The 144,179-nt window shown below is 35.4% G+C and overlaps 2 protein-coding genes across 2 annotated transcripts; one reads left to right on the top strand and one right to left on the bottom strand.

Annotated features, from left to right (window-relative positions):
* Positions 1-8,332: 8,332 nt before the first annotated feature.
* Positions 8,333-11,363, top strand: LOC131167406 (expansin-A9-like). Its single transcript, XM_058126214.1, has 3 exons — positions 8,333-8,579; positions 9,914-10,232; positions 11,054-11,363. Exons 1-3 carry the CDS (start codon positions 8,333-8,335, stop codon positions 11,361-11,363), a joined length of 876 nt encoding a protein of 291 aa, XP_057982197.1.
* Positions 11,364-13,648: 2,285 nt separating this feature from the next.
* Positions 13,649-53,479, bottom strand: LOC131168514 (uncharacterized). Its single transcript, XM_058128004.1, has 12 exons — positions 53,191-53,479; positions 52,368-52,583; positions 51,109-52,230; positions 50,481-50,603; positions 41,737-41,918; positions 41,401-41,632; positions 41,015-41,224; positions 36,546-36,674; positions 35,924-35,992; positions 26,029-26,151; positions 14,411-14,461; positions 13,649-14,315 (listed from the first exon to the last, which is right to left on the bottom strand). The coding sequence occupies exons 1-12, from the start codon at positions 53,422-53,424 to the stop codon at positions 14,148-14,150; spliced, it is 2,859 nt and encodes a 952-aa protein (XP_057983987.1). The 5' UTR covers positions 53,425-53,479; the 3' UTR covers positions 13,649-14,147.
* Positions 53,480-144,179: the final 90,700 nt, after the last annotated feature.

Below are 144,179 nucleotides of genomic sequence, written 5' to 3' on the forward strand. Positions count from 1 at the left end.
GTATGTTCATAACCCTATGGTCAATCTAGTGCAAGTAATATCAGAAATTAAATAAAGTAGTTTATTCAATTATACAAGCACCAGAACGCAGTAAAGAGAAGGGTGACACACAGATATGTTATCGAGGTTCGGCCAATTGTCTACGTCCCCGCCTTGGCTAACAAACACAAGGATTATCACAATAACTTGCTCACTTATATGGGTGGAGCGGCACCTATACAAATCAGGTCAATTAGCACAAAGCTGACCTCAACCTTTACACCAATCCTTACCGGGCTGGATTACCGCCCCCTCAGGCCATGCCTAGAATCTCTCATGTATACAATCAAAAGGTACAATATAAAGGTGCTTTCACGTAAAGTAGATTTGTACCAAAAATGCGCACAAACACAAACACCACTGATGATTTAAAATGTAAGCTCAGTGTGGTCTAAAGGTATATTTTCTATCAGTATAATACGTACGTGAGAGTGTCAACGACAATCTTTGTATTTCAAAATATTCACTCAAACATGCTCACACAGAATATCAAGCAAGCCTCAAGAGTATCGATCAGAAGAATATCTCAATCACATAAATATGTATATGCTTGGATTGCAAAATATATATAATCTTTGTTTTCAGCAAATAATGTAAACTTGAATAGATATTGCCATAAAGATTTGTATATCAAACACAAATATCTTTTCACAACAATGTCAATATGAATACCACAAAATATTTGAGTAAGTTTGAAAATGTTTTTGCAAGCCAACAACAAATACAAACTTCCAAATACATTGCAATGAGAATGCAACACTCAGAAGTTCACCACAAGTCTTCTTAGGGTACACTTATTAGGAAAGCCTCCTAAGAATACTTTGGTTATGCTCTTGTAAAAAATCGATTCAAGCACTCACAAAATGAGAGAGCAAACCTTTAAATGAACATACTCAATACACTTATAAATGATACAAAGAAGTGAAGAAGGTAAGTTTGAGTGGATTTGGAAATAGTATGAGCAATAGGAAGTATTTAGCTTGAGAGAGAAATTGGATTTTTTTTTTTTGCTAATCCATCTTTTATTTTCCCAAATGAAAGGGTATATATAGACATACCAGAATTTTTGACCGTTGGGGACCTATTAGAGATTGTTAGAAAAGTTTAATGATATTTAAAACATTCTAACACTGTTTAAAAATTTTAACTGCGGTAAAAAATTAGGTGCAACCCGAAAGGTCCGGTCAACTAGAATAAGTTCGGTCGACCACGACTCATATGGTTCAGTCAACTAGGGGGATTTTGAACTGAGTGGTCGGTCGACCGAAAGGCCTTTTCCAAAGGCGATTTTCCATTTCTCCAAGGTTCGGTTGACCAGGCCATTTTGAACTAATTGGTTCGATCGACCAAACCGCGGGGATTTTTCCTAAGGACCCTCGGTCGACCAGGTAGTTGGAGTTCATTTTTGTCTCGGTTGAGCAAATGGTCAAATATTTGACCCCAAGGGGTTTCGTTCGACCAGGGCCTTTTGAACTACCTAGTTTAGTCGACCAGGACCTTGGTCAATTGTTGACCCAGGCCTGGTTCGGTCGACCAAAAGTGCACCAAGTGTGCATTTCAGTCCCGTTTCGAAACATACAAACCCTATTCAAGTGCCTAACAAACAAATGTGTAAAATGTGTGTGTCCTAGGGTCATTTATGTCCAAAATTGAGACACTGAAAAATTCTGGTGCGATCGACCGACCCTAAGGTCTTTTTACGGTCATTTTGGTTTGTATTTGGTTTGAGCTTACAAAATAAACCATGCATGTGTTGTGTGTGCTTATTACAAACCAAATATCCTAATTACTATTACAAAATATTTCACTACTGAATATTAAAATTGAGAACATAAAATGGTCTTCAAGCATTGAGCTTTCACATGCCATCAATGTGTCTACTAATATAGACCTGCACATGAACTAGATATGCATTAAATACAAAAGTATTTGTCATTACCAAAACCGAGCGTGACCTATAAGGTCAACAGATTATACAATCAGATATACAGTTATAGCAATCAAATGCTACAGTTATGATATTCAGATATACAGTATTTTCAGTATAGTATTATAGTGTTATGGTTATTTTGGAAACATGATGAAAACAGTAAGGTAATTATAGTAGTATATATATATATACAGTATTAGATCTCTGTGAAAATATTACAGACAGATACAGTTATTCGAGCACGGTACCGTTGCTATTAACATAACAGAGTGTAACCACATATCTTAGATAGTGTGTGGGTACCGTCAACCGCGCCCGGAGTGGATGCAGCTCCCCAGTTTCTGGGTTGAGGAGGCCCGATTTGACGAGGTAACAGTCCAATTCCGTGCCTAGGAGAGGATGCAGTTTGGCTGGACTGAGGAAGGGTAGAGTACAATGACTTACCTGGTGGGCCAACCAGAGTTAAGTCCCGCCTACGGGCCACACAATCCTGTCATGAGGGGTCAAATCATGACATATAGATTTCTAGGGAAAAAGCACAGTTATGTATACATATACAGTTTTATAGCATTTGATAATATAGTATGATATTAGAAGTATGAAAAGTAGAATATCAGATGATACAATTATATTTTAAATTACGACTAATGTATGATATACTTTATACAGATTTACTATTTTATACAACTTCAGATGTTATTATAATAGTTATGCTGCTTGGTCGCCACACACTAGTAATTGCATATTTCTACTTACTGAGCGTTATCTCACCTCATTACTTTAACATTTTGTTTAGGTGAGCCAGTTAGGCGAGCAGATCAGGCTCGCAGATAAAGTGACCCCTTGGTTGCCCTGCCTATAGGGTAAGTGTGTATAGAGTGTTGTGTCTTGGGATGGATGGTACTAATAAGAGATCTAAAAATGTAATTATGATTTGATAACACTAAATTTTGATATTGTATGTATTTATATGGTTGTATGACTTATGTTTTCATTGCCTAGGTGTGTCTATCATGTACAGGAATACCTCAATGCCCATCCAGGGCCTGAGATACTATAGTAGTAATATTAGAATAGTTTATGTGTTTTATTTATTTATTTAAAAAAATAGTGTAATTTTTGGGTTGTTACAAAGGGTGTCTTAAGGATGGTCTCTATCAGCTTCCTTCTAGTCCAATAAAACAAGCACTTGTCAGCGAACGCACAACAAATGTCAATAGGCATTATCGCTTGGGGCATCCCACTTTTCAAACGGTCTGGCATGTCATCTCCAAGTTTCAGCTTCTAGTCTCTTCCAATAAAACTACTACTCCATACTTTGCGTGTTTGCAAGCTAAAAGCCATCAGTTACCATTTTCTTTTCTACGCATGTCTCTTCATCTCCTTTAGAGTTAATATTTAGTGTTGCCAAGGGTCCATCACCAGTTGTTTCACATCTTGGAAATAAATATTATGTTTCCTTTATTGATGCATTTTCTCGATTTACTTGGTTATATCCGATTCAATACAAATCTGATGTTTATCCCACATTTCTAACCTTCCAAGAACTTGTTGAAAGACAATTTGATACTAAAATAAACTGCTTCCAATCCGACTGGGGTGGTGAGTATCAGTCCCCCCGTACTCGTCTCCAAACTCAAGGCATTCATCACCATTTGTCATGCCCACATACTCATGCCCAAAATGGATGTGCTAAGTGAAAACATTGACATGTCATTGAAACATCACTTGCTCTTCTCACCGACAACTCCTTACCATGGAAATTTTGGGATGAAGCTTGTCAAACCGCATGTTTTCTTATCAATCGCATGCCTACTACTGTAGTCAATAATTTATCACCTTATGAAAAATTATACAAGTGCAGTCAAGATTATAATCTTCTCAAAATTTTTGGGTGTGCATGCTATCAACATCTTCGACCTTACAACAACAATAAATTGCAGCCTCGTTCCTCTCCATGTGTATTTATCGAATATAACATGCATCATAAGGGTTACAAATGTTTAAATCCTAACACCAATCGAATTTACATCTCTCGTGATGTTATCTTCAATGAATCCTCTTTTTCGTTTTCTTCTCCCATTTGCAGGTCCATGTCTCAACCTTCATCGCCAACTCATACCATTTTTCCATTATCATTACTTGCTTCACTGACGGGCTCAGATGTGATTAATTCACAAGCTGCTTCATCACCTACAATGGCATCACCTCAGTCACCAATAGCTTTGTCCATTGCTCCTCCTATCACAAAGATACCTCCAACACCAAAGCCTACATGAACTCACTCAATGGTCACTCAGTCTCAAGCCAAAGTGTTCAGACCTCGGCAACATACAAATGGCACAATTCGATACCCCATTCCCCAAGCGTTACTTACTGAAATAGCTGCAACAATTGAACCAGCCTGCTTCACTAATGCAGTCAAAATACCAGAGTGGTGAGCTACAATGCAAGAAGAATTTAATGCTCTGCTTCAGAACAATACCTAATCCCTTATATAATCTCAGGCTAAGAATGTAGTAGGATGCAAATGGGTGTTCAAACTAAAAAGGTGATCTGATGGATCCCTTGAGCTCTACAAAGTGCGGTTAGTGGCTAAAGGATTTCATCAATTAGAGGACTTGGATTATGGAGAAACATACAGTCCTATGGTTAAGCCAACCACTATACAAACTATTCTCTCACTAGCTTACTCTGCGAGTTGGGCCATGCTCCGAATTGATATTCAAAATGCATTTCTCCATGGGACACTCTCTAAGGAGGTGTATATGACTCAACCACCCGGTTTCTCACATCCATTATATCCATCTCATGTTTGTCGCCTCAACAAAGCAATTTATGGCCTCAAACAAGTCCCGAAGGCTTGGTTTTTAGGATTGAGCTCTTGTTTAATTCAACTTGGTTTTCTTGCATCCAAAGCCGACTCCTCCTTATTTATTTTTCATGTTGGATCCACGACCATTATTATTCTCATTTATGTTGATGATATCATCATCACCTCTTCGGTTCCAGCTACCATTTATGAGCTTCTTACACTATTGAGGAAAGATTTTGTTGTTAAAGATCTGGGTGATCTCAACTTCTTTCTCGATGTTGAGGTGCAACAACTACCAAAGGGCCTTCTTTTATCTCAACAATGGTGTATCCTTAATTTACTAAAGGCCACAAAAATGCTTGAAGCTAAGTCGATTTCATCTCCTATGGCATCGGCTCACTCCCTATCAGCACATGATAGTGATCCCTTTCCTAAGACAACTCTTTTTCGAAGCACTATTGGGTCACTACAATATTATCACTCACTCGTCCCGACTTGGCATTTGCTGTTAACCGTGTGTGCCAATTTATGCACCGTCCAACTAAGCTACACTAGTAGGTCGTGAAGTGCACACTCCGATATCTCAAGCATACATTATCTCATGGACTTCTTATCACTAAGTCATCCACTCAACACCTTGAAGCATTTTCCGATGCGGATTGGGCAATTTGCCTCGATGGTCATCATTCCAGAAGTGCGTATTGTATTTTTCTTAGCAAGAACTTAATTGCCTGGAGTTCTCACAAACATCCAATAGTGTCCCGCTCAAGCACCGAGGTAGAATACAAAGCTCTCGCTAACACTGCTGCTAAATTACAATGGATCCAATACCTTCTTCATGATTTGCGAGTTACACTTCCACGTGCTCCAACTCTTTCGTGTGATAACATAGGTGCAACTTACATGTCAGCCAATCTAGAATTTCATGCCCACACCAAGCATGTTGAGATAGAATTTCAATTTGTTCGTGACAAAGTTGCTGCTAAAGATTTTACAGTCTCGTTCATCTCCACCCAGGACTAGATGGTCGATGTTCTAACCAAACCAATAGTATCCTCGTGATTTCAAATACTTTATTCCAAGCTCAATGTACGTGTCGGCCTCCCCGTTGCGCTTGAAGGGGCGTGTTAAGGATTCTGTTGAAACTATCTCCATGGATCCCGGAACTGATCATAACAGCAACTTAAGTTCAAATAATGAAGATATCTCAACAATCTTTTATATTTAAATATTTTGTTGTAATCTAGTGCATCAACTCACAATCTCTTGTAACAAACTCCTATGTTTACATTATATATATAGCAATGTAAACTCCTACAATATGTGAGGAGATAATATACCAATATTTGTGTATTCAAACTAGCGCGGAGGGTCGTTCATTAAGCATCAAACATAGATGTTTCAGTTTTTTTTATGGGGCTTCTCTGTATCCATCTTTAACTATGTCCATGACATCATGAGCACCTAGTAGGGCTCTCATTTGAATGTACCAGTTGTTGTAGTTGTCCTTTGTCAGTTTTGGAATGACCGTTTGTGCAATTCCATTTGCGATCGAGTTTGATATATATATATATATATATATATATATATATATCAAAACAGAGTGATGGGGATGGATTTTGGCAAATCTGATGCCACCAGTGTGCTCCAAAGGTCGAAAACCTTTAGGAACTAGTTTTGGGTTGCAAAGAACCGGTTTAAATAACATTAAACTGGCTAAAAAAAAATTTTTGGATCAGTTTTTTTTTTTTAACTAAGATTAACAATGTCAATTTCTACCGTTAGGCCACATGGCAATGTCTAGGCAGGCCGCGTGTCTAGAAAATCCCCGAAGATGGACACGGGTCAATCAGCCCGGTCGGTTCATGCTCGTGGGTCTAGATCTAGGTTGCTGGGCTGGGTTGCAGATCGAATTTTCATGTTGGATCACGTCAGTCGGGCGAAAAAGATGCATGAAGGCCCATGCGACGCATGACTTCTTCAGTCAATACTCTCATCGGCACATGCGGCGTGTGTCGATGATGTAGATCATTAATTCAATTGGTGGCACGTGTGAGCGCGTGGGAGGGCCTCCAGACTCCATTTGAAACGTGGTTTTCACCTATGGACTCGTCTCGACGTGTTTTACGCGATGGTATGCTCAAAAATTGATTTTGAGCACTTCAAATATGGGGAAAAAATTCATGTTCGCCTTTGTTTGGCGAATTTTGGCAGACCTGAGCGCTCTGATACCACTGATGGGTGGAGGGAACACACTCAATCACTAGTTGTCATTGAATTCCGTGAGGAAAACAATCAATTTCACACAAAAACACTCTGATTTCAATAATAATATGAAAAATATACAAAACACTCAAAATACAAAATTTCTCTCACTTATTATACTCACCCTCTCTACACCACATATTACACAGACACATGCATCATATATATAGCAAAGATGAGATGGTAGGTGGAATCAATTTCAACGGAGGCGGCAAGAGTTGGTGAGGTTGCTGCCTACTTCCCTACTTCAACAACAGTGGGCTGCCGATTGCAGCTCATCAATTCAACAAAGTTGGTTGGCTGGTTGGTGAAGGCAAGTTTAATTTTTCAACAATTGTAACTCAAGTTACTTGATTGAGTATGTATTTTTCAATTTTAATGGAATACCATTGAGTTTAGCTTTTAAAAAGATAATAAAAAAAATAGAAAGCCCAAAAAGGTTACTTAGTTGGAATATTGATGATTTCCTTGTTAGATGTAAACATTCAAATGTTGGGATTTACAATTCTTCTATGAGGTTAAAGCATGGGATTTATAAAGTGAAGAAGGGTATAGAGGTGGATTAGTTCTTCTAATAAGTTATTCAAGTGTAACGTCTCAAAAATAATTATCTCTGAAAAATATATTAATATAATAGAATATTTGTTTTGCTTCAGTCTTATGATTTTTCGTTCCTCAACGAAAACTTGTAAGCTGAACTTTAATTAAGATCACCACCAATTCTGGTGGCAAAAATAAAGAGATTGCGTGCACAGGTCCCTCTCTTCTCGGCATGCAGGCCCATGATAGCCAACTTTTTCCTAATGTTTTTATTGTATTTGTGTTTAATTTGATACATCTAAATATATATATATATATATATATATATATATATATATATATATATATATATATATATATATATATGAGAGAGAGAGAGAGAGAAGCTGCATGCAAATGGGCGGCTGTCCTGGATCAGTGGCTAAACATAGTTGTCGCAGTTTCTTTTGGTTGGAGAAGGAGAAATTAAGAGGTGATCGAGATTGGATCGAATAGCAAAGGAACAGCACATTTTTTCAATTGAAGATTGCCAAATTAATCAATGGCATCCCTTCATTTTCTCCCTACGTCCCAACCGAAACAGCCTAAAACAAAAGTCTGCCTAAAATCTAGATGGTTCTATATATGCCACAAAGCTAGCTTGCCTTCCGTGATCACAATTAAGAACATTATATATAGAGGAAGACATTGAATCTGACGTACGTTAGCTACAAAGAAAGAGAGAGGAAAGAAGTTTGACGGCCATGGCATCATCACCTTTGGGAGGCATTTTGACGACGTCGTTGGTGGCTGTCCTTGTGGTGGTACTGTTGCAGCTGCCTCAGGATGCCCATGGCTCCGGCCACTACATTAGGAGAGGCCTCATCACCGGGTCCGGTCCTTTCCACCCCGATGCCTCTAACAAGCATCATAGACCCCCCTTCAAGCCTGGCCCTTGGACGTCTGCTCATGCTACCTTCTATGGAGGCAGCGATGGCTCCGGCACCATGGGTACGTATACCTACCTTCGTACCTTTACGTACGCTAGTTCTCCATTGCTTAATTAATTGCATGCATGCATGCTTCCATGCGTACGTCCGTTCTACTTAATGATTAACACCTACGTACGTACCTACTCAGCCGCATTATAAATTAATTAATTTTTCGGCAAATGCATGCCTCTTACATATATTCCTCTCCCTTTTCTTTTCTTTTTTTTAATAACTCGAGAACTCTGGTCACTATCATGCCACTTTGGACACTATAGTGGAACACCAAATTTGAAGGGTGAAAGTCGCCCGCCTATTGACGCACCCCTGGTAATTCACCGGGGTAAACTTTTAAAGGGAAATCGAATCCGTGACCTTAGGTCACCAATGTCACAAGTCGCCCTTACCACTTGAACCAACCCGACTAATCATCCTCTCGGTTTGAGACCTTCATCTTTAAAATATAGATGAAAAAGGGTTTGAGATGAGAGTTGATCTTTTGATTTAAAACTTTAATTTAAAAATAGTCAGATGGAGAAAAATCAAACACCCTAGAATTAATTTGCATGGCAATTTATATATATATATATATATATATATATATATTAAAAGAAGTTAAATTTATATTAAAGGAGTGAGAAGCAAAAAGTTTCAATCCTAAATAATGAAATTGTTTGCATGTAATTTTATTAAAGTCTTCACAATTTTAAGTTCAGTGATTCATCTCTAACTCAAATTATCTGTATATATACACACATACTAGTTGTCGGCATGCTGACATTTTTAAGTTTAATATTTTTTAGGACATAATAGAAAGTTATAAAATACATTTTAATTTTGAAAATAAAAAATTGCAAATTTGTAATTATTAAGATTACTTCTAAATTGAGACAAATATTGTTGAAAAACAAATTAAGATGATTGATAACCGTCTAATCAAGCTTTCCTTAATTAATTAATAGAATACGTGTAGGTGTATGCTAGAACAAACCCATTGCCACTTAATGCCCATACATCCATTATCTTTTTTTTTTCAATGACGGTAATTAAAAAAATAACTGAATTAAATTAGGAATTAAATATTTAATATTAAATATATTAATATATAGGGTAGAAAAATGTTTCAACTATATATTAATTAATATTTTTTTTTAAGGTAAAACAATCATTCATTCATAAAAGAATCAATCCACGAGTAAGAACTTGTGAAACAAGGACAGCACAAAGGAAAACCCAGCAAACGTAGAAGCAAAGAAATAATTTATATATTTTGAATATGATTTCAATCAAAAGCATAGACGAAGAATTAACTAATTAAGTGATAATAATATATCATTATGTTAATTAATTTTGCAGAGGGTGCATGTGGGTATGAAGACCTGAAGGAACAAGGGTACGGGCTACAGACAGCAGCGCTGAGCCAGGCACTGTTCAACCAGGGGCAGACGTGCGGGGCATGCTACGAGATTAAATGCGTGGACGACCCCCAGTGGTGCAAGCCCGGCCAGCCTTCCCTGTTCATCACAGGCACCAACCTCTGCCCCCCCAACTTCGAACAGGCCAGTGACAACGGAGGCTGGTGCAATCCCCCCCGCGAACACTTCGACATTGCTCAGCCTGCTTTCCTTCAGATTGCCGAGTACAAGGCTGGCATTATTCCTATTCAATACCGAAGGTACAAACTTAATTCCCTACCTGTATACTTTATCAACTGTCGTTCTTTATTACATTTCTCTAAATCTTTTGGGAACAAGATCGAACTCCAATGATCTAATTAAGGAATTCCTTATCTTATATTTGGAGAGGCCTTAGATTTCAAGCTGCATTGAATTTTAATGAGATATAATTCTATTTCAAAAAATTAAAAAGGGTCTTATCTAAATTTGATCAACCCCACATAAATAAATGAACAAATATATATTATCTTAATGTCTCACCCACAATTTTGCAAGTGTTAAGGATGTCCCGGTGATATCTCAACTTGACACATGACCGTGGAAACTAGCTACAAGCTCGACCCCATGCCCACATGGATTCAATCATTATGTGCTTGCCCGGAAAACCACCCAGGAACTCGCCAAAACATTTCACGAGGGTCTACTCATGAGATTAATTTTCTGTTAAGAGGCCTCAAATTCAAACTATAAATCTTCAAAGTAATGGATACGCTGTAAAATTGAAACCCTGAATTTGAATTTAATAAATAAATAAAATTTTATGTTACATCATTTTCAAATTCACACGAATCTCAAGATCTCTCCTTAACATAGGAAAGGATTAATCGGAATGGGCATCTCTTCATTCCAGAGCCAACCTGTGTGCTATCGGCCCTGCTCATAAACTATTTTTAAAAAGGTGCATGCATGCATGCATATATAGAACTAGTTCTCGAATGATTCGAATCTCCTTCTCGTGCGTACGTGCATATATGGGATGTGACGATAGCTGTAGCCAGTAACTAAATGATATAATAACTGATGAATATGAATAATGCAGGGTTCCATGCAAGAAGGAGGGAGGAATCAGGTTCACGATCACCGGGAACCCCTACTTCAACATGGTGTTGGTGTGGAACGTGGGTGGAGCGGGAGACGTGACGAGCGTGCAGGTGAAGGGCGACGACAAGCTGAAGTGGACGACACTGAAGAGGAACTGGGGACAGAAGTGGGTGACCGACGCCATGCTGGTTGGGGAATCCCTCACCTTCAGAGTCCAGGCCAGCGACGGCCGCTTCTCCACCTCCTGGCACATCGCCCCCAAGAACTGGCAGTTTGGTCAGACCTTCGAAGGCAAAAACTTCAAGTAGATATATTATATCCATAACCACGCCTATATATACTCATCGCACATCCACGCCTACCTATCTCCTCCTCTAGCCTCCTTTTCCTCTCTTTCTTAACAATTTGCGAATCGGTAAGGTTTGCTAAGGGCGCAGCAACGTGTATTCATGCAAGCAATTTCATTTTTATATTTTAATTAATAGACGACTTCTTCATTGCAGCACTCTATGCACGGCACAAATTGGCCAATTGGGTGAGACAAATTGCATGCATGCAGTGAGCACGCATGTGCGTGCATATATACTATTAATTAAATTTAGAATGAAATCATAAATTAGTCCTTATCCTATTAAGAAAAATTTATTCTAATCCTTATACTTTTAATTAATATAATTAAGAACTTATTGATTTTATGCAATTATTTTTGTCACCATACCCTAACTTTAAAAATATAAGTGAATTTTAATAAAATTGCTTGCATATATATAAAGTGCATAAGATTGCTTACTTTATATGAATTGGTATTACGCGTTGTGTGTATGACTGTTAGTCTTAGAGGCCATTTGGAACTGCTTGCGTGGAAGTTTTTTTCAGAAAAAGTGATAAATTTAATGAGTGCAGAAAATAAAAGGTATCGAAAATTATAAGTGATGTTTTGTTGTATTTAAAATAAATGATTTTTGGAAAAATAAATGGTATTTGGATACTTACTTTTACTATAAAGTATTATATAATTATTTTAAAACAAATATTAGTATTTTCATTTAAAAATTAATTATTAATTATTTTGATTATTAATAATTAAAATTTAAATATCTTCTCTTAAAAAACATAGGACTATTGTTTTTAATTAAGAATAATGTTATTATTTATGTTTGGTTATAACATGTTACTATCATATTAAATTGTAATAAAAATAATATTATTAATTAAATTCAAATTTTTAATTTATTTAATATTAATTTAAATTAATAAATAATTCCTGTTCATTCCAGAATTGAATTATAATAACTAATATGTCATAATACATAGTAAAATGACATATAGTTACTTTTAAATTTACTTAAAATGAAAATATTATTATTTTTATAATTATAAATTTAAATGATAACTATATTAATATTTTAATTAAAATTTAAATATTTTCTATTGACCAAAATAATATGATATTATTATTTATCAATTAATAATAATCTTGTTATTAATGTATATTTATAACATATGATTAGTTTATGTTAAAAATAGTTTTAATAACTAAATTAAAAACTTTAGTTTCCTTAATATTAGTTTAAATGTTTCAATGGTTCTTTTTATTTATGTCATAATTTAATTATATTCCATTAATAATTAGTAGGTTGTAATGCATGATAAAATAATATATAGTTAATTTCTGGTTAACAATTTAGTTAATAATTATGTTAATTGTTATTTTTAATTAATATTCAAATATTTTTATTAAGTAAAAATAATATAATATTATTTTTTATTAAGAATAATCTTGTTCTTTTATATTTATAACATATGATTATCATATCAATTTATGTTAAAATTGTATCATTAATTAAATTAACATTTATAATTGTTAATATTAATTTAAATTAATAAATGATTCTTGTTTTTCATTCCAAAACTAAGTTATGTTACATTAATAATTAATATATTATAATGCATAATAAAATAATATATGATTATGTTCTAATGTATTTTTTAAATTATAAAATAGACACAAAATTTTCTTATATTTACAAAATTATTGATCATGTCTATGAAAAGTGCCACTTATAAGAGGTCAAAAAGTTATCTTAAATTACTTCTTAAATTTTACTAAAATAGTTCTCAAAAGGGATTTTAGGTTAAAAGGTTTCGAGTTTGGGTTGTAGGATTTTATAATAAGTATACCTTTTATAATAAGTATTTGTTGCAGCACAAGTTCAAGCGTCACCTTTTTAGTGTTTACAAATGGGGGCTTAGTAAGCTTATCGTTAAATAAAAAAATCTCAAAATTTTAATTGTCATAAAATAATTATGACTTCAAAATGTATAATTAGTATAAAATAATTCAAATATAACATATAATTTTCTTTAACTAATAATATTGAAGCCCAAAATAAGCCAATGAATATCCACATAAAGAAGGCTTCCCATTAATTTCAACTCTCTAATTCATAACCATTAAATTAGGTTAAATGACAATTTTAATTAAATAAATTAACAAATAAAAATCTTTAATTATATAAATTTAATGTATAGATCTTAAAAACAAATTTTAACTAAAAGTACAAGAACTAAGTTGCCATTTCACTCAAACATATTTAAAACAATTTTCAATTATCTTTTGTTCAGACATCTTTCCAAAAAATCAAACCTCAAAATCTCTCAAGTGCTCAAATGCTAACATATGTAATGGACTCGGAAAAAAAAGAGCCCTCTTATCAAAAAAAAAATAATTCATCTATTAACACCACTTGTACAAAACTGGAATTCCCCTGTTAGGAATGATCAAATTACATGTGCTATAGCCAAAATTATGCCAAAACTTCATGGCTGACAAGCTGCTCAAACAGGACTTCCTCGTGGCTTATGGCTTATTCCTGTTTTTTTTTTCCCCCTTCTCCCGTAGCCAAGCAGAATTATAAATTCCCTCTCAATTTTACTACTTCAAGGCTTCGATCAATCTCCGGTAATTGGATTCAGAACAATCAGGACATCACTTTCAACATGTTATATCTGGCAAATGCTGTAAACTTCATCCACCTCCGCAACCAAAAGCATTGGTGCATTTCATTTCTAGGAACTCTCTAAGCCTCGAGTCAGGTCCAAGCATGCATGTCTCTCGACTTCTTTTGTTTCTTCTTCCTCCGCCTTTCTTCTTTTGTCTCCATCCTCCCTTCAGCACGTTTTGAATGCCTTGAACGGATTTCTAGCAACTTCGTTTTTGCATCTTGAAAGAGTGCATCTGACTTTGAAGCCATCAATTGCTGCAATGTCAAATGAGAACAATAAGTTCACGCTTTCTTCTGAAGGGGAGGCTAAAAAAAATAGAGCACCATAGAACCACATGAAATGCACACACCTTTATATGGTCCATTGCTGCGAGATTGAAACCAAGAGAATCCTTGCATTCCTGACAAATTCAAAGCTTTTGGTCAATATGCTCCATCCAATCTTGAACAGACTAGAATGCTAAATATGCATACACTAATCATTTATATGAAGTGCAGCTTACAGCCCTAACCACTGCTGATTCTAATAGAGGTTAGATTTACAGACTAGCTTCAGACTATCAACTTTTTGTTACAAGCTTTTCTCATTTGCGAGAGGGAGTTAAAAATCAACGGGAATCCATATAATCATCTCATCACCCAACCACTACAGTTATTTGAATTCTACCTACAGTACTGATAAGATTCTGACACAAAATACCATCAGGGTAAGGCTGACTATCTAGAAATCAAAAACTTTAAAAGAAAATCATATATTACAAAATCCCTATTGACAATTGACCAAACTCAGTACCCAGCACGGCTAAAATTGAGGAATTTTCCTGAGCGAAAGAAAATGTAACTGAACAGATTTGTAGCAACGTTAAAATCTTTTAAAAACCTAACTACATAAGCTAAATTGGTTGGTTACAACTTAGTATCAGATGCCAATGAAACAATGCACTACAACTTACAAAAAACCAAATACCCCACAATATATAACAACTGCAGTTCTACAATCTGTTTCACTGTGATGGACAGATAACAAGGAGGTCATTGTTTGGCACAAGAATTAAAAAATTCATGGGCTGTTAAATGCAAGCATGCATATTTGAAACACAAGAGCAGCCACTTCATGAAAAAATATATAAATGATTAGTACCATCCAGCTCGCCCCTTACAAGGTCCCACTAGCTGGGGCCAGCATTGGCAACTGCCATTTTATTTTTGTAGATATCAAGCTCAAATAACTTATGTTTTTTGTAGATATCAAGCTGAATGAGGCAGTGTCCCCACAACATATAGTTTGATCTATTAACACAACACCATAGCAGGACTCCCAAGTATGTAAACACATAATGTGCAATCAAACATGAAATCCCTACCCAGCAGAAGGAAAATTGGGAGGTTCACAATGATTACTAGCAAACTTATAGTACAGAAAAGCTCCAACAAAGTTAATGAACTTGGATGGTACAGGTCCACAGGATAAATACTACAGCTATTTTGGTTCTGGATTTTGAGATGCTAGATGAATAAGATTTTCACTTGTATAAGTTCTCTTTTATTTTTTCTGTGCGCTGCAGAAGCAGCAAAGGCGGGAAGGGGAATGAGATAGATTGTCCAGTTGCAAGGAGTCAAACCATGCAGCCTGTGCACAGCATCTTATCATTCCAGGAACAGTCGGAATAAATATACATCCAATTACATGAAGTAGAAAGATTCATTTTGAGATGCTGGCAAAATAAGATTTTCACTTCTAAACTATAAGTTTCCTTTCATTTTTTGTGTGCACTGCAGCAGCAGCAGCAGCAGCAGCAGCAAGGGGAATGAGATAGATTGTCCAGTTGCAAGAAGTCAAACCATGCAGCCTGTATACAGCATCTTACAATGCAGGAACAGTCAGAATAAGTCTCAGGATCCAAACATGGCCCAATACAAACACACCAACAAAGCAAAAACCAAAAAAGCATAGGCACAACACAACACTGCATACATAAATTTATAATTTACACACTGGAAAAAATATAGAACATATGAATGCAAGACATCAATTTAACACAAAAAGAAGCTGCAATGTAATGAGAACAATAAAATAAACCTTCAAAGCTACTAAAGTACAAGCACAAAATTAACCTTCTTGGAGAGTGGAGCACTCCCTTTTTTCATCAAAAAAGAAGCATTATATGTTAGAAGAAAATATGTTATTCTAATATTTTTTGTCATTTGAGTGGGGTTTATGTTCATCTTCCGTGCCTCTTCCATGAAATTATGAATAAATAAGACGGCTGACTGAGAGTAGTATGCATGCTCCAGGAAACAGCCGCCTGTGTTTTTCTTTTTTTTTTTCTTATTCTCTCTTCTTTTCTTCTTCTCCTCTTCTCACCTCCACATCTAACTCTAAAACATGGTACAAGAGTGTTCAACCCCTCTAAATCTGATTTATCTGAGTTTATTTTGGATACTCTTTTATATATATATCCCCAATCATTTTAAGACTCATTTAGGGACGCTCTTCCCCTCAGTTAGGCCATGCAGCATCCTTGATAGGGTGCTGTATGTGTTTGTGGTCGTTTGCTGAAGTGAAATCAGTTATACTCTGTTTCTGGTATACCACTGTTGCTGTTCTACTGCTCCACAAGCTGGTTGTGGCATGATTATGCTGTTTTGTTGTTGCATGTACTCCTGATTAACCTTGTATCAGTTGCTGGTTGGTTTTGATTGGTATTTGATGACTTTACTTCCTTTTCGATCTGCACTCACTTCTACTTGCTGCTATACATAATGCCTGTAGCTGCTGCAAGGTTGTTTATTAAGTGCCTGCGGCGCTTTATTGTAGTTCTCCCTATTCTTTGTCGTCAGGTAATTACCCCTAGGATATTGTAACTTCAGTTCCATGGTGTCATCAATGTCTCATTTAGTTCTTGATTTTGAAGTTCAAAAATTTTAGTTCTTGATTTTGAAGTTCAAAAATGCTTGAATTGGGAGTGGTTTTAATGGCCTCAGTGGGCTTTAACTGATACTATTAACGTAGATATTACAGCCATCAAATTGGTTGGATTCTCCAACAACCTGCTGTCATCTCAGGCAGTATGGGTATATATTAACGCACATGGAAAGCCCAAGCATCTGCTGCATTCTCCTCCATCTCCAAGCTCCAAGGACTATGAAGATTGGGTAAAAGATATTGACATATTGCATGTGTGATTGTGGAATATCATGGAACCTTGAATTCCTACAAGCTTTGACGTCCCATAGTGTAGCCAAGGATGTACAGGATGATCTTCCATCTTTGTCTCACAAGATAAAAGCCCTTGTGCTTTTAACATATATGAGAAGTTCTTCAAATATGACCAACAAGGTGGGTCCACCAGCAAGTATTACGGCCCTCTAAAAGTGTATGTGTGTGAGGAATTCAATATCTATCAACTATTAAGTTTTGGTGTTAAGATGATTAAGAGGCAACAGGAAAAGTTCTTGGCAACCAAGTTTGGTTGAGTCTTGAGGTTCAAGCCATTCACAGTCAAATTCTTGCTAGTGAGTCCATACCATCCATGAATGAAGCATATGCTACAATCCAACAAATCACCAAAGATGGTTATTTGTTTTCTCAAATTTTGCCCCATCACGACAAGGTTTGGACGGTAGTCATGGTAGAGGTAGTGTATTAGGACGACGAGTTCGTCGTGGCAATTATTGCATTTGCACACATTGTAGCTATTGTAGCAAGGAGAATCATATTGTTGATGAGTGTTGGCATCACCATGAGAAACTAACTTGAACCATCAAGTCTCGACGGTTGATTCTATTGTTAATACTTCAACTGCACTTAATCACCCACTGGGGAGTTGTATACATCATCTACTATGTCTTAAGAGAAGTAACAACTTTCTTTGTGTGGTTCAACAACTCCAAACTCAATGTTGTACATCTAGTACTACTGCGGTCCATTCAAGTGTCAAGCTTCTTGCATCCTCATCCTCATCACCCTAGGTTATTGATTTTGGTGCCTCCTCCCATATGACAAATAGTCCTAATTTATTTTAGTCCTTCAAATCCACAACACTACACCTAACTGCATTATCCATCATATCAAAGGAATATAACAATCTTGTTTACAAAATTCAACAACTCCAAACTTAGTCTTTTACATCTAATAGTATGGCGACCCATTCAAGTAACATTTGGGCTTGTTGCTTCTTCATCCTCCTCACCTTTGGTTATTGATTCTAGTGCCTCCTCCCATATGAGAAGTAGTCTTGATTTATTTCAATCTTTGAAAACCACTACTTTACACTCTAAGGTTACTCCATGGTTCAATTACACAAGGTTGTGGCAATATCTTTTTGCTTCCTTCTATTTCTCTTTTCTCTAACATTATATGTGCCTAAAATTCCCTTAAATGTGTTATCAAGTAGTCAATTAACTAAATCTCATAATTATTCGGTGATCTTCTTTCCTTCTTATATTGTTATTCAAAATCTCTAGACAACAAAGAGGATTGAAGGGTTTAAGAAGGATGGCCTATACTATTTCAATGGTGGTGGTGGTGGTGGATCCAGTTCTTGTTATATGGCTTCTTCAATTTCCACTCATGGTGTTTCTCTAAATCCCTTGCATGGTCATTTGAGCTGTCCATCTCTTCAAACGGCAACAAATTATTCCCATGTTCAAATATATTTATCATTTTGAGTGTTCCACGTATCAATTAGCGAAGCATACAAGGACATCTTTTCCATCTAGAGTCAAGTCCCATGGTAAATCATTGTTCTCTTATCCATTTAGATATTTAGGCTTCCTGTCATTAATATTATGCGTCATTTGTGATGATTTTTGCATAAACCTGGATCAATATGTCAAAAGAACAGTCTGAATTTCTTGATGTATTTACTCAATTTTTCACCTTTCTAGTCCTATGCATTCTTTTGCCTTATCTACATCCCTTGATTCTATCCCTTCCTCACATTTGAAGCACTTGATATGCATGGATGGAAGCACACAATGGATGTAAAAATGGATGCCTTGACCACTCGAGAGACATGGGACTTGGTGGATCTTCCTCCTAATGAGGACTTGGTTACATGGCATTGGGTCTATCAAAATCTTCCTGGTATTATTGAATGGCTTAAGGCTCAATTGATCGCCAAGGAATAAAACCAAAAATACGGTATTGATTATTTTGGGGCCTTCTCTCATTGCTCGTCTAAATTCTATTTGTGTATTGATTTCGTTGGCTATTAATTTTGGTTGACCCTTATGCCAGTTACATGTCAAGAATGCCTTTTTATATGGAGATTTGCAGAAGGTATATATGGAGCAGCTTCTTTACTAGGTTGCTCATGGGGAAGATGGTAATGTAAGTAGGTGTAAGGTCATTTATGGTCTTAAGTAGTCTCCTCGAGCTAGGTTTGATTAATTTAGGATGGTGGTTCTTGCATTTAGTTTTATTCAGTGTTATTCTAATCATTTAGTCTTTTTCTCCATAAAAAGGAGACAAGTGTGGTACTTCCAGTAGTTTATACTAATGATTTCTACAAATGACCAAAACAGGATTGCAAATATCAAGCGATGACTTCAAGAAAAATTTCAAATCAAGGACTTGGGTACTCTACGTTACTTTCTTGGTGTTGAGATTGTATGGTATGAGAAATGGTTGATCTATCTTAAGGAAAATATTCCTTGGACTTACTAAGTGAGATCGGTATGTTAGTAGCTAAATCAAATACTCTTATGGGTCCCAACCTAAAGTTGTCTAGGGATGTTCAACCAGACTTTGAAGCCAAATGTCGATAAAGGCTGTTATTGGTAAGTTGATCTACTTAACTATCACCACACAACATATCCTTTGCTATAGGGGGGTGAGTCAGTTTATGAAAAACCACAGACAGCCATACTAGGACGCTATTTGTAGGATTCAATGGTATCAGCTCTCAATGTAGAGGTTTCATATCAAAAAGCACCAAAACTTTGAGATAATAGGATACTCTGATGCAAATTTGGGTTGGCTCTGTTGATAACTGAAATTCTACTACTTGATATTGTACGTTTATGGGAGATAATCTTGCTAGCAAGATCCAATGCTAGAAAAAATACCACTATTATTCAATATTGTGAGTGAGCTTATGCAGTTGAAGCCTCTTATATTATAAATGTGATTCTTGGCTGTGAAACCCATAAACATGTTTTCTGATAATCAAGTTGCCATTTATACTACTAGCAACCTAGCCTTTCATGAGAGGACAAAGCACTATCATTTTGTGAGGGACGCTATTCTGAAGAATGTAGTGAAGACTCCATTTGTGAATCTGTGGGTCAATTAGGCAGCACCAACAGCTCCAACAAAGACTCACCAACCCAAATGTCCTCCCAGAATTGAATTGTATCCCCATTACCTGCTTTAAAACGAGTGAGAAAAGACTAGCAATTGCGAAACAAACTTCCAAGGACTTGCATGAGAGTGGCATTATTACTCCCTTTGGAATCCTGCTATTGTTATGTATTCCGTATGTACTTTTTAACTGTGTCGTTGGGAATGAAATTCTAAGGGAAAGCTCCATAACCATTTCCCTATTAAGGATATGTTCTTAGAAACCACCAAGCCCCAAACCCCCGTTTGACTTAGGCCTCTTAACAACATCACAACTAACTAAATGGGTCCCTCTTATTCTCACCAACACCCATCCAAAGAAAATCTCTCATAATCTTCTCTAACCATCCTAAAGGAAATTTTGAAAAGGGATAGAAAATAAATATGAATATTAGTTGAAGAGACACTACTGAGAGTGATTTTACCCCCTCACAAAAAACAAGCCCTCTTCCATCCCTCTAATCTTTTCTCCACTCTCTCAATCACAGGTCCTAAAAAGCATCTAATAAAGGGTTACCCCTAAAGGAATACCAAGATAAGAAAAGGCCAAAACAAAGACTCACAACCTGCTGAAGATCTAAAAATCTCAAGCTCTCTATTACTCAAATTAATACCAGCTATACGACTTTTAGACAAATTTATCTTCAGCTCGATATTTTTCCAAAAATTCTAAGCAAAGTAAGAACCTTCCAAAATTTCACACCATTATTCTCAAGGAACAAGATAGTATCGTTAGAAAATTGAAGATGAGACATCTCCACCCCCTCCCCTCCTATAAACAGACCACTAATAACCCCCCAAGTCCTAGGCACGAGAAATCATCTTGCTACAAACATCTACAACCATAGCAAACAAGAAAGGGGATAAAGGGTCTCCTTGCCTTAACCCTCTTGAAACACCAAACCAATCCCTTTGTTGCCCATTAACAATCAACGACTTATTAATGAAGCTAAGACGCCCTCTTATCCAAGGTCTTAAATTTTGATTTTGACTCAAATTTCAAAGCTCCAAAAGTACGGAAATTTTGATTTCGAGGTCAATTTCAATTTCGATTTGAAAAAATTATGGAAACAAGTAGTACAGCATGGAATTCTTTGTGAAACTTTAGAAATGGTTAACAAACGTAATAATATAAGTTTTAAGACTAATATGTTACAAATTAAATATATCTATGTTTTGTATGAGGTGGAAAAGTTGTAAAATAGTATGTGTATCAAACATATTAGTAAGATAATGTACATTAAACATATTCAGTTAATGCAAATGAAATTCATAAATCATTTAAGTATTATTTATTATACAAATATTGATAATTTAGACATGAATGGTTAAATAAAATATTATTGTAAGTTTATTTTTTTCATATAATTTCAAAAGCACTTGTAATAATCTTTTGTTTTAATAAAATAAATTAAAAGGAAATTTCACTTCACTCCAAAATCTCTCATTTGAATTTTGATGAAATTTCATTATATAGTTAAAAATTTCGACAAGTTTCGCTAAAATTTCGAAGTTTCGATAAATTTCAAATGATTCGTTGAGATTTCGATGGAAATTATGCAAGATGGAAATTGACTACCATTTCGATTTTGAGGGTGACGGAAATTGGAAATTTCAACAATTTCGTAGAAATTTAAGACCATGCTCTTATCCACTCGCACCAGAGATTCCCAAAACTCTGTTTTTCCTGCATAACTTTCTCCAAAAAACCCTACTTGACCAAGTCATATGCTTTTTCAAAATCTAACTTTAAAACCACTCCCTTTTAGCCTCTCCTCCTTGCATCACTACCACCTCATTAGATTTTTCTCTCTCATGAAAGCAGATTGGGCTAAAGACATCCTATCCCCCAACAACTCTCTTAACCTCCTCGAAAGATCCTTAGAAAGCACCTTACAAACACAAGTAACCAAACTAATAGGCCTAAAAACCTTCACCCTCCTAGACCTATCCTTTTTCGACATGAAACTAATGAAAGTAGAGTTGATGCTCTTACACACCCCTGCTCCCCCTATGAAACTCCTTGAAAAACTTCATAATGTCATGTTTCACCACTTCCCATCTATCTTGAAAGAAAGCCATTGTAAAGCCATCAAAACCTGCTACTTTATCTTTATCCATATCAAACACTGCCCTTCTAACTTCCTCCAAAGCAAAAGGTCTCTCTAATCACTTAGCTTCCTCAACCCCAATTGGACTCCAATTTAACCCATCCACCATTAACCTATTCCTGAACCCATCATTATACAACCTTTAAAAAAATCAGCAATCCCTTCTCCAATTTTCTTATTATCTCTCACCAACCTCCCCGCCTCTACCTCTAACTCCTTAATGAGACTTTTCCTCCTTTTACCATTGGCCACCTTATGAAGAAAGCCTAGAGTTTCAATCCCCCTCTCTGACCCAACTAACCCTCTAGTTTTGCCACCAACTTCTCTCTTCCCTCAACAAAAGCACCTCAAGATCGTTATTAAGGCAAACTCTTTTTTTCTTTCTTCTTCCCCCAAAAGGTCACACTCCTCCAATCTATCCAAATTATTTATTGCCTCCAAAACGTTTGTTTTTGCTCTCCTCAATATCCCCAACACTTCTTTATTCCATCTCTTAAGCTTACGTTTGACAAAATTCAGCTTTCCATAATCTTAAAACCATCCCACCCCTAAACAAAACACTCTTTCCACCAAGTTTCAATATTATCACAAAAAGAAGGGTGAGAAAGCCACATACTCTCAAACCTAAAGGGTGTCAACTCCCACTGATTAGGATTAGAATCCAAGAGTATTGGGCAATGATTAGAGGTAGGTTTAACTAACATCTCTTGCACAATATTCAAAAACAAATCTTCCCAATCATCACTAATAAGAAATCTATCAATACGACTCAATGCTTGTCTATTCCCATTATTGATCCAGGTGAAACTACCATTATTCAAAGGGACATCTCTCAACCCACTATCCCTAATGAAAGAGTCAAAAGATCTCATACTGCCCATCACCCTCAACCCCCCTAAGTTCTCCTTAAAAGTTCTAAAAACATTGAAATCCCCCTTACCACCAAACAGGGACTGCAAAGCCCATACAGCCAACTACTCAATAAAACCACTCCTCTAGGAGTGTATTGTAGGGCCATAAACAGAAGTAAACCACCAATTCCCCACCCCCTTGATCTCAAATAGTACAAATAAAGAGAAGGAATCTAAAACACAATCCTTACAAGACATAACTTCGGTATCCCAAGCCACAATTTCCAACACCACCCCCCCCCCCCCTTCTTTTTTTCCCTAAAGCCTCTAAGGATGGGAGAGACACCCAATCCTTAAAACTTGGATCCCACATAGTCCTAAAAACAAAGGAATCAACCTCACCTAGTTTAGACTCTTGTAAAAACAAGATATCAAGGTTCACTTTATACACTAGGTGTCTGAGAACTCTTCTCTTTTCTAACCCTCCTAGACCTCTAATTTTCTAGGATAAAATCTTCATTTGGTATCACTGCCACCCCCAAGCATCTACCACCGGTCTCATAGTTCATTGAGGTCGCTTATCTAACTAACCCTCCACTGAACTTATTGGTTTTTTCCCTCTCACCTATCCCCCCCCCCCCCCCCCACCCCCTTTTTATCTTAAGCCTGATCAAATCCCCGAAGGGAGTTGTCAATGACAAACCCAAATCATCAAGACATACTCCTTATGGCACATCAGTAAATTAGAGTTAACGTCGGAAAACACATAATTAGAATGGTTACCTGCGGTAGTTGCAGCATTCCCCACGCTCGCTCCGGGATCATTGCTGCCCAAATCCTTATTTGATAGAGTGACATTTAGAAGGGGAGTAGAAGGTTCAGATTCTTTTAGGGAATGAGAATAGTTAGTAGCTATGGACAGGCTGATTCCTTCTGAACTCCTAGCAGCATCTGAACATTTAATTCTCAAATCCAGACCAAGGCAAAGATCTGCTAATGAAAGAGACCCTGAACTTAAGCCTGTATCGACTTCTCCATCCTCAAAAAAATTCTTGCCTTCCACATTGTCGCTATCTTCATCTTCTCTCCTCAGTTATAAAGTAACAATTCATCATCTTCAAGATCAAAAAAGGATATCAAATCCTCCCCATCTTCTGTAAAATCAGACAAGTCGTCCTTCTGATTCCAAGAGTCCATAACCTCTTCTCCTTTTTCCTTGTCATGAAAACCTTCCTCTCTCATCTTTATCCTCACCTGTTCATTTACTTTTGATAGTCTTTAGAAGATTATTGACTGTTTACCTGTTCTATCAGACACAGTCAGAGCCTCTTCCATCTCGCTGTCAAGCACCTCTTTTGCAGCATCACTAGTTCCCTCTTCCCTCTTGTTCCCTTTTGTCTTCTTCATCATTTTGTAATTCCTCCAACTGAATCCTTTATCTCCTTTCTTTCTCATTTTTTTGGGCCTAAAAAAAAAATGATCATGTGAAGAGGAGGGCTCCTGTCCACTTAAGTGTGCAAACCACCTCAAAAAAGTTTTGGTTTGTGTCAATATCCATTTGAGCCTTAAAAGAGCCCATATCTTCCATCCCTGTTTCAGCACTTGGCAGTAAGTTGCTCCCCCATTATTAGGCCTAGATTTTGCTGGTTTAGGCCCACAGAAATTATTCACGCTTGACCAGTTAAAGTTAGGCCTGCCATAGTTATTCCTATTGGTCCATTTAATGCTTCTAACAATACCATACTTGCCCTGAAAAAATCTTTCCCAGTAAATACGCTCTTAACTTTGAAAATAGCAAGAATTCCAGTGCTGAAAGAATCTTCCCCTGTAATTACACTCATTTTCCAAAAGGGCAACGGTAAGGTTGTCGCCGTGTGACCTGGAGGTCACAGGTTCGAGCCATGGAAACAGCCTCTTGCAAAAATGCAAGGTAAGGTTGCGTACTATAGATCCATTGTGGTCCGGCCCTTCCCCGGACCCCACATATGCAGGAGCTTTGTGCACCGGGCTGCCCATTTTTTCTTTATATATCTTGATGAATGGCAAAATTCCAGTGCTGGAGCAAAAAAGGATTCACAAGAAAGTAATCTATTTGCGAGATGAATCACAGACTCCTAAATTCTTTTCTTTTTTTTTTTTTAAATAGAATTATAAGGGGCAACAAAGCGCAGCATTTCAGCACAAGAAGTGTCTTAAAGGTGTCCTCGCTGTGTCAGAAAGTGTTAGGTAGTGTCTCAACCGTTTCCAAAAATAAAAGTAAATTAATTGATTTCCGAAAGTGTCAATAATTCAACGCGCATTGGACATCGACACTTCAAGCTTCCAGAAGAGTTGGTGTTTCCTTGTTTTTTAAACTAACATTACCTCATTTAAAATAAGAGACCTTCAGTCATTCGAACAATTTCTTAATTTGCCCTATCTACATCGCAACCATGTCACTACTCAAATGAAGTGTCAGTGGTGCATGGATGCATTCCATTATATTATACTATATAAAAAAATACTAACTCATTCCTTTTTGGCGCAATAATTTGTTACAGCTCAAATATTCACACAATGATCCTCCAAACATGCAGAAATCTGATTTCTTGCATTCAATTTTAATTATACTTTCATTCAGTGAACAAGACTCTCTTTGTGAAATGGAATCACATTATTACCTTCACTTTTGCATAAAGAATGTCTTTGAGAACAATCAAGACAGGTCTGGCAGCTGGGGTACTGACCAACTGATTGTGATGCGTCTGTAATAACACTGTAGAAATCCTGCAAATAAGTTCAACCTGCACAAAAAAAGGAGGGCATAAAATTGTCAAGGGAGTGCTTATATTAACCAACCTCATGCTTTTGTAACACTGAATTCCACATACAACATGAAAAAACCACCTAAGGATTTAACATGATGACACCATTTAAATCAAGCGCCATCCAATTCAAAGATCAACTTGCACAGAAAATGCAAGGCATAAAATGTCTACAAAAAAGCTTGTATAAACCCATGCTTTTCTAACATAACTTCAAAAGACAACATGAATAAACTATCTCATTCTTAAGTAAGGATTTAATCAAGGTTGTAAAAATTGGGATCCTACACAGGCATCGGTGGAAGGATTTAGCCGGGATTGGATCAACGACAGTATCAAGGATCAACCAATTCTACTAATACAACAACAACAAAACCAAGCCTTAAGTCCCACTAGGTGGGGTCGGCTATATGAATCTTTTTTCACCAATTTATGCGATCATGGACCTTTTCTTATGACAGATTTAAGGATATTAAATCCACACTCACTATCTCTTTTCAAGTTATTTAAGGTCTACCTATAACCTTTCTACTGCCCCCCACAATAACTAACTCACTCTTCCACACTGGCGCACTATGCGGCCTACGTTGCAAGTGTCCAAACCATCTAAGTCATCCCTCCCTTATCTTCTATAGGAGCTACACCCAACTTACCGTGAATATGGTCATTCCTTAATTTATCTTTCAATGTTATACCACTCATCCATCTAAGCATTCTCATCTCGGAAATTTTTACTTTTTGGATATTCTCTTTCTTTGTCGTCCAACATTCTGATCCATATAACATAACTGGTCTTATAGATGTCCTATAAAACTTCCCCTTTAATTTTAAGGGTATTCTACGATCGCAAAGCACACTTGAAGCACTTCTCCATTTTACCCAACCTGCTTTAACTCTATGCATTACATCATCTTCAATTTCTCCTCCAGCTTGCATAATAGATCCAAGGTATCGAAATCTACAAGTGCTATTTATTTCTTCATCATCAAGTTTAACTTTATCTCCAATATTCCTCTTATCATTACCGAAATTACATTTCATATATTTTGTCTTATTTCTACTTCTCCTAAAATCTCTAGATTCCAAAGCTTCTCTCCATAATTCTAACTCAGTCTATACTCCATTCCAAATTTTAGCAATTAATACAATATCTGCAAACAACATACACCATGGAACCGAACTATTATAACCTTAAAAATTTTTCTAATGATGTAAAATAAATATAAAAATGCCTTTTATGTTATTTTTCATAAATCTAAATATTATAACCCTAAAAATTTGTCGAGTAAGTGTTCAAGACTAAGAAAATAACAATTAGCTCATATGCTTCCTCATGTAACAAAAGGGATCAAGTGTTCAAATTGTTGACTTCCAAACTCAATCAACCAATTTATAATGAAAAATAAATAAATAAATAAATAAATAAATAAAACATTCAGTGCACAAGGCACCCGGACCCACACCATCAAGGTCTAGGGAGGAGGGCAAGATGAATGCAGTCCATGCTTGGAGAGACTGTTATAGTGATTTGAATGTGTGACCTTCAAGCTTTGACGAACATCATTACCATTGAGTCAAGGCCCACAGAAAAATGGAAAAGATTATTATAAAAAATGAAAAACATAAACCAAGTTGTCAACAAGCAACCATACAACATTAACATCTAAAATTCATTTTCAAAAAAATAACAATAGACAAACTACCAAGTTAGCTCATTAACATCAATGTCAACATCCAAGCCACTATTTGCTTCATCAATACCACCAAGGCCATCCATCATTAAAATCATTGTCCCCATCATCATTATTATAATCATTATCATTGTTTATACACAAATAATTTTACAAATGAGAGAGGGAAATAAATACAACCAAAGAAAAGGAAAGATGACACAAGAGGATGATAAAGAATCTCTCAAACACAAGGGGAAAAAAAATATAGATAAAACTCTGTATAACTCTAGTGAAGCAAAGCACTAGGAAACAAAAGAAAAGAAAGAGAAAAAGAGAATAAGACATCTCCCAATAAAAACAACATTACTCTATAAAGAAAAGATACCCAATAAAACCACTATAGTTATCATTTTTTTTAATGCAAAAGATGGGATTTTATTTATAGATTAAGAATATACATAGAGAATAAGACATCTCCCAAAAAAATCTAAAACATTCCAGTAGGAAAATCTAAAAACAAAAAAAGAAAGAAAAGAGAAAATCAAACCATCACATTACTCTATAATCTCACCGAACTTCCAGAAAGCTCACTCCCTTGAAATACCCAAACCCAACAACACCAAAACCATGCCATATAGTGAATCTTGTCCCAAGCCAGCAACCAAATCAACTTCTTCCCCAGAAAGGTTTGTGCATTACGCTCCAACCGTAAAAACAACAAAAGAAAGAAAAGAGAAAATCAAACCATCATATTACTCTATAATCTCACCGAACTTCCAGAAAGCTCAATCCCTTGAAATACCCAAACCCAACAACACCAAAACCATGTCATATAGTGAATCTTGTCCCAAGCCAGCAACCAATTTAACTTATTCCCCAAAAAGGTTCATGCATTACGTTCCAACCATAACCCCATGACACTGCAAAGGAACCACATTTCCATCGGGCATCCCTATCATTCCTCCTTCCAAAACCACAAATGAAATAGGTAAAAGTTCCTCTACCGATTTTGGACAAACCCAACATTCTCCCAAAACACCAAATAACTTATTCCATACCCTCCAAGCAAAATCACAATGCAAAAAAAGATGAAATGTTTGTCTGAGAGTTATTATAGCAAAGCACACAAACATCTGAAGAAAGTGCCTTCAATGGAAAGTGCCTTCAATGGTCTCCAAATCTGCAACAAGTTATTTAGGTTGATTCTATTAAGCACAGCCAACCAAATAAAAGCTTTAATTTTTAGGGGTACTTTGGCCTTCCAAATAAGAGAATAAATAGGAAAAGAGGAATTACAATTGTTCTAGGACTCCCACAATGATTTACAAAAAAATATACCCCCGAATGATCCAAGGACCAAGAATGAACATCTCCCCCCACGCTTAAGAAAGATGACAATTATTCAATAAAATCAACAAGGAGGGCAGCTCAACTAACCCTTTATCATCAAGAGGTCTCTAAAATGAAAATCTCAAGAAGCCAAAGGACTACCTGGATCACCAGAAAAATAGAAATAATGCAATTCTGCCTTGACCTCAAACGGATGATGCAAGGAAAATATGCATATGAGACACCATTCCCCAACCAAGGGTCTTCCAACAATGAATCCAAGAACCCCTTCCCACCATAAATTTAGTGTAAGGAATAAATAAGGGATAAATTTGAGCGATAGATCTCCACAAACTCTCCTAGCATCCCATCCATTCTCACACAACCCAAACTTGCTTCCAATGACTCTATGCCAAAGGGAAAAATCTTTTAGGGGAAAACGCCGAAGCCATCTAGCTAAGACAACGGTGTTTTTAGACTTCCAAGACCCAGCCACCTCCATTTTAGACCTACACACCACATCCCAACTCATTAAATGATCCCTATGAAGCCTAACTCAAGATTACAAGAAATCTCTCATAATTTTCTTAATCTTACTAGCAATCCCCACAGGAATCTTAAAATTGACAAGAAAAACAACAAGATACTAGATAGACAAGCATAAATAAGAGTTATTCTACCCCCAAGAGAGAAAAGAGCCCCCTTCCAACCATCCCACCCTTTCCCACTACTGAATTCCAAAAATCCACAAACCTAGGATTACCCCGCAAAGGAACCCATAAATATGTCAAAAGCCAATCCAATAAACAACACCCCATGTCAAAGGAGCACTCCCAAGCACGGTTTTCAGGGACATTATAGCTACTAAACATTCCTGAGATTGGCACATTTGAGGCTTAGTAGCTTCATCATAGGCTTTCTCGAAATCCAATTTAAAAATGTAACCCCTTTCTTTCTCCTTCGAATACCCTCCACTACGCTCATTCGCCACCAAAGTAGCATCCATCATTTGTCTACCTCCACAAACGCACTCTGAGCACTAGAAATGATCTTATCAAGCACTGCACTCAGCCTATTAGCTAATACTTTGGTGATAATCTCGTATACACTAGAAACAAGACTAATAAGTTTGAAGCCCTCTATCTTGGTAGATATACTCTTCTTAGGTACCAAAGCAATAAAAAATGGAGTTAACAACTCCCGCTCAAAATCCCATCCCCATAAAATTCAACAATGTTTTAAAAGGCGTTCGAAAGGTGCACCTTGAGGCATTTTGAGCATAAAAAGCCCTAAGGTGTAACTGGAAAGGCGTAAAGCCTCAAATGCGTACGCCTCGAGGGTGAAGGCGTACACCTCAGGCAAAAAATCGCGCCTTTTACGCCTCATTTGGGAAGGCATACGCCTTTCAAGAGCACCTAATTTAAAATATTTATAAAAAAACAAAAACAAAAAACAAAAACAAAAAAAAAATAAGCGCAGCTTGATAGGAGCGTCAAAACCCCCCTCTCTCGACGAAGCTTCTTTCCTCCAAGCTTCCGTATCTCTCCAACGATTCCTCCAACTCCTCCTCTTTCTCCGGCAACTCAACAACCGCTTCCGACAATTCCTCCAAGCTTCTCGTCTCTCACCAACGAGTCAACGATCCCTTCCAACCTTTGATTTGCCTCCGACGTCTCATCTCTCTCTGACGACCCATTCGAACCTCTCATGTCTCTCCAAAAACCCTCTATAACCTCTCGTCTCACTCCATGACCCCCTACAACCTCTCTGCTTCAAGATTTCTTCTCAATCTAAGGTCTTTGCTCGATCGAGTATTCAACTCTCACTCTCTCCAGTGTTGTTCGTAGCAAACTCCCACAAGACTCTCTGACACTATCTCTAAAACTAAAGGTAGTTGCAGCTGGCTTTTGGTTTGTTTCAATTTTCAATTTTCTCTTCCTTTTGTAATTTTATGGCTCATGCTTATTTTTTAACATGTATTGTTTGTGTGTGTTAGCTAAAATTGGCCTGTATGATATTTAAAAATTATGTTTTTATTTTTTTCTCCATTATTCTAAATTTTTTCTCATTTTTTTACTATAAATAAATTGATTTTATTTATTAATTATTTAAAAAAATATAGTCCCAAAATGCTTACACCTCAACGCCTTAAGGCTTACGCCACGCCTTGTAGAGGGTAAAACGCCTCACCTTACGCCTTCGCCTTTTAAAACATTGAAATTCGATAAAAACTTTAACCAAATCTCAATCACATCCCAAAATCTTGAATATATATATATATATATATATACATATTAAAGCCATAGTCCCAAAGCCTTGTCCCTCGCCATCCCAAAAACAACACCCCTCACTTCCTCCTCATCAAAGGTATCTCCAACCGACACATCTAATCTTCGAAAATAGGATTCCACTATGACCCCTCAACCATCAGTCTTACAAACATCCTCCCTAGAATACAAGTTAGAATAGAAATCAATGATCTTAGAGGCAATCTAATTAGGGTTAGTAATAACCCTCCCTCATTCGACATCCAACTCCCTAATCAAATTCTTTCTCATTTTCCCATTTGCAAGGTTTATGAAAGAAATTAGAATTACAATCACCATCTTTGACCCATTTAAACTTGGTATTTTGTCTCCAACTCCTCAAATCCTTCAAAATTGCCTCTTCCAAAACTCATTCTTAAAATAGACCGCTTTCACCTCCTCACTTTCCGAGATATTGGCATCATCTTCCTTCCTACACAAATATCAAACTCACTCAAAATGCTGGATTTTCTAATCCAAACATCACCAAACACCTCCTTATCCCAATCTTCCAGTTTCTCCCTCAAAAGCTTCAATTTTCTCATAAATCTAAACCCTTCACAAACCCTCTCCATGTCCTCGCCCCAAGAGCTCCTCATCTATGGCTTAAAAGTTGCGTGATATTCTTAGCAGCATTTAGGGCGGTCGGTATAGGGATTGGGTCTTTTTACCCTCTCAGGGTGCTTCAATAGGTATTCTTGTTATGCCGTCCTTAATCTATTTCTAAAGTGGATAATTTGGTTGGCTTTTTTCCCCTCTATGTGTTAGTTGAAGCCAGAGGGGTAGTCTTCTAGACCAACTCTTAGGAGTTCTTTTTAGGACAAGCTTTATTTTGGATTTTGTTCCCCTAGGTGGATCATGAGTGGTGATTGTAACACAATGAGTTTTCAAGTGAAGGGAAAAAAAAGGGGGGGGGGGGGGGTGGGAGGGAGAGAGGGAGAGGGGGACTAGAGCAATAGCTAGCATCTCCAACTTGAACCTCTAACATTCCAACTAATAATCTTCATATCTTAACACCTTTTCCACCCTTCCAACCCAACCCCTTTAGCACCCCTACAATAAATAGACTACAAGGTTTTTTACCTCTTTTTGAACCTTTTTCTTCTTCCTCTCACATGTTCTAGGACTTAAACCTAACTTTACATCATTACCTACAAGGTCTACAAATATCAAACCAAAGCCATCAAGGAATTTTTGTGGGTATTTACAATCTCCCTCACCTCCCCCAAAGCTAAGCCAAAGCCAACCCTCCTAAAAGAATCCTCTTTTTGGCATAAAGTATCAGAAGAAAGAAAAGACTGAACGAGTAAGGAAAGAATACCTTTACTAGATTTAAAGGAACTCGGATCCTCCATTGGAGAGTTTGCCTTTACAAAAGCATCCCTCCCAAACCTAGAAGAAAGCACGGCCAAAATGTCCACCAGGGTGACAATAAGCTCAAGATCAGAAGATGAAGACCCCTCACCATTCAAAGCTTTCATCTGATCTAAACTATTATTAAAAAAATATTTACCTAGTTGCGCAGTTTTAGAGTTCAAGTGTTGACAATCTCTCTCCAACTGTTGTGTATTCTTTACAAGAACTACATTCCAATCCAAACCCTCCTCTACTTCATCTAAGTTCCCCTTAAATAGCTGCAAAACCACCCTCTTCTATGAGTTCAAAATCGATACTCAACAAGTCAACCAGCAATCCCTCCTCAAACTAGCGCATGCTACTCAAATCATCCTCCAAGTCGAAAGATGAATTAGTCCTCTAGTTCCCTTTTTGGTATAGCGCTCCACTTCACCCTCAAATTTGAACATGGGGGAAAGAATTGATTGTTAGAGGTAGGATTAATCACCTCCACTCTATTGCCAAAAGGTTCCATGATCCTATGTACTTCCCCAAGATCAAATATTGGGGCTGGCTGGCCAAGAGTAACTATCAATGATATTGTTATCCTCCCGGCTATATGATGAAGCTTCAATCCGTCTACCACTCTACCTTCCTTTGATTTCTAGACTTTCAAACACTGTGTATCTATTTGTTCTCCTTTCGTGTTGTCTTGTAAATCTACCCAACAATTTTGTCCATCGCACTTTGTTTAGATAGACCAATAATTCCCTCTTCATTTATGCCCAACACCTTCACTTTAGATGGGCTTGAGACTCCAACCACATTTAAATTATTAGGCGTTTTTAATTTTACCCATTTAAACTTAGATTTCCATAACCTATATGGAATGAGCTCACAACCTAAAGGCTCATGTTTGCACAAACATGTAGGCACATCAAAATTTTAAAATTTTAAAATCAAACTTCTTTACCATAATATCACAAGAGATCAAGAGATTGTTTTGGAAATAACCCCCCCTCCACACAAAATTCCTACAATTTCATATATCACTCCTCTTGACGACAAGTGACCCTGTTGGAACATCTCTAATCACATCGGCAAAAGAGACACTTGTCGAGAGCCTCTAAAAGATGCTTTCTCTGTTACCATGCACCACGAACTTTTATATGTTCGTGGAGCCACATTCAAATCATTGCAATCTAAGATTCTATTCACTAGCATCTTCATTTTTGGCCATTGACGAATCCAACAGCATAGAGAGAAAGACTCACCACCTTGAAATCCGTTCTCCTTTAGGGAGACGCACATCCTAGCTCCTCCCTCCTTCGCCAGCGTTCTTCAAACACAAAACATCTACCCCTGCTATCGATCATAGCTTCAAATTAACAAACCATCCTGCTTCTCTAAGAGCAATAACCCTCCAACCACCTCAAGGCCTCAATTCCCTTTGCATAGTACATCCATTTCCTCAAAACCCACAAGAATTCATCCTTCTTTAGCAGGACAAAAGGTACAAGCCTTCCTACAAATCCCAAGATGCAAAATGTTGAAAGGTCAAGGTGGTTCAAATTGATCACCTTCCTTTCAATCTTTAAGGTAGAATGAACACCCATTGCGTTTCCAAGATATCAGCAATAGAACCGCGGTCCAAGTTAGAACAGTGAGAAGAGGGTCGAAGAGGGAGAGAGGAAAAAACATTGTCATCAAAAGCCCGTTTCCAAACCCTCACATCTAACTTGGAATGAGGAGCGAAGGGAGCTAGAATCTCCACTACTCAAGCAAAAGAAGCAATCCAAAAATAAATTTTAGATTCCATTATATTGTTAACTCTAGGTAAACCAAATATCTTCCTTAGTTGTTCATTCCTCATGCAAGTTATGCATGACAAAAACCAAGCTCATAACACAAGTAAATTCGTAAAAAATTAAAAATATAATGTATTGTAAGATCTTATGACCCTATCACAATCCTATTGATCCAAAAGAATCCTACTCCAATTTTACCAATTCGCAATATTGTAGGATCAAGATCATTTTGGTAAAGCAAGATCATAAGATCAAATAGGGCAGCTCGGTGTACAAAGCTACCGCGTATGTGGGGTCAGGGGAAGGGGCAGACCACATTGGGTCTATAGTACGCAGCCTTACCTTGCATTTTTGCAAGAGGCTGTTTCCACGCCTCAACCCCATGACCTCTAGATCACACAACGACAAACTTGCTGTTGCGCCTAAGCTTGTAGGATTGTAGGATCATACAAATTGTAATTAGACCCACCATATATTAATGCCAATATCGCTTAAATTACAAGACCATACCAATTCAAAGTTCATTTTATAAATACATATGTATATATATATATATATATATATATATATACACATATATACACACAAATAAAAAGATAAAAATAACTTGTCTCAAGCACCATATTAAATGGCCAATACGTCAGTGTAAGGGAATAAAACCGATTCTCACCTTAAAGCACAACCCAGTTAGTCAACTGAATGATGGATTAAAAGAATGTGGTAAGGCATGCGTGCATGCGCATGCGTACTCACACAAAAGGAAAGGAGGTAATAGACGGAGGGAGGAAGAGTATTGATTGGTATTCTAGGATTTTTTCTAATTTTGGTATTTGATTATAAGAAATTTCTAAGAGATAATTTTTAGTTGTAGAGTATTGATGGGATCTAATGCATTTGTGGTCATACAATAGCACCAAATTTTAATGACTATGACATGGAAAAAAGAAAAAGAAATAAAATGTGGAGGAACAATATTCAATAAAGTTACAGATGGAAGCACAAACATATAATGGACTACAACGAGTGACCTACAACATAAACAAAATCAGGAATGCATGCCTCCAACCCCTACCATGAAGGAATCTTAAGCTGTGGCATGCACATGACATGAGCAAGCATGCAAACACACATACATAAATAAATGAGACTAGAAAAAGATTACGTGGGATTGCCTGCATGGAAGCAAAATTTTAAGAATACAACAAATCTTTGGTTATTTAGTTATCCAATTTTTCTATGAAATGCAAAACACACCATTTTTATAATTGTGCAGTACATCTATAAGTGCAAATAAACTAACCTTATCAGGATTGCAAGTCCAATCCTTCAAGTAAGACATAAGCTTTAATGCATCTGAGAAAGGTAAAGCCTGCCATGAAAGATAATATGTCACTCCTGAGACTAACAAGTGAGATCATCTAAGATGTGGGAAATAAAAATGTATGATACAGACATGACAAGGATAATATGCTTCGCTTGTGCCAGCTTTCAATTCCTAATCTCTAGCACCAGTGCATGTTGGTCACGTTGGAGATCAAGAGAATAACTTCAATTTGACCAATTTAATTTTAAATGAAAAGAATCTGAATAGAACTCAAACAAACAAGATTCATCAGACCACCTAGATGAAATGCTGAAGCAGCACCATGTTGACCAGACTTGTTACATAGGACTATTAACCAAAAAAATTAATAAACAGTTTAGAGCTTATAGCAAGTAAATGAGTGAATTTGGCTGGCTGAAAAGCTCGTCCACCAACACTTCCCCAATAAATTCAAACAAACTTCGTGAAAATTTTCTTCAATACCTGGTTCGAGTTGCTTTAGGTAAATCAAACATGTTTTAGTCTAGTAGTTTCCTTGGTATAAACCAACATACAAAACAAAAGGCAAAAATAACAAACATGCAAGGCAGTGGCATACCAGCAATGTTTGCTCAAGATCATTGGTGTGGACATTTGAAAGCGCATGGAGAACATAGTCAAATGGAGAAAGCCCACGCATGAGCATATTTGGTTGAAACTCCGCAACTTTCCCTTTTGTTTTCTCCTCCTGAAAATTTCAAAGATAAATATTAGTTACATCAAGCAACAAATTTTTGGTCTGGCTGAATTATGTGTAAGATTTCCATAATTAGTTCTTGATTCAGAGACTAAACCATACGATGCTCACTCCACATCTCAGACAACCGGTCAGCCTCTTAATTTTACCCTAGTCATAACATTTTTTCCTACATATAATTGTATATTGAGACAGCAGGACAAATATTAAATACTACACTGAAAGATAAGAAGAAAAAACTAATTAAAATAACAATCAGGACCAAGCCAAGCATTTTCAAGAAGCTTAAATTATAGGATTTAGATGTGTGAATTCCTGCTTGCTTGAGTGTGAAAAGATTCTGAAAGACAAGCAATCAAATAAAATAACACCACAAACTTAACAAGATGTATCATGCTGCAGATACACATAAAAAACACCATCCATAAGAAAATCAATGAACAAAGAAAACATTTAAACATCGAACCTTAAGTTTTCATAACTAAGACTCATATGATAGATTTTTTTTTCCTAAGCATAGGATAGACTTATTTGACTTCTTTTCTCAATAGGAAAAATAGATCCATTAAGAAAAGAATAACTACGTGCGAGGATAAGGCATCCTCTGGAGGGGGGAAAAAAAGGTGAAAAAAATTGCATCAAAGCTGCCTTCCAATCCCTTCAAATATCAGACAGCAAAAGCCCTCCAAAAAAATAATTAAAAAATTTTAAAAATAAAGAATGAGCCCAGAAGATGCAAGAAAACCTAGAAAAGTAACTTTCTCCCAAAGAAAATTCAGAGAAGTCTTCTGATCTTTAAAAATTCTGGCATTCTTATCAAGACAAAGTACACAAAATGTAGCATATACTGCATAATTCGAATAAGTCCTTCTATCCTTTAGAAAACCTCAAAAATTCACTAAAAAATCATTAACATTCTGCGTAGCCGCCCAACCTCACCAAAACAAGAAAATAAACTGTTCGAACAAGTACCTCACTACCCAAGAATGAAGAAAAAATGACCATTAGTCACATTTTCCTCACATCACATCAGACACACCTTTTATACCATGTCACTTCTTTAACTTGAGGATATTTGAGGAAAACATGATTATTTTATCATAAATTTCCAGCAATGAACCAAAAAAATGTCACATTCTTAGGATCCATCATTAATATGCTTCTACCAAACAGCCATTGCACATTGCAAACCAACCTTTTAACAAAACCAAGCTTATTGTTTTACATGGCAGCAGCATGCAATTCAGAAGGCATTTAGTTCCCATCATCTTTCAAGATCTCATTTCATGTTTGTTTGAGCATGGGAATCTAATGTGGCAGGAATGTTCACAGAAATGTTCACATTCCTAGGAATGAAAGGACCATTCCCACCACCCCACATGGGTAAGTTTCATCGTAATCTAATTCCCAGGGGAATCCCTTTTTTGTGATCAAATTAACCCCACCTTTTTGACTAATATGACACAAATGCCCCTTCTAAACATAACTTAGCACGCGGCACAGCCCCATTCATCTAGTCGTTTAACTTGTGTTCTGTCCATGAAAACCCTAACCCATCTGCATATTGAAATTGCTTCATCTCCTACCTTTTCCCAACCGGTATGTTTCTTGGTCATCTTCTTTTCTGCTTCTTCCCTGCACCTTAATCATTTTTTCTTTAAAATTCTATTCATTAGGATTTGTTTTGTAAGACATTCTTTGTTTCATATGGAAACAGAAGTTGTTGTTTCTTGAGGGCTTTTTATAGTTTGATTTTAATACTTTGGGTGCTTGAAATGGCTGTCCATCTTCTGGTCGAAAATTTGAATTTATTTTTTTGATAACTGGTCAAATGTAATTGTAATTCATTTCTTTTTGAATAGCTGCTCAGTAATTGATTGTATTATTATGAGTTGGACTTTTTTTTTGTGATTGTGATGGTTGAACTGTTTAACACATGGAATTAATTTGACACATACATTAAGTTTTTGTGCTAAAAAATATGATTATTCTTCATATACAGGTCATGGGTATAATGGTAATCTTATTAAAATGCTCGCTAGGATTCCTATGTTGAACCAAATACTGAAATGGGTATCATGTGTATATTCCTGGAAATCTTACAACACGAACCAAACAAAAAATATTCCCATGAGGAAGGCATCTCATTCTTGGGATGAGATTCCCAAGAATGTCATTGGAACATTTTTTATGCCACGAACCAAACGTCCCATGAGACTTATTCTTGCTTCCATGCTTGTCCTTGAGTGCAACAATGAAATGATGTCATTAGATGGAATATTTTTAATGAGGTTATATATCTATTGCACAACAATGACTGCAAGATTGGTGCTTCACTTGATAACTTTTACACAAGCTTCAAAAATTATTTAAGATTAAAACCAAAAAAATTTGGGGTCCATTTAGTTGTGGAAAATAATTTTAATTTTCTTTTTTTTTTTACCAAAAAATTACAAAAAAGCTAGATACTTTTTTTAATTTAGCAACAATTATATCAAATTAATGAAAAATAATAAAAGTTTTGACACCATTTGCTTGTGGAAATAGTTCTAGTTTCCATTTCTACTTTTTCAAATAATTACGAAAAATGCCACCTTGTTTTCCAATCTTCTAAATTTATAAAGAAAAGTTGAAAAACATCCTTTTATTATTTTTTGGATTTCTAACTCTTACTTTGCATATTGGAGCATGGAATTTAGATCTTGGACTTTAATTTGTGTTGTTTTGTATTAAGTTTCTTCCAAATCCACAAAAATCTAAATTCAAGTCCCAAAATCCATGATTCCACAACTAAAAAAAAAATAAAAAATAAAAAATTGTTTTCCACAATTAAATAAACTCTTTATTTTTTATCTTTTCAATACAAATCTTGAAAAACTAAAAATAACTTGAACTTTTTGTAATTATTTGGAAAAATACAAAATGGAAAATGGCAAATGCCAGTGAGCTTGCATGGGGTCACATTGATTACGCCGCTCCATTTTATTGGAGGGGGCTCGGCACCCCTTGGAGCATGTAAGTCCTTCACTAAAACATCTCTAGGTTTTATCAAGCACAGATTCTCCAAGATTATACCTCTTGAGTTCCGGTTCTTTTGATCCTAATGATCAGCACATAAACAAGTTATTCTCGAAAGATTCAGATATTATCAAGAACAAGGACAGCATCACAGCACAAAGCATTAGATGAGCAGATAATTCATTACCATATCTGCTGAGGGCTTCAAGCAGCTAATTTCTTGATATCTTGCATTTTCACAACCTCACACCAAGTTGCATGATTTTAAAGTGGCAGGAACCATTTCCCAATACTGTTACATACCATTATCGCAGTGGAAACAAAAATCACAGTTGCAGCGCCACTATGGACCACTACCAGCGTGTAACACCCTTTACGAGCTGTTAACATACTGCTATGGCCAGACTATTTGATAGATTATTTTATTTACCAGTTTTTAACTTTTTCTTCTCACTTCTTTCATTTTTCTTCAAGTCAATCCCAATTAGCTATGCAAAAAGGAAGGGCAGAAGATTATAATGAGAACAACAATGATGCCGGTCTACCTGTTTTGTGATATTCACAAGAGATGCGCAAGGTAATAATTTGATATGAACAATCTTTTCGTTACACAAATTTTAATTTGGTATTTCTTTTCTATATTGTTCAATTCAACCATATTTTCTCTTCTACTTTTGGTCCTGCTCAAGTTGTTAATAATTGTTTTACAATTATACTAGTAATTTTATAATTTAACTCATATAATATAATTTATTGGTCAAAATGTACTAGACTTCTAAGACTTCTAAAAAAATAGTGGAACTTGTTTAATTTATTGAATGCTTTATGTGCTTAATAGATTAATAGTGTATGTCATATCACAACCCTGATCTATTTTGTTTCATTAATTTATTTATAACATATATTATTAATCAATGATTTGTTTATATCTGTGGTCATAAGTAATGAAAATTGAAAATGAAATACAATTTTTATGCCCACAAAATTTTAAAACCCCAAAGGATCCAAATTCCAAAATAAATTAAAACTCTTTAAGGATTAGAGACTTGGACCATTCAAATCTAGCAATGTCAACAAAGTTGTGCATATTTGAATACTAATCATCACCGTTACACCAACTCCCTACTATGTAACACCTGTTACTCTTGCTTTCTGCTACACCCATTACTATTACACATCACTACATGCTTCTGCTATCTAAAAGCATGTCGAGTTGTAAATAGTACCTCATTATCTAATTTTTATTGGCACATTAAAATTATAGGCACATCAAACTAGATCAAACTGAAACTAAACTGGAAACATATAAATACCTCATGCTCAGCCATTCGCTTCAATTCAGCCTCTGCCATGTCCAATGCATCAATAACTGAATCGGTGGCAAAAAGGGTTTCTTGAGTTTTCTTTCCTGCTATTGCCACAGCTCCCTCCTCTGGAACTTCTTCTTTGGGAGCATACCTATTTTCAAATGTGTTGTCAAGATCAGACTCAAACATCTCTTCCAGCCTTTTTTCCTTCTCTTCCTGCAGTTTTAAAACACAACCAAGGAAAACACCAATGACAATCTAGCCCCAAAGATAACTAAACCATGAAACCAATGAGTTGAAATGGTGAAGGAAACAAAATAACAGGTTGAAATAATATCACTGTGACACAAAGTGAAACAACTAGGACAGCATTATGTAGAAGAATGCAATACCTCAATGAAAAACTGCTCTTCAGTGCGATCCCAACGGCGTATAGACCGATCATGAGATCCTGTCACAATAAAATCACCACGATTGCTGACTGCTAGACACCAAACTTCTGCATGATGTCCCTCAAGGGTTAAAAGCAACTCAAACTTATCAGCATCCCAGTATTTTACAAGGCGATCTTTCCCAACACTAAACAAGTAATGTGTGTTGCACACAAATTGCACTGCCATAACACTGTCATGGAAACGGCCCATCAGGATTGTCTCTTAACACTTTAGTGCACCATTCAAATTTTAAAGAAACAATTAAAATAATTCTTATATTTAAATATGAAACACCTATCAGCATGTGCAAAAATGGATTTATGGCAGTCACCAAAATCCAGACCCCAAATCTTCAAATTTTTGTCTGCAGAGCCAGTGACAATCAAATCCCCATCAGATGATATATCCATACACAGCACAGGCAGCTTATGACCATATAAGGTGAGGAAAATTTTGAGAGAATCCATAAAGATGACCTGAAAATAAGTTGGCATAAATGCATCAGAATAGTCCGCCACATGCATGATATATGTTGACCAAAATATTAAATGCTAAGCTTTCAGTCTCTGATACATGACTACCATTTTTTTTATAATAAAAAGAAAATGTATTAAAGAAGAAGAATTAAGAGATTACAACCTAAAAGTGAACATGAAATCCTCAAAACGAACAAACAACAGTTAAACGAAAGAGAGAAAGAAAGAAACAAGAACAATAAATAAATGAACAACAGTAACAGCAACTAACTGAGAAAGCCCCTCTTTTAACTAATTTACAGAATGCATTAAGTTAACTAATTCCCATTAACTAACTACCACATGCAGGGGAAGAGGAACATAGCTCTAATAATTGGTTGGTCATCATGTTCTGCTAACTTTTAGCCCGTCTAGGAGCACTTAAAAAAAGTGCTTATAGCAATTATCACTTATAATAAGTGATTTCACAAAAAAAGTGATGTTTGGCATATACTATAACAAGTACTTATTGCAAGAAGTGTTTTTTTAGAACCACATCAAGAAAATTTTAAGTGAATTTTGACAATAAATCCCATATAGCTTTTTTGGCCACTTAAAATGGTACTGTTCACATGCAGTGTCATTTTTGTAATTAAGATGAACTTCTGTGGCAGTTCAGTAATTTTGAGAAGTTCTCCCCCCCTCTCTCCCTCTCGCAGCAAGTGGTCACAGCACAGCCACAGAGCATCTTCTTGCTTTCTCTCTATCTCCCTCACTCCCCTCTCCCCCAAACACCCTTTCCTTCATAAATCAGAGCTCCACCATCATGCCGCTGCTGCCGCTTCCTCCCTCCTTCACGCTGCTCTCTCCTTCGTAGATTGTGGTGCTTTGCAAATAGCAGTGAACCCTAGCTCCTCCTCCACAAGCCATCACCGCCGCTGTTGCCGCTGCCATAAGCCATCGTCATCACCACAAGCAATTGCCGTTGCAAGAGCCATTGCAGTCACAAGAGTCACTTTATTTAAATTAATACTAAATTAAATTTAAAATGTTAATTTAGTTTATATTTAACATAAATTAATATGATAAGCATAATTTATAAATCTATATATATATATATAACAAAATTATTGTCAATTAAAAATGTAATCATATATTATTTTACTTAACAAAAAATATTTTAACGTTAATTAAAATTATTAGTTAACATAATTATTGATTAAATTATTAATTAGAAAATTTTAATAATTTTAATCTAAATATTTTTTAAAAATAATAATATATTATTTTATTATTTATTAGAACATATTAATTAATGATGAAAACAATATAAATTTATAAGAAAAGACTTATAATAAAAGTGAGTAACCGAACACCACTTATTTGATCAACACTCATAGTAAACACTAATTTTTAAATACAACCAAACATTACATATGACTTTCAGTATTTTCCAATTCAACACTAATTAAATTCAGCACTTCTATAGAAAAGTACTTCAGCACAAGTGGTTCCAAACAATCCAAAGGTCTGAGGCAAGGTAATCCCCTCCTCTACCTGTTTATCTGGGTAATGTGAGGCCTCAATCTTAAGAAAGCTCCCGACAAGGGCATCTTCAAATGTCTTAGAATTGAAATGAATGGAAGGGAAACGGAAGCTTCCCATCTCCTTTTTGTGGACAATACCATTATTTTCTATGAAGATAACAGTCACCAGATCCTCAATCTTTGGTGTGCTTCATGGCTTTGAAGCAGTCCTTGCATTCAAGGTGAACTTGGCAACAGCACTAAGGGGACTCTTTAGCAGGTTTTTGGGAAGCATGCTAGGGGTTTTTCCAATTACCTACTTTGGCTTTTCTCTTGGTGCTAATTCAAAGACAAAGATGTTTTGGAACCCATGAAATATTTGAGAGAAAGCCGGTTGGAAAAGGAACTATTGTCTAAAGATAGAGACTTAACTTCATAAAGAGCACATTATCAAATATTCTAGTTTACTTTATGTCCTTCTTCCCTATTTCTTGCTCAATTCCCAAAAGGTTAGAGGGAATTCAAAGAGACCCTTTGGGGTAGTTTGATGGAGAATTCTAATAAATGGGGTTGTAAAACAATCTTTACAATATGGAGATTTGGAGCTCAAATCCATCCTATATTCAACAAAGCCCTCATTGAAAATGGTTGGGGAGATTTATGAAGGGGAAGGATAAACTTCAAAGGGGAGTCACTCCTTCAAAATATGGCCTTCCACCTAATGGTTGGAACACTAAAGCTAGGAAAGGAGTGTATGGTGTTTGAGTCTGGATATTCGTCGAGAATATTTGGGATGATTTTTTCCCTTTCCTTATCTTCCGAGTGGGAAACGGGGATAACATTTTCTTTTGGCATGTGGTTAATCTTCCCCTTAACACAAAATTCTCCACTATCTGCAATTTGGCTCATGAAAAGGATGCCCTCCTATCAATAATCATCTAAAAATTTCTAACCAAGAAATCTTTTTGGAACATTCCTTGATTAGAAATGGCTTGGGTCAAGAAATTGAGCATCTTACAAATTTTTACGATTATTGATATAATATCTAGTACTGGAACACTATTAACCATCCCATGGTCTTGAATTTCCACAAAATTGTCGAAATTTCCAATTCCCATAACCCTTGAAATCGAAATGGTAGTCGATTTCCATCTTGCATAATTTCCGTCAAAATCTCAATGAATCATCCGAAATTTATCGAAATCTCGAAATTTTAGCGACACTTGTCAAAATTTTAACTATACGATGAAATTTTGTCAGAATTCAAATGAGAAATTTAGGAGTGAAGTGAAATTTCTATCTTAATTTATTTTATTTATTTTTTTGAAACAAAAGATTATTACAAATGCTTTTGAAATTTTATGAAAAAATAAACTTACAATAACATTTTATTTAACTATTCATGACTAAATTATCATTATTTGTATAATAAATAATATTTAAATGATTTATGAATTTCATTTGTATTAACTGAATATGTTTAATGTACATTATCTTACAAATATGTTTGATACACATACTATTTTACAACTTTTCCACCTCATACAAATCATAGATGTATTTAATTTGTAATATATTAGTCCTAAAACCTATATTATTATGTTTGTTAACCATTTCTGAAGTTCCACAAAGAATTCCATGCTCTACTACTAATTTCCGTTATTTTTTCAAATTGAAATCAAAATTGACATCGAAATTGAAATTTTCGTAGAAATTTATGTACTTTTGGAGCTTCGATATTTGAGTCGAAATCGAAATTTAAGACCTTGAACCATCCAAAGTTGATCTTGGATAAAGATGGCAGGTTTACAGTCATATCTTTTTATAAGAAACGCACTCCTCTAGCAAGACCTATCAACAACCTCCCTGAAAACTCATCTAGAAAACAAATGCCCAAACAAAAGTTTCTTCCTTTGTGTGGTAGACAACTCATGAAAATTCTTACCATGGACAACCTGCAGAAAAGGGGGCTGCCCCTTGCAATAGGTGTTTCCTGTGTTTAGAAAGTGCTGAAACTATTGATCCTCCTACATTTCTCTTGGACCAAAACACTATGGCCCTTGGCCACTTCTTTGATCAGATAACATTAGGTTATAGCATAACAGTGGAAGGAGAGTTGTTGGCTCGAAAAGGATCCACTCTAGCAAGGAGAGGAAGAAAGCTTTGCTCCTCATTCCCATTGCCATCTTTTAGTTTGTGGGGGGGGGGGGGGGGGAAGGAATTAGAGAGCTTTCTAGGGATCAGCCACAGCCTTGTACGTTAATGAAGACCATTGAATTACAAATATTACAATAAGGCATAGTGGTTTGTTTTTGGTTGACTCACTTGTAATTCTTGAATTTTTTTTTTGACACCTTGCAATGCATGTGATTGCCTTGTTTTTACTTGGGTGGCATCCCCTTGATGCCCTTTAATGTACTTTTCTATTAAAAAAAACGAAAAATCTAACATTTCATAGAAGTTCATTAACTTCAAGACAAAAAAATGAAAAAAAAAAAAAAAAAAAGGGAAATTTAGGAAATTTTCTTAAGAACTGTTCTGGAATAAAATGACTTGTTAGGACGCATGCATGCATGCACACTTTTGTTATCATTATTGGTGTACCCTAATTAAGACTATTTATCTCCTTTGGCGGCCCTATCCTTCCCCATTGTGAATCATTGAAGTTCAGTGCACTAGTGACAACTTCCAATGGGACTTATAGAACATGACTTTTTAAAAGATCTACCTAGACTACCAAGGAACCCAAGATATTTTGAAAAGGTATGATCAAGTAATCAAAGAATTGGCAAACATCTTTGAATTTTTCGTGATATGGCCTATCTTTGAATATGGAATTTAATTTGTTTGCCATCCCCTTTCCTATGATGGAACGCCTGGGTTGCACTAGTGACAATCCTTGACGTGTGCTGGATTTCAAATGATTTTCTTAGACTACTGGGGAAACTTAATGAAATACTTCAAAAGAGGTAATGCTAATTGATGATACAGGAATCTTAAATATCTTGTATATTTCTTTCGTAGGAAAATGTGATTGTTATCTTGATTATCAATTTTCAATAATAAGTAATTATTTCAATTGGTCTACTAGAAGGGCAGCAATGTAATTCATATTTAAAGGAGACAATAATTTACTTATAGGGCTATTTTATTTAATTCATGAAAATTCATGGTTAATTGGTATCATCCTTGACACGGGCATGATGGGAGCGCTAAAAGCTTCTCCGCGCATAACTTGATAAACGTAACTCTATCATGCACATTTTTATGAACCCTGGTTCAATTTAGTATTTCATTAAAATTTGGTAATTAATTGACTTAACCATACCTAAGATAAAATAAAAGGTTATGGGCAACTCCATTGATTTTTTCAAAAATCCGTTTTTTTTTTTTTTTTCTCACTTCCTATCAAGTGTCTTCGAACCCACATTGTGACAACATCAATACTTTTTTATAGGCAACCCATACAACTATATGTATCTATCAAACATTTGGATTTATTATTTAAAAAATTTTAAATAAAAAAAAAATGCATCAAAATACAAAGCTTCAAGTGATCTTCAAGCTCAACCACTTCTAACTTCCAAGTAAACCATAATTAAGGATATTGGGACAAACTAAGACTTCATATGGTTTTACTAATACATTTTTTTATAGGTACTCCAATAATCAAACACAAAGCTATACATATCTATAAAACATATGGTTTTATTATTAATTCTTTTAAAAAATGGCGTCAAAAATACAAATCTTTAAGTGATCTTCATATACTCAAACACTTCAAGCTTCCAAGTAAACCATAATTAAGGATATTGGGACAAACTAAGACTTCATGGGAATCTCGGACTTTTAGAAATCATTAGGTTTTCTAGATGGCTGCATTTGATTGGGACTAATTAGATCTTGAATCTAAGATTTGAAATGAGAAAATTGAATTCAAACTAGTAGGAGCGAATAAAATACATTTGAACAACTCAAACCAAGGATTATATGATTTTGACAACTGGTCACTGTCGTCCTTGTTCCCATCATCTTCTTGTCAGTTCAAATATAAACACGAATGTGATGACTATCTCACCAAAATTTTGGTTGTCACAACAACTCCCAAGCAAAATTTCTTCATTTCAAACTCACACATAAACTTGAAATCCCAATAATTACGATTGAGGGGAGGGAAGGTGAAGCATGGTGAAAGATATGGGAAGGCAACAAGGTTAACACACAACTTGTAAGAAGAATGTATGAGGGTCAATGCCACTTCAGGCTTTGCATTCAATAGAATGCCACGCAAAATGCCACAACAATACAACAAAAAAAGACCAATTGGCAAACAAGAGTAAAAGACCTAAGAGCAAGTCACACAGTCCCCTATTTAAAGCTCGCAACCATGAATAGGAAAACAAGGAACTACATACACACTGCTAAGAGGATTTTAAAGAAGAGGGGTTAGTTCAGTCTAAAATTAAGAATTTTTTTCCTAAACATTAATTTTAAATCAAATAAAAGAATGAGAATACAATAGAGACCATAGAAGTTTATTCTGATACTGATCAGTAGGTTTCAGCATTAACATTTTAAAGGAAGAAATAAATATATACTACATTTAAAAGTAAACAAAGTGTAAATCATTTTGTGGACAAAAATATCCTTCCCTTTTGCAAGTAAGACAAACAATTCCTAAAAATTAATTTTTATACCATATATATCCTTACCTTTTAAAAGGAAGACTAAACACTTCTTAAAAAATATAAATTTTCACACTATATATATATTTGTCTATATGGAAATTGAGTATATAATTTTGTGGGCAAAAATATCCTTATCTTTTTAAAATAAGACTAAATATTCCAAAAAGAAGCAAATTTCTATACTATAAATCAATTTAACCAAAATTGGATAAAATTATATTTAGAATGTCAAGAAATTCCTGTTTAAAAATAAGATAAAAAACTTCATTTAAAAAACAAGATAAACTAATAGTATATACACATATCTATGTCCATATTTATAGAATAAATTAATAAAATTACAAATAGGATAAATGATTTTATGAAAAGATATCCTTATATTTTAAAACTAAGATAATTTTCTTAAAAGGCAGTAAATTTATTCAATATTAGACAAAATTATATTTATAAAAATATATTTTGGATAAGTTAAATGTTTAAACCCAAAAAAAAAAAAAAGGAACTTCATTTGGCTAAAAAACAAGTTAAACTAGCAGCAACTATACAACAGTGTATATAATTTTGTAGGCAAAAAATATTACTATCTTTTAAAATAAGACAAATCATTTCTAGAAAAATAAAATTCAATAAAAATTAGATAGATATACAACAACAACAACAACAAACCAAGCCTTACGTCCCACCAAGGTGGGTTAGCTACTAAATTTTTTTTTTTTTTTGCCAATTTACACAATCATGGGCAATTTCTTTCAACAAATTCAAGGCTATTGAATCCTTACTATCTCATTCCAAGTTATTTTAGGTCTACCTCTACCCCTTCTACAGCCCCTCATAGTAACTCGCTCATTCTTCCTCATTAATGCACTATTTGGCTTACGTTGCAAGTGCCCAAACCATCTGATCATTCCTCTCTTATCTTATCTACCACAGGAGTTACACCTAACTTGCCACAAACATGTTCATTCCTCAATTTATCTTTTAACCTTATACCACTCATCCATCTTAGTATTCTCATCTCGACAACTTTTACTTTTTGGATATGTTGTTTCTTAGTTGCTCAACATTTAGATCCATATAGCATACCTGGCCTTACAGCCGTCCTATAGAACTTCCCTTCTAATTTTAAGGGTATTCTATGATCACACAACACACTCGAAACACTTAATCATTTTACCCACCTTACTTTAACTCTATATATATTACATCTTCTTCAATTTCTCCTTCAACTTGCATAATAGATCCAAGGTATTGAAATCTACTAGTGCTATTGATTTATTCACCATCAAGTTTAACATTTTCTCCAATATTTCTCCTACTATGACTGAAATTACATTCCATATATTCTTTCTTATTTCTACTTATCCTAAAGCCTCTAAATTCTAAAGCTTCCCTCCATAATTCTAACTTAGATTCTACTCCACGCTTAGTTTCATCAATCAAGACATTATCATCTACAAACAACTTACACTGTGTAATCTCATTTTAGATACTCCTGATAAGTCCATCCATCACTAGAACAAAAAGGATAAGGGCTCAAAGAAGATCCTTGATGCACACTTATGGTGATTGGGAATTCACCAGTCTCTCCACCTAGACTCCAAACGCTAGTCATTACTCCATCGTACATATCCTTAATGACATCACCCCTTTTTTTTTCTAAAACTCATCACAAACTTCCTTAGCTACCCTATTACACTTTCTCTAAGTTAATAAATATCATATGCAAATCTCTCTTCTTTCTTCATCAACCTTCTTAAAAGATATAAAGCCTCTATAGTAGATCTCCTAGGCACAAAACCAAATTGATTTTCTAAGACCTTCATTTCCAACCTTAATCTTTGTTCAACTACCTTTTCCCACAATTTCATTGTATTAACTCATAAGTTTAACTCCACAATAGTTATTACAATTATGAATATCTCTTTTATTTTTGTATATAGGTATTAAAGTGCTTTTCCTCCATCCATCTAGAATTTTCTTGGTTTTTATAATTTTGTTAAATAAATTAGTCAACCATATAATTTTGTTACCACTAGGCATTTCCAAACTTCAATTGAGATGTTCGTATTTTATAATTTGAAATAAAATAGAAAATTTTATAAATAACTTTGACTATTCATACTTTAATATATACAAACTAAATTATGAGAATATATTATTATTTTTCAAAAAAATATATATATCTAAACTTTATTTTTGTAATAATACTTTACAGAATACCATTCACATGGAATCACTATGCATATGACACATTTACTAGTTATTAAAAGGGAGGGGGGTGAGAACATTCAAATACAATATCCCACTTTAAATGATAACAAGAAACTAGATATATTTGTCAACTGAAAATATCATATGAGTAATCTGACCTTCACCGTGCAATCCAGCAGAGCAACAGCAATATATTTAGCATCAGGACGGACAGCAACAACTAACACGTCATCATTCATTTTCATGGTCCTTGTGTTGGACACAGTTAGGCTCTTAGAATCCTGCAAGTCAGATATCATCATTTAAAATTACTAACATAATGAATGCAAACCCTGACATGCTACAGTTTTCCAGTCAACATATAGAAAAATGGAAATCTAGAGCATACTTGCACTAGAGAATGTAGATGACTAACAGAATAGCTTGATGTCAAATTTCTTGATATTCATAGCCACTATTTGATTCATGAAACTTAAGAATAAGATAGTGAAAACACAAAGAAACTGCAACTAATGGCATCCAGAAATGCACAGCAATAACCATTTAATACCCAGAAAGAAATTTCTTTTCAGCTTAAATAACTTCAATTATCTCTGACTTCAGCGAACAGGATGGCACATTAATGTGCTTCCAAAGAAACAGTTTTAACAGTATGCAATCGCCAAAGAGGTTGACTGCATAGTAAGGACTTCCAAATATGAAACATTTACGGAGTTCCTGATATGGAGCAATGGTAAGACTAATTGACCAAAACCAAAAAAAATATTAAGAGTATGAAGCACACACCTGACCAGGTTTCTGCAGGTTCTGAAACTCCCAGAATTTAACATCATGATCTGCACTCCCTGTGATAAAACCATTTCCATGAGGAAACATTGCCATTGACCGGACAGAGCCACCATGTGCTTGCACAACTTCAACGCAAGTCCCGCTACCAACGTCAATAATCTCTATAGTTCCACTTTTAGTTCCCACAATTGCAAACTTGTTAAGAGGTCCAAACAAGCTGCATAATCCATACCCAGAATCAATGGTTCGAAGGCAAGAACCAGTACTAGGATTCCAAATTTTTACAGCATTGTGACTAGTTGACATCAAAACGGTGTTATCTGAGCTAAGTGCAACACTTCTGATATCAGAACGGTGGCCCTGAAGCTCAATAGAAATTGTCCTGGTGCTTGAAGTACTATTTATAGAATAAATTTCAAGTAGATTATTGTTCAGAGACAATGCCAAAGTGGCCAGCAAACTCTTCGGAGTAATAGGACAGAACGAAATGGAACATATTTTCTTGCTTACTCGTATGGTTTGCAGAAGCTTGAAAACATCAGTGACGATAACAGCCAGGACATTGCCTTCCTCTCCAGCTCTGTGACGTGCATCACCATTTTCAGTTACCTCTGCTGCTACTTTTCTAGATCTTTTCTCTTTCTTCCTGTTAAGTCTACGTTTTGCTTTATGCTTGGATTCAGCCTCATCCAATACATGGAATATATCGACCGTCTTCCCTGCCACTTGACAAGCCAGCAGATTTCCAGCGTCATTGAATCTTACAGTAGCAACTCTATCCTTGTTTTGTCGCTGAATTTCACCAAAATACTTCAAAAGTTCCCATTTGTTTTGGGCAGGCAAATCTCCACCAGTAACAATCTCATTTCCATTTACACTAGGCCCGGATTGTTCATCCACCAATTCATGCTTTATCATGTAAAACCGAAGTTCTGAGTCAGCTGAACCAGTTACTAGATACCTTTCCTCAGTATCGGCATCAATAGACCAAATTTCACTATGATGTCCACTTATTATTTGCATACAATGCTGATTTTCAAGATCCCAAACTCTCAAAAATTTGTCCTTCGAGGAACTAACAAGTTTTTTTCCAGAGTCCAAGAAAACAAGATCGGTAACCTAAAATAAACAAAGAGAACAAATAGAAAGCAAACAATTAAAATATACAAGATGAATAAGGAAAAGAGAGAGAAAAAAAAATAAAAAAACAATCTAGGCTTCAAAAGAGCTTAGGGGTCTAAAGGCAAGGTCAAAACCTGGTCACGATGCCCACGTAGGCGAAAAAGCCCAGCTTCAGCGATCACATCCCATAAAATAATATCACAATCTTTGCTTCCAGATGCGAGCAAAGAACCAGCTTTGTTGTACCGAAGGGCCGACACAGCCCCCTTATGTCCATTCAATGAGGTCTCACAAGTTCCTTTCTCACAATCCCAGATTCTTATGCAACCGTCGGCATACCCACTTGCTATCTGCAATGAAGAGCAATTATAGAATTCTCATAAAGAAAATGACAAAAATTATCAGCAGTAAACTCCGCAGCAAACATCAATATCAAAAGAACTACATTCACCCATATTGGTTGCGGAGCTTCTTTTGTCACAATGCCAATTGATTACATAATGCCTTCACCCACTAAAAAAAATAATTCCTAACTTTCCTGCACATTTTGCTTTGTTAGGTTGGAAAGAATATCTAGAAAAATATAAGGAACTGCGAGTTCACAACTTATATTCTCTTCGTCATTAAGTACTTGGGAAAGTAGCACATCCATTGGGCCCAGCTGCCTAAAACTTCTGAGTCTAATTTCATCAAAAAGAGTTTAACCAGAAAATTTTGAATATTGCGGATTTACAACCCCTGGCAGCAAAACAACAAAACTAAATCAAATTTGCAAGGAAAATAAAAAAACAATCCACTTATTGGCTTTGTTTAGTTGTGCCTTTCGTTTACAGTTTCTCAAGCATCAAACAAATAGTGTTAGTGTGTGTGTGTGTGTGTGGGTGTGTGTGTGTGTGTGTGTGTGTGTGTGTGTGTGTGTGTGTGTGAGAGAGAGAGAGAGAGAGAGAGAGAGAGTACCAGAGAAGAAGGAGAGGAGGCGATACAAGTAACGGCGAGAGAAGAACCGCGAAAGGAAGGGGAAGGAGTTAAAGTTTTGGTGCAGAGGCCTTGACGGACGTGCCACACGCCCACCTTCTCCAACGCCGGAGCGAGAAGGTGCTTGCCTGTGCTGTCGTACACAATATTCGCCTCAACGGACGAAATCACTCCAAACGCCGCCGCCGGCTCGTACCTCAGGTATGCTTTCACCATTGCTGCTTCCGCTTCTCATCCATCAGTATGAAAGGGTTTAAAGGGTTTTATAAACCGTGCAAATTTAATCGGTCCGCCGGTTCGCCCAGAAGACCAGCAATTTGAACATTTTATTTTAGTAACCGTGCCAATTGAACATTTCATTTTAGTAACCGTTTCCTTACCAAAGTTTATAGAGATTAATAGTAAGTCTCGAGGGATATGCCGTGTGCTGCTTGACAGTATAAGTCTGGATTTAATTTCTGTTTCGTTGAGTAAAAACATAAATTTACTTCCTACGTTGGCTGTGGGACCAGACAGCGTGGGAGAATGATTAATTTGAGTATTTTGTGACGCCACTAGTGAGTATATATCATGTAGCTGGATGAACCGAGGGTACCAGGACACTCAGCGTAACCAAAAAAAAGGATAAATAATAGGCCTTAAACAAGTTGGAAGACTCAAAATGAAATCAAATTCTAAATCTCTTTTAGTTTTTTAGTTATATTTACCATTGAGTCCACCCTAACACAGTCTATAATGATTGAATTTAAAAAGATGTATTTGATCCTTAAATTAAGGAATATGAATATGAATATGTATTTGATCCTTAAATTAAAGATGTCTATAATGATTAATTTAACATTACTTTATTTCATTCTTATGTACTAAATAAATTACTAATAGTTAATAAGTTATGATTTATTGAATCGTTTTTAAATTTTAATTTGTTTCTTGATAATCTCAAACTTTTAAAACTGCCTTAATTTTGTTTTCACCTTTAGCCTCCAATGGAATTTTGGACAAAATAACTCCAAATGTTGTTGTTGGCTAGTACCTAGACTAGAGTATGCTCTCCCCACCGTTGTTTGTGTTTAAAGGATATCTCGCTAGTAGGGCCTAAAGGATTTTTGTAAATTGTTCTAATAAATTGGTTCTCATTAACAAAACCATCAATTGGATTTTTTTATTTTTTATTTTTTTGGTCATTTAGTTACCGCACAAACCTATTTGATTGTCAAAAAGTAGTTTTGTTTTTGATAAATTATATTAATACTTCACAAAAAGTATGACACATGGTTTCATACTTGTTTTCAAACGTTAATTTGTCTTGCGTAAGTCCCTAATGGTGTAAACAATGGTTATTGGCACACTGACGATTGATGTGTAAGGGTGTGATCTTTGAGAATTGGTTCCAATGCCCTGCTAAGGACTCAACAAGTGTAGATGGTGAAGTACAAGATGACCTAAGTAGGACTTTGATGGGACAAATGGGAATATAAAAGTCTAAATAGTCTAAATCAATTTATGTATAAGAATATCATTTTTCTAAATAAACAACAAAACATCCCTAGAACATCAATATCAATTTTTCAAATTTTGCAAAAATTGTGCGTGTGTGTGTGTGTGTGTGAATGTTTGTGGGTTTCAAGTCTTTGTAAAAATAGTAATTTTGAAACACACGCTAGGGTTGTGTATGTGCTGATTCACAGTTATACAAACCTCTTTTTTACACTTTGAGAGCAGTTTGTCTAGCAAAATCACCTTGAATTCAATTGGTGATCCTGTTAGACTTCTTGATTTCACATGCAAATTCTTTTATTCAGTCTACTTGTCTTGTTTACTTATATGGCATGTTTGATATATTATTGTCATGTTTGCATTATCTTGTTTGTGTATGTGACATTTGCTTTTTGTTACTTGTTTTCCAAACACACCTATATCCATCCCCTTATAGATAGTTGGGGCTATGTTTGTACATGCCTTTGGGATCTAGAGGTAGGGGTTTTGGTCTTGTGCAAGGCTTCCAATATTAATAAAGATGGTAATTGAATAAGATGAAAGAATTAAAAGTATTAATAAGTTGAATTTGAAGGCAATCTTGGGTTGATTAGGTATAGTTCATAGAAATGGATGTGTAATGGTGATAATACCTTCCCCTCGTATAATTGTACTCTTGAACCCAACTCTAGTACCACAGACCTTGACTATTGGTTTTGCTTAGTCTTAGTTTTGACTTAAGATCAAATAATTAGTCATAATTAGGTGATATAACCACACTTGGGTAAAATAAAAGATTAGTGTCACTCCATTAACTTTATAAACTCCATTTCTTATAATCACCATCATTCTTGCACATACTACCCAAATTTTTCATATCAAATTGCATTGAGGCATCCAGGACATGTCAATAACTTTGAATCCACTAGGGAATTTTAAAGATTGAGCCCTAGATTAGCCTTATATTACCTTGAATGCAAATAACCAAGACTTTATGGTTACTTCTAGTACCACTTGTATTTGCTTGTTTGTATATTGAATGTAATAAATCAATTGCATGCTTAGTTTTGTATGCTCTATATGTTTCTTGATAGGGTTGACTAGATTGGTTTTCTTAGGCCCTTTTCTTGCACACAGGATCTATACCCCAAGTTAAACCCTTCTTAGGTTAGTTTGGAATAAAGGAGTGTAAGCCTTTAAGAGGTATAAGTCTCCTAATGAGTGCATAAACCATTACACCCAAGATGTATCTTGTCCACTTGTAGCCTAGAATTGGCAATGATGGGAATTATGCTAAGCCTTTTGGCTATTTAAAAATAGACTAGGAAATCTTTATTAATTATAGATTATACTTGACACCTTGCATACAATTTTTCGTAGAACCCTATCACTAGGGTAGAAGTTGTGTATATTTCTCCATCTTTAGGTTACCTATGGGGAGCTACCCTTTGTGTAGTTAATAGGAAGTTATTTGCAAGACATTTTTTGAACTCTGTTGATAATCATCTCTTCCTCTTGTCATCTAAACTCTAACTGAACATTTTTTTTCTACACTTTGATATCATTTCTAGAGCTTGTTTATTATGCTTATTAGGCAATGGCTACACAAGTTCATGGCAAAAACATTTTGTATTAAGAGATCATTTTCCTTGCGAAAATTCTTCAAAGTGTCATAGAACTCAAACTATTCAAATCTCATATAAAGCACCTCCGAAAAGGAATTAACCTGAAGAAATGTGAAGGTGGAAGATCATCAGATGCCTTAAATTTCATTGAAAGGAAGGATAAGGGACTGTTTGATGAAAGTGATTCTTTTGCAAGGTAGAAACTTGCAACCATGTTCCATGCTTCTACCCTCATAAATAAGACACATACTTGTTCCTTCCAAATTTGGTAGGCTTAGGTTGTTCCAACTTTATTTAGGATATACGACATCTTAAAACTATAGACCTTGATTTCTTTGGGTCTCGTGATTCTCAAATAAAAGGATTTCTTGAGTTTCAAAAATGGGATAAATTTGTTTCCTTTTCACATGAAATTATTCCTACACTAATCTTGAGTCTATTGGAACTCCATTTGCACCAAACATTAGAAGCAGTGTAAATGGAGGATAGATGGATATAACTACTAAGGATCTTTCTCTATTTCTTCATATGAATTGATAAGGGATTCATTCTATTCAAAAGCTAAACGAAAAGAAAGCTATTAGGTTGTTGTTTGGTAGTTCTAAGATCCAACCTAAAGCATTTTAACTTAATGTGCAAAATAGGGTTATTCATCACATTGTTGTCAATATTTTATAGCCTGGAAAAGGACTAATGACCATGGCTTCTGACATTAAACCCCTATTCCTAGGATCCCTTAACAAAAGTCATTCTATAAATTTACCTATTTTTATGCTAAATCACATGATAGCTACTATTAAAAAAAGAAATATAATTTCTTTACCGTATGATTACATCATCTGCAAAGTTCTTCTAGAAATTGGGTGTTGATCTTGAAGAACTTCCATTTTATATAAAACCTTATATGTATAACTATCAATTTCTCATCTTTATGAGATTTATTCAAACTGACTCTAAATGGAAAAAGAAAGAAGAACTAAACACTGATTCATTTAGTTTGTCTCAAACTAGACCTTCTACTCTTATAAAACAACCTACTCCAACTCCTCCATGGCTATTTCTACTTCTTCCTTGGCAATACAACCTCATATCTATGCTCATATAGAGGAGATTAAAAGCAAAATTTACTTTGTTGAAAAGAAGTACGATGCAATGGCTACAAGAATTGGTAAAATGAAGTAACTACTCTTGAATTCTTTAATATCCTTTAATCTTGTCAAAATATTGTTAAACTTTTTGGGTCCGTTTCCTGTTTTGATTATGACAAACCATAGTATCTTATTTATGACAAACCACAGTGTCTTATCTATGTGCTAAGTGTATGAACAAGTTTACTTCTCTTAACACGAATGACAGATGAAATATGGAAGTCGAGAAGCACTTAAACGAGCACATCATTCAGCGCAATTCATGATATTACAAAGGAGCAGAGCATGAAGTTCTTTTGTTTTTCTTTCAAGTTGTACTATAATTGTAATAAGTTTTTTTTTATGGTCTATAATAATATGCATATCATGCATAATAGGTTTAAATGCTCAAAATGCCATAGACTGACCGTATGTAATTCGGCCGATTGACGCCAGATTTTTAGCCTTAATTTAAAAGCTTAGGTCGTAGATTGACTCTTGGTCCTAAAGCACCGCATGACAAATCCCCTTTAACTCACAAATCATATCTATGCAAATAGGCGTAAAATCTAAGCAAAAATAGGACTTATCTTGAAGTTTGAAAAGGTTTCGGCTGACTGAACTCAATGTGTTAAAAATGCCTCGGTCGACCTAACTGACTAGAAGTCAACTTGTTGACTTCGCTCGGTCAACTGTTCATTTTTTGGATGTATCTTCCACAGTCGACCAAACTAGCATGTGTCTGACCCCTAACAACTTAGTCAACCGAACTTCTAGTACATTTGTGATTGAATCAACCGAACCATATGAATAACAGGTTGAATTTCAAATATAGTCGATCGAACCTCAAACGTTTTCAAAATCACCTTGAATACAGTCGACCATATTCGTAGTTCAAAATCTTCACGATCGACCAAACTTGACAATTGGGTCGATCGAACCATGAATACGGTCGACCGAAACTCTCGGGTTGCCATATTTTTAACCGTGGTAATAAGCACTGAATATGGGTTAGTTGTTGACTTTTTGGGTTCGTCTCCTATTTTGATTATGACAAACCACAGTATCTCATTTGTGTGCTTTGAGTATTTGAACAGGTTTATTTTTCTAAGAACAGATGACGAATGAGAAATGGAAGCCGAGAAGCACTTAAATGAGCATACCCCATCGTTTTCCATGGAATTGCAAATGAGCAGCTGTTGACCTTATAGGTCATATCCCATTTTAATCATGACAAATACTCTGATATTTAATGGTTGATGAGTTTGTGTGTAGGACCAATTGAAAGTATCATACGGTGTATGCACATGGGCTTGAAGAAGATAAAGACCCAGACCTTTTATTTGTAATAATTTATCATTTTGGGTCTGTAATCGTAACATAGGAACATAGTCTGTAATAATTAATATCTTACCTGCATGGTAGGAGGGATAAGCTCAAGACTATAGATGGACCTTAGGGAACACCCTTTAGTTGATCGAAGGTCGACCGATGCTAGATTTTTGGGGTTAATTCTCAAATACCTTAGACTAACCTTAGGACCCACAAATCTGCATGAAAAAATTCCTTATTGCATTAAAAATAAACATCACATGAATAGGGTGAATGTATAAGGGAGTTGGAACCAAAATGCATTAAAAATGCATGTTTGGTCGACCAAACTTTCATAATGTAAATCATTCGGTCGACCAAACCTGTCAAGCGGTCAACATTTTGACCATAGCTCGGTTGACCATACTGTACCAAGTTCATATGACTTGGTCGACCGAACTCCCATCGAGTCAACCTTTGACTCATCGATCGACCGACTAAAATTAAATGGGCAACACCCTAGTCGACCGAACCCACACGTGGGAGAATCCAATGTCTTAGTCGACTGAACTTCACAGTTCAAAGTGTCCCAGTCGACCAAACCTCGCATTTGGTCGACCGGTGCTCTCGGGTTGGACATTATTTTTTACCACAGTTAAAGTTTTTAAATGGGGTTAATTATGCTAAAATGTTTTACAATCATAATAATTCCCTGCATGTCCTGAACAGTTATGTTTTTGGGGAACTCTATATATACCCCTTCATTTGCAAAAATTAGCATGAGATTAGCAAAATAATTAGCAAATATCATCTGAATCTCAAAGAACCTATTTTTCAAATTCAAGTTGTATACTCTCATTCTTACTCATCCATATTGCAAATACCACTTAGTAAGAGTGCTTTTGTGTTCATCTCACCAAGCTTAAACTCTCACTTGCTCGTTTTGATTGAAATTAATTTTTCTTTGAGAGTAAGCTTCTAGTTTTTCTAGGGGGCTTTGTAAATAAGCCTTCCATAGGAAAACTTCTTAGAGCTTTTGAGTTTTGCATTTACATTGCAATACTCAAGAGTTCATCTCGTATTTTGATTGCTAAAATATCTTATACATCATTTTCAAAAATATCTTTTGTGCTTATATTTGATAAATTTATTTTGAGATATTTGCTTGAGTGCTAAAAGTTCTTTGTTGCTATACCTTTTGATTAAGATTGTCATTTTATTATGAAACCTAAGGTGTAGTTCCAAGAAGGGGGGGTGAATTGGGTTTATTAAAAATTTCTTTGATTCTCTTTATGAGCTCTTGTCTCTTTTTACAATCTCTTAAGGTTTTCTCGTATTTTCGTTAATTAGACAATACACACTAACTCCTATTTCATTTTAATCAATTCACAATCAATAAACACAATCAATTAATTTACCATTCACACACAACAACCACAAGACAAGAAATCAATTCGGAATGTTTAAAGGTCCTGCAAATGAATGTTCAATTCTTGTTATTGATTTATGAATTTGAATATTACAATGACAATCAAACACCTTTTCAATATTAGAACTTAATTAAACCTTCAGTTAACAAGTTTTGGGTGTTAAATAATCAACGTACTTCCTTTCGATTTCCGTAAAAGATCGATTAACCAACGTACTCCCTTTCGGTTTCCGCAAGCCCAAAAACAAATTAGACCTTTTTGGGTTTACTTAAATTCTAATAAGTATCACTTTATAATTTCAAGTATTAAAACATTCACGCAAGTTATATTGTTGCTGAAATTAAAAGGAGAGTAAGGAGAAAAGAATAACACCACCACTTTTCACGAGGTTCTGCTTACCCCATCCTATGTCCTCGCCTTAGGTCAACCACCTAAGGAGTTAACTAAATTTTGTTCCTTCTGGGTGGAACAAAAAACCTTACATAATTTACCCTCTTTTTCTAAAAGAGAAAAACCTCTCCAAGCACCAACCTGTGCTTGGTCCAACGATCCAATGAATCCTTTAAACCGTTCAAAGTACAAGAAGATGGAAAATAAATCTGCATACAAAAAATATTCTCAAAATTTAGAGCAGGTTGTACAAATTGAGATCTAAATTGTACTTCTAAAAACCAAATTAAAATAGAATATATAAAGCTCTAAAGTTTTAGAAGTCACCGATGGTTAAAAAAAAATTGAATTACAACCTGGAACTGAGCTTTGATATTTTCAATCTACCAAAATGGTAGAATTCCTCTCCAGCAAAAGATGTGAGCAAATTTAACTCAAAGAAAATTTCTTTCTCTCCAACAAAATGATGTGGGCAGATAGAACTCAAGAAGAATTTCAGCATAAGAAGAGTTTCAGCAAAAGACTTATTAATCTCTCTTCTTTTGTATTCTATCTTATGTATATTTTTCATTACCTAAGGTAGTATTTATAGGTTTTTTCAAAGATCAATGTCCTCATCAAGTTAGGTAGTATTTGAAAAAAAATGTTAACTTAATTTTGAATTTCAAAGTTTTTCATTACCCAAGGAGGTATTTATATGCTTTTTCAAAGATCAATGTTGTGATGACCCAAAAAAAAAAATATATATATATATATATATATGATTAAAGTACAATAATAATAAAATAATAAAAATGGTCATTTAGTTAATATCAATATATAAGTATTTTTCTGTAGGATCCTTGATTCCATATTTGATGCCTAAGAAAGACCTTGTCTTAGCGAGTGCTCAGAGACCATTGCGGCTCAGTCGCTCCCTGGAGGTCGGCCTGGTCAAAATGGAATTTCATAGGATAAACAGGATAGACACTATTTGTACACGTAAATAAGTATATATACATAAAATAGTGTTTTGACAAACATAATTTGTCGAAATACATAATAAGATAATAATAATATAGGTATCATATGTGGGGCCCACAATACTATGTGGGGTCCACATGAGTCCCGAAGCCACAAGACACTGTTTATATACGTAAATAAGTACATAAAATAATGTTTTAACTGATATAATTTGTAGAGATATATGATAAAATAATAATAATATAGGTATCCTATGCGGGGCCCACAAGACTGTGTGGGGCCCACATAAGTCCCGAAGCCGTATGGAGGTTTTCACAAGTCTCAAAGCTATGTAGGATGCATAAAATCGTATAAGAGTTATTCGAGTTACGTAGGATCCATCCGGGTCTCGAAGTTGTGTGGGGCCCACAAGACCATGTGGGGCCCACATGAGTTTTTAAAATTTAAATTTAATTCTTGTTCAAAAATAAATAATAAAATAAATAAATACTTAAAATAGTTTATAAGTAATAACAATGATAATAATAATGACAATAATGATTAAGAAAAATAATAAAATAATAAAATAATTAATTAACTAATTGATTAATTAATTAGGTAAGTAGTTAATTAAAAATTTATTTAGTGGGAATGGTGGCAAGCACTCCCACATGGCTTCCATCCCCATCCCATACTCAACCCATACCTTGCCCATCCCTTGCCCATTCTTTAATTTTAAAAAAAATTATAATTTCACCCATCTCCCCACATTTTTATAAATTCTATTTCTTCCCCAAAATTTTCCTATAAATAGGGAGCTCTCAACCTTCATTTTTCACAACAATTTTCCAAGGAAGAGAAGGATTAGTGAGTGAAAGAATTTGTGGTGGAGAGAGAATTTTTGAATAAATTCTCAATCACCCACTTTTTCCGATCTCATTTCTTAAAGATAACTATTGTGTTCGTAGCACACGGTAAAAGAAGAAGGTAAGTAAATTTTGATTATGTTAGATTCTTTTTTATTTAAAATTCATACCCGAGTTTATTTTGTAAGTAAATTTTGATTATGTTAGTTTCTTTTTATTTTAAATTCATACCCGAACTTATTTTGTACGTAAATTTTAATTATGTTACTTAGTTCCACAAAATTTCCATGAGTTTATTTTTACGCATATTTAATTATACCAATTCTACCTTTAATATACTTGCATCTATTTTTGGGTTAAGAAATGTTCCAATCCCCTCGGGTAAATTTTCAGCATTTCTTTCTATTCAAAAATAAAATTATATATATTTTTTTTAACACAAAAATTGTGTGGCATGAGTTTATTTCTACGTTACATTTTTTATGTAAATATGAGTAAAGATAAGATTTTCACGATATTATTTTAAATTGCATAAATGATAATAAGATGATTTTCAAACCCCTTATGGCAACGAAAGTTCAAAGTTACAGATGCTCGGTACCGCAGCTTAAAGTTTATACGGATCAGAGTGCACCCACACTGTTTACAGAGTGGTTATTTATGTTAGTGGATTTCTCCTGAGTGCACACCTGGTTTAAGTCCAGGACTTAATAAGGAAAATCTCACTTAAAGTTTACGTACGTTGATTTAGTTTGGTCGGCCAGCCAGCTAAGTCCAGTCTTCGGACCGCACAACCCAGTCATGGGGGTAAACATGACTTACGGCAAACAGGCCTAAGGGTGATTTTTATAATATATGTTTATACATATTTAATTACGTGTACAAAGTTACTAATGATTTGAAGGAAAAGTGTAAGTTTACGTGAAAAGGATCATTTTGGTGCTTAAATGACGATCTAAGGAAAACGTATAAGGAAAAGTATATGTATGTTTATCATTAAATATTTTTACAGTTTTAAAGTTAAAAGTTTAATTTAACAGTTATAGTATATGAATATAAAAATTTACTGTTGAAATTGATGACAAAAGTTTTATGCAGGAATTTGTAAATTTATGTTTATTCTAAAAGCAGTCTTGAAGTTATAGTATTAAATATTGTTTTACGAAATTCTTTAAAAGCTCATTTTGGCCACACACTAATAATAATCTTATTTACTTACTGAGCGTCGTCTCACCCCAATCATATTTTATTTCAGATAACTCTGAAGGACATGTCGGAAATCAGGCTTAGCAAGCATGCGGGTGGGGATTAGAAAAATAAAGATTTATTTAGAAACATTAGTATGATTTCAGATATTTACGTTTGTGTAATTTTCTTCATTTGAAATAAGTGATTGTAACATGAATAATTAGCGCTCTGGTTTAACAAAAATTGAGTTTATTTGCTTCCGCTGTAAATTAGTAGTAAAAAGTTAATATCCCAGGCCCCTCGGGGTCGGGGTGTTACAAATGTCCCTATCAAATTAGGTAATATTTAAAAAAAAAATTGTTGACTTAATTTAAAATTCAAAATTTTTCATTACCCAAGGAGGTATTTATATGCTTTTTCAAAGATCAATGTCTCCATCAAGTTACGTAATATTTGAAAAAGAATTGTTGACTTAATTTTAAAATTCAAAATTTTTCATTACCCAAGGAGGTATTTATATGTTTTTTCAAATATCAATATCCCCATCAAGTTAGGTAATATTTGAAAAAGAATTGTTGACTTAATTTTAAAATTCAAAATTTTAAAAGAAAACTTCCTGTTTGAGATCTGAAATCTGCTTCGCGTGGCAGTCGTCTGCCATGGTTAAATCTGAAACTCAGAATGTTGACAGTTGTCTGCTAGAATATAGGCAGTCGTCTGTCATGGTTAAATTTTAAACCTAGAACACTGGCAGTCGTCTACCAGGACACTGTCTTCAGTTTAAAACATTCAAATTTTGCCAGTTGTATGTCCATATACAGACAATCATCTGTCAGGTGCCTAACTTCTTTTTATTTTTGAAAACTTTCCTTCCTTTAAGACCTTTGTTGCTTTGATTTTAAAAATATATTTTAAGCTCTTTTAACAAGGTGTTTCTTAGTTTCTTTTGATTTATGAGAGCTTCACATATCTAAATGGCATTTGGTTTAGAATTACTTACAACAGTCCTTCAAATTATGATCTCCTTAAATCAGTAGCTCCTTCAGCCTTCTTCAGCCTCTTAAGGTTCACTTTTGACCTTGGGTTTGCTTGCCCTTACTTCTTCATTTGTCGTCCATTGCCTCTAATATTCTGAGGAGCTTCCACTAGATTAGCATTGACCTTTTAATTTATCAACCTTGAGAGTCCTTTTACCTAAAAATACATTACTCAACACTACATATTAAAGCATCCTTCATTTTTTTATCATCAAAATAAGATTGAAAAGTCTAGTTAGGCCAACAATCTCCTCCTTTTTGATGATGACAAAAGAGAAGCAAAAAAAGTATGAATATGCGTTAAAAAAAATCTCCCCCTTACAACTAGCATCATTCTACTTCCCCTTATAATAAGCATTACTTTAACAATTTGTAGATTCAAGACCGATCATGCTTATTGCTTAATGATGCTCAACATGCTCAAATAGTATTTTTGCTCAAATACTACTCCCCCTTTTGAAATCAATCAAAAAGGGTAAATATTAAAATGTACATATGACCACATACTCATCACTTATGCCAAGATTCAACATCATATCTCAAACATCCACATATAGCATGCTGCATCTCATTTATCATGAGCCTATGTTTTGAGAAACAAGAAAAGCAATTCAAGCTAAGTGTTGCATTATACAACACATCAAAGTACATGCCAAAATAAATTTTGATCACTTAAAAGAGACAAATCCTAGGTGACCCTAGAGATAGTTTATTGACTGTGGATTTTTCTTTAAGCCTCGTTCCTTTAGTTTACTTCTCTACTATGTAGTAGACCAAGTTCTCTTCTTATGGTTATAAATCTATCTTCTGAGAGTGGTTTAGTAAAGATATCAGCCCATTGGTCATTTGTATTGATGAATTCTAGATTTATGTCTTCTTTTTGAACATGATCTCCTAGGAAGTGATGTCTTACGTCAATGTGTTTTGTTCTTGAGTGTGAAATAGGATTTTTAGATATGTTAATCGCACTCATGTTATCACACTTAATTGGTACAGTTGTGTAGTTTAAATTGAAGTCTCTTAATTGTTGTTTCATGTAAAGAGTTTGTGTACAACAACTACCAGCTGCTACATATTCGGCATCAGCAGTTGACAAAGCCACGAAATTTTGTTTCTTAGAAGACCAAGAAACTAAAGATCTTCCTAAGAAGTAGCATGTGCCACTTGTGATTTTTCTATCTATCTTACAACCGACATAGTCCGCATCTGAATAATTGATCATTTCAAAATCAATGTCTTTAGGATACCATAGTCCTAAGTCCATGTGCCTATTAAGTATCTTAGGATAGAAACTAAAGATCTTCCTAAGAAGTGGCATGTGTCAACTTGTGCTTTTTCTATCTATCTTACAATCGACATAGTCCGCATCTGAATAATTGATCATTTCAAAATCGGTGTCTTTAGGATACCATAGTCCTAAGTCCATGTGCCTATTAAGTATCTTAGGATTCTTTTAACAACAATTTGGTGTGATTCCTTAAGTGCTGATTGAAAACGTGCACATATATATATACTAAACATTATATCAGGTCTACTGGTCGTTAGATATAATAGACTTCCATTCATGCCTCTATAGTGCTTTGTGTCTATGGATTTTCCTTTTTCATCTTTGTCTAGGCTAATGGAGGTACTCATAAGTGTGCCTATGGGTTTACTATTTTCCTTACCAAATTTTTGTATCATATCTTTTATGTATTTTGTTTGACTTATAAAAGTCCCATTTTTTGCTTGTTTAATTTGTAGTCCAAGAAAATAGTTAAATTCCCCTATCATGCTCATTTCAAATTCTTCTTGCATACATTTTGCAAATTCTTTACATAGATGTTCATTTGTAGCACCAAATATTATATCATCTATGTAGATTTGAACTAAAAGTATATTATTTTCCTTATTTTTAATGAACAAGGTGCTATCAATTTTTCCTCTTACAAATCCTTTCTCAATTAGAAATCCACAAAGTCTTTCATACCAAGCCCTAGGGGTCTGTTTTAGTCCATACAAAACCTTAGTTAGTCTAAATACATGATTAGGATTTTCAATATCCTCAAAACCAGGGGGTTGTTCAATATATACCTCTTCATTAATATACTCATTCAAGAATGCGCTTTTGACATCCATTTGATATAACTTAAATTCTTTATAGGAAGCATAAGCTAACAACATTCTAATAGCTTCCATTCTAGCTATGGGGGCAAAGGTTTCATCATAATCTATTCCTTCTTCTTGATTGTACCCCTTTGCTACAAGTCTAGCTTTGTTTATAGTGATTATACCATTTTCATCCTTTTTATTCCTAAATACCCATTTAGTTCCTATGATCAAATGATTTTCCAGTTTGGGTACTAATTTCCATACTTGACTTCTTTCAAATTGGTTTAATTCTTTTTGCATTGCAACTATCCAAGATTCATCCTTAAGGGCTTTTTCAATATCTTTAGGTTCATTTTGGGATAGAAATGCATAATGATTGCAAAGGTTCTTTAATGAAGATCTAGTGGTCACACCTTTAGATGGTTCACCTGTAATTTGTTCTTGAGGATGATCTTTCTTATATTTCCATTCTTTTGGTAATTCCATATTTTCTATGAGTTCATCTTTTGACTTTTCTTCGTTTATTTCATTTTCCTCTTTGATTTCTATCTCATCCTCCTTTTTGAACATATCATCTTTTTCTTCATTTTTAACTTCTCTTGGAAAAGAGCTAGATTCATCAAAGTCTACGTGAATTGATTCAACTATGGTGAGTGTTCTTTTGTTGTAGACTATATAGGCTTTACTATTTGTGGAGTATCCTAGAAAAATGCCTTCATCCAATTTAGTATCAAATTTTTCTAAGTTGTCTTTGTTATTTAGTATGAAACACTTACACTCAAAGACATGAAAGTAATTTATATTAGGCCTTCTTCCTTTCCACAATTCATAGGGTGTCTTGTTTAGGTTTGATCTAATGGAGACCCTATTAATTATATAGCTAGCTGTATTTACAGTTTCAGTTCAAAAATATTTGGGTAGGTCATTTTCATTAAGCATGGTTCTTGCCATTTCTTGGAGGGTCTATGTTTCCTTTCCACAACTCCATTTTGTCGTAGGGTTCAAGGTGTTGAAAAGTTTTGATTTATGCCATGTTCATTACAAAAATTTTCAACACTTTGATTCTTAAATTCTCTTCCTTGGTCACTTCTAATATTTGAGACATTATACCCTTTCTCATTTTGAAGCTTCTTACATAAAGTGATCAATGAGTTGCAAGCTTCTTCTTTGTTAGCTAGGAACAACACTCATGTGTATCTTGAGTAATCATCAATAATTACAAAGGCGTATTGTTTTCCTCCTAAACTTTGGGTTCTAGTAGGACCAAACAAGTCTAAGTGTACAAGTTTTAGGGGTCTACTAGTTGATATATGTTTCTTCTTTTTGAAACTTTTCTTGGTTTGTTTTCCTGATTGACAAACATCACACACTTTATCTTTGACCAATTTTATTTTAGGTAAGCCTTTAACTAAATTCTTTTTGGAGAGTTTCGATATAAGATTCATACTAGCATGTCCTAACCTCATATGCCAAAGCCAACTATTTTCACTCATGGTTGCTAGGCAAGTTATGTCTTGAGGGATTAAACTATTAAAATTTATGCAATAAACATTGTTCATTCTAAGTGCAGTGAATAATGTATTTTGATTCTTAGAATCTTGTATTATGCATTTGTCTCTCTTAGACATTATTTCACATCCTTTATTGTTAAGTTGACTAATACTTAGTAGATTATGTTTTAGACCATCTACTAACAAGACATTATCTATAGAAAGTGAGGAGTCTTTACCTATTTTACCTATTCCGATGATCTTGCCTTTTGCATTGTCACCGAAGGTTACAAATCCTTCATCCTTTGGAGTGAGAGAGGTGAATTTAGATTTATCTCCCATCATATGCCTTAAACATCCGCTGTCCAAGTACCATTTATCCTTAGATGGAGTGGTCCTAAAGCAAACCTACAAGAAAGGATTCAAGTTGTTACTTTTGGAATCCAAACCTTCTTAATTTTCTTTAGATTTTGCCTATTTTTAGCATTTATCTTCCACTCATCTTTTACTTTTGTATACTTTTTCTTAAGTGGACAATTAAATATTATGTGTCCTTTCTTTTAGCACATGTAGCATGTAGTGTGCTCATGAATATTTATTGATGAAGTGCTTGCATAATATTTAGATTGATTTACAAAATATCCCATATACAAGTTTTTCTTTCTTTTGTTGGAGGCTCCATTATAACCAATTCCTTCTTTGTTGTTTGTCATCTTTTGTTATCCTACCATCTTTTCAAAGTTATCCTTACCTTTGGTAAAGTTATCGATGACCTTTCTTTCTCTTGAATTTCATTTTGAAATTATTTATTTCTTGCATAATCTTGCTATCTTCATTCACTTGAGACTCAACTAATTTTTGAGATAAGTTATCTACTTTCTTCTCAAGTTCTTCAATCTTTAAATCTTTTTCTTCTTCAACAAGTTTTGCAGATTCAAGTTGATTTTTAAGTGCTTCATTTTATTCTTTCAAGTTTGTGTTCCTCTTCGAGATTTTAATGAACTTGTTATGTAGAAAGAGTAATTCAGCTTGAAGTTCTTTATAAGATGACATACTTTGACATGAATTACTGCAAGACTCATTACACGAATCTTCAGAGAGGGAATAATAAGAGTTTACCTCTTCGTTATGCGCCATGAAACACATGTTTGCTACTTCTCGACCACTTGGCTCACTTTCTCATCCCAAGTTGCCTTCATTGCAGGCTTCTTTTTCTTCTTTTCCTTCTTGAGTTGTAGGCATTCCGGTTTGATGTGCCGGACATTTTTACAGTGGTAGCAAGTGGGAGGATCATTTTTATTTTTGTATTCCTTTTTATTGCTTTCTCCTTTTTCAGCTTTTGATCCATTAAATTTTCTAGTGAATTTTTTGTTTCTTCTTAAGAATTTTCCAAGCCTTTTAGTTATTAGAGCTAAGTCTTCGTCTTCTAATTCACTAGATTCATTATCTTCCTCACTAGAATATTTTTTCAAAACTTTTAGAGTTATAAATTTCTTATTTTTGTTTTCTATGCTTCTTTCTTTCAACATTATTTCATAGGTTAGAAGAGATCCAATTAGTTCATTTAAAGAAGTTGTTTTAAGATTTCTTCCTTTCGTAATGACTGTGGCTTTTGGTTCCCAAATAGATGGGAGTGTTCTTAGAATTTTACGGATCATCTCATGGGTGAAATAAGTTTTTCCTAAGGCACTAAGTGAATTTATGATATGGGTGAACCTAGTGTACATGTTTGTTATACTTTTATCAGAGTTCATCCTAAAGGCTTCATATTCACTAGTTAACATATCGATTCTACTTTCCCTAACATCTACTGTGCCTTCATAGGTTACTTCTAATTTGTCCCAAATCTCTTTTGTTGTTTTATATGCCATTACTCTATTGAACTCATTTGCATCAAGTGCACAGTATAAAGCGTTTATTGCACTTGAGTTAATTTGTAACATTTTATAATCTGAGTCATTTAGTTCTTTATCTTCTTTAGGTACTTCTTTTCCATCAACTAGCTTAGTAGGGATTAAATTTTCATTTGTTACAACGTTCCATACCTTCCAACCCATAGTTTGAAGGTAGATTCTCATTCGTTACTTCTAGAAGGTATAATTTAATCCACAAAAAATAGGTGGCCTAGTTGAGGATTGACCCTCACCAAAGGGAGCTACTCCTATTTGTGCCATTTATATCTTTATATAGCTACTTATTAGGTTTTACTATAACCTTTCTCTGATACCAATTGAAACGTAAGGTGTAGTTCTAAAAGGGGAGGGGGTGAATTGGGTTTATTAAAAATTTCTTTGATCCTCTCTATAAGCTCTTGTCTCTTTTTACAATCTCTTAAGGTTTTCTCGTATTTTTGTTAATTATACAATACACACTAACTCCTATTTCCTTTTAATCAATTCATAATCAATAAACACAATCAATTAATTTACCATTCACACACAACAACCACATGACAAGAAATCAATTCGGAATATTTAAAGGTCTTGCAAATGAATGTTCAATTCTTGTTGTTGATTTATGAATTTGAATATTATAATGACAACCAAACACCTTTTCAATATCATAACCTAATTAAACCTTCAACTAACAGGTTTTGGGTGTTAAACAATCAACGTACTTCCTTTCGGTTTTCGAAAGAGATCAATTAACCAACGTACTCCCTTTTGGTTTCCGCAAGCCCAAGAACAAATTAGGCCTTTTTGGGTTTACTTAAATTCTAATAAGTATGACTTTATGATTTTAAGTATTAAAACATTCACGCAAATTATATTGTTGCTTAAATTAAAAGGAGAGTAAGGAGAAGAAAATAACACCACCACTTTTTACGAGGTTCGGCTTATCCCAGCCTACGTCCTCACCTTTGGTCAACCACCTAAGGAGTTAACTAAATCTTGTTCTTTTCGGGTGGAACAAAAAACCTTACACAATTTACCCTCTTTTTCAGGAAGAGAAAAACCTCTCCAAGCACCAACCTGTGCTTGGTCTAACAATCCAATCAATCCTTTGAACCGTTCAAAGTACAAGAAGATGGAAATAAATCTGCGTACAAAAAATACTCTCAAAATTTAGAGCAAGTTGTACAAATTGAGATCTAAATTGTACTTCTAAAAACCAAAGTAAAATAGAATATATGAAGCTCTAAAGTTTTAGAAGTCACCGATGGTTAAAAAAAAATTGAATTACAACCCAGAACCGAGCTTTGATATTTTCAATCTACCAAAATGGTAGAATTCCTCTCCAACAAAACATGTGAGCAAATTGAACTCAAGGAGAATTTCTTTCTCTCCAACAAAATGATGTGGGCAGATGGAGTTCAAGGAGAATTTCAGCACAAGAAGAGTTTCAGCAAAAGACTTATTAATCTCTATTCTTTTGTATTCTATCTTATGTATATTTTTCATTACCTAAGGTGGTATTTATAGGTTTTTTCAAAGATCAATGTCCCCATCAAGTCAGGTAATATTTGAAAAAAAATGTTGACTTAATTTTGAATTTCAAAATTTTTCATTACCCAAGGAGGTATTTATATGTTTTTTCAAAGATCAATGTCTCTATCAAGTTAGGTAATATTTGAAAAAAAATTGTTGACTTAATTTTAAAATTCAAAATTTTTCATTACCCAAGGAGGTATTTATATGCTTTTTCAAAGATCAATGTCTCCATTCATCATATTCTGGACACTGTTCGTGCTCTCCTTCTCTCTGCTAAAGTTTCTGCTCCATTTTGGGGTGAAGCTGCTCTTCATGCTGTTTATACTATCAATCGTATTCCTAGTCCTGTCATCAAAAATCAAACTCCATATGAGCGTCTTTTTGGGTCACCTCTAGATTATCATTGTCACGAACCAAAAAATTTTGCTATATATATATATATATATATATATATATTCTTTCTCATAATAAACTCTAATACCACAAACTACTAACAAAGTAAACCCAGACCCAAAGTGGGGTACTGAGGATATACCTGTCCATAAATACATACTATCTATGCAGTGAAAAACATAATATACTTGAACCTTATATACAATACACAGTTCTACTATCTCCATAATTATACATGTACATCCTCAAATTCCATAAAAACATCCTAGGGATTACACAAAACATTTCTCCTAGCTCAACACTAACCCTAAAACTAGGACAGTACCACAACCTCCTCTACTTCGGAACTCGCTCCGCTTGTTTGTCTGGATTTCTTGAAATGTTTGAATTCTAGGACGAGACACCTCTTAGTAAGTGGGATATATTATCATCAGTGTGTGGCAACATGAGTTCTATTGTGTATCATAAATATATGTTATGCATAGTTAACTGTAACATAATTAACTGTATCTGATAATCAGGTAAATCTATACTCATACTTATATAACTATGGAGAAATCACATTTTCAACATAAACATATTGCGTTATAGTAAATTGCTAGAAGCATGTAAATCATCTGCTACAATTGTATAATACTAAAATTTTATCTCTGGATGGATAGCTAGCTGATATCATCTATTACCCCCACATGATTGGGTTGTGCAGCCCGTAGGAGGGACCTAACAATGGTTGGCTTACAATGCTAAGCCAAAACTAACTCGTCTGTAAGTACGATCGGCCTGCCCAGCTTGATCTGGACTGCTAGAGAGGCACACTACTCTCCTTTAGGCTCAATCGACTATCCAATCACCAACACTCTATCTGAGACGTATGGTGGTTCTAATATGAAATAATAGCTACGATACCGTGCTTTGAAACTGAACTAAACCATCAAGATTCTGCTATCATATAATACATTTCATACTATAACTGTATCATAACTCATTTTCATATCTCTGTGTAAAATAGTCATAATATAATATCTGATTAAACTGTTATATATGTTTGATCATTACACTAGGTCGGCTAAACTATCACGACACTGGACCGATTGAAATATCACGGCACTAGGCCGGTTGAACTGTCATGACACTAGGCTAGCTAAAATATCACGACACCAGGGCGCCTAAACTGTATTAGTATAATGTATAGTATCATATTTTTTGTAATTTTTATGTCATTTCTAAAAAAAATCATTTTCAACTGCACTTGTTCTGTATAAGCATAACATAATCTGGCCTGCATATTTATATATATTCTGTAAAATATTCATGCCACACGAGTTAGTGTTCACTATATTATACTATCTTCTTGGGGAAAAATATATTTTGTTGAAAATAATATTAATTCTGCTTCTAGGGTTTACTCAACTCAAACATTATAATTCCCAAAATATATATTAATTCATAAATATCTTTCCCATATGCCTGAATATCCAGAAAAATCACATATATAATGTAACGACTTCAAAAATATATCATTTCCTTTTTTTAAATATATATAAATTTATTTGATACCTCTACTATGGAAACTCAGGCCTCAAGGGCGCTGGGGTATTACTCTATACAATATCATACCTATACAGCGGAAACATAAATCACACAACCACATATACCATACAATATCATAACTCAATTTTTCCATCACATAGACATAAAATACATCTCTCCCCAGTAAAAACTATCTCAAAAATACAAAACTCTACACCATCTTACCCTATAACTAGGGTAACCAAGAAATCTCTATCCGTGAGCCTGATCTGCTAGCCTAACTGGCTCACCTGAAAAATGTTAGAATAATAGGGTGAGTTGACGCTTAGTAAGTGGAAATATGTTATTACTAGTGTGTGGCGACTAAGTTGCATACTGTTTAAATAACAACTGAACTGTATGAAATAGTAAATCTGTAAAGCATATCTTTCATTTTCACTGTTTAAAATTATAACTGAATTATCTGTATTTTCTACTCTTCATACTACTAATATCATACTATATACGTCAAATACTATAAAACTATATGAAATAGTAAATCTGTAAAGCATATCTTTCATTTTCACAGTTTAAAAATATAACTGAATCATCTGTATTTTCTACTCTTCATACTGCTAATATCATACTTTAAAAAAAAATTCATATTCTGTATAATAACTGGTATACATGCATACATATATATATATATATATATATATATAAAATTTATGCTGTAAATAATAATCTGGTAAAAGCGTATAATTTATGCTGAAAACTTACTAGAATTGCCTAACATAACATATTTCTCTTACCTAGTTTCCAAAAAGCCTTCACTGAACTCTAACCCTACACCCGCAGGGTTCTCCATTCAACACCCTGAAAACAACATCTTCCAGAACAAAATGTCAATATTTTCCTGCAAACAACATTTTCTATGACTACAAGAAAAGCAGATTCTTTATAAAACACCTTACCTTGAGTTTGGGATGAATTCTAAACTAACTCCACCAACGATCAGCTCTAGCAGACTTGTAGAGAACTTTATCAAAAGCATCGTGGTGGCTTCAGATCTTCAATCCGGTGAGCAATGGACTCGGAATTGAAGAGAGAAGGAGTGGGAGACGTTTTAGAAAGAGAGAGAGAGAGAGGGAATTTTTGTGCCGGTTTTCAGCTGAAAAATCTGGGTTTTCACTATTTATAGCCCCGGATTCATTGACAAGACACGTCATCTCGTCGACGAGTCTAATTTTTTCGACGAACTTCCTCCCTCGTCAATGAATTTCAGACTGCCCCAAAAATCTCTCTCGATATTTTCTCGTTGACGAAACCTGTCCTCGTCGACGAGCTCCTCTTATATCCTCGTTGATGAATCCCCTGTGTTTGGCGACGAGATGCTGAAAAATTCCTCGGGTTATTACATTCTCCTTTCCTTATAAAATTTTGTCCTCGAAATTTACTCTCTGGATTGAACACCATTATACACTCTTCCATCTCGTAAAGGTAAATGGTATACTTATTTTATTACTTACCCTCACTTATGGCGGAGGAATACCGTGGTTACATACTATGTTCTAGGAGATTACACATATGAAACTAAAAACTATCCACTATCTAAAATCAATACACGTATCTACAAAAGAAACACACTATTTAACTATTATACTTTACTTGATTACCTCTAAACCTCTTTGAACAACTGTGGGTATCTCTGCCCGATTTGTTCCTCGAGTTTCCAAGAAGCTTCCTCTATAGCGTGATTTTTCCCCACAACTTTCACTAACTGAATTTCTTTTGTGCGCAGTACTTGTGTCTTTCTGTCTGAAATTTGTACTGGCATCTCTTCATAAGTTAGTGAATTCTTGAGTTCTATCTCTGCATAGCTGATTATGTGGGACGGGTTTGGGACGTATTTCCTCTATATAGCAACATGAAATACGTCGTGTATTCTAGATAAAATTGGCGGTAGAGCTAGCATATAGGCAACTGACCCTATTCTTTCTAATATCTCAAAAGGGCCAATATACCTAGGACTCAACTTGCCCTTCTTCCCAAATCTCATAACCCCTCTTAGAGGAGCCACCTTCAAGAAAACCCGATCTCCCACATCAAACTCTAGTTCTCGGTGGCGAGTGTCTGCGTAGCTTTTCTGTCGACTCTGTGCAATACTAATTCTTTCTTTAATTAGTCGGACCTTATCATACGCCTACTATACAATCTCTAAACCCAAGACTTGTCTCTCACCTACCTTATCCTAGAAGAGAAAAGAATGAGATCTCCTGCCATACAGTGCCTCGTACGGAGCCATGTCGATACTAGACTGGTAGCTATTATTGTAGACAAATTCAACTAGTGGTAGAAACTGAGTCCAGCTACCCCCAAAATCTAGGACGCATACACGAAGCATATCTTCTAAGGTATGAATTATCCTTTCAGTCTGACTATATATCTGGGGATGGAAAGTTGTACTAAATGCTAATTGTGTACCCATAGTCTCCTAAAAACTTTTCCAGAATCGTGAAGTAAACCAAGGATCTTGGTCTGAGATTATTGATACTGGTACTCCATAAACATGAACTATCTCCTGAACATATATTTCTGCCAATCTATCCATGGAATAACCGACTTTAATCGGAATGAAATGAGCATTCTTAGTCAAATAATCAATAACCACCCAAATCGCATTCAACCCCTGTCACGTTGGTGGTAATCCCATAACGAAATCCTTCGAAGCGTGATCCCATTTCCACTCAGGAATAAACAATGGTTGAAATTATCCTGCTGGTCTCTGGTGCTTAGCTTTAACTCACTGGCACGTCAAGCACTGCTGTACAAATTCAGCTATCTCTCATTTTATTTCCACCAAAAGTACTCCCGCAGATCCCGATACATTTTAGTGCTACCTGGATGTACGGTGTATAGGGATCTATGAGCCTCCTCTAATATAATTCTCCTGATCTTGGTATCTACAGGAACACAGAGCCTAGTACGGAACCGCAGGGCTCTGTCATCTGATATATTGAATTCCTCACCCTGACCATCTCGCAACCTAGCCATTACCTCTGCCAACTCTACATCATCACCCTGAGCTACTTTAATCCTCTCATATAGTGTAGGCTGAACCACTAGATTAGCAATGACTACCTGAGGATTCTCCTCTATTAATTCTATGCTAAGCTGCTCCAAATCCACCAAAATTGAATGCTGAATCTCCATAGCTGTTAGTACGGGTCCTACTGATTTCCTGCTCAGAGCATCTTCTACCACATTCGTTTTCCCTAGGTGGTAACTACTGGTGCAGTCATAGTCTTTAATGAGTTCTAGTCACCTTCTTTGTCTTATATTTAGTTACTTCTGAGTAAAGAAATACTTCAGGTTCTTGTGATCTGTGAAAATCTCTCACTTCCCACCATATAGGTAATGCCTCCAAATCTTGAGAGCATATACCACTGCAACAAGCTCTAAATCATGGATAGGATAATTCTTCTCATATTCTTTAAGTCGTCTAAATGCATACGCAATAACCCTACCATGCTACATTAATACGCACCCAAGTTCCTTTAGGGACGCATCACCGTATATCACAAATTTGTCCTCCCCTAAAAGAATAGCCAGTATTGGAGCTGAAACTAACCGCCACTTTAACTTTTGAAAACTCTGCTCACAGTCATTGGTCCAATCAAACTTCAAATTTTTCCTCGTAAGTCGTGTTAATGGACCAAACAATCTGGAGAAGCCATCCACAAAGCATCAGTAATAGCCTGCTAATCCCAGAAAACTCCTGACCTCCTGAACGCTGCCTAGCCTTTCCCAACTTACTACCGCCTCTATCTTACTCGGATCAACAGATACTCATGCTTTAGAGATCACATGGCCGAGAAAAGTAACCTGCCTCAACCAGAACTCACATTTCTTGAATTTTGCATATAATTTTTTTTCTCTCAATATCTGCAACACCAGCCTCAAATGATGTTTATGCTCCTCAAAACTTCTCGAGTATACCAATATATCATCAATGAACATAAACACAAACTGGTCCAAATATTAATGGAACACTCGATTCATTAAGTCCATAAATACTGCAGGTGCGTTAGTCAACCCAAACGGCATCACTAAGAACTCGTAATGCCCATATCTTGTACAGAATGCAGTCTTCGAAATATCCTCTGCTCTAACTTTCACCTGATGGTAACCCGATTGCAGGTCAATTTTAGAATAAATCTGGGTCCCTTGGAGTTGATCAAATAAATCATCGATCCTAGGGAGAGGATATTTATTCTTGACTATCAGTCTGTTTATCTCCCTATAATCGATGCACAATCTCATGGTTCCATCCTTCTTTTTCACAAATAGAACTGGTGCTCCCTAGGGCGACACGCTGGGCCTGATAAAACATTTATCCAACAATTCCTGTAGCTTATCTTTCAATTCTTTTAACTCTACAGGGGTCATACGGTATGGTGCTTTAGATATTGGTGCAGACCCTAGCAGCAGATATATAGTAAACTTAATCTTACGATCAGGCGGCAAACCAGGCAATTCTTCTACAAAGAAATCTGGGATTCTCCCACTACTAGTATGTCAGTTTGTCTCTATTCTTCTTTCGGAAATTCTTTTATGTATGCGACATACCCTTGGCAATTATCCTAAAGCAACCTCCTCACCTGAATAACCGATACCAATTGTGGTGAGGCACGTACGTGTGATCCTACGAATCTGTATTCTGGCTCACCCGGGGGTCTGAAAATCACTTCTTTCTGATGGCAATCAATGCTAGCGTGATAAGTAGCTAGCCAGTCCATGCCCAATATCATATCAAACCTCTACATATCTAAGACCATGATATCAGCTGGTAATGCTCTCTCTTGAATACTTACTGAAAAATTTCTAAGCACCTTCCTGCATTTTACTACAGATCCCATCAGCGTACCCACAGATAATTCTACATCTAGTAGCTATGTCTCTACCCCAGTTATTCTAACATATCTCGCCGATATAAAAGAGTGGGTGGAACGTGTATCAAACAAAACAATAATTTTATATGGTAAAGCAATAAGGGTACCTGTGACCACGTCTCCAGTCGTCTTAGTGTCATTCGGCGTCAACGCTTAGACCCTCGCCGGCCCAGTATTCTTCTTCTGGCCTCCGCGGGATGCCTGATAACCCACCTTGAAATGGCCTAGGAGCTGATACATAATCTAGTGGCATCTGATAGAATCGAGCCATATGACCAGGTCTCCCACAGCGATAATAGACATTCTCCCCTAGCCGAAACTCATTAGGGTGTCTCCGTCCACATCTAGGACATATGGTAGGAAACTGTCCACTCTAAAATACCCCATGCTCTACCATCTGTCTCTGACCTTCACCAGATCTACCTCCTCTCCAAGCGCCTTGACTAGAACCCACCTGAAAACTCGAGGGCGCAGTCCTCTTCTTCTGACTCTGTGTCTCAGTCTCCCTAGGTTGACTCTCCTCTGCTATAATAGCCTTGCCAACCAACTCTGTAAAATCTTGGATCCTCAGTACCACCGCCTGCCTATAAATATCTCGCCTTAAGTTTCTCTCGAACATTGTGGCCTTCTTCACTTCATTAGGGACAATATATGGGCAAAAATGCGAGAGCTCGATAAATCTCATCGCATACTGCTGGACTGTCATCGACCCTTGGGACAGACTCAAAAAATCCTACACTCGAGCCTCTCTGACTGAGGCAGTATAGTACCTATCAAAGAACATCTCCCTAACTCGAGCCCAGGTCATCGGTACTGGAATCGCCCTCTGCTCCTCCAACAGTCCATTGGCTGACCACCATCTCTCAACCCCTCTTACTAGCCTATAAGTAGCATATAAAACTCTCTAATCGTCGGTACAGTGAAGTACTATCAGAATCTTCTCCATTTCCTGCAACCAATTTTTTGCAACTACAGGGTTAGCTGCTCCAGAGAACGCTGGCGGGTTCATCTTCATAAATTTTTCTATGGTACATCCTTGAGCTGGAGATGGACGTCCCTGCTCTCTAGAACTCCATTCTATATCAACCATAACTTGTGGAGCCACACTACTTAGCACAACATCTAAATCTCCACCCCCTGTGCCAGAAGGACTTGCTCCCTCATCACCACTGGCGTGAGCGCAACTGCCTCCTAAGTCCATCCTGCAAATATATAGAACACCGTTTCAGAATCCTATTCCCCATATAGACCTAACTTATCTCATTTAACTAGAACTTTAGATCCTCTATTAACCATTCCCCTGATTCTAGCCCCAAAATCCAATCCTGCAACCCAAACACACGACTCGTCGATTGTTTACTATGACTTTCTTGAAATCGTCACCCTAGGAAAAACACAGAAACGATCACGAAAATCCTGTATCTAGATCACAGAACAAACCTCAAAAACATTTCCTATATTCTGGTATTGTTTTCCGCTGCATTCTAGAGTCTATAGAACCTAGAAACCTAGGCTCTGATACCAAAATTGTAACAACCTCAAAATTTTATCATTTCTTTTTAATATATATATATATATATATATATATATATAAATTTCTCTGATACCTATACTATGAAAACTCAGGCCTCAAGGGCGCTGGGGTATTACTGTATACAATATCATACCTATGCAGCAGAAACATAAATCACACAACCACATATACCATACAATACCAGAACTCAATATTTCCATTACATAGTCATAAAGTACATCTCTCCCCAGTAAAAACTATCCCAAAAATACCAAACTCTACACCATCTTACCCTATAACTAGGGTAACCAAGAAATCTCTATCCACGAGCCTGATCTACTCGCCTAACTGGCTCACTTGAAAAATGTTAGAATAATAGGGTGAGTCGACGCTCAGTAAGTGGAAATATGCTATTACTAGTGTGTGGTGACTAAGTTGCATACTATTTAAATAACAATTGAACAATATGAAATAGTAAATCTGTAAAGCATATCTTTCGTTTTCACAGTTTAAAAATATAACTGAATCATTTGTATTTTCTACTCTTCATACTACTAATATCATACTATATACGTCAAATACTGTAAAACCGTAGGAAATAGTAAATCTGTAAAGCATATCTTTCATTTTCACAGTTTAAAAATATAACTGAATCATCTGTATTTTCTACTCTTCATACTGCTAATATCATACTTTAAAAAAAAACTCATATTCTATATAATAACTGGTATACATGCATATATATATATATATATATATAATTTCTGCTGTAAATAATAATCTGGTAAAAGCGTATAATTTATGCTGAAAACTTACTAGAATTGTCTAACATAACATATTTCCCTTACCTAGTTTCCGAAAAGTTTTCACTGAACTCTGGCCCTACATCCGCAGGGTTCTCCACTCAACACCTTGAAAACGACATCCCCCAGAACAAAACTTTAGTATTTTCTTGCAAACAACAATTCCTATAACTACAGGAAAAACAGATTCTGAACAAAACACCTTACCTTGAGTTTGGGATGAATTACAAACTAACTCCACCAACGATCAGCTCTAGCAAACTTATAAAGAACTTCGTTAGGAGAGTCATGGTGGCCTTAGATCTTCAATCTGGTGAGCAACGGGCCCGGAATCGAAGAGAGAAGGAGTGGGAGATGTTTTAGAGAGAAAGAAAGAGAGAGAGAGAGAGGGGAATTTTTGCACCAGTTTTCTGCTCAAAAATCCAGGTTTTCACTATTTATAGCCCTAGATTCGTCGATGAGACACGTCATCTCATCGATGAGTCTTTCTGTAATTTTTTTGACGAACTTCCTCCCTCGTCGATGAATTTCAGACTGCCCCTAAAACCTCTCTTGGTATTTTCTCGTTGACGAAACCTGTCATCGTTGACGAGCTCCTCTTATATCCTCGTCGATGAATCCCCTGTGTTCATCAATAAGATGCTGAAAAATTCCTCGGTTTATTACATATAATTTTTGAAATCAAATACTTTTTTAAACTAGTAAATTTTCTAGAATACCCGACATAATCTATCCCCTTACCTGATTTCTGAAGAAAATCCTGCAGGGATCCTAAACCGTACCTACGGCATATGCAAAAACCCTATATTCATATATCCTAATTTAATCAGCTTAATCCTCAGCATAATAACTATTTTAACATTCCCTAGGCCCACACATTCCAAATAACTAATTAAACTTTTAAAAGCATCATCCTTACCCTAGTTTTGGAGTGGTACCTGGATTCCTTAACCAGCTAATCTGCCCCGATTAAACTGCAAAGAAACGTTGTCAGGTTCCTAAAATGACATTCCTCCTTCAATTTGGGCTAAAATCGAGCCAAAAAATCGAGGAGAGAGAGTGGGGAGGCCGCATCCCTAGAGAGAAAGAGAGAGAAGATTTTATTTCCTTAAAAAAATGAGCTTGTGGGCTATTTATAGGTGGTTGTACCCGGATGAAACCGTCGATGGTTTGGTTTTTAACCTAACTCTTTTTCACTGTTTTACCCTTACTAGGCCACAGTAACTCAAAACAGTCGACGATTTTCTGAGCTCATCCAAAACCGTTGACGGTTTGGCCTATGCCAAACCAAATTTCCTCTTTTCTTCATTATTTTTATTATTACTTTTTTCTCGGTCTCTACAATCATCACCTTTGTTCCTTTGGTTCCGCTTGTTTCATTCTTCTTCAGCCACATGAGCACAACAAACTTGAACCTCGATTCAGACTTTGTTGTTTCGTTGGCTATGGTAAAACTCAAAAAAGGTGTTGGCCTAATAAGACTTACAATTCTTATTTTGATGATAACAAATCAATCATGTGTTTAATATGGTTCAAGTGAAAGTTTTTCAGGAGAAAGGCAAAGCTTAAGGCAAAGCTTAAAGGAAGAGACAAAACTTAAAAGCATAAGGAAGCCTATGGATTACAAAGAGATCTTAAAGAGCATGAGAATTAAAGATATACTAGTGAAAGCTCAAAAAAAAGATTGAAAGCACAAAGATGATGGATGAACAAGATTGAAGAAAAAAAGATCATTTTTTTTAGATGTTCTAAATGTAAGTACTTCAAGTTAATTTCAGATATAAATTGGTTTGAAACTCTTAGAAATTCATAAATATAGTTTTTTTATATACTCTAAAGAATATTTTTATAAATCAACGAAAACAAAGGGTTTTTAAAAAAGAAAATATTTTGAAATAATGAAGGGCCAGGTGACTGCCAAATTAAGTAAAGGTTTTTTCAAAAAGTTAGTAGCAAGACAGGTGACTGCCTAAACCTGTCAGGCGCCTGCATGAACATGACAGGCGACTGCCTTGGTTCTGGCATGCGACTGCCAGTATTTTGTGTTGAGAGTTTGTTCTGTGATAGGCGACTGCCATTCGAACGTTGGCTTAAAAACTCTTAACGAAAAGATTTTTTAAACAAGGTTTTCGGACATAATTATTTTAAAATACTTAATAACTATTTTAAGGAAACTTTGGAGGTAAGGAATTGCTTCTAAACATCTATAAATAGCCCCAATCTTCAAAGGTTTGAGACACAAAACAATCTTCAAGCATTCAAAGTTCTCAAAGGCTCTCAAACTCTCTTGTGTTCAAACTACTGATTTTCTACTGATTTATACTTCGAAGCAAAGCTTTCAAAGTCAGAATCTTTCATCTTTTGAAAGTTATTTGGTGATTCATACTAAGTATTGAGCTTCAAATTCTTTTATATTTGAATTACTTTGAAGTATTATTGTGCTGATTGTTGTACTAACCTACTCTACTGTGAGAGTGTTTTCTTGTACACAAAATCTCTTTATCTTGATTCCTATTCATAGATGATTCCAAGGGTTGTTTGGATCGTTGGCTAAGCAAGGGGATATTGCTTAGAGAAGGCGGGCTCTAGCCTATGTAAGGAGTGACCGGACGAGGGGATATCGTTTGGAGAAGGCGGGCTCTAACTTTAACCAAGGAGTGTTGTAAAGGTTTGTTCTGCCCATTAAAGGAACAAGTTTAGTAATCCTTTGATAGTTTGCCAAAGGCAAGGACGTAGGCTGGGTATAAGCTGAACCTCGTAAAAATTTCCGTCTCACTCTCTCTTTCCCTTACTCTTTATTTTTAGCATATTTAAATTGCGTGGATGGTTTATTTGATAATCATATATACTACGTAATATAGAAATCAAGTAAACTTAAAGTATAATTTTGATTTGGGTTGCAGAAACTGAAAGGGAGTACGTTGGTTATACCATATCTTGTGGAAACCATACGGGAGTATGTTACTTGGTTAACAGCCTCAGGATAAATTTACTGAGAGTTTAGTTGAGTTCTGAATATTGAGAAGAGTGTGAATGTGTTGTTGAAAGACATATTGAAGAAGCAAATCTATTTAAGCAAAGTATAAATTATAATTCAACAACAAGGCCTACAATTTCATATCCAGGGCTGACAACAAAAGATATATTGTGATTGAATGGTACAAAGCTTGAGATTGATTGGATAGTGTTTGTATTCCAAAAAGTGCTAAAACTTGAATTTTACATCAATCTTATTGTGCTGAAGTGAATTTATATTTGGCAATCAAATTGAGTGTATTGGTTTGGAAAATGTGATTAATTGTTTGATTGTTTCTACTTTCAAAGTGTGGTTGAAGATTGAATGTTTGATTGTGTTATTAATTGAATAAAAGAACTAAGATCTTGATTGATTAAAGAATTAAACAAACAAGTCAAGAATTGGTTAAAAGAAATAAATGAAGTTTAAGGTAACTTAAAAGGAATTAAAAATTTTTTTAAAAAACCAAGTCACCCCCCTCTTGGGAAGCCATTCCTAATTTCAAAAGGTATTGGAGTTATGATCTTGTCTCTCATCGTCTTTGTGTCTCCCGTAATGTTGTCTCTTGGGAACACCGATCCTTTGTTGAACTCTCTCACTTTCCTTCTTCCCTGTCTACCTTCTCTATGTCAGAAATCTTTCCAGATGAGTCACCTATTTCTTCTATAGATGCTCATGATCCTCCTATAGACTTCTCTGTCCAACCACCTGATACTCTTTATCCCTTTTCCTAGTTCACCCTTTAATGAACAGGTGGAAGATGAACAGGTCGGCGAAGGGCTACCCAAACTTGAGCTTGGGTCCCCTGTGCAACGCCCTGATTTTGAAACCATTTTTTTAATAATCATAATCAATCATCATATGTCAACTAACTTTGATACCATATATTACACATAGCCCGACCCTAAGGGGGGTGTCGGGTATTCAGTCCATCCAAACATACTATCCATGCAGCGGATTACATACAATGTCTGAGCATAATATACAATACCATCCAAAATGCTATACAATACCAGAGTGCTAAGACCTCTACATACATATATACACACCCCCACAAATCCATAAAATACTCTAGGGGTTGCACAAAACACATCCCATACTCAACCACTTACCCTGAATACTAGGGTACTATAGTCTCCTTTACCTCGGAGCTCTCTTTACTCATCTGTCCTGATTTCCTGAAATGCTTGGATTCTAGGTGAGACACTTGTTAGTAAGACGGAATAAATTATTAAGAGTGTATGACACACGATTTTTAATATATCAACACATTCATTTAAATAATTATAGAAAGTAAGAAAATATAACGATGTGTACTCATAATCATATATAAAACATAGTGTCATAAACTTTCATATCATTTTCATAAGCTGTCATTTCTCATAATCATATACATATGCTTTCATATTTCATCTTTATATTCATACTCTTTCATTTCTCTTATTATATACATACTCTTTCATTTTTCATATTTATATTCATTCTCTAGCCCATGAGTATCCACCAGCATATAGCACAACGCTTCTGTAACTCATGGTTGTTCATTTCTCATATCATTTTTTATTTTCCATAATCGAGCTCATGAGTATCCACCAGCATAAAGCCCCACTCGTCTGTAACTCTTGACTATTCATTTCACTTTTCACAAACATTTTCTAGCTCAAGAGCATCCACCAATATATAATACATGCCGCGTCTGTAGCTCATGGCTGCATATTATCGCAATGTAATGAGAAACCAACCTGAGGAAATTCACATTGTCATGTATTCAACCCACATGACCGAGTTGTGTGGCCCGAAGGCTGGACCTAACTACGGTTAGCCAACCTGGTTAGATCAAAATAGGGAACATGTCTATAGTACGATTTACCTACCTAATCCTGGTCTGGACCCTAAGGGGTAACACAAATCTTCACAAAGCCTAATTTGTAACGCCCCAAAAATTTTGGCTATATTTTTATTTATTTTTATTTTTATTCTTTCCATTTTACTTAATAAACTCTAGTATCACAAACTGTAAACAAACCAACTCGGACCCAAAGTGGGGTATCGAGAATATACCTATTCATAAATACATATCAGCTGTGCAGCGGAAAACATGATATACCTGAACCCTATACACAATACCAGAGTTCTACTAACTTCATAATTATACATATACATCCCCAAAAATCTATAGAAATATCCCAAGGATTACAAAAAACATAAATCCCAGCTCAACCACTTACCTTGAAGCTAGGGCAATACTACAACCTCCTCTACCTCAGAGCTCGCTCCCCTCGTTTGTTTGGGTTTCCTAAAATGTTTGAATTCTGGGGTGAGACACCTCTCAGTAAGTGGGATAGATTAGCATCAATGTGTGGCACATGAGTTCTATTGTGTTATAAAGATATACTGTACATAATTAATTGTAACATAATTTACTGTAACTGATAAGTCAGGAAAAATATATTATGTATAAGAATGAAGAAATCGTATTTAAACATAAACATACTGTGTCATAATAAATTTTCGCATGCATATAAATCGTCTGTTATATCTGTATAATACTGAAATTCTCTCCTAGATGGATGGCTAGCTGATATCATGTATTACCACGTGATTAGGTTGTGCAACTCATAGGTGGGACCTAGCAGTGGTTGGCCTACCATGCTAAGCCAAATATAACATATCTAGGCATGAACACCTACCCAAACTGGTCTGCCCATCCTACTCGCCGCAACACTTCTCGAGTTGGTACACAATGGGTATCCTACTTGCCACAACACTTCGGGGCTAATCGGCCTCAAACATAACATGACTACGCATGATTGCCCACCCAAATTGGTCTGCCCATCCTACTCTGCAACACTTCTTGGGTCAGTACAAAGTGGGTATCCTACTCGCCGCAACACTTCGAGGCTAATCAGCCTCTAACCTAACACTTTCTGAATAGTGTGGTTACACTATCAGCTAAACACCAACCTGGTCTGCCCATCCTACTCGTCACAACAATTCTAGGGTTGACACACAGGGGGTTATACTGTATGATCTGGTTAGTTAGCTATGATACCGTGCTCTAAAACTAAACTAAGCCACCTGGGTTCTGCTATCATATAGCACATTTCATAAATAACTGTAATATAGTTGTTTTATGGTTTTGTGTAAAATCTATCATAATAATGTTTCTGAATAAACTATTATAAATATATCTAGTCACGACATCTGGGCCGGCTGAAATATCACGACATTTGGGCCAATTGAATTATCACGACATCTGGGCCGGCTGAATTATCACAACATTTAGGCCGGCTGATTTATCACGGCATCTGGGCCGACAGAATTATCACAATATACTAAAAATATCATAAATTCGGTACTGTTTATAGATTTTCTAAGAATTCGTTATAAAACATGCTTGTTCTGTGTAATCATAAAATAATCTGACATGCTAATATTTGTAATAAAGTATTTATACTCATGCCACACAAGTGAATTCTATTCTATAATATGCTAAATGTCTAGGAAGATTATTTTTTTCTAAAAAATAACAATAAATCTGTTTTTAGGGTTTTCTCAGTTCAAACATCAGATTTCCCAAAAACTTACATTAATTCATATATACAATTTTTGAATCAAATACTATATTTTAAATAGTAAACTTTCTGAAAATACTTGACATAATCTATCCTCTTATTTGTTTCCTAGAACTATGCTTGCAGGGAATCCAATATTATGCCTACGGCGCCCACACAAAGCCTATATCCATAAACCCTAATTCAATCAACTTGCCCCAAAATAACAGCCATTTCAACATACCTAGGCCCATGTATTAACTTACTAAACTTCAAAAATAACTTTCTTACCCTGGTTTTGGAGTGGTGCCTAAAATGCCCGATTCACGAAATTACTCTAGTTAAACTGCGGAGAATCGCCACCAGGATCCCAAAATCACGTCTATCAGCTGATTTGGGTTAAAATCAGGTGAGAAATCAAAGAGAGAAGGAGGGAGAGCCGCAACCCTAAGAGAGAGAAAGAGGAAGAATAATTTTTTTTAAGAAAAATGAGTTGCAAGACTTATTTTATTAAGCACTGCCAAACAAAACCGTCAACAATTTTGGGAAAAATGTCGACGATTTGGGTTTTAACCCTTTTGTTTTCACCGTTTCACCATTTCTGGGCCGCGGTTACTCAAAACCATCAATGGTTTTCTAAACTCCGACAAAACCGTCAACGGTTTGGTCCTTCACCAAACCGTTTCTCCCCTTTTCCCTTTATTTTCTTATTATTCCTATTTTTCAGGTTTTTACATTCTCCCTCATTATAAAAATTTTGTCCTTGAAATTTGCTATTTATCCCATTTTCCAACCTTAAGGAAAACACCACAATTTTATTAATTACCGTCACTTATGGCAAAGGAATATCGTGGTTACATATACGGTTCTAGGAAATTGCAATAACTAAATCAAAACTCTTCCAAAACCAATCAAAATAGAAAACTATTACATTCAACTAATTAACCTATGCAAAAATTTATTTATATACATGATTTCTTACCTGAACCGTTACCTTTCTCTTTGGCTAATGCTGGGCCCCACTAAATAGGTGTGGGTACTGCTGATGCATTTCCTCCTCTAATTCCCACGAGGCTTCCTTAACTGCATGGCTTCTCTAAAGAACTTTCATTAGTGGGATTTCCTTGGTGCGTAATTCCTGCTCTTTATGAACTAAGATTTGAATTGACACTTCATCATAAGATAAGGTATCACCAATTTCCAGTACCTCATAACTTATTATATGAGATGGATTTGGGACATATTTCTTCAACATGGACATATGAAATACATCATGGATTCTGGATAGCGTTGAGGGTAATGCTAACCTATGGGAACCTGGGCCAACTCTTTCTAGTATCTCAAACAACCCAATATGCCTAGGGCTAACCTTACTCTTCTTCCCAAATCTCATTACCATTTTCATTGGTGTAATTTTCAAGAACACATTATCACCTGCATCAAATTCCAGCGCTCATTGACAGGTATCTGCATAACTTTTCTGTCGGCTCTAAGTTGTTCTAATTCTTTTCTGGATAAGCTTGATTTTCTCAAAAGCCCGTTGTACCATTTCTGGCCCCAATATATGCTTTTCTCCAATTTCATCCCAATATAATGGAGATTGACATCTCCAACCATATAATGCTTCATATACCGCTATCCCAACACTGGCCTTGTAGCTATTGTTATAACCAAACTCTATTAACAGCAGTTACTGTATCTAGTTTTCTCCAAAATCCAACACTCAAGCCTGCTACATATATTTTAGTATCTGGATTATTTTCTTTGTTTGCCCATCAGTCTGGGGGTGAAATACTAACAGTAACCCTATGACAGAATCCATGATAATGTGCACCCATCACGCTTTTACTATGCCACTCTGGTCCTCTACTTCCCTCTGTTGACATATTAGACACTACTTTACGTACAGGGAAATTTCTTTCTTTATATTATTCCACCATAAAATTTCTCGCAAATCCCGATACATTTTGGTGTGAAACCTTAAGACCCCATCATTCGAGATATTAAATTTTGTCCCCAGTCCACCCTGCACTTATTCTATAATCTTTACTAGCTCTATATCTCTTATCTAGGCAATCTTAATCTTTTCCCGTAGTATTGGTTGAATGACTAGATTAGCAATGCTTGGGGATTTCTCCTAAATCCATTCTAATTTGGTGTTGATATACTATTACTGATACTGATGTACTCCCTGACTTCCAACTTCATACATCGGTTACCACATTAACTTTCCCTAGGTGGTAACTGATGGTACAATCATAATTCTTTATTAATTCAAGTCATCTCTCTTGTCTTATATTCAACTCCTACTATGTGATGAAGCATTTAAAGCTTTTGTGGTCCGTAAAAAAAAAAAAAAATCTAACACTTCCATCATACAATTAGTGCTTCTAAATTTCAACACATATAACTCTGCCGCCAATTTCAAGACACGTATGGAATAACTCTTCCCATACTCCTTGAGTAGCAGAGAAGCTTATGCCACAACCTTCTCCTATTGCATCAAAATGCATCTAAGCCCCTTTTCCGAACCATATTGTTGGCCTAACGAGCTTACAATTCTTATTTTGATGATAACAAATCAAATGATATATTTAATATGTTTCAAGCAAAAGTTTTTGAGGAAAATAGTAAAGCTCAAGTGCAAAAGGAAGATTATGAATTACAAAGAATTCTTGAAGAATACAAAGTAAAGCCTATGGACTATAAAGAGCATGAAGAACAAAGTTATACTGTGAAAAGCTCAAAGGAAAGATTGCAATCACAAAGCTGATGGAAGAACAAGTTTGAAGACTAAAAGAGTTATATTAAGGATATTCTAATTGTAAGTACTTCAAGGTTAAACTCAAATATAAAGTGGTTTAAAGCTCATAGAAAATCAAAAGTATTTTTTTCTAAAGAATATTTTTAATAAATAAAAAGGGCTTAAGAAGAGAAGATTTTTTTAATGAAGGGCCAGGCGACTGCCATGATGAGGCAGGCGACTGCCACATTAAGAAAATGATTTTTCAAAAAGTCAGTAGCTAGATAGGCGACTGCCTAACCAGCCAGGCACCTGCGTGAACAAGCTAGGCGACTGCCTGCATTCTGTGTTGAAAGTTGCCTCGTGACAGACGACTGCCAAGTCGTGGTAGGCGACTGCCACTCGAACGTTGGCATTAATTCTCTCAACGGGAAGATTTTTTAAATCACGTTTTGGAATAAATTTATTTCAAAATATTTGGAAATAAATTTTAGGAATCTTTGGGAGTAATGGTTTGTTTATAAAAACATCTATAAATAGTCAAAAACTTCAAAGGTTTGAAACAATGAATATAGAGGTAATATTGAAAGGTTTTTGAAATTAAGCAATTCTCAAAAGCTTTTAGATCCAGCAATCTTCAAAATTCTCAGATCCAGCAACCTTCAAAGTTTTTAGATCAAGCAGCTTTTCAAAAGTTTTTAGATCAAGTGATCTTCAAGTATTCAAATTTCTCAAAGGATCTAAAACTTTCTTGTGCTTAAAAATTTTGATCTGATATTGATTTATTTTTTGAAGCAAAGCTTTCAAAAATCAAAATCTTTCATCTTTCTTTGAAAAATTATTTGGTAATTCATACTAAATTCTGAGCTTCAAATTTCTTATATTTGAATTACCTTGAAGTATAAGTGAGCTGATCATTGTACTAATTTACTCTATTGTGAGAGTTCTATTTTGTACACAAATTTCTTTATCATCATTCTTGAACGATTTAGAGTTGTTGAATCGTTGGACCAAATAAGAGGTTATTGTTTGGAGAGGCGGGCTCTGGCCTAACAGAAGGAGTGGTTGTAAATAGGTATTGTTCCACCAGGTAAAGGAATTGATATAGTGGAATCCTTTGGTGTTTTGCCAAAGGCAAGGATGTAGGCTGTGTTGAAGCCGAACGTTATAAAAATTCTTGTCTCTTTCTCTTTGCTTTATTTTACATTCTTTATTTACTATTGTTGTAAGATTTATAAGAGCAGGTTGCAGGTTCTAAATTGAGAAAGAAACAGAGGTACTTGATTAATAGAAAGTACGTTTTGATTAATTGTTTGCGGAAACCCAAAAAGGGAGTACGTTGATTAATATGCAGAAATCTTAATCAAGTAAAGTGAATACTAAGAGACTACAGGGAAATCAACAAAAGCTTAAATATTTTTTATTGATTGATCTCTTTGATTAAATTGTAATTTTAAATTTTAGATTTCTTAAGTGTGGTTATTGTTCATATATATCTTGATTTATGGGTTATTAAAATCAGAAAATTTAAAAATCAATAAATTATAAAAAGAATCCAATTCACCCCCCCCCTCTTGAGAAGCTATTCCTCATTTCAATTGGTATCAGAGCCTAGTTATAGAAATTCCTAACAAGAAACTATAAAAAGATCTAACGGCAAACATTGGAGTAGCCCCCTTTGGTGAAGGACAATTCTCAACCCGTCCACCAATCTTTTGTGGACACAATTACACTTTTTGGAAAAAGAGAATGGAAATATATCTCGAACACATGGATTGGAAAGCTTGGGAAGTTGTTATGGATGGAAATCTTATTCCTACTAAGTTAGTTAATGGAAAACACATTCCAAAAGAAAAGAAAGACATGACAAACTTAGACTATAAAATGCTTCAGATAAATGCAAGTGCTATAAACGCGTTATATTGTGCATTAGATACTAATGAGTTTAATCGAGTCATGGCTTGCAAAATAGCTAAGGAAATTTGGGATAAGTTAGAAGTAACTTATGAAGGAACCGTCGATGTTAGAGATAATAGGATAGATATGCTAACAAGTGATACAAAGCCTTCAAAATGAATTTTGAAGAAATAATATCAAGCATGTACACCAAATTTACCCACATAATAAACTCTTTAAGTTCCTTAGGAAAAACCTATACTACATATGAAATGATTAGGAAAATTCTAAGAGGTCTACCGTCTATTTGGGAACCAAAGGCCATAACTATCACAGAAGGTAGAAACCTTAAGACTACGTCTTTGGATGAACTTATAAGTTCACTTCTTACATATGAAATGGCACTGAAAGAAAGAAACCCTGAACCAAAGCATAAAAAATCCATAGCTCTAAAGGCATCTAGCTATAGCTCTAGTGAAGAAGAAAGTGAAACAAGTGACCTAGATCAAGATGAATTGGCATTTATTACTAAGAGACTAGGAAAATTCTATAGAAGAAATAAAAGATTTCCTAGAAAATTCTACAAAAAGAAAACTGAAAAAGGAGATACAAGTAGGAAAGAAAATAAAGGTAAGAATGAATTGCCAATTTGTTTTCACTGCAAAAAGCTAGGACATATTAAACCGGAGTGTCCATTGTTTAAGAAGGACAAGAAGAAAAAGAAGGATTCAATGAAAGCTACTTGGGACAATTCAAACTCTAGCGAAACTGAAACTGAATCAAGTGAGCAAGAGATGACAAATATATGCTTCATGGCAAATGATAAAGAGGTAAATTCTTATTACTCTTCAACAGAATCTCAAAATGTGTCGTGTGATGAATCATGTGATAGTTTGCCTTCTTACAAGGAATTACAAACTGAATTATTTTTACTACATAAAAGATTTATAAAAGTATCTAAAAGAAATATAACTTTGAAAGATCAGAATCAAGAACTAGTAAAACAAATAGAATCATTCAAAGTTATTGAAGAAGGAATGAAAACTTATATTAAGAAGCTGGAAGAAGAAATAAAACAAGAATTAGATAAAACTCATAAAAATGGGTTGAAAAAGAAAGATTTAGAAATAAATGAACTCAAAAAGATAGTTGAGGATAAAGAAAAGATTATCTATAACCTTACTAAAGGTAAAGAAAACTTTGAAAAGATGATTAGACAGCAAAGGTTTCATGGAAACAAAGAAGGAATAGGCTACAATGGTAAAACAAATAAAAAGAATAAAAAGCTATACATGGGATATTTTGTTAAGGAAGCTAAGTTCTATGCTAGTAGGGGTGAGCATAATTCGGGGAAACCCGAATTAACTGAATTAACCGACCAATTTAGGTTGGTTCGGTTCGGTCAAGAAATAGGGTCGGTTCGGTTTGGTTACGATTTTACCAATTTTCGGTTAATCGGTTATTGGTTCGGTTAATATGAATTATCAATTCGGTTAACCGAATTAACCGAATTGATAATTAATGATTCTAGTGATTCTACTCTTATAGTTTAATACCAAATTATCTTTTTTATTAATAAAATTAATAGATGAGATGCTTAATTAAGCTCGAATTAGTAAAAAAGTTATAATTATATTCTGTTTTTAATAATTAATTTCAAATTATTTCGGTTAAATTCGGTTAACCGAATTACCCGAAAAGGTAATTCGGTCGGGTTCGGTTCGGTGAGCTTCCTTTGTTCGGTCGGTTCGGTTATTAGAAATCATTAACCAAAAATTTCGGTTAATTCGGTTAATTAACCGAATTTGGCCGAACCGACCGTTTGCTCACCCCTATATGCTAGCACTTCATCAAATAACAAACATGAACACACCACTTGCTATATGTGCAAGACTAAAGGTCATATAATGTTTAATTGCCCATTAAAGAAAAAATATGTTCAAGTCCAAGGAGAATGGAAAACAAATAGTGGAACCAATAATAAAACAATGAAAGTCAAAATAATTTGGGTTCCAAAAACTAACACATAGCGTCCCTCATTTTAGGTTTGTCTTAGGACAACAACAACAACGGACAAATGGTACTTAGACAGCGGATGCTCAAGACATATGACCGGTGACAAGACCAAGTTCGCTACCTTAAAACAAAAAGATGGGGGATACGTCACCTTCGGCGACAATGCTAAAGGTAAAATTGTTGGTATAGGTAAAATAGGTAAAGAACCTTCACTCACTATAGATAATGTGCTATTAGTAGAAGGACTAAAACATAATCTTTTAAGTATCAATCAATTAAGTGATAAAGGGTTTGAAGTAATGTTCATGAAAGAAAAATGTGTTATCCAGAATCCCAAAAATAGAGAAACCTTGTTTATGGCTCATAGAATAAATAATGTTTACTGTATAAATCTCGAGAAAATAACAAATCCAAACATAACCTGTTTAACAACTATGAGTGAAGTAAGTTGGTTATGGCATAGAAAATTAGGACATGCTAGCATGGACCTACTATCTAAACTATCGAAGAAAAATCTTGTAAAAGGATTACCAAATATTAAGTATGTAAAAGACAAGATATGTGATGCTTGTCAAAAGGGAAAACAAATAAAAACAAGTTTCAAAAATAAAAAATTCATATCCACCAAAAGACCCCTAGAACTCCTACACTTAGACTTATTTGGTCCAACTAGAACCTTAAGTTTAGGTGGAAAACAATATGCTTTTGTAATAGTAGATGATTTTTCAAGATTTACTTGGGTAATCTTTTTAGCAAATAAAGATAAAGCTTGCAAACAATTAATAACCTTATGCAAGAAACTACAAAATGAGAAAGGTTATAATGTAAAAAGCCTTTGAAGTGACCAAGGAAGAGAGTTTAAAAATAAAGAAGTTGATAAATTTTGTAATGAACATGAAATAACTCATAATTTTTCAGCACCTAGAACTCCACAGCAAAATGGAGTTGTTGAAAGGAAAAATAGAACTTTACAAGAAATGGCAAGAACAATGCTTAATGAAAATAGTTTACCTACATATTTTTGGGCAGAAGCTGTAAATACAGTATGTTCTATTGTAAATAGGGTATCAATAAGATCAAATATAGATAAAACACCATATGAACTTTGGAAAGATAGAAAACCAAATATATCCTACTTTCATGTTTTCGGTTGCAAATGTTTTATTTTAAATACTAAAGATGACCTAGGAAAATTTCAGATGAAGGTATTTTCTTAGGTTATTCTAAAAATAGTAAAGCTTATAGGATTTATAATAAAAGAACTTCTACAATTATGGAATCAATTCATATAACCTTTGATGAATCAAATTATTATAACATAAAAAATATGAATGATGAAAAAGAAGTCACTCCACAAAAGGAATAAGTTCTTGAAATAAAAGAAGAAAAGGATAATTATGCATTAAATGAAAACCTTTCAGAGAAACTGAAACTTCCTAAAGAGTGGAAATATGACAAAAATCACCCAAAAGAACAAATTCTTAGTGAAAAATCAAACGGAATAACTACTAAAGCCTCACTAAAAAATATTTGCAATCATTATACTTTCTTATCCCAACTTGAACCAAAAAATATTGAAGATGCCTTAAATGATGACTCTTGGATTATAGCTATGCAAGAGGAATTAAATCAATTCGAAAGAAGTCAAGTATGAGAACTAATACCAAAACCCAAAGATAAATCAATTATAGGAACAAAATGGGTGTTTAGAAATAAGAAGGATGAAAACGGAGTAGTTGTAAGAAATAAAGCTAGGTTAGTGGCACAAGGGTATAATCAAGAAGAGGGAATTGATTATGATGAAACTTTTGCACCAGTGGCAAGGATGGAAGCCATTAGGATGCTCTTAGCCTATGCAGCCCATAAGGACTTTAAGTTATATCAAATGGATGTGAAGAGTGCATTTCTGAATGGATATATAAACGAAGAAGTATATGTCAAACAACCACCAGGGTTTGAAAATTCTAAAAATCCAAACCATGTATTCAAATTGACAAAAGCTCTTAATGGTTTGAAAGAAGCTCTAAGAGCTTGGTATGAAAGATTAAGTAAATTTTTACTTAAAAATGAATTTACAAGAGGAAAAGTTGATAGTACCTTATTCATTAAAACTAAAAACAAAGATTTGTTATTAGTTCAAATATATGTGGATGATATTCTATTTGGAGCTACAAATAAAGATCAATGTAAAAAATTTGCCACACTTATGCAAAAAGAGTTTGAGATGAGTATGATGGGAGAATTAAATTACTTTCTTGGATTACAAATTAGATAAGAAAAAAATGGAATCTTTATAAATCAAACTAAATACATTAAAGACATGTTAAAAAAGTTTGATATGGAAGAAAGTAAACCCATAGGAACTTCTATGAGTACTTCAACTAGTCTTGACAAAGATGAAAAAGGGAAACAAGTTGATACTAAGCATTATCGAGGAATAATAGGAAGCCTACTCTATTTAACAGCAAGTAGGCCAAATATCATGTTTAGTGTATGTATGTGTGCAAGATTTCAGTCAGCTCCAAAGGAATCACATCAAACAGCAGTCAAAAGAATGCTTAGGTATCTCCTAGGTACACTTGAACTATGATTATGGTATCAAAAGGAATCTGAATTTGAAATGATTAGTTATTCAGATGCAGATTTTGCTGGATGCAAAATAGATAGAAAAAGCACAAGTGGAACGTGTCATTTTCTAGGACATTCTTTAGTTTCATGGTCTTCAAAGAAACAAAATTCTGTAGCATTATCTAAAGGAGAAGTAGAATACATTGCTACAAGAAGTTGTTGTGCTCAAACATTATATATGAAACAACAGTTTAAAGATTTTCAAATACAATATCAAACTATCCCTATCAAATGTGATAACACAAGTGCTATTAATATTTCAAAAAATCCAGTATCTTACTCAAGAACAAAACACATCGATATAAGACGTCATTTCTTGAGAGATCATGTACAAAATGAAGATATAGTACTGGAATTTGTAAATACACATGATCAATTAGTAGATATTTTTACAAAACCTTTGTCGGAAGAAAGATTCATATTTATAAGAAGAGAATTGGGCATGCTTCGCAGTCGTGAAGTAATTTAGGAATTGTTCTGGTTGGCAGGCGACTGCCACCAGGGTACCAGGCAACTACTTGGTTATTGTCTTTCAAAATTCCACAAAGACAGGCGACTGCCTCGCGGTGGGTAGGGTTTAAAAGCCTATTTTAAGTCATTTTAAAACCCACCAGGTGTCTAACCATTCATTTTTCTCTGAAACCTTTCGTCTCCATCACTTTCCATACACAAATCCTATTCAAAGCATCTTGCAACCTAGCATCAAATCCTTCCTCAACACAAAAACCGAGCTTAACTTAAAGTTTCCTTGATTTTCTTCTTCATCTAAACGTGCCTAGATCAAAATCCGTTGGTGTTAAAGGATCCTCCTCTTCCACAAGAATAAACAACGATGAGGTGAAGAAATGGTTGGTCACTCAACACGCCAAACACCCTTACCGAAATCAAATTGCTTCAGCAAAACCAATATTAGGTAAGGTACTCGACGTAACGTTCTTCAATTCTGATTTCCCCGAAATCTTGGAACTTTTCAAGAACATTGGATGGGATAAGTTTATTACCTACTAAGCTAAAAGCTATTATCCTAATGTTGTACGTATTTTTTTACGCAAACATGGAGCGATGCGAAAATGGAATCAAAACAAATTTGCTTGGGAAAGACATCCATCTAAATCCCATATCTCTGGGAAAGATTCTTCGAATTAAGCCAGGGGATTTTGAGATTCATATTATTGAGAAGCAAATGGATGGCTCAAGGTTTTACGCCACAAGAGTTTTTGCCACTGGTTATGATAGCCACTCTAGTAAACTTTGGTCATCCTCCACTTTATAAGTAGCTTAGTTTGAAAGCCCTCATTTTGCACAAGCTCATTACAAACAACATTTTACCACGATTTGGTTCTCACAATCACATTTCATTTCTGGACTGTTTTGTAATGTGGTGCCTTCTGAAAGGGAAGAAGATGGATCTTCCAAGTTTGATCATACATTGGATTATCATGAAAGTTGATGCTCCCCGTGTTGTCCTACCATATGCGGGAATGTTGAATATGGTTTTCACTCGTTTTAATTTTTTAACTTCATCATTCAACTTTACTAGCAAGACGTACTATGATATCTTTTCTGACACTGTTCTAAAACAGATGGGCTATAAAAATTTTCCTCAAGGGTGGTTCTATAAAGGACATAGGAATGTCCCATCTACACTACCACCTTCGTCATCATTTATTTCCACACCTTCAGTTCAGCCTGATCCAGATACTCTGTCATGGTTTGTTTCATTTTTTAACCATTATATGACATTTAGTGATGGTATGAGATCTGGTCTTGGTACTTTGCAAGAAAAGGTTACATCCATAGAAATTCACTGTTCACAAATTGATAAACAGGTTGAAAAGATTGAGCAACAGTTAGCTAGCTCATCTAAAGGAAAATCTCCTATGAGTATCAGTTCTGCCACATCTAGTGAAGATAAATCTGGAGAACAAGAAGAAGGAGAAAATGACAGTGAACAAGAGGAAGGAAATAATGAATTAGAAGAACAACAAGAAGAAGAAGATGAAAGTGAAAATATGGAAGCCTCCGACTGATGTGCTTTTACCTATCACTTTTATGTGTTTTTATGTATTCACGTTTTATCGGCTAGGCTATCTTTGGCGCTCTAAAACTAATACTTTGACTTGCCACATTTCTCTGTTTTTGTCTCTCTTTCTCGTTTTTGACTGATGTCCAAAGGGGGAGAAAATGTTTAAGAGAAAGTTGTGAGTGCAAAAGTATGATGGTGGTTTGTAAACCTTTATTATGATTTTTATTATGATTTGTGACTTTTAATAGGAATGTTTAAGAGGAAGTTTTTTATGGATGGATGTTTCTTTGTACTTATATGCATAAATTATACCTTTAAATAAATCATGCATATTGATAGGGGGAGCCATAAAAATTAAAAGTTTATTCTTTTTGCTCCCGATTTGTCATCATAAAAAAGGGGGAGATTGTTGGCCTAATAAGGTTTACAATTATTATTTTAGTGATAACAAATCAAATGATATGTTTAATATATTTCAAGCAAAAGTTTTTCAGGAAAACAGTAAAACTCAAGTGCAAAAGGAAGATTATGGATTACAAAGAATTCTTGAAAAATACAAAGTAAAGCCTATGGACTATAAAGAACATGAAAAACAAAGTTATACTGTGAAAAGCTCAAAGGAACGATTGCAACCACAAAGCTGATGGAAGAACAAGTATAAAGACTAAAAGAGTTATATTAAGGATATTCTAATTGTAAGTACTTCAAGGTTAAACTCAAATATAAAGTGGTTTGAAGCTCATAGAAAATCAAAAATATTTTTTTCTAAAGAATATTGTTAATAAATAAAAAAAGCTTAAGAAGAGGAGATTTTTTTAATGAAGGGCCAGGCGACTGCCATGATGAGGCAAGCGACTGCCACATTAAAAAAAACATTTTTCAAAAAGTCAGTAGCTAGACAAGTGACTACCTAACCAGCTAGGCACCTGCGTGAACAAGCCAGACGACTGCCTTGGTTTTGGCAGGCAACTGCCTTGGTTCTGGCAGGCGATTGCCTGCATTCTGTGTTGAGGGTTGCCTCGTGACAGGCGACTGCCAAGTCGTGGTAGGCAACTGCCACTCGAACGTTGGCATTAATTCTCTCAACGGGAAGATTTTTTAAATCACGTTTTTGAACATATTTATTTCAAAATATTTGGAAATAAATTTTAGGAATCTTTTAGAGTAATGATTTGTTTATAAAAACATCTATAAATAGTTAAAAGCTTCAAATGTTTGAAATAATGAATATAGAGGCAATATTGAAAGGTTTTTGAAATTAAGCAATTCTCAAAAGCTTTCAGATCCAGCAATCTTCAAAATTCTCAGATCCAGCAATCTTCAAAGTTTTTAGATCAAGCCGCTTTTCAAAGGTTTTTAGTTCAAGTGATCTTCAAGTATTCAAATTTTTCAAAGGATCTAAAACTTTCTTGTGATTAAAAATTTTGATCTGATATTGATTTATATTTTGAAGCAAAGCTTTCAAAAATCAGAATCTTTCATCTTTCTTTGAAAAATTATTTGGTAATTCATACTAAATTCTGAGCTTCAAATTTCTTATATTTGAATTACCTTGAAGTATAAGTGAGCTGATCATTGTACTAATTTACTTTATTGTAAGAGTTCTATTTTGTACACAAATTTCTTTATCATCATTCTTGAACGATTCAGAGTTGTTGAATCGTTGGACCAAACAAGAGGTTATTGTTTGGAGAGGCGGGTTCTAGCCTAACAGAAGGAGTGGTTGTAAATAAGTATTGTTCCACCAGGTAAACGAACTGATATAGTGGAATCCTTTGTGTATTTTGCCAACGGCAAGAACGTAGGCTGTGTTGAAACCGAACCTTGTAAAAATTCTTGTCTCTTTCTCTCAGTTTTATTTTACATTCTTTATTTTCTATTGTTATAAGATTTATAAGTGCAGGTTGCAGGTTCTAAATTGAGAAAGAAACAGAGGTACTTGATTAATAGAAAGTACGTTTTGATTAATTGTTTGCGAAAACCCAAAAAGGGAGTACGTTGATTAATCTGCAGAAATCTTAATCAAGTAAAGTGAATACTAAGAGACTACAGGGAAATAAAAAAAAGCTTAAATATTTTTTATTGATTGATCTCATTGATTAAATTGTAATTTTGAATTTCAGATTTCTTAAGTGTAGTTATTGTTCATATATATCTTGATTTTTGGGTTATTAAAATCAGAAAGTTTAAAAATCACTAAATTATAAAAAGAATCCAATTCACCCCCCCTCTTGGGAAGCTACTCCTCATTTCACACATCACTATAATTCACAAAATTGTTTTTCCCTGAAATAATTGTTCATCCTCGTGAACTACTCTATAGTGCAGCCCTGGTCCATAGATGGGCATCCCTGCTCCCAAGAACTCGGTGCTATCTCAGCCAATATCTGTTGAGCAACACTGTGTAGGATTGCATTAGAATCACTACCGCCCATACTAGAGGGTCCCACATGTAACGACCTGCTTAATTTCCACATATATTTTTTTCCTTAAATAATAAAATACAACATTAGCATATTAAATCCGGTAGGTCATAATCAATCGGAACCCGTGGATTCCAGGGTTATACCAGAAACACAATACGGAAGCCTAACCAGCAGAAAACATAAAATCATATAATATCATAAACCCAACATCACTCATCACAATACTAGAGTTACTACAACTACTATATTTATGTATGCATAATACACAACCCAAAAGAAACCTAGGGTCACCTTCACAAAATCCATCTGACCCAACCAAAACACTTACTCTTCAGAAAGGACAAACCAACTGTTATATCTATCTTAGCGGAGCTTTATCCACTCTCCTATCAAGGGCTCCTGAAATGATCATATAATTAAGGGTGAGACACCTCTCAGTAAGGGAAATAAACTAATACTAGTGTGTGGCAACATAAGTATCTCTGTGTTCTATATAAAACCATACATAAACATATTAGTATAACTGTCTGTATCATATCTGGGAAACATATATTCTCATATCATGGCAGAACATACATAATTTTCATAAGCATAATTCATCTCATATAAATATAATACGAAAACAATCCGGGTAGGTTAGCTCGCTGTTGTCATGTATTACCCCCACATGACTGGGTTGTGTGGCCCGAAGGCGGGACCTGACAATGGTTGGCCAACCAATATCAAGTCAAAAGTACAGTTTGTAAGTCCGATGGGTATGCCAGACCTGGTCCGTACACTAGAGGCGCTCACACTTCTTAAAACCACATCGACCATCCAACCTCATGCCACTCTGTACAGCAGCATTAACACAAATACCATGATCAATCATGAACACATAACATCGGTGTCGCGATGTCCCGAACCCGGCCCAGAGAACCAATCTCTGGTTTAAAAATGGGTTCGGCTTGCGAACTGGGAAAAATGAATGTGTATTTTGAAAATGTGAATTTTCGTGAAAAACGATGTGTGGTGGAGTCGCCACTAACCTTTTGAAGTGTGGTTAGAACACTTGATTACTACCCCGTTAGGGGTAGAATCGGTCTACGTCACCAAAGTTAGGCTCGGGAGTATGGTTACGCAAGGGGAAGGTATTAGCACCCCCTACACGCCCGTTCTTACGAATGGTACCAGATTAATAAAGAGTTTTCCTGAAATAAATATATAAGCCTATAAAGATCACTCCCTTTCAAAAGTCAAAAACAAAATGAAAATACTATATAGGTATTCCCTCAGAACCGGGGCAATCTAGTACTCCGAAGAGTCAATGTTCTCGTTGGCAATCATCGGGAAGGAAAATCGAAAATAGGATACAAAATACGCTCCCGAGGATTTTGAAATCTATAGGTTTTTTTTTTAAGTATCAAAAATACTATTTCGGGAGGTTTTTGAGATTGGTTCGGGATTGGAATGAATTTTTCTTGTGCCTAAAAAGATATTTTTGTGATTTTTCCTAAGTGTGAAAATGATTTTTGATATTTTTCCTGAACTTTCAAAATAACACAAATGAAATCAATTGAAACCAAAATGTGAAAATACTTTTGGAATTTTTGAAAATTTCATGATTTTTGTGAATTTTATGGATACAACAATAATATACAAGCGAAATGGAGAAAACTGGGGTGAACCAGTTTGGGAATGGTGAGCCGGTCAAACGTTGACCAGTGTGGGGGGGGAAAAACCAGTTTAAGGTCTTGGTCGAGACCAATGATTTTCCGGAATTTTCCAATGTCCTTCCGAATACAACAGAATTTTAGACAATAATCACGAAAGTCATGGTTTTAAAGATATGCCTTTAGAATGTATTTTTGAAAATCTTGAATGTAGGGAAACAAATCTAACCTTTGCCAAACATGTTAGAAACTTTCTTGGATTTTCTTCAAAAATTTTCAAAGGTAAATAAGTTTCAAAGCTTTAAAAATTTTTGAATTTTCTTTGAAAATTTTTCTGAATTTTTGTGTCTTTTATGAAATTTTTTTTTTTTTTGTTTTTTTGTTTTTATGAGTTAAAAGGAAGCTATTTAAAGTAAAGAAAAGTGAAATAAAGTCAAATAAACCAACAGAGGCCGATTAGGGAAAGGGGGACGGAAATGTAACATAGGAAGAGAAAGTTCATTGGTCTTACCTATCGTCTTTTTCTCCTTCGGTCTTCTTCTTCTGTCTGTGAATCCGCAAGGTTAGTCTACAGCGCCTTCCCGAGGGTTGTTCTTGAGTTCCGACTCGAGGCACTAGGGAGTACCTTCTTCAAATGGAGTGACCCGGTACCGGTAGGAAAAGGGATCAATCGATCGCTTGATCTTCTTTCGTTTTCCTCTGCTCTGGTCTTCTTTTCCTGTTGATGAGTCTACTAGGGCCGCTCTACAACGTCTTCCCGAGAGTTGTTCTTGAGCTCTGATTTGAGGCACTACGGGGTGCCTTCTTCAAATGGGGTGACTCAACACCGATAGGAAACGGGATTAGTCGACCTCTTGATTTTTACTCAAAAAAAAGACTAACTTCACAAACTCGTGATAGAAAACTTCAATATTTGAAATCTTCTCCTTACCACCACTAAGAGCTCCTCCCTTGTGCTTGGAATGAGAGGGCTATTTATAGGCTTAGCTTAGGGCAAGCATAGGAAAGAAGACATAGGGGAGTCATGATGGGGGGAACCAAGTATGGGGGGAAGAATGATGAAGGGAAATTAGCATGGGAAGAATGATAAAAGGAAGAAACATGACATGTGGTGAGTGATGATGGAGGGAACAAAGTATGGGATGAAGAATTATGAAGGGAATATATTATGGGAAGAATGATAAAGGGAAGAAACATGACATGTGGTGAATGATGATGGAGGGAACAAAGTATGGGATGAAGAATTATGAACGGAATATAGTATGGGAAGAATGATAAAGGGAAGAAACATGACATGTGGTGAATGATGATGGAGGGAACAAAGTATGGGATGAAGAATTATGAAGGGAATATAGCATGGGAAGAATGATAAAAGGAAGAAACATGACATATGGTGAGTGATGATGGAGGGAACAAAGTATGGGATGAAGAATTATGAAGGGAATATATTATGGGAAGAATGATAAAGGGAAGAAACATGACATATGGTGAGTGATGATGGAGGGAACAAAGTATGGGATGAAGAATTATGAATGGAATATAGTATGGGAAGAATGATAAAGGGAAGAAACATGACATGTGGTGAATGATGATGGGGGGACAAAATATGCTTGCATTTGACAAATTAAAATAAATAATAATAATAATAATAATAATAATAATAATAATAATAATAATAATAATAATAATAATAATAAGAGGGTTCTAGAAGCTGTGCGGAGCCCATCGGAGATGTGTGGGGCCCACGCACCATGTGGGGTCCACAAGCCGTTTGAGGGTTACAGGAACTCGAGCTAGCAAGGCACCGGATATGTGGATCCGAGTTAGCATACCAGAGGGGGTAACGTGCACCGGATGTAGGAATCCGAGCTAGCGTACCAAGAGAGGTGGGGCCCACCAAACATGTGGGGCCCAATGAAGATATGTGGGGCCCACGCACCATGTGGGGTCCACGAGCCATTTGAGGGTTATAGGAACCCGAGCTAGTAGGCGCAAGCATGCCAAAAGAGGTAACGTGCATCGGATGTAAGAATCCGAGCTAGCGTACCAGAGGGGGTAACGTGCATCGGATGTAAGAATCCGAGCTAGCGTACCAGAGGGTAACGTGCATCGGATGTAGGAATCCGAGCTAGCGTACCAAGAGAGGTGGGGCCCACCAAACATGTGGGGCCCAATGAAGATATGTGGGGCCCACGAGCCACGTGGGGTCCACGAGCCATTTGAGGGTTATAGGAACCCGAGCTAGCAGGCGCAAGCATGCCAAAAGAGGTAACGTGCATCGGATGTAGGAATCTGAGCTAGCGTACCAGAGGGGGTAACGTGCATCGGATGTAGGAATCCGAGCTAGCGTACCAGAGGGTAACGTGCATCGGATGTAAGAATCCGAGCTAGCGTACCAAGGGGTAACGTGCATCGAATGTAGGAATTCGAGCTAGCGTACCAAGAGAGGTGGGGCCTACCAAACATGTGGGCCCAATGAAGATATGTGGGGCCCACAAGCCACGTAGGGTCCACGAGAATGTGTGGGGTCCACAAGCAGTGTGGGACCTACAAGAATGTGTGGGGTCCACAAGCAGTGTGGGACCTACAAGAATGTGTGGGGTCCACGAGAATGTGTGGGGTCCACAAGCAGTGTGGGACCTACAAGAATGTGTGGGGTCCACAAGCAGTGTGGGACCTACAAGAATGTGTGGGGTCCACAGCCAGTGTGGGGTCCACAGCCAGTGTGGGACCTACAAGAATGTGTGGGGTCCACAGCCAGCGTGGGACCTACAAGAATGTGTGGGGTCCACAGCCAGTGTGGAAAGGTTTTGACATGAGGTCTCCTCGGAAAGGCCTGGTTAAAATTGGGGTGTCGACAATCGGTACCGTGTAAGTGCTAACTTAGACCAAGCCAACCAGGTTTTGATAACATATAACTTATAATGAAACCGTGATACATGGATATTTCAGACCATTAATTACTAGATCAATATCATCATATCGTTTTGCTCCCGTACGCTGATATTTCACATTTTACCACAGCTCGGCCCATACAGCAAATCATACCCATAGCTCAGCTCGTATGCTGGCAAATCATATCCATAGCTTGACTCTTACGTCGAAAAATCATATCCATAGCTCGGCCCGTACGCCAGCAAATCATATCCGTAGCTCGGCCCGTACGTCGGCAAATCATATATATAAAATTCTCGGCCCATACACTAGTTTTCATTACAAAAATCCATATCATTAACATATTCCTAGAAAACAATATTTCATTATAAATTTCACTCATGCCACACGAAATAGGTTTTTCGTATATTTAACATACCATCATTTTCAGCAGTATTTCCCAAATATAAACCATATATAAATATATTTATTTTCCTAAAATCAAATGTTCTAATAACATACATACATTTTCATAAAATAACTAGTTTAGTTTATCTCCTTACCTGATTCCTGAAAAACCCTTAAGATAATTAGTCCAGCGTTCGCAGGGTTCCTTGCTCAACACCCTGAAAATGATATTTCCCAAAACAAAAGTTCAATATTTCTATGCGTACTACACTTCCTATAACTATCAAGAAACCAAATACTGAGTAGAAAGTCTTACCCTGGATTTGTGATGGTTTCCAACTCAGCCCCATCGACAATCCACTCCAACAGATTTGAAGAGAACTCTCCCATGAGTGTCGTGGTGGCTTCATATCATTGAACCGATGGAAATCTAGCCCAGAAATTAAGAGAGAAGAGAGGGAAACCGAAGGAGGAGAGAGAGATAAAGGACTTCTGCGACAAAATTCAGCCAAGAAATGGCGTTTAGAACTATTTATATTGTGGCCTTCATCAACGAGCCACGTCACCTTGTCGATGAGGTCATGAAGACAACTCGTCGACAAGTTCTCTCCTCATCAACGAAATTCAGAATCACCCAAAACCCTATCTCAATATTTTTCTCGTTGACGAAACGTACCCTCGTCGATGAGCCCAATTATAACTTCACCGACGAACGTGAGGCCTACTACCTCTTTCCTTTACTTTCCATTATTATTTAAAATTTTATAATAATTTGGGTCATTACATTCTCCCCTCCTTATAAAATTTTGTCCTCAAAATTACTGTCCACACAACTCATCATTCCTTGAAACAAAGAGGTCTACTTATTTTATTACTTACCCTCACTTATGGCGGAGGAATAACGTGGTTACATTTTGTGTCCTAGGAGATTACATACACAAAAGAAAATTCCCCCCAAAACTAAAATAAAACACTAATTAAACCATTACATGTACCTGTAAAAGAATACTACCTAACTACTTACATTTTACCCGGTGAAATTTCTTAGAATAATTGTGGGTACTTTTGTTTCATCTGCTCCTCGGACTCCTAAGAAGCCTTTTCTGCTGTGTGATTCCTCCATAAAACTTTTACTAGTGGGATCTTCTTGTTACGTAACTCTTGCATCTTCCTATCCAGAATCTGTACTGGTACCTCCTCATACACCAGTGAATCACTGAACTCTAATTTACCATAACTAATAATATGAGAAGGATTTGGGACGTATTTCCTTAACATAGAAATGTGGAATATGTCGTGCATCCTGAATAATGTAGGTGGAAAAGCTAGCCTATAGACCATCGGCCCCACTTTATCTAGAATCTCAAATGGACCGATAAAACTAGGGCTAAGTTTACCCTTCTTTCCAAATCGCATAACCCCTTTCAACGAAGCTATTTTCAAAAATACATGATTACCCACATCAAATTCTAGATTTCTGCGGTGATTATCAACATAACTCTTTTGTCAGCTCTGAGCTACACTGATTTTCTCTTTGATGAGTTGAACCTTATCACGTGCTTGCTGAACAAGTTTTGGTCCCACTACTCGCCGCTCACCCACTTCATCCCAAAATAAAGGAGAATGACATCTCCTACCATAAAGAGCCTCAAACGAAACCATGCCAATACTGATCTGATAATTGTTATTGTACGCAAACTTTACCAGTGACATAAACTGAGTCCAATTACCCCCAAAATCTAATACACATGCTCGGAGCATATCTTCCAATATCTGTATCGTCCTCTCTGTCTGTTCATCCAACTGAGGATGGAATGTCATGCTAAAATACAACTGAGCCCCTAGTGCTTCCTGCAAACTCTTCCAAAAACGTGATGTAAAGCGTGGGTCTCAATCTGACACAATAGATACTAGTACCCCATGTGAACAAACTATCTCCTGAATGTAAATCTCCGCCAACCTATTGAGAGAGTAGCTGATCTTGATAGGCAAAAAGTGGGCAGTCTTAGTCAAACAGTCAACAATCACCCATATGGCATTTTAGCCGCGCAACGCCGTCGGTAGTCCTAACACAAAACCCATAGATATATGATCCCACTTCCACCCTGGGATAAATAACGACTATAACTGTCCTGCCGGCTTCTAGTGCTCAACTTTGACCTACTGGCACATCAAACACTGGGTCATATACTCGGCAATCTCTTTCTTCATACCATTCCACCAGTACGATTCTTGCAGATCCCTATACACTTTTGTACTACTTGAATGAACTATGTACAAAGATATATGAGCCTCCTCTAAAATAGTCTTCCTGATCTCAGTATCGACAGGAACTCGTAATCTGGAACGAAACTGCAAAACTCTGTCATCTGCAACACTGAATTCCTCCCCCTGACCACTCTGCACTCTATCCATCACCTCTGCTAACTCTGAGTTTTCTTTCTGAGCAACTTTAATTCTTTCCTGTAGAGTAGGTCGCACTACTAAACTGGCAATGTGAGCCTGAGAACCACTTTCAAATAATTTAACACCGAGTCTCTCAAGATCCATCATGATCAGATATTGGATCTCCATAGCTGCTAACACTGATTTCCCAAATTTCCTGCTCAACGCATCAGCTACCACATTAGCCTTTCCTGGGTGATAAATGATAGTGCAGTCAAAATCCTTAATTAGCTCCAACCACCTTCTCTGCCTCATATTCAGTTCCTTCTAAGTGAAAATGTACTTTAAAATCTTGTGGTCGGAAAAGATCTCACATCGCTCGCCATACAGTTAATGCCTCCAAATCTTCAATCTATGTACTACCGCAGCCAATTCAAGATCATGGGTAGAGTAGTTCTTCTCATATTATTTCAACTATCTAGACGCATATACCACCACCCTGCCCTGCTCCATCAATACACAGTCAAGTCCCTTCAAGGACACATCACTGTAGATAGTATAACCCTCACCCCCTAACGGGATGATCAGCACCGGTGCTATGACTAGCCTTTGCTTTAACTCTTGAAAACTCTGCTCGCAGTTGTTGTTCTATTCAAATCTGGCATTCTTTCTAGTCAGTCGTGTCAGAGGTCCTGATAATGTTGAGAATCTCTCAACGAAACGACGATAATACCCAGTTAGCCCCAAGAAACTCTTGATCTCCTGGACCTTCCTCGGTCTAGCCCAATTCACTACGACCTCAACCTTACTAGGATCCATAGAAATACCATCTCCAGAGATAGCATGCCCCAAAAACACGACATTCTCAAGCCAAAAGTCACATTTACTGAACTTGGTGTACAACTTATTTTCCTGTATCGTTTGCAAAACCTACCTCAAGTGTGTCTCATGCTCCTCATAGTTCCTTGAATAGACCAGGACATTATCAATAAAAACAACAAAAAAATGGTCTAAATATGGATAAAAAATTCTATTCATCAAATCCATAAATATAGTAGCAACATTCGTCAAACCAAATGGCATAACAAGGAACTCGTAATGCCTGTACCTGGTCCCGAAGGCTGTCTTTGAGACGTCTTCTACTTTCACTTTCATTTGATGATAGTCGGATCTAAGGTTAATCTTCGAATACACCTGTGTACCCTGGAGCTGGTCAAACAAATCATCTAGATGGGATAGAGGATATTTGTTCTTGATCGTCGCTTTATTAATCTTCCTATAATCGATACACATCCTCACAAACTCGTCTTTCTTCTTCACAAATAGAACTAGAGCTCCCCACGAAGATATACTGGGTTTTATGAAGCCCTTATCAAGTAGATCTGGCAACTGATCCTTCAATTCTGTTAATTCTGCTGGCACCATTCGATAAGGTACTTTGGAAATCGGTGCTATACTTGGAAGTAGATCAATAAGGAATCTACCTCATGATTGGGTAGCAAGCCTGGTAACTCATCTGGGAAGACATCTGTAAATTCTTTTACTACAGGCATGCTAGCAAGTTTCAATTCATTCTTTGACATCTCCTTCACAACTGCCACAAACCCTTAACAACAACTCAGTAGTAGTCTTCTAGCCTGAATTGCTGAAACTAGCTGAGGCAGGGATTACACTCGCGACCCTACGAACTTAAATTTTGCTCGTCCCTGAGGTTTGAATATCACTTCTCGTGAATGACACTCTATATTGGCAAAATTAGCTGCTAGCCAATCTATGCCGAAGATCACATCGAATCCATGCATATCCAGCACTATTAAATCGGCAGACAAGATTTTCCTCTAAATATCAACTAAACAACCCTAGAGCACTCTACTACATCTCACTGCTGACCCAACCGGTGTAGATACCAACAATTCAGTATCTAACAACTGTGTTTCCGCCCTACATAGTCTAGTACACTCCAAAGACACAAACGAGTGTGTAGCTTCTGAATCAAATAATGCAATAATTTTAAAAGAAAGCATAATAACCATACCTATCACCACGTCATCGGTTGTCTCAGCGTCACCCGGTGTCAGAGTGAACACTCTAGTTGGAGCCGTATTCCTTTGTTGGCCCCCTTGTGGTGCCTGATAACCTCCCCTGTATGGTCTAGGAGTAGGAGCTGCATTTGATGGTGTAGGAAAATCTCGCACCATATGACCCTGCCTACCCCAGCGGTAGCAGATAACTCCACCTGCTCGACACTCTCCCCAGTGTCTCCTCTCACAAGTGTGGCATACTGGAGGACCCTACACTGCCTATACCTCATGACCTCCAATCTCCTGTCTCCGTCCTCTACCATGGTTTCCCCTCCTCCACCGATTATGTCTAGGACCCTGCTGGTAGCTCGTGGATGCAGATCCTTTCTTTTGTCCCTACTCCTCTGCATCCATACGCTCACCAACCTCTGCCAAGGCTGCCCCGTCAACTAACTCAGCAAATTCCTAGATCTGTAATACCACCACCTGCTTGAAGACTTTCAAACTGCCTTGCCTTTTTCGCCTCATTAGGTATAATATACAAAGTGAAGCGAGAGAGCTCAATAAAACGCGCCGCATACTACTGAACTGATAACTGCCTCTGCTTCAGACTCAGGAACTCCTCCACTTTAGCCTCCCTAACACTAGCTGGGAAATATCTATTGAAAACAATTCTTTAAATCGATCCTAAGTCATGGCTATCGACGTAGTCCTCTGCTACTCCAAAAGCCGCACAGTGGTCCACCCCCTTTCGGACTCTCCTGTCAGTTTATAGGTGGCAAAGAGGACCCTTTGTTCTTTAGTACACTGCAACACTGCCAATACTTTCTCAATCTCCTGCATCCAGTTCTCAGCAGCTGCAGGATCAGCCCTTCCTAAAAATGCAGGATTCATCTTCTTAAACTTCTCGATAGTGCATCCATGGCCAATTGATAGACCACCCTGCTCCCTAGAGCTTCTAACGATCTCAGCCATAACTTGTTAAGCCATGCTACGTAATACTATGTCAGAGTCAGTCCTGCCTGCACTTGAGGACCCTGCCCCATCACTGCCACTCGCATGTGCACTACCTCCTCCTGGATCCATCCTGAAAACATCAAACACAACTCAGTAATCCTATCCTTATAATTTACCTTCTAGACTTAGCCTCCTATATCAACACTCTCCGCTTATTTCTAATCCCAATCCTATATTCTAGGAACATAACTCGACAATAGTTTACTATGATTTTCCTGAAATCGTCACCCCGGGAAAAACACAGAAACAACCACGGAAGTCCTGTGTCTAGACTATAGAACATAACCTTAAATCATTTCCTATACTCTGATATTGTTTCCGCTGCATTCTAAAGTCTATAGAACCTAGCAACCTAGGCTCTGATACCAAGCTTAAATGACCTACTTAATTTCCACACATATTTTTTTCTTTAAATAATAAAATACAACATCAACATATTGAATTCGGTAGATTATAATCAATCAGAACCCGTGGGTTCTAGGGTTATACCAGAAACACAATACGGAAGCTTAAGTAGCAGGAAACATAAAATCATATAATATCATAAACCCAACATCACTCATCACAATACCAGAGTTACTACAACCACTGTATTTATGTATGCATAATACACAACCCAAAAGAAACCTAGGGTCACATTCCACAAAATCCAATCTGACCCAACCAAAACACTTACCCTTCAGAAAGGGCAAATCAACTGCTGTATCTATCTCAGCGGAGCTTTATCCGCTCTCCTATCAGGAGCTCCTGAAATGATCATATAATTAGGGGTGAGGCACCTCTCATTAAGGGAAATAAATTAATACTAGTGTATGACAACATGAGTATCTCCATGTTCTATATAAAACCATACATAAACATATTAGTATAACTGTCTGTATCATATTTGGGAAACATATATTCTCATATCATGGCAGAACATACATAATTTTCATAAGCATCATTCATCTCATATAAATATAATATGAAAACAATCCTGGTAGGTTAACTGGCTGTTGTCATGTATTACCCCCACATGATTAGGTTGTGTGGCTCGAAGGCGGGACCTGACAATGGTTGGCCAACTACTTCCAAGTCAAAAGTATAGTCTGTAAGTTTGATGGGTCTGCCAGGCCTGGTCCGTACACCAAGGGGGCTCACACTTCTTAAAACCACATCGACCATCCAACCTTACGCCACTCTGTACAGCAACGTTAACACAAATATCATGATGAATCATGAACACATAGCATCAGTACCGTGCAAGTGTTAGCCTAGACCAAGCCAACCAGGTTCTGATAAAATATAACTTATAATGAAACTGTGATACATGGATATTTCATACCATTAATTACCATATCAATATCATAATATCATTTTGCATATATACGTATATCATGAAAATCATCGGCCCGTACGCCGGTATTTCACATTTTACCATAGCTCGGCCCGTACGCCAGCAAATCATATCCATAGCTCAGCCCGTACGCTGGCAAATCATATCCATAGCTCGGCTCGTACGCCGACAAATCATATCCATAGCTCGGCCCGTACGTCGTCAAATCATATTCATAGCTTCGCCCGTATGCCGGCAAATCATATATATAAAATTCTCGGCCGGTAGGTCGGTTTTCATTACAAAAATCCATATCATTAACATGTTCCTAGAAAACAGTATTTCATTATAAATTCCACTCATGCCACACGAAATAGGTTTTTCGTATATTTAACATACCATCATTTTCAGCAATATTTCCCAAATATAAACCATATATAAATATATTTATTTTTCTGAAATCAGATGTTGTAATAACATACATACATTTTCATAAAATAACTATCTTAGTTTATCCCCTTGCCTGATTCCTGAAAAGCCCCTAAGATAATAAGTCCCACACCCGCAGGGTTCCCCGCTTAACACCCTGAAAATGATATTTCCTAGAACTAAAGTTCAATATTTCTACGCATACTACACTTCCTACAATTGTCAAGAAACCAAATACTGAGTAAAAAGTCTTACCTTGGATTTGGGATGGTTTCCAACTCAGTACCACCGACGATCCACTCCAACAGATTTGAAGAGAACTCTCCCAGGAGTGTCGTGGTGGCTTTAGATAATCAAACCGGCAAAAATTTGGCCCAGAAATTAAGAGAGAAGAGAGGGAAACCGAAGGAGGAGAGAGAGAGGACTTCTGCGACAAAATTCAGCCAAGAAATGGCGTTTAGAACTATTTATGTTGTGGCCTTCGTCGACGAGCCATGTCACCTCGTCGATGAGGTCATGAAGACAACTCGTCGATGAGCTCTCTCCTCGTCTACGAAATTCAGAATCACCCAAAACCCCTTCTCGGTATTTTCTCGTCGACGAAACGTACCCTCGTTGACGAGCCCAATTGTAACTTCGTCGACGAACGCGAGGCCTACTGCCTCTTTCCTTTCCTTTCCATTATTATTTAAAATATTATAATTATTTGGGTCACTACACCGCATCATTACCGCCAACATGAGCATCGCTATTCCCAGGGTCCATCCTGAAAACAGAGCTTCATAATCTTAGAATCCTAACTTCATAGCATGACTAATGCATTAATCTAACTAAGAACCTCATATAACCCATTAACCTAACATCTTTATTCTCAATTTTAGATTCAATCCTTCAATTTAGAAACAAAACCCGACGATAGTTTACCATGGTTTTTCTGAAATCGTCATTTCAGGAAAATCACATAAACCACCACGAAGTTCCTGCCTCCAGACTGCGGAACAAAATCCTAAATTGTCATCTTAACTTTCAACATTAACTCACTAAAATCTTGATCTACTCATTTCCTATCCTCTTCAAGATTTATTCCTATACTCTGGTATTGTTTTTCGCTATGCACTAAAGTCTACAGAACCTAACACCTAGGCTTTGATAAAACAATGTAACACCTTGAAAATTCTGGCTATATTTTTATCTATTTTTATATTTTTTTCCAATTTTACTTAATAATCTTTGGTACCACAAACTGTAAACAAAGTCAACCCAGACCCAAAGTGGGGTACCAAGAATATGCCTATTCATAAATACATATCAGTTGTGTAGCAGAAAACATGATATACATGAACCTTATACACAATACTAGAGTCCTACTAACTTCACAGTTATACATATACATCCCTAAAAATCCATAGAAATATCCCAAGGATTACACAAAACGTAAATCCCAGCTCAACCACTTACCCTGAAACTAGGGCAATACTTCAACCTCCTCTACCTCGGAGCTCCCTCTACTCATCTGTCTGGGTTTCTTGAAATGTTTGAATTTCGGGGTGAGACACCATTCAGTAAGTGGGATAGATTAGCATTGGTGTGTGGCACATGAGTTCTATTGTGTTATAAACATATATTATACATAATTAGTTGTAACATAATTTACTGTAACTGATAAGTCAAGAAAAATCTATTCTATATGAGTCTGAAGAAATTGTATTTCAAAATAAACATACTATGTCATAATAAATTTCTATATGCATATAAATCATCTGCTATATCTGTATAGTATTGAAATTCTCCCTTAGAGGGATAGCTAGCTGATATCATGTATTACCCCCTTATGATTGGGTTGTGCAACCTGTAGGCAGGACCTAACAATGGTTGGCCTACTATGTTAAGCCAAACATAACATGTCTATGCACAAATGCCCACCCAAATTGGTCCGCTCATCCTACTCACCGCAACACTTTGGGGCTAATAGGCCTCAAATATAACATGACAATGCTCGATTGCCCACCGAAATTGGTTCGCCCATCCTACTCGCCCCAACACTTCTCGAGTCGGTACACATTGGGTATCTTACTCGCCGTAACACTTCGGGACTAATCGGCCTCTGACCCAACACTTTTTGAATAGTGTGGTTGCACTCGGCTAAACACCAACCTGGTCCATCCATCCTACTTGCCGCAACAGTTCTCGGGTCGGCACATGTGGGGTTACATTGTCTGATCTGGCTAGCTAGCTACGATATCGTGCTCTGAAACTAAACTAAATCATCCAAGTTCTGCTATCATATAGTACATTTCATAAATAACTGTAATATAACTGTTTCATGGTTTTATGTAAAATCTGTCATAATAATATTTCTGAATAAATTGTTATAAATATATCTAGTCACGATATCTAGTTCGGCTGAAATATCATGATATCTGGGCTGGCTGAAATATCACGGCATCTGGGTCCGCTGAATTATCATGGCATCTGGGCTGACTAAATTATCACGACATCTAGGCTGGATGAAATATCACAATATACTAAAAATATCATAAGTTCTGTACTGTTTATAGATTTTCTAAAAATTCGTTATAAAACATGCTTGTTTTGTGTAACCATAAAATAATCTAACATGCTAATATTTGCAATAAAGTATTTATACTCGTGCCACACAAGTGAGTGTTATTCTATAATATGCTCATTGTCTAGGAAGATTATATTTTTCTAAAAAATAACAATAAATCTGTTTCTAGGGTTTTCTCAGTTCAAACATCAGATTTTTCAAAAACTTACATTAATTTATATATACAATTTGTTAACTTTTTGAGTCCAATCCCTATTTTGATTATGACAAATCACAGTATCTCATTTAGGTGCTTAGTGTATGAACATGTTCATTTTTCTAAGCACGGATGACAGATGAGAAATAGAAGTCGAGAAGCACTTAAATGCGCACACCATTCGACGTAATTCATGAAATTGCAAAGGAGTAGAGCATGAAGATTTTTGGTTATTCTTTCAAGTTGTATTGTAAATGTATTTATTATTTTTGGGTCTGTAATAATTATTATGGTCTGTAATAACTGCATCTATTGCATGATAGGACTTTAATGCTTAAAGGCCATAGACTGACCATAGGGATCAGACCTTTCACCTAAAATCTTTTTCAAAATTGCTTAAAACTTACAAAAGGTTTTAGAAGACTTCGGTAGACTAATGTTGGATTTATTAGGGTCAAAATTGAGGGCAATATTGCAAATCTAAATGTCCTGAATCGACCGACCACTTTTGTGCTTTAATCAAATGGTCGACTGAACCACTATTTACTCAAAGTCAAATGTTTGACTTGGCCTTGGTCGACCGATAAGAAATGAACGCACTTGCCACAGTCGCTCGAACCTTAAAAAAAGTACTTTTCACTGCGCACGGCTGACCGACTAAATGAGCTAAATATAGCTCAGTTGAACGAACCTACGAAAGTTTGAAAAATCGCCTATGGCTCAGCTAATCAGCGATATGCTTGGCAGCCCGAATTTTAAATGATTTTGAATGTATGTAAAGGCTCAGCCGACTGGCTAAATGCTCGGCCAACTGAACTTGTCAAGACGGTCGATCGACCCTTTAATTGGGTCGACCGAACCTTTTGTTGACCTTGTTGGTCCCGTTTTGATTATGACAAATACCTTGGTATTTAATGTTTGCAAATTTGTGTGTAGGATCCGTTTTGCATGAACTAGCATTATCATATGGTGTATAAGGAGGCTTGAAGGGACATGAAGACCCAAAGTGTTTATTGTTGTAATTTATATTCAATTAATTCGGGTATGTAATATTAATAATCCAAGGTCTATAATAATTAATGCACTGCATGCATGGTAGGATTGTAAGCTCAGTAATGCCGTAGACAGACCGTAGGTTACTCAAATGACATAAGACAAGACTTTAGTCAACCTTCAGTTGACCGACACCAAGTTTTTGGGCTTAATTAAGAAGCCTAGACCTTAGATCGACTATTATGTCCTTGCACAATCACTTAGGAAAATCCCCACTGTCTTGCACATAATATCTATGCAATCAGGGGTAACTTTTACTTAAAATCAGGACCAAAATTTAAGCTTGAAAGGACTTCGGGCAATCAAACCGTGTGCGTTGAAAATGCCTCGGTCGACCGAATCTATAGAAAGTCAAAGAGTTGACTAAGGCCCGGGCAACCGAACCCAATATGAACATATCTAGCTCGGTCGACTAAACCCTTGCTGTAACTTTTTCCACCTTCCCCGGGCGCCTGAACTTAACATTCAAAAATACCTCGGGCGACTGAAGTGGCAAGTTCGGCAGACTGAACTTAGGACCAAGTGACCGAACCTCGAGCAGTTTGGAAATTGCCTTAGACTCAGCCACCCAAACTTCAAAAATGCATTTTCTTTATGTGTCTGTTCGGGCGACCGAACGTATGGCTTAGGTGACTAAAACTCTTGGGTTGGCCAATTTGTACGGGGGATAATTAAAGGTAAATCAGGGTTATTTTTATTAAACATGTTTTAAACAATTTTAAATATTACTTTTATGTCCCTAACAGTCAAAATTGTAAGGGTGTCTATAAATATGAGCTCATTTGTAATAACTCGAAAAAAATAAATTAAAATTAATTATTAATTAATTAAACATGATTAAATTAATTAATTAAGTAAACAAATAAAAAGGAATAATGTGAAAGAAAAAAATAATAATAAATAAATAAATATTAATTATTAATCAAATAATTAATTAACCATTATTAAATTAAAATAATTAAATAGATGGTATGATAGATTTATATAAGTATATAAATATGTATGATAAGTAATATATATATATATATATATATATATATATATATATATATATATAATATATGGTTATTAAAGGAAGCAGAATCCAATTTGAATTTGGATTCTGCTTTCAGCAATTCATTCTGCGCTTCTCCCTTCTTTCAGTCTCCTGCTCTCGTCCATCCACTCCTTCGTCTCCGTTTCTCTCCTTCTCTCAATTTCTCGACGAGTTTGCAGCAGATCGGGAAACGGAAGGTACTGTTGGATTTCTGGTTCCGCTGCCGACATTTCTACAGGAGCAGATTTGTCGTGGAAACGACTTAAGCACTGCTCCTAGGGAAAGGTAACTTTTCCTCATTTTCTCAATTTTGCTTTAAATCTGCTATTGAATTGACGATCAGACACCACCACTGGGTCCTAATCATCGTCGTCATCATTTTGACGTAAATAATTTTTCAATTGAGGTTTTCTAGGCCCTACTCCAAAGCGAGAGTGGAATTTGAAAATTTTGGCAATTTGACTAAATTTAAGGATATAATTATTTATTGGGTATCTAAAGGCCTAGGAAGTATTAAAATAATATTTTATTTAGGATTAATTTAATGGAATTATAATTTTTGATTCAGGGTTCAGGTGAGCGCCGCAGGTATTTTTCGGAGTCCCCATTGGCGTAGTTCAAGAAATCAGGTAAGGGGGAAATTTAGAATGTAATAACTCGGAAAAAAAAAATTTTAAATTAATTATTAATTAATTAAATAATTTAAAATTTAATTAATTAAACATGATTAAATTAATTAATTAAGTAAACAAATAAAAAGGAATAGTTTGAAAGAAAAAATAATAATAATAAATAAATAAATATTAATTATTAATCAAATAATTAATTAAGCATTATTAAATTAAAATAATTAAATAAATGGTATGATAGATTTATATAAGTATATAAATATATATGATAAGTAATATTTATATATATATATAATATATGGTTATTAAAGGAATCAGAATCCAATTTGAATTTGGATTCTGCTTTCAGCAATTCATTTTGCGCCTCTCCCTTCTTTCAGTCTCCTTCTCTCGTCCATCCACTCCTCCGTCTCCGTCTCTCTCCTTCTCTCAATTTCTCGACGAGTTTGTAACAGATCGGGAAACAAAAGGTACTGTTGGATTTCTGGTTCCGCTGCCGACATTTCTACTGGAGCAGATTTGTCATAAGAACGACTTAAGCACTGCTCTTGGGAAAAGGTAATTTTTGCTCATTTTCTCAATTTTGCTTTAAATTGGGGTTTTTTAGGCCCTATTTCAAAGCGAGAGTGGGATTTGAGAAATTTGGCAATTTGACCAAATTTAAGGGTATAATTATTTGTTGGGTATCTAAAGGCTTAGGAAGTATTAAAATAATATTTTATTTAGGATTAATTTAATGAAATTATGATTTTTGATTCAGGGTCCGGGTGAGCGCCGCAGGTATTTTTCGGAGTCTTTGTTAGAGTAGTTTAAGAAACCAGGTAAGGGAAAAAATATATATTAAATCATAATTTTTATGAATTTAATGGAAAAATAAATTGTGTTATTTGTACATGTATATGTTTCGGTATGGGTAAAATGTCAACTTTTTAAAATTGCATTTTTTTCGAGATTAGGGTTATTTATTAGATATGTATATGCGAAAATGAATGGATGAAAGTGGAAAAATATTTTCAGTGTAATTATGTAAGGAATGAAAGATATTTTCAGTATATAAACGTTAAATGTTGGTTGGCTTATTTTACAGGCAATGTATGAATTTTACTGCTAAACTGTGTGGCATGAGATTCTATGCAAATATATGTTAAATATACGAGATGCAGGTTAAGTAAGTAAAGCAATGAGAATAAAATGTAATATGGACAATGTTGCCTGTGTATGTTAAATGCAACCATATAAATGTAAGCCAGCTGAAAGACAGCCATGTTAGATTCTAACTCATTTCTATGTGAACTAACTGATGACAGCTAAAAGGAGTTGTGTTAGATTTTAGCGCATTTCTATGTGGACTAACTGATGATGGCTAAAGAGCAGCTGTAATACAAAGGAATGAAATGAGAATGTTATGCAATGAAATGACAATGGTATGACAATGTAATGAAATGAAATGTAAAACATGAATGACACAAATAGGAAAGAGTCACTTAAAGTGAAATGTAATGCAATGTTAAGTCATGAATATGAACAAATGTGTATGATTGAATAATGATAGAAAAAATGATATATTATGATATTAGAAGTATGTATGTACGTAGAACATATTACGATTGGGCGAAGCGTACCTTTCGCTTGAGGGCTTGCTGAGTAAGGCAAGTGCACTAGTAACTACAGATGTGGCAGTAGCCACATAACGTACTAGAGCAGAGGGAACCTACTTGTATGGGCGAGTAAATTTCCCTATCCTTAGGGCCTTTGCCGATAAAATTTTGTATGAACTGTGTGAGTACGAGATCAATTTATCACTTGAGGGCTTACTGAGTAAGGTGAGTGCCCTGGTATGCTTTAGTTGCGACTTTTGGGTTGTCTAAATATCAGAGCAAAGGGGTGCTACTTGTATGGGCGGGTAATCACCCCTATCCTCAGGTAATCTCGTGAGTTAAATATTTGCATATGATTGTTTAGGTTCAGAAAATGGTTTTAATGTTATGATAATGATTTGCAAATATATTTAAAAATGATATCTATTTACGTCATGTTGGCCACACATTGTTTTAATATATTGTTTCTTCCCTTACTGAGATGTGTTTCACCCGAATATAAATGTATTTTTTTTCAGGATCTCCTTAGGATTGAGCTTTGAGAGCTCGAGATTTTTATAACATTATTGGGAAATAGAAAAAGAAAATGGTATATTTCTATGTTAATTTTAGGGAATGTAAATATTTTATATTTTATGTCTTATGTTTTAAGGATGGTAAGTAAGGAATGATTGTGAAAATACTGAAATATATTGGGAGTTATGTAGATTGATAGAAATGCAGGTGATGGATGATTTATTATGGATTATAGTTAGAATTAGTCAACTCTGGTATTATGTTATATGGAGATTATGTTTATATTTTTCGCTGCGTATATATTGATTTATGGATTATCAGGTATAACGCATCGGACCCGGGTTTACGGGTTCGGGGCATTACATCATTTGTAAAATTAAGACAGGATTAGGGATTTTGATTAGAAAAATTTCTTCTGAATTTTTTGAGAGCTATTCCTTCACATTCAAACCCTAATACTCATCATTTGCTCATTCTTTTGAAAAATCTTTGAGTGAGATTATACTAAGATTACCTACACTCCCTTCTATCGCTCAAACTCTCACTGCTTTGATTGGTTGTTGATTTTTTTATTGAGAGTTTAGCCAAAAGTCTTCCCCCCGATTTAATTAATAAATCCATAGTGTGGGGAAACTTTTTAGCTTGTGTGTCTTTGCATTTATATTGCAAGACTCTTGAGCTTATCTTGTTTGTGAAAGAAAAAATCTTTTTGACAAGCTAGTGCTACAAATATCTCTTGTGCTTAAATTTTGAGAAATCATTTTGAGATAATTGATTACATTCTTTGGAAATATTTGAAACCCTACTTGTGATTGATATATAGTTATATATTGTTTCAAAGATAGATTGATAATACACTCGCATACTTGATTGCTTATTGATTTTACCTTGAGTGTTATTACACATATCTTCACTGAGCTTATAGATTTATCATATGGAAGTGCATTGATTATACTGTGCTGAATTGTCATACAAATATGATAGTATTAGAAGCATCCTTATTTGTATGCAAATTTGTATTTGTTGGTTGTATTCTAGGTGTGGTTTGAGGGGGTGTTGATCTAGCCTGTAAGGATTGGTAGGGCCTTCCCCATCCTGCAAGGAAAGTGTGTAAAGGTTGAGGTTAGCCCTGGTGTAATTTGACCTGGTTGTAAACGATGCCGCTCCACCCGTTAAGTGAGTAATATTGGTAATCATCGGGCTTGGGAGCTGAGGCGGGGACGTAGGCACAGTTGGCCGAACCCCGATAACATTTCTCGTGCCTGCTTTTAATTTCCACATTTTAAATTTAAGCACTTGAATGTTTATGTTTTTAATATTGTGAATGATTGGGATAAATTGAGCCTGCTATACTTACTTTGATTATCTGCTCAGTTATATTTTGTTGGGTTATTGGAATTTACATAGACAGACCCTAGGTTGTGTTTTACTATTGCTGATTTAGACCAAACCTAGGAGAAATTTTTTAATACCCACTTCACCCCCTTTTGGGAATACACCAATTCCAACACCTTTCTGTTTGCCGAATTTTTAAAGTGCTTAAACGCAATTAATTCATCATCAATATTTTTAAAAAATATCAGTCGTGTCCCTAACGATTATATTTTTAGGGGATTCTATATATGCCCTTTCATTTGGCTAGATTAAGCATGGGATTAGCAAATAGATTAACGAAAATCCTCTAAAATTTTTTATACTCCCATTTGCCTATACTTCATACTTTCAAGCTAAAATTTTCATACTCTCTCTTAAATTTTTTGTAAAAATCATTTATCAAAAGAGAGTATCATTCTTGTTCTCCTCACTTGCACATTAATTGCAAGTTCGAAAGGAGATTAATTGAGCTTAATTGTGTGCTTCAAATTCTTATTTAAAATCCATACCCTCACATTTTCATTATTTTAAAATCCCTTTTAAGAGTATTATTTTAAAGTTCTTCCCATACTACTTGATTGCTACATCTTTATCTTTGGGAAAACTTTTTGGAGCTTGTGTGTCTTTGTAAATTCATTGCAAGACTCAAGAGCTTCTTTGGTGATTATTAAAAAATATTCTTGAAGCCAATCTCTATTGCCACCTATACTTGATTGTAGAAATACATTTGTGGTAAACATAATATTGTGCACTGATAAATATTTAAAGTGCATTATATCTTGAGACAAGGAACTCATTCATTAGCATCTCTCACATTATCGTATACCTTATTTGATTGAGAGATATATTTGACTTACTCACTTGAGTATTAATTCTTTATCATACTTGAGTGCATTGATCATATTGTGCTTATTGCTAGTACATATTTGCTTAGTTAAGAAGCATTTGAATTGTATGCAATTTTTATATTCATTGTTGTATTCTAGGCGTGGTCTGAGAGGGTGTTGATCTAACCCGTAAGGATTAAGTTGTAAAGGTTGGGGTCAGTCCTGTGAATGCGACCTAAGGTTTTCCTCGCCTAGTAAGGAGAGGAGGTTGTAACCGGTGTCGCACCACTCGGTAAACAAGCATTAATGAAATCCTCTTACTTGTGAGCTTGAGGCGGGGTCATAGGCAGTATTGGCCGAACCCCGATATCATATCATGTGTTCCCTTATCTTCGCACTTTAATTTCTGTTCATGCATGGTATTATTTATTGCTTGATTATTTTACATACATGCTTTGAATGGTTGTGAAATACCGAGTCTACTATAACTATTTTATTTATCCGCTCAGTTTTATATTGTTCGATAATTGACATAAGTTTAGAAAGACCCTAGGTTGCGGTATACTGCTTGTGGATTTGAACATAACCTAGGAAAAGTTTTTAAAATTCCAATTCACCCCCCTCTTGGGATCACACCAAAGTCAACACAATTTCTGAATCAAATACTATATTTTAAATGGTAAACTTTCTGAAAATACCTTACATAATCTATCCCCTTACCTGTTTCCTGAAACTATGCTTGTAGGGAATCCAATACTATGCCTGCGGCATCCGCACGAAGCCTATATCCATAAAACCTAATTCAATCAACTTAATCGCAGAATAACAGTCATTTCAACATACCTAGGCCCATGTATTATCAATAACTTACTAAACTTCAAAAATAACTTTCTTACCATGGTTTTGGAGTGGTGCTTGAAATGCCCGATTCACGAAATTACTCCGGTTAAATTGCAAAGAATTGCCACCGAGATCCCGAAATCATGTTTATCAGTTGATTTAGGCTGAAATTAGGCGAGAAATCAAAGAGAAAAGGAGGGAGAGCCGCAGCCCTAAGAGAGAGAAAGAGGAAGATCAAATTTCCTTTAAGAAAAATGAGCTACATAACTTATTTTATTAAGTACTTCTAGACAAAACCGTCAACGGTTTGGGTTTTAACCCTTATGTTTTTCCCCATTTTACCGTTATTGGGCCGCGGTTACTCAAAATCATCAACGATTTTCTGAACTCCCCCAAAACCGTCAACAGTTTGGTCCTTCACTCAACCATTTCTCCCTTTTTCCCTTTATTTTCTTATTATTCCTATTTTTTGGATCTTTACATAATCGACTGTCTCGTCATATTTTGTACAAGACGTGTGGTTGCACTAATCACAAATACTGGCAATGGTACCGTACTCTGCATACTATGGTCCATCAGGGTTCTCATTTCCACCTTTCTGTGTTCACATTTCATCATTTCTATATAATTCTCATTTCTTTATCACGTATCATCATTTCTATAAAAATACTTTAGTGTATATCACGTATCATCATTTCAATATAAAACATATCGATATTTCTCATATTATCATTTCGGTATAAAACATATTAGTATATCTCATGTTATCATATCTGTATAAAAGCATATTTGCATATCTCATAACTTCATTACTGTATAAAATTATATCTGTGTTTCTCATATCTTCATATTTGTATAAAACATGTCAATTTATCTCATATTATCATACCCATTACAAAAACGTATTTGTATATCTCATAACATCATTTATATATATGTATGTATGTATGTATATATATATATATCTCATTTCATCACATTCCCAGTATAAAGTAGTTATTTCATATTCCTCATGCCACAAAATTTTTTAATTGATAATCATAATATAATAATTACAGGAAAAATATCAATATCATAGTTTTCAAAACTATATACCATATGCTCATTTTCACATACTTTAATCAACCAATCAATTTCCCGAAATATCTATTATAATTTATTCCTCTTACCTGCTTACTGAGAGAATTCTTGCAAAGATCCTAAAACCCAAGCCCGCGGCATCGGAGTTCAAAACCCTAAAATCACATTTCCCCAATTCAATTAACTCAACCCCAAAATTACAATTATCTTAACATTCCTAGGCCCACGTGCTCCCATTAACCGATTAAATTCTAAAAACACAGGTTTGATCCACTTCCCATACTTAAATTTAATTTCTAACATATTTAAAAATACCAATATGATCAAATCTTCGCAGCTTAATCTAATTCCAAAATATTCCTAAAAAATATATTTAATCAAATCCCTGCAGTTAATTCCAAAATATTCCCCAAAAATCTAATATAATCCAATCCTGCAGTTTAATTTAATCCCAGGAATTTTTCCAAAAATCTAATATTACCCAATCCTATAGTTTAATTTAATCCCAGGAATATTTCTAAAAATCTAATATAATTAAATACTCCAATTTAATAATCACATATTATAATTTAACTGGTTGAATTTCTAAAATAACTAACATAATTTGTACTCCCCACCTTAGGCTTGGAATGGTGCTTAGGATCCCCAAATAAAAAATTTGCTCCGATTAACTTGCTCAAAATCATAGTTGGGACCCTGTGGTGGTGTCTAATCGTTAATTTGGCTGAAGATTTGAGAAAAATTGAGGAGAGAGATAGAGTTTACCTCATCTCAGGAATGGTGCCTACGACACCCTAATCATGAATCCACTCGTTTAAAATGTTGGTGGCCAAGAATGGAACCCAGGGTTATTTTCTGTTCTTCAATCGGTCGAGTATTCGTCGAGAAAATGAGGAGAGAGAGAGAGAGAGAGAGAGAGAGAGAGAGAGAGAAGCAATGAAGAGAGAGCCTAAAGATTTTAGAGAAGACATTCCACTTCGTCACTCAACTCAGGTAAGATCCATTCTTGCTCACTTACTTGACTATCATTGTTACACTGCCCTTGCTACTACACGAGCCTCACACCTATTGTGAGGCCTCCACTGACCCTTCATGGTAGATTGCAATGAAAGTGGAACTTGATGCATTATCTAAGAACCATACTTGGGATTTGGTTGCTCTCCCACTTGGACAGTCTATTGTTAGTTGTAAGTGGATCTACAAGATCAAGACTCACTTTAATGGGTCCATTGAGCACTATAAGGCTCATTTTGTTGCAAAAGGTTTTACATAGGAGTAAAAATTGATTATGAGGATACCTTTGCTCCAGTTGCTCGTATCTCATTTGTTCATGCCCTCTTAGCTATTGCTACTGCTAGTAAGTGAGACTTTTTTCAGATGGATGTCTAAAATGTCTTCCTTAAATTGGGAATTAAGTGAAGAAGTTTATATGCAATCGCCACTTGGTCTCTCTGTTGAACCAAACAAGGTTTGTCACCTTCAACGTGCACTTTATGGTCTTAAACAAGCTCCAGGAGCTTGGTTTGCCAAGTTCATTTCCACCATCTTTTGCTTGGGTTACAATGCTAATCCTTTTGATTCTGCCTTATTTCTTCGTCGCACTGACAAAGGCACCATTTTGCTTCTCCTATATGTGGATGATATGATCATAACTGGTGATGACTTCAGTGGCATTCAAGAACTCAAGGATTTTCTCAGTCAACAGTTTGAGATTAAAGATCTTGGTCATCTCAGCTACTTCTTGGGTCTTGAAATCACTTATTCCACATATGGTCTTTACATTTCTCAGGCCAAGTATGCATCTGAACTCTTGTTTCGAGCTGAACTCACTGATAGCAAAAGTGTTGATACTCCAATTGAACTTAATATGCATCTGACTCCCTCCGCGCCGGGGGGGGGGGGGAACCATTGTCTAATCCCTTTCTTTACAGATACTTGGTTGGCAGCCTAGTTTATCTCATTGTCACTCGTCCAGACATCTTCTATGCTGTTCACCAGGTAAGCCAGTATTTGTTTGCTCCACGGTCGATTCACTATGCTGTTGTTCTTTGCATTCTTCGATATCTAAAGGGCACTCTCTTCCATAACCTTTTCTACTTTGCTCAGTCTCCGCTTATTCTCTGTGCATTCTCTGATGCTGATTGGAAAGGAGATCCCACTGATCGTAGGTCCACCACTGGTTATTGTTTTTTTCTTCGCACTTCTCTGATTTCTTGGCGAAGTAAGAAACAAACCCTTGTGGCTTGCTCCAATACTGAAGCATAATATCGTGCCCTTGCTAATACCATATCTGAGCTCATTTGGCTATGATGGCTTCTCAAGGACTTAGGTGTGTCTATATCCTTTGCTACTCCTCTTTATTGTAACAATCAAAGTGTCATTCACATTGCTCACAATGATGTCTTCCATGGACAGACTAAACACATTGAGATTGATTGTCATTTTATCCGTTATCATCTTGTCCATAGTGCTCTCAAGCTCTTCTCAGTTTCTTCTAAAGATCAATTTGTAGATATTTTCACCAAATCACATCCTAAGGGACATTATCGTACTTTGGTTGACAACCTCAAGCTGGTCTCCCACCCACCTTGAGTTTGAGGGGGGCTCTTAACGTTTATTAATTATTTGTACTACACTCTTATTACTTATACTACACTCCTATTTACTTGTACAACACTTCGTGTCTCCTATATAAATAAGCACTTATGTATAGTCTTATAGAATAAGAAATACCATAATACTTGTTCAATATTTCTAACACGAGCTTTACTTGAACAGCGAGACCTGAGGGAGACGGACACTGTTCCGAGGGTTTGGTGCTGCATCGAGGAATCCAAAGGATTCGTCAATGGCTGGAGTTCCCACGTTATATATATAAAAAAAAAAAAAAAGAAACAAAAAAAGAAGTTGCAATTGGATTGGGCAAAATATGGTTATTGCTTCATCCAAAATGTTGCTGCTGGCAAACGATAGCTAATTCTACCTAGAAAATGTTGCGACTTGATGGTATCACGTCCTATCACTGTTGTAAATCTTTATGGCTGGGTTGGACAAAATAAATGAATCACCATTAAAAGAAATGAGAAAAACAACAGTTGGGTGGTGTCATTGCATTGCTACAGTTCCGCTCTTTTCTTTTTGTTGCCTCTTCTTGGAGACTGTGAGAGAGGAAAGAAGGCGGCTTTGCGGGAGAGAGTAGAGGAAGGATACACAATGATGAAGGGAAAATAATTAGAATGAATATAGGGTTTGACCATTGAATTGTTAAAAAAAAGAAATAAAATCTTTTATACAATTAATTTTGAAATTAAGACAATAAAATCAATAAAGTGATTGTGTTTTTAAGAAATAATTTTTATTAAATGATTTGGGAGCTAGTAATTCTAATTAGCTATTTTTTAGCAAATATTTTTTATGACAAGAAACATTTTTTTTTAAATTATATAATTTTTTTTTGTATACTTAATTCTAAAAAGAGATAATAAAATCAATAAAGTGATTGTGCTTTTAGGAAATAATTTTTGTTAAATGATTTTAAGATCGACATTTTTAAAAAAATTCTTTATTAATAAAAAGGGAAGAACCTAAACTAGGCTATGTGGGTGTCACGTAAGAAAGAAAGTGATGTGTTTTAACCAGAGTTTTTTCCCAATTTATTCTCTTTTTAAAAAATATATTAAATAATACCTTTTTTCAGAAAAATAATTTCCGGAATAATCCTGACGTAATCTTGCTACATGGAGTAATGAGATTTAAATAAATCTCGCTACTTCAAATACCGAGATTTGTCACGTGTCATTTCGAGAATTATTTTTTCAAAAAAGATATTATTTAATATATATATTTTTTTAAAAATGATAAATCAGGAAATAAATTCTTCTGCGTAATAAATAAGGAAATAAATTTTTTTAATATATATTTTTTTAAAAAGATAAATCAGGAAATAAATCTTTTGCATAATAAATTATTCTGCGTAATAAATCAGGAAATAAAAAAAAATTTAATTCTTTCTCTTATTACTTTTGGAACAATAAATTTTTGAAAAAAAGAAAATTTCTATTTAATTATATCTATTTTTTTCTATTTAATATATTTTTGAATTTTTTTTTTACTTAAAAGTATTGTTGTTGACTAGATTTAAAGATTCTTTATTTAGTCTATCTTATATCAATATAGAAAATGTATAGATACTCATTTCTCTATTTGGTTCATAACATAAATAAAATTTTTACATAAGATTCTCATGAGTTGCATGAAATTAAAATTTTCATATTTTGTAAGTATTGTCATATGTGAGCACAAAGATAAGAGTGTCACATTTTTTAAAATTTTATATTTCTCAAAATATAAAAATTGCCATCATATATGGTTTTCTAATCATCAATTAAATGTAAAAATAAATATCATGAAAATTTTTTTAAAAAATAAGGGTCTATTAGTTATGGAAAATATTTTTAATTTTTATTTTTAGTTTAAAAAAATCTAATTTTTTATTTTTTAGAATTTTTTTTTAAAATAAATTAACAGTATAAAAAATTTGACACTATTTTCTTGTAGAAATAGTTCTATTTTTATTTTTTTTATTTTTTAAATAATTAAAAATGACGTTCTTTATTTTTTAAAATTCATATATGAAATGTAACAAATATTTTTTTCTATTTTTTAGATTCTAACTCTTATTTAGTTAATTAAGACTTGAGAGCATGCACTCATATATTAAATTTTGATTTGTGAAATCAAATCCAAAATTAGTGATAAAAAATATTAACTTATATAATTTATTTTTTTTTAAAATTACTTTAATAATTATTTAAAAATCTAAAAATTACAAATAAAAAATTATTTTGACTTTTTTAAAAAAAATATTTATTTTCTAACTATTTAATATGAATCTTAAAAACTAGAAAATCAATTAAAATTTTTATAATTTTTTAAAAATAAAAAATAAAAATATTTTTCACAACTAAACCAGGATGGTGCCTGATAATTGGGACTATAGGAATTGAAATTGAAATAATTGATTCTCGTTCCCAAAGTTTGCTTATTGGAAATCTCATTTCAATTCCGCATGCAAAATGAGATTTCCCCTTTTGTCTAAATTTTGATTCCTACCACTTACTCTGGAATCAAATTTTGATTCTTGAAAACACAATATTTATTATAATATGAAAATTTATATATAATATATATTACATAAATTTTAAAAATAATATTAATATTATGATATCATTATTAATATTTTTATTATGTATAATAATATTATAGCATATAAAAATTTATAAAAAGAATTTATTTCCCGATTTATTACCAAAAAAATTTATTTCTTAATTTATCTTTTTTAAAAAATATATTAAAAAAATTTATTTTCCTATTTATTACGTAGAAGAATTTATTTCTTAATTTATTTTTAAAAATATATATATATTAAATAATATCTTTTTTGGGAAAGTAATTCCCGAAATGGCACGTGCCAAATCTCGCTATTTGAAATAGCGAGATTACGTCAAGATTATTCCGGAAATTATTTTTCCGAAAAAGGTTTTATTTAATATACATATTTTAAAAAAGAATAAATTGGGAAAAAACTCGTTTCAACTACAGTGCCCATATTGGAATTTGGAGGCCGGTAGTTAAAACTACTTTTCTATATATCATATACAAATATATATAAATGAAGTTGTCTTCCAATAGTTCAGTCAACCCAATATTGTACACCATATATGATTTGGATATGAACAAAAATAATGAATCATATTGTTACACTTAACTTGCACTTTATTGAAAATAGTTTTAGATATTTTTCACTTTATTTTGTATTGATAGCAAAATTTATTTTATATTGGTATGTGTGTATATAATGTATACTATCATCAAACTATATGCAATATTTCATAATAATCTTTCAATTCATTTTTTATTAAATTATTTTTTTGAATTTCTTTCCTACTTGAATTACTTCTTTATTATGCCAACAATATTTTTTAGATGTTAACGAGTAAAGTTCAATTAATTAATATGGTGCAATAAGCACAGTGATTTGTAGGGATATTCACATAATCACGCTCAACTCAAGCATGACGCTAATATATAATAGTTGGAAAAGTGAAAAAATTAATTTTAAAAATTGAAAAATAATTATTACCTCTAAAAAAATAGTCAAAACCATTTAAATACATTTGGTAATTTTCATTTGGTAAAATATATTTAAATTACATTTGAATTAGGATTTACATTTTCTAAACCCAACTCATTTAAATTACATTTGATAATAAATATAAAGCAAACCTAACATGCCTTGTTATGCTATTCCTACGCTGGATATGTCATATGTGTCCAATACCTAATATTTCATTATTCTTTTTATTTTTATTTTGTTTAAATTTAGAGGCTAAAATGGCTAAAAAACTACCCAACCGTAACCAATCTCCCCAAATAAAGTACACAGTTAATAGTCACATATTCAACAAGCAAATAACAAATATTTAGTCGAGTAAATTTATTTTAAAAAACAATTATTGAAAGAGGTCCACTAGATTTTTGAAATTTCAATGTAGGTATACATATTTTCTTTGAACTTCAAAGGTCTAAAAAAGGCTTGAAACCTCAAGATAAGTTTTTTATCTTTTCCAAGTGATATTTTTATAAAAATTTAATGTCTTTATATATATATATATATATATATATATATGGAAGTAGATTTCTTTCTAACATTATACACTATATATAATATGGGTATGATTATTACGGAAGTAAATACTGCAGTAGATCATGACAAATTAAGTGTAACTATACATTGATTCTAGGAGTCTCCAATTACGGACATAAAATATTGCAGCGGATCATGACAGATCAAGTGTAATTGCACCTTGATTCTAGGAGTCTCCAATGGCTATACAATTAATTGCTTTCCATGTATGTCTCATTTCCTTGTTTATAGTTTCCTTTAAATCATTGTCAAGTTACTGATATAAATATACATCGTCTCTCGCTGCAAGGACACGAGAGTTTCCAACATTCTTGTTTTATCTTTTATGGTATCAGAGCCTACCATAACCTCTATTTTCCGATCCACCAATATGGCTTCATCTCCATCCAACTCGGTTACTCCCATAAACATCCATAGTCTCGTCACAGTTAAGCTCACCAAGGTCAATTACCTTCTCTGGAAAACTCAGATCGTCCTCTACCTATGTGGTTAGAGCCTGTTTGGGTTCACTGATGGAACCATCTCTAGTCCTAGCCCCAACATTCCTAATCTTGAAGCAACAACCTCCTTAACTGCTCCCACTGAAATACCAAATCCCAAATACATTACCTAGTATGATCATGATCAGGTTGTTCTAAGTGCCCTGGTTTCCTCCTTATCCGAGAATATCTTGGCACAAATGGTTGGCCTCACAACTTCAAGAGAAGTTTGGGTTGCCCGCGAGAGAATGTTCACCTCTTATTATTCCGCTCACGCCATACAAACTCGACATTTTTTGGTCTCCATCTAGAAAGGTAACTTCTTAATGTCCAATTACTTTCAAAAAATGAAATCATTTTTGGACAACTTGGCTGCCATCGGCCAGCCCCTTCAAAACCATGAATTTATAGCTTACCTTCTTGGTGGTATCGATACTTATTATGATGCTATTGTCACATCAATTTCCACTCAAATTGACAAAGTGACTTCGGAATATAGGTTTTACCATCTTTTTGTGTTTGACTTACGCCTTGAGCAGTAGTAAACCGCCGTTGACACCTCTGTTGGCTTGGTGATTGTGGCCACAGGGAATGACTCCAAGTCGTGTGGTGGAAAACATCCACAACAACAACGCTCTTCTTAGAACCAGTCCCATAGTTCCAACTCCAACAATAGAGAAAGGGGATGTGAAAATAGAGGAAGAGGTGGTCCGCCTCCCGAGACCATAATGCCAAATCTATGGACAAAATGGTCACACAACCATCCAATATTATTACAAGTTCGATCATGCCTACTAAGGCACTGCTCCTAATTTGGTGGCTTATGTTGCATCTCCCTCACCACAACATGATACCAACTAATATCCGAATACTGGTTCAACAAACCATATCACCAACGACTTCAGCAACTTGTTTGTGCAATCAGAACCTTATCTTTTCAATAATCATATTAATGTCAACAATGGGGTAGGTTTACCTATAAAAAATATTGGTTCCATTACCCTTTCAACCCCAAAAAATTATTTTATTTTAAATAAGTTGTTACATGTACCTCAAATTAAGAAGAATTTGATTTTCATGAGCCAGTTTACGAGTGATAATAATGTTTATCTTCAAGTTCAGTTTTCTTTTTTTCGTGAAGGACGAGGCAACGAGGAGATTTCTTCTATGCGGCAAACCTAAAAACGACCTTTACATTTTTCCGACCTCCATAACACCAACAAACCATCCTTAAACATACCTATCTCAACGGGTGCCTCTTAATGTCTGGCACTATTTGGATGGGACATCGTTCCTATCAAATTGTCCACTATCTTGTTTCCAAGTTCCCTTTACCTACTTCGTCTGATAAAATTTCGGGTGTTTGTACAACTTGTCAACAAGGAAAAAGCCATTGCCTTCCTTTTTCTAGTTCTCAATAAATTTCTAATCATCCTGTTGAATTAATTTTCTCAGATGTTTAGGGTCCATCCCCTATCATGTCAACCAATGAAAAATTATTATGTTTCGTTTGTAAAATCATTTTAGCAAATTTACATGGTTATTTCCAATCCCAAACAAATCTAATGTCATGCAAATATTTTGCTCATTTCAAAAACTTGTTGAATGCCAATTTAATTGTAAGATAAAATCTATGCAAACTGATTAGGGTGTGGAGTATCGCTCTCTTCACACCTATTTTGCAAATATTAGAATCCAACACCGTATCACATGTGTAATAACCCTCAAAAGAGATATAGAAGATTAGTGGAGTGATTCTAAAAAAAAATAATTAATTAATTAAAAATAAAAAGATAATAATTAAAATTTATTTTTATTTTTATTAATAAAATATATTATTATTATTATTATTATTATTATTATTATTATTATTATTATTATTATTATTATTATTATATAAGTAAGCATCCCCCCCAAACTGAAGTACTCTCTCTCTCTCTCTCTCTCTCTCTCTCTCTCTCTCTCTCTCTCTCTCTCTCTCTCTCTCTCTCTCTCTCTCTCTCCTCGATTCCGTGATGGATTCTCGCTTGATCGGAAATTGGAAGATACCGTTAGACTCCATTTTCCGCCGCCGTCAATTCTACCGGAGAAGATCGGTAGTAGGAGCGGCGTAGACATATCTCTTAGGGTAAGCCAATTTCCCTCTTTTCTTTAATTTCTAGCAAATTATAAACCCAATCGACAAACGGACACCACCACGAGAATCTAGGAATGATTCTCTACAAGTCTAGCGGGATAGAATTCTCGTCTAGCGGGACAGAATTCTCGTGGGGTCGTTGTGGACAAAACCCCAAATTTGGGGGTACGAGGTTATTAAGGGGCTTATTTTTAATTAATTACGATTAATTTCGAAATGCTAAAATATTGAGCATTTGGAGTTAATGTAGGATTTTTGGAATTTAGGGTCCGGGTGAGCGCCGTTGGTGTAATTTTGGGACCCGCAGGTAAAATTCAGAAAATTAAGTTGGGGTGTTAAATAATAGTTTAAATGATAATTTGGGGTATATGGAGCTTAGAGAAGGTTAGTTGAGTATTATTTTGAGGGAAATTAGTTAATTAATCTAGGAAAATGCAAATTGCAGGAGTGAAATTTTGGGCACCAAGGACATAGGATTTGGGATTCTAGCGAGACTCTCAATAAGCCAGGTAAGGGGAATAAATTATAGCAGTGTTTTTAGAATAATTATTTGAATTAATATGTGAAAATGAACATATGATATTTTGTCTGAAAATTATTATGATATAAATATCAGATAAATTGTGTGGCATTTGAGTAATTGTAAATTGTAATATTTTTGAGTGTAAAATATGACGATGAGTAATTTTTGAGAAAATATTGAAATGAGAATTACTGATGTGATTAGTGAAAAATAATGAAATATGGTATTTATATGTGAGTAAAAATGTTTTGCTTGAAAAATGAGATTTTGTAATTTATTGATATTGGAAAATAATGAAATGTGGTATTTATTTGTGAGTGGAAATTATTTGTATGAGAAATGAGTTTGTACAAATTGTTGATATGAGTATTTTGGTAAAATGTGAAAAATACGTGAAATATGATATATGATATTATGAGATGATGAAATGTGCACAGAAAATGATGAGAATATTTATATTGAACTGAATTGTGATATACTAGAATATAATTGATGAAATTCCAATACCGCATAATGATGTGGGTATGTGGTAATAAACCCTATTGGATGTTTATGATATTGAGCACAGTATCGTTGCTAGTGGTGTTAGTGCAACCACACGGACTCTTGGAGCGTGTGGCGTGACAGTCGACTGAGCTATTTTGTAGGGTTGTTGGGCCCCCTGAGTTCGGATCAGGGTTATAGGCCGGCCAGTTGTACTACAGACACGATATGTGATATGATATTTGATCTAATTGAGTTGGCCAACCGTAGTTAGATCCAGCCTTCAGGCCGCACAAGCTTGATCATGGGGGAAAGCATGACGTGGATAGAAAGATCCTCAGGGTGGCCATGAGTTACAGACGCGATGTTGGTATTTGATAAACAAGGATACTTATGAGCTGGAAAGTAAAATGAAAATGGAAAGTGAAAGAATGATAAAATTGGCTAAAATGAGAAATGAAAGAAAGAATAGAAATTGAGAAATAAAGAATGATAAAATTGAGAAATGGAACCGTGTGAGTTGATAATATACATATTTGAGGCGAAGTGAAACTCTCCGCCTAAGGGTTTGCTGAGTAAGGTGAGTGCCATGATAGGTATCAGATGTGGCCATACGTGGTTGCATAATGTGTTAGGGCAGAAGGAAACTACCTGTATGGGCAGGTAATCTTCTTTATTCTCGAGAACTTCGCGGATAATTATGTGTTGAAATTATTGAATTTAAAAAATGGTTTTAAAGCTTATATAAGTTTGTGTTGTATATCTATATGAGTATGAGAATGTGTATATCAGTGTATTTTCTCAGATGAAACGATGGTTTGAAAACTAAAGCATGTTATAACTAAACTCATATGGCCACACACTGTAAATAATTTATTCCTTCTTACTGAGATGTGTCTCACCCAATTTATCTAAATTTTTTTTTTAGGGAACAGAGACCGACCGGGTGATAGAGTTCCGTGATAGTAGGGAGCTAGAACCCTGATATACAGGGTGAGTTTGGACTAGGGTTGTATTGTTTTTTTTTTTGGGTATAAGATAGTATTGTGCATATGTGTATATTGATACTCTGGGTATTATATTCTGACTGATATGTATATATTGTCTTCCGCTGTTACGTTGTATAATAAAATAATTTTTTACTCGATACCCAATGCAGGTCGGGTCGTATGAATGATAGTAGGATTGTTGACATGGCCGATTTGTGGGTGTTGTGGATGACGTGTAATTATTTATTATTATTGGAAAAAAAAATTGTACAAAAATCGGGGCGTCACAACATGCCCCTATACATCCCAACAAAATGGGTTTGTTGAACGGAAACACTATCACATCATTGAAACGAGCCTTTCACTCTTATCCTATAGTCGTGTTCCTCACACCTATTGGAATGACGCTTTTCTCACGGTCATATATCTCATTAATCGCCTTCCCACCACCTCTCTTGGCATTTCACCATTTGAAAAACTTTACAAACATGCTCTTGATTTTTCATCTGTAAACATATTTGGGCGTGCTTGTTTCCCTTTTCTTCACCCATTCAATCACCAAAAACTTGACTTTAGATCAAAACGCTGCATATTCATTGGATATAGCAACTCTCGCCGAGGATTGAACTGCTTTAATACTTCCACTGGCAAGGTATTTGCTTTTCGACATATAATCTTCGATGAAGGGTCTTTCCCTTTTACAAGCCTGGACGCAAACCCAACTCAACGTTATTTAAGCCCACATACAACTCTCCTATTTACTCTCTTTAAAAATGACATAAATCAAAGCCCACCTCTAACGCTATCACCACAAAATGACCTGTCACAAACCACAAACTCATTAACCACAACGATACCATTTCAAAATTATCACCCAATATCTTCATCTTCCTCATTACCTCTTTTTCCTTCTTCAAACTTTTCACCACCCGAAATAAATTCATCTTTTTCACCTAATGAATTTGCTCTCACCACACAACCACCCCAACAACCAACTGCTACTACAGAACTCCCTGAGCACAGTCCCCATCGAATGGTAACACAATCCCAAAACAATATCGTGAAACCATAGAAGCATATAGATGGAACCATCCACTTTCCAAAAAATTTTCTTGCTACAAGTAAGGTTCCAGAATTGTCGACCTACTACACAGAAGCTTCCAAGCACAGTGAATGGCATGCAGCCATGGACGAAGAATTCACTGCGTTAATAAGAAATGGAATGTGGTCCTTAGTTCTTGCCAAACCTAGTCTCAATGCCCTCGGTTCCATGTGTATTTTCAAATCCAAGCACAAGTCCGATGGCTCTCTTGAACGAAGAAAGGCGAGGCTCGTTGCCAATGGGTATCACCAACAACAAGGAATTGACTTCAAAGACACGTTCAGCCCTGTTGTAAAGCCCACCACCATTCAGATTATGTTAAGCTATGTCGTCTCAAACTAGAGGCCGATCCATCAAATTGATATAGAAAATTCCTTCCTTCACGGCAACTTGACTGAAGAGGTTTACATGCAACAACCTCTTGGCTATGTGCATCCCATCTTCCCAAATTATATTTGTCGACTACACAAGGCCCTATATGGACTGAAACAAGCTCCACGAGCCTGGTACCATCAACTACATGAGCATCTACTCTCTCTTGGCTTTGTGAACTCATGCTTCAATACTTCTCTTTTCATTTGTAGACAAGGGTCATATTCATTATTTCTCCTTGTATATGTCAGCGATATTCTGATCACTGAGTCGAGTCCACTGGCCATCTTATAACCGATCATTAATCTGAGTCGAGAATTTGCTGTAAAAGACCTCAACCACCTAAAATATTTTCTGGGTGTGGAAGCACATCAACTAGACAAAGGTCTTATCCTTTCTCAAAGCTAGTACATCTACAATCTTCTCCAATGGACAAAACTGCTGGATGCCAAACCCGTTTCTTCTCCAATGTCCTCTTCTCAGAAATTATCATCGTTCTTGGGTGCCACCTACTCAAATCCTTCAAATTACTGAAGTATAGTGGGGGCGTTACAATATATGTCACTAACTCGGCCATATATCTCTTTTGTAGTTAATAAAGTCTACCAATTCATGCACAAACCCACTGAAGAACATTGGACAGTAGTCAAAAGGGTCCTTCAGTTTCTAAAGTTTTCAATCAATTTTGGACTCCTTATTCACCCAAGCAAGTCGACACAGCTATCTATTTACTCCGATGTCTACTGGGCACGTTGCCTAGATGATTGAAAGTCCACCTCGGGTTTCTGCATTTATTTTGGTGACAACTTAGTCTCATGGAGCTCTAAGAAACAACCAATTGTGTCACGTTCAAGCACTGACACAGAGTACCGTGTGGTTGCATATGCCAACATGAGTCAGTAGAGACCCGAAAAATATAATAATAAAAATAAATAAGGAAAATGAATTTTTGGTTGAGGTAGGAGAAACTCGGCGATGAGTTTTTGAAGGGGGAAGAAAACCAGCGATGATTTTGATAAATTACTATGGGTCAATAACAGGTAAATGGTAATTTCTAAACTGGTCAAATAGAAAACCGGCAATGGTTTTCTAAGAAGCATAGAAAATCGGCAATGATTTTCTCTCGCAGTGCTGAAAGTATAAAATCCTGCAAGCCTATTTTGTTTATAAAATTTACTATTTCCTCTCTTTCTCTATTAAAAATCCACGAACCATCTTCCGCTTCTCTCTAAAATCCTACTCCGTTTTAAGCCCGAATTGACGATTAGGAACCACCACGACGATCAGGGGACATTCTCTACAAAGTTACCGGAGCAGAATTTCAGTTTGGGGTTCTAGGGCACCATTCCAAAACTGACGTAAGGGTGTTGCTTGGGTTTTTATGGTTGGTTTATTAGTTTATTGAAGGAATAGGTTTAGATGTGAATGTAATTTTGGGGTTGAACTGAGGAATTAGGATTTTGAGAAATATAGGGTTTGGTGTGTATACAACAGGCAGGCTAAGGATCCTAGTGGGAGTTTTCTTAGTAACTCAGGTTAAAATGATAAATAGTTTATAGTTTAGGAAATTATGAATATGTGTGTTTGGGAAAGATGTGAATATGATAATTATTTTGGATATTCAGTTGATTGATAGGGTATATATATGTATAATTTTAGGGTTGGAATCATGAACTTCGTAAGCGTGAGTTACAAGTCAACAAACGAGTTCAGTTAGTTAGGTAAGGGAAATATGCTATGCCAGCTAAAATTAGAAATTTTTATCTGTAAAGTATAGTATTTGATTATGGGGTTCAGAGTATGATTTTAAATAAATTAGAGCATAAAAATATTATACAGTTTTCAAATTACAGTACATGGGTTTTATTCATTTATTTGTGTGGCATGAGTAAATGTCAGTTTAGAACAAAATTTACACAACTTTCAAATTAACATGATTACAATATATACATATACAAAAAGATGTTTACAGAATTTACAAAATCATGATTAACAGTATACACACATGAAGAATTTTTACAACATTTATAGAATACCATGATATTCAAATTACAAAACCATAACTATAACGACGTGCTATTTAACTAGGGTTATATATATATACTATGACATTTAACATACTCTGATACCATACTGGATTAAACTCAATTATCAACTTAAGCAGCAAGAAGCAGAAATCAAATAAACATAACCATATATAATTATATACAATACCAGAGTGCTAGAATGTATCCTTAAAATATACATATATATATATATATATATATATATGTTTTCCCAAAACACCCTCAACTAGTTAGGGTTATACAAAAATATTCCTACAATACTCACTTCACTGTCAGGACAATACTGAAGCCCCTTTATCTGCGAGCCTGGTCTGCTCACCTACCTGGATCACCTGAAAAATGATTCAACACTGGGATGAGCCAACACTCAGTAAGAAGAAATATGCTATTACTAATGTGTGGCAAATGAGTTACAATATAATGAAAATCTGTTTCTATATAATCATGTATAACTGGATATGTAAATACAGTACAAGTAATAAAATTCACCACCCTTTCCATGTTGGTTAACATAACAGTATTATAGGTTACTATTCAAAATACTTCTAATGTACGTAAGTATATTCCCTGTTTCTGTAAATCTGTATATACGTAATAGTAATTGAAAACTTTCCCTGTGGATAACTGTGTGTCATGATTTAACCCCTCATGACAGGGTTGTGCGGCCCGTAGGCAGGATCTACACTGGCTGGCCGACTAGGGTAAATCACTATACTCCCTCAGTCTGATCTGCCCTCCTCAACCCATATCTGATGGGGAGTTTGTCCACGTCTAGGGCACTATACGATCGACCTACTACCACGTATTATCTAAATAGGTGGTTACACTCATAACTGAAATATCTGTAGCTACGGTACCGAGCTCTGCAATTGTATAGTCCAACAGGGTCTGATACTATATAATATATCTTTATATATAACTACCTGATTTACCATGATTCTAAAATAACTGTAACAACCATGATACTGAAATAAACTGTAATTGTGTTAACTGTATTTTTGAACTAAACTATAATCTGTAAATCATGGTACTGAAAACTGTATAATCATGGTACTGTAAACTATATAATCATGGTACTATAAACTGTACAAACATGGTATTCTATAAACCATATCTTGAAAATATGGTAAAACATACTTGTGTACTGTATTTATATTCTCAAGCCACACAATAATTTAATACATAGTATTCATAATTAATAATCTATATAATGTCCTGCTGTGAATAATAAACTGAAAAAAAATATACATTTTATACTAGAAATCATTTTAGAACTACCTAGCATAGTATATTTCCCTTACCTAATTACTGAAAAGCCCCTATGGTATACTGGCCTAACACCCACAGGGCCTCCTACACAACACCCTGAAAACAACATTTGCCGGAACAAATAATCAATATTTCTTCACCTACATCATTTCCTATAACTATCAGAAGGCCAAAATTTGATTAAAAGGTTTTACCCTGAATTTGGTATGAAATCCAACTCGATCCCACCGATGATCCGCCTTAGCAAACTTGAAGAGAACTTCGCCAAGAATGTCGTGGTGGCTTCATATCGTCGATCTGACGACTCGTGGGGCCAAAATGGAAGAGAGAAAGGAGAGAGACCATAGGAGAGAGAGAGAGAGAGAGAGAGAGAGAGAGGAGAGAGAGAAGCACTGAAATTGAATAAAAATCTGAGTTTGCACTATTTATAGGGCCAGATTCATCGATGAGACACGTCACCTCATCGACGAGTCCTTGAGTAAATTCGTCGATGAACCTTACTCTTCGTCGACGAAATCCAGAGTAGCTCAAATCCTTCTCTTGGTATTTTCTTGTCAACGAGACGGGACCTCGTCGACGAGGAGGTCTTGAAGACCTTTGTCGACGAATCCCTATATTCATCGACGAAGCCTACTGCCTCCTTTTGATTCTGTTTCCATTTCTCTCCCTCATTATTATTTAAATACTATTATTCTTCGAGTCACTACAATAACATTCAGATATTATAGTTTGTTCAGATATTACAGTTTATTCAGATAAGTTATTTCAGTGTTATGGTTAATTCAGTTGAAACAGAATCATGATAAAACAGTAAGATATATAAATTAGTATTATACAGTATCAGACCTTGATGGATCAAATCAGATTTCAGAGCACGGTACCGTAGCTATTTTAGTTCAGAGTGCAACCATGTATCTCCGATAGTGTATGAATTTTATAAGTAGTCGACCATGCCTTGGGAGAGATTACAGGCTCCCGGTAGTTCGGGTTGAGGCGGCTGGTCTGACGACAGAGGTTTTAGTTGACTTATCTTGGTAGACCAACCAATGTTAAGTCTCGCCCATGGACCGAACAACCCTGTCATGAGGGGTTAAATCATGACATACAACCATCTAGGGAAGTTTGCATAGTTATGTATATATACATTTACAGAAAACAACAGATATATTTATAGTTACTAAAAGTATGATTAAATAGGAAGTATAGAAACAATTGTATTTTAAGGCACATAGGTGTGAGTTGTGATGTACTTTATCTTACATGTTATCTCAGATTCATTTGATTTAAAGTATATTGTTTATGTGTACTCAGTTGCCACACACTGGTAATAACAAATTTTGTCTTACTGAGAGTTGTCTCATCCCAGTAATTTTACACATTTTAGGTGATCCAGCTAGACGACCAGATCAGGCTCGGAGATAGAGGGGAACTGGTACTGTCCTGTTTGTAGGGTAAGTGTTGGTTAGGAGATGCATTTTTGTATAGATCCTAGATGTTCTAGCGAAGAATACTGAAGAGATATGTATATATATGTTTTGGAAAAATACTTAATTCTGGTATTGTAATTATGGTTATATGATTTTATGTTTTCCGCTGCATAGGTGTGTAATCTTATGAATAGGAATTCCTTAGTGCCCACTTTGGGACCGAGATGTCATAGTAGATTTTATCAGGGGTATCGAAGTAATATAATTTTACAGTCTATATATATATATATATATAATGGAATAAATTTTTGGGTCATTACAGTTTGGTATCAGAGCTTAGGTTGCTAGGTTCTGTAAACTTTAGTGTATAGCGAAAAAAAATACCAGAATATAGGAATGAAATTTTGAGAAAGATAAAAATTGGGATAGAAAAGAATTTTAATGAGATAGTGTTGGGAAATTAAGATGAGAATTTATGGTTCTGTTCTTTAGTCTGGAAGCAGGAACTTCGGGGTGGTTTCTGTGATTTTCCTAGGGTGACGATTTCAGGAAAATCATAGTAAACTATCATCGATTTCTATTTCCATATGGTAGGACTAGGACTTAAATTAGTAATAGGTGGTATGAGGATATTTTAGTTAGATTAATGTAAGAATAGCATTATGAGGTTTGGATTCTCAGAATAATTTGGTATTATTGCAAGATGGCCCCTGGAGGTAGTAGTGTTCACTCTAGTGGCGATGATGGTGTAGTGCCTTCTAGCATGGGTAGCGGGGATTCAAACGCTGTTTTGCGCAGTGTAGCTCAGCAGGTTATGACTGAGATTGCACGGAGTTTTGGGGAGCAAGGAGGACCATCTGCAGCTCAGGGGTATACGATAGAGAAGTTTACCAAGATGAACCCTCCATCATTTTCAAGAGGAGCTGATCCTGCAGTTGCTGAGAACTAGATGCAGGAGATCGAGAAAGTACTGACAGTGCTCCACTGAATTGATGAGCAGAGGGTCCTCTATGCCACGTACAAGTTGACAGGCAAGGCTGAGAGATGGTGGATGGCTACAAAATTATTGAACGAGCAGAGACCCATACCAATGGCTATAACCTGGAGCACGTTCAAGGAGGTATTTTTTGATAGATATTTTCGTGCCACTATCAAAGAGGCTAAAGTGCAGGAGTTTTTGATTTTGACCAAGGAGCCGATGACAGTTCAGCAGCATGTGGCAAAGTTCAACGAGCTGTCACGATTTGCTCCTTACATAGTACCAGATGAGGCTAAAAAAGCTAGAAAGTTAGAGAGAGGTCTGAGGTGAGAAGTTTATGCACAGGTGGTGTTCTTAAAGGTGCAGGAGTTCACGAAGCTGGTTGATAGGGCCATTGTTGCATAGGAGAGTATACCGAGGGATGTTGAGACGTAAAGCTAAAGGAAGAGGCCCACGCCTTCCGGTTTTTAGGTAGGTTCCTATCGGGGCTCATGGAGAGGAGATCGGTATAGTGGAGGCCAAGGGTAGATGTCGGGACACCGTGCTTTTCAGGGTGAGCAGACTTATCCCATTTGTCCTAGATGTCGCCAGAGGCATATGGGTGACTGTAATATGGGCGAGAATGTCTGCTATTGGTGTGGGAGATTCGGTCATATGACACGGTCATGTCAGGGACCTCCAACCCACGCATTAGCTCCTAGACCATTCCGAGGAGGTTACCAGGCGCCCTGTGGAGGTCAG

The sequence above is a fragment of the Malania oleifera genome, chromosome 11 (assembly GCF_029873635.1).
Source record: "Malania oleifera isolate guangnan ecotype guangnan chromosome 11, ASM2987363v1, whole genome shotgun sequence".
NCBI classification, from domain to species: Eukaryota; Viridiplantae; Streptophyta; class Magnoliopsida; order Santalales; family Ximeniaceae; genus Malania; species Malania oleifera.

Bases quoted from the DNA above. Each gene is read 5' to 3' on its own strand.
- LOC131167406 (XM_058126214.1), top strand. From the start codon at position 8,333: ATGGCATCATCACCTTTGGGAGGCATTTTGACGACGTCGTTGGTGGCT. The intron at 8,580-9,913 runs GTACGTATACCT...TTAATTTTGCAG, and splicing joins CGATGGCTCCGGCACCATGG to AGGGTGCATGTGGGTATGAA. The intron at 10,233-11,053 runs GTACAAACTTAA...TGAATAATGCAG, and splicing joins ATTCCTATTCAATACCGAAG to GGTTCCATGCAAGAAGGAGG.
- LOC131168514 (XM_058128004.1), bottom strand. From the start codon at position 53,424: ATGGTGAAAGCATACCTGAGGTACGAGCCGGCGGCGGCGTTTGGAGTG. The intron at 52,584-53,190 runs GTACTCTCTCTC...TCTTCATTGCAG, and splicing joins CCTCCTCTCCTTCTTCTCTG to ATAGCAAGTGGGTATGCCGA. The intron at 26,152-35,923 runs GTTAGTTTATTT...TTTTTTGTGCAG, and splicing joins GGACTTGCAATCCTGATAAG to GTTGAACTTATTTGCAGGAT.